The sequence below is a fragment of the Mastigoproctus giganteus genome, chromosome 8 (assembly GCF_048544385.1).
Source record: "Mastigoproctus giganteus isolate SK-2022 chromosome 8, ASM4854438v1, whole genome shotgun sequence".
In the NCBI taxonomy this organism is placed as follows: domain Eukaryota; kingdom Metazoa; phylum Arthropoda; class Arachnida; order Uropygi; family Thelyphonidae; genus Mastigoproctus; species Mastigoproctus giganteus.
Genome location: NC_143582.1, coordinates 136188924 through 136310819, shown reverse-complemented (window position 1 = coordinate 136310819; position 121896 = coordinate 136188924). Strand labels below are relative to the sequence as shown.

General features: G+C 36.4%; 1 protein-coding gene across 2 annotated transcripts; it reads right to left on the bottom strand.

Annotated features, from left to right (window-relative positions):
• Positions 1-4036: 4036 nt before the first annotated feature.
• Der-2 (Derlin 2) lies at positions 4037-116695 on the bottom strand. Of its 2 annotated transcripts, XM_090379749.1 has the most exons (7): positions 116452-116695; positions 99179-99384; positions 90992-91057; positions 66777-66944; positions 32560-32755; positions 19133-19223; positions 4037-4241 (listed from the first exon to the last, which is right to left on the bottom strand). In XM_090379749.1, the coding sequence occupies exons 2-7, from the start codon at positions 99248-99250 to the stop codon at positions 4130-4132; spliced, it is 705 nt and encodes a 234-aa protein (XP_090235875.1). In that variant the 5' UTR covers positions 99251-99384; positions 116452-116695; the 3' UTR covers positions 4037-4129. The 2 variants fall into 2 exon arrangements, with proteins under 2 accessions (XP_090235875.1, XP_090235874.1); XM_090379748.1 differs by lacking the exon at positions 99179-99384.
• Positions 116696-121896: the final 5201 nt, after the last annotated feature.

Below are 121896 nucleotides of genomic sequence, written 5' to 3'. Positions count from 1 at the left end.
GTTAACATTTACTATAAAGAATTTCATATTAATTATCAAATTATCAACCAATGCTATTACCTTATATACTGTATTTCCCCATGTATAAGATGCACCTTTTTTCAAAAAATTTGGGGTCTAAAAACTGGGTGCATCTTATACAATGGTCGTAGATTTTTTTTTTTTACTTGCATTTTTTGCGCTTATTGTCTTTGCACACATTGTTTCGCACTTGTTTTGCCACATTCTGCCCAGAAATGGCTCAGAAAAGATTTTCGTACAGTGCTGAATTCAAGTTAAAAGTGATCCAGTTTGCAAAAGTGAATGGAAATCGTGCTGCTGAACATAAGTTTGGTCCTCCTCCAACTGAGAAAACAATCCAAGACTGGCTACGGGAAGAAGAAACCCTATTGAAAACGCCACAGCAGAAGGAGGCCATTAGAGGCATGTCAGCAAAATGGCCTGATTTAGAGAGGGAATTGAAGATATGGATTGAGGAGAAAAGGCAATTGGAATTCCTGTGTCCACAAAGATGGTTCAGCATGAGGCAAGAAGAATTGCTGATGAAAAAGAAGTTACTGCTTTCAAAGGAGAACACAATTGGTGCTTCAGGTTCATGAAACGGAATGGATTAAGCATACGTACACGCACCAGACTTGCCCAAAAGATGACTGAAAGCTATGAGCAGAAGGTCCTTGAATTTCATCATTTTGTCATTCAATGTCGGAAGGCACATCAGTTTGGAGTTGGGACAGATTGCAAATATGGACGAAGTCCCCCTTCAATTTGATGTCCCAAGTAACAGAACTGTTGATAAGAAGGGGGTGAAAACTGTAACTGTGAAGACAAGTGGACATGAAAAGAGCCATTATACAGTTGTTCTAGCTTGTTGTGCTGACGGAACCAAGCTGCCTCCTATGCTGATTTTCAAACGGAAAACAATGCCAAAAGAAGACATTCCTCGAGGAGTGATTATCCACGTTCATGACAAGGGTTGGATGGATCAGGATGGGATGAAGATCTGGTTTGAGAAAGTTTGGAGCAGGAGACCAGGTGGGCTCTTACACAAACCTGCCCTATTGGTGCTTGATCAGTTCAAGGCACATATAACAAAAAATGCAAAGAAGATTGCTGCAGAGCAAAAAACAAAACTTCCCGTCATACCTGGAGGCTTGACATCCCAGCTCCAACTGCTTGATGTCAGCATTAACAAACCCTTCAAAGCTGCCATGAGAGACGAATGGAACCAATGGATGAAATCTTCTAGGAACAATTTGACACCAGCAGGAAGAGTGAAGAAACCAACTATAGGAGAAGTTTGTACCTGGCTGAAAAGATCCCGGGATAATATCAAGATTGAGATCGTTGTCAAGCTATTTAAGAATTCTGGCATTTCAAATGCCATAGATGGAACTGAGGACGAGGCAATATATGAAGACAGTGATTCGTCATCAGACACAGATGAGGACAAGCTAATGGATGGGAGTTTTGACAGTGATGAGTTGTATGAATTTTATGATGAATAAAACTTGAGTTCAATAACTTTATGTAATACATTTTTTTTTTCAAATTTCGGGACCCAAAATTAAGGTGAGTCTTATACATGGGGAAATACGGTATTCCATATCCTAAACATTAAAATGTAACTATAAACAGCTTAATTTTCATGTACTGCTAAAGTCCAAACATGGGTATATAATGTATAGCTTTGTTAACATTTTTTATTCATAGTGTACAAGCCATTAAACATTTAAGTGTAGTTCCATTATCATAATAGGAGCATGAGTAATTTATCCAAATATTTGGCAGACATTAACAATTAGACTGGCCTATTAGCATTAGCATTAGTAGAGGCATTTGATGCAAGAAAGCAAGCTTATGCAGCATCAGCCAAAAAAAAAAAAAAAAAAAACCACTTCCACTTCACCCCTCTGTTCGTTCAAAATACCTGTCCAGCTGAGCCTTAAACTTATTTAGGCTATCAACCTCCACCACAAGGGATGGAAGTCTGTTCCACCAACCAACCACCTGCTGGCTAAAGCAAATTTCCGCACGTCTATCCTACATCTGTCTTTCCTCAATTTCAATTTATGCCCTCTCAGGTGATTTTTCTGAGCTAGAGGAAGAATCCCATCAGCATTGAGCATGCTTAAACCATTCAAGGCTTTACATAGGGTTAGGAGAGATCTCTCATATAAGTTTTTTAAATTAAAGCTTAAAAAGCTATAGTCAAAACAGATACTTAACTATAAAAGTCCTGCAATAGTCGCTGAGGGCATATACAGTTGTTTTACAGTGTTCATAACCCACTTTAGTAAGTCAAGTGTGGCATCCAGAAACTGGCAGCCTTCACATCAGAAAGTAATAGTTATTGTAGCTGCCAACTTTTGAAAAGTTGACAATTAGGCAGGAGTAAAAAAAAGGGCCTTTTTTGTGCAAAAAAAAGCAGTTCGTCCCAGAAAACAGGAAGTTTTCATAAAGTTCACAACGTATAAAAATTACCTTTCGTTGAAAAAATACACATTTTATATTAAAATATAGCTATAGGATTGTATCTTACCTATAATTTTTCTCTTTGTTGATTTCTGTTTGGATTGTTCTTCAGACATCAACTGACAATGATTACTTCAAAAAAAAAAAAAAAAAAAAAAAATGGATATTGTAGCAGCATTTGCACATCCTCAGAAATGTATCATTTAACAATAACACTGCTGTTCAGAACAGACAGCTGTCAAGAGCATTTCTAAAACTGCACTAGAAAGAGATCTGAATTTGGTTTTTATTTTCAACTGGTTGAAAATTACCTGACAATCAGCATTGCTATGAAGAATTATTAAAATCTATGAATCACTTGGGATAACTTATGTTTCATGCTCCTTTGTGTGTATTTTTTTGTGAAATAGTTTAAAAATTTGGCCTAAGAACAGCATTACTGGATAAATAAATTTCTGTTTATTCTGAACATGACTGAAGCCAGAAGAGTTTACATATTTATTGTGGCTGCAAACATACTGAATTAATTACTATGGGCAGCCTAGTTTCTTGTGCCACAGTTCACAATCGTCCATGCATTTTTCATGGCAGCATACAGGCTTAAACCCACAATCTCCTTACTTGTGTCCATACACAATAAGCACTGGACCACAGCTGTTCCCAATGATGAACTGGCTTTTCAAATATCAGTTAAGGCTAAACAATATTGCATTTAACAGTTCTAATAACCCAGCTGGGCAACTTACTATCTATGAATTCTGTTTGCAGCTGGCAGACTTGGCTACGGTAAGGAAACACATTTTGGTCTTAGGAGTTCATAACAGAAAGTTGGTGCCTGCCAAACAAAGTCCACAATTTACCAAATGTATTCATCAAATCATACAGTTAGGAGTGGATTAAATATTTGAAGTTTTAACACTCCACTGGATAGTATCAACATACAAATAACCCTTGTTGGTATGTGTAAACTTGCACTAATGGTTTTTTTTATATATATTTTTTAATTGTATGAATTAAAATAAATTAAGGTTTTAAGTTTTATGAGTCAACTGTTTTGATATTTAACACATCCTGTCTCTGCACCTGTCTCTCATTGGTATTTTGTAACTGTGATTGACAATAAAGACCGCCTGCTGGGACACATTTCTAGACTATTCACAACATGAGTTACAAAACGAAATTAGAAAAAATAAAATTCCCAGTAGATTTTAAAAAATTATTTTAACATAGTCCTAATATTTTAAAAGAAGAAGATAGAAAAAAATAGATTTTTGCAAGATGAAAAACTCTGATACCAACTCTAATACAATGGTAAGATGGAGAAGGCATCAAATTGGAAGAAGATGACTCGCTTTAAAAAATTTACAGCCATGCATTGGAAATATCCAAATTATGAAATTTAAGACTAGCACTATTTTACCAGATTATTCTATAAAATGATAACACTTACAAGCGATAATACCTCTTTCCTATTATTTATATTAAATACTTACATTAAAATCTGTGCCACAGAATTTTTTTTGCACATTTTATGACTACATATGAAAGTTATGTTGCTCTGACAAAGATTCCATCACTTTTTAATGACTGAAAGTTACATATAAACCTGGTATATAAAAAATTTATATTTCTGTCTTGTTAGGAAAAAAAGAAAAAGTCACTGAGGCTGATCCTGTCTATTTTGTTCGCCCCAATTAAAGCCTCCAGGTCTATCTTCTGGCAAAGGATTGTAGTCTGGATCATCAGATGCTGATTCAAACAAGTATTTTCTAAGGAAATAAAAATGAGAAAATTTGAAAAGCAGTCACACAACTTATGTGCAATCCATTACATTGTCTAGTATAGGATAGCATTTTATAACTAAGTTGCCTAATATTGTCACTTATATAGCTTTACAACTTCAAACACTCATAAATCTCAACAAAGAGAAATATCAAGTTTACAGATGCTCTTTATGAGCACCAGAGTGATGCAGCAGATATTTCAATAAAAAATTTACTTCACTCTTATACTTTATGGAGCACATCAGGAATTATTCGAACAGAAGCAATAGTAATCTGTCCTTCAGTTTACTGATGGTAAAGGAAGTTTATATACTGTATATTTGATGAGAACCTAGGAAAGAAATCAAGTGGAGGTTAGATCTGGTGAATGAGGCAGCATTTATGTGGCTTCTTGCAACTGATCCAGGCAGCCTGAGACCTGATCAATCACTTCCCCATACCCTAAATGACACACACACTGATTTTCACAGTAGGTCCTCAATCATTTTACCCTTGAGGAACCCTTGAACTGTTTTGACACTAGGGTCTCCTGAAAAGGGAAGCTTATTTTTTAACCACTCGGTACATTAAAATTTACAAAGCACCACTAACGAGAGAGAGAGAGAGAGAGAGAGAGAGAGAGAGAGAGAGAGAGAGAGAAAAATAGTTAATAACAAAATATGATCATGTCATTGCATGCTCAGTTTTATGTATACCAATATGTTTTTTAAATTGATGGAGACCATTGTTGTGTTGAAAATTTTATGCTCACATCTGGTGAGTATGAGCTTGCCACCCCAGGGTCCTGAGCTGGATACCATCATTTTTCTCTTTCTTGGTGATTCCCTTCTACCTCTCTCAGAGTAACTCAGAAAAATTTCTTTGCTGGTGCAGCATAAGTCACAGGCTTCCTTGCACCATATGGCTAATAATAATAATAATTTCACTGTTCAGGATATAGTAGCTGATCTCTGACTGCAGAAATTATGTTCTTGAAAACAAAATGGCAATACTGCTTTGTGTTTATCACAGCACAAGAATCCTTTGCAATGCTGCATAAAACTGTATAAAATGCATCAAAAATATTAAAATTAAAATACTTGGAGACCAGATTTGCATACTGGTAACAGTGGGAAAATTGTACATGCTCCAATGGATAGTGTATTATAAAATTAACTCAAGCCAAGGGTAAAAATTTATGTGTGGCCCATGCACTTCTAAAATTATTGGAAATGGAAGTGTGCTTAATCACACAAGTGCATTATTTCAATAATAACTGTTATAAAACCCTGATAAAGATTCTACATCAATGAAAACTTTAAAAAGCGGCTCTTTACACATATATGGGAAATTTTTTTAAACCATGTTTATTAAGTGTGGCAATGCCCTATAGCAGCCTTTCTCAATCTTTTTACCCTTGAGGAACCCTTGAAATAATTTTCATGTCTCAGGTAACCCCCTGCATAAAAATTATTATATGTCTCTCATTAAAAGTCTCATTGACTTTTTTGACAACTCCCAATCACTGATGAACTCAATCCACAACTATGCCTCTTCTCTTGAACTGCAAAATGACTAGCTCTCATTTGTTTATGTAGTTTATTACTTTTTTTATATTTTTTAATTTTTATTTTCCTATTCTCCAATTAATTAATTTATTATTTGTTTTACCAGTACTTAACTTAATGCATACCTCTTTTGTACATATGAATCTATATCAATGTTATCTTCCTGTTGAATCTTTTATTATTGTGTTCATTGTTCTGCTCTCAGATACACTTTTAATGGTTACCTGTTGTGTATCTTGTTATAAAAAAAAAAAAAATACAATATCTACAGCTCATGGTACGTTAGTGTTTATCAGTAAGTTGCAGATATAATAATAATTGTCATTGCTCTTTTGAGTAGAGAATGATATTTTTCTGCAGATGTTATTATCTCAACTTATTAGCCTATTCTTTTTGTGGTTCCTCCTCCCCACAAAGGATATCACCTCTAATGTAATTCAGTAGTGGAGGTAGAGGAAACTTCAGTTGTTCCTTTTTTTTTTTTTTTTTTTTTTTTAAATTTCCTACTTGATTTTTTTTACTTTATACCAGTAGGACCTAAAAGCCTTATCACAAATTTCTACTATACAAGATGCTAATGAGGCATGGTATGTACAAGAGTAGTTTTTTTTCCCATTTAAAACTAAAACTGACCTTTCAGCTAATGTTCCAAAAAAAAAAAAAAAAAAAAAGTAGTTAAGCTTGGCTTACCTTTCTTGAAATTAATCTCTTTCTTTCCTTTTCATAAATTTTAAAAACTCATTAGGCAAACATGATAAATTTCTGTTAAATTGGCTTAAGACAAAATGGGATTTAATTTTTGTAAAGATAGATTTAATTTAAATAAAAGTTGTAAATTGATTTTAATTAATGTTATTTACAACATGAAAATTTATTGACAATGTCGAATAGTAAAGCTACTAAAACCACAAGTCAAAGCAACACAAATAAAAATATAGCCTAAGACACAATTTTATACGACTTTGAAAAAAACATTTTCTCTCTGAGTGACATGATCAGGCTCAAATATAGGCCTAGCAGTCACAAAATTATTATACGCATGGGTTCGTTCCTAGATCTCTTTTATATGCATAAAGTTATAAAAGGCCTATATATGCAGAAGTTATTTTTGAAATTAAAAATAAAGAATGAAATTTACCTCTTTAATGGGAACTCTGTGCTTGTTTTTTGCTGCATAAATACTCAATTCAGCATTGAACTTCAGATAAGCACACACGGATTTCATCTTCAACTGAAATGAGTTGATTTCTGCCCTTGCACTTGATGCTTGTTAAACAAGAAAAAGCTTACTCACACATCTAAGAAGTTGAAAACTGCAGCAAAATGTTTATTGCTATCTTATGAATGGCAGGATACTTTTCTTTCAAAGAAATCCAGAACTTCTCTAGGGGCAGATCAGTAAATTTCATCTTGAGTATACGATCAGACTTGCAGCTCACAAAGTTCTTCCTCTTCTCTCAAAGTAAAGTTCTCAGTTTGTCACCAGTTGCTCATTTGCTTCTTTTCTCTTTCCGAGGAATCCGTGTACCACAGTCTTGAAAGATCTCCATGCAGCCAGTTTAACATCGTTCAGGTTTCTTTGAAATTCTTCATCTTTTAGTAGCTTTCTTATTTGAAGACCTATGAAAATTCCTTCCTTCAGCTTTGTTTGTTTGTTTGTTGTTTGGTTTTTAGGAGCATTAGCAACTAAGGCCATATTGCTCCGGGATATGCGGTGGTCATTCCCTGACCTTTCCGCATCCTCTGTATTTGGTGGTGACGGGCTCGAACCCCGGTCTAATCAAGAAGTGTGTGTTACGCACTGCTATTCCTTCCCACCTGGCTACGGAGACGCCTCCTTCAGCTTTGTATGAGATAACTTTGGAAACATTTTCAGTAAATATGCGAATCCTCTGCTTTCTTTATCCAGTGCCTTAGTGAAATTCTTAATCAGTTCACGCTTGATGTGTAAAGGGAGAAGAAAAACCTTTTGTGGATCAACCAATGGAAGATACTTTACACTGCTTTTGCTGGGAATATATTCATCTCTCTTGTCCCAGTGTTGTACAACATAGTGTTTGGCTGTTGCACAACTATCCCACAAACACAGGAAACAATAGTATTTAGCGAAACCACCTTGCAACCCAACAAGCAGTCCAATTACTTTGAGATCATGACAAATATTCCAACCATAGTCATTGTAACGTATAGCAGCAATGAATCTGGGACATACAATCGTAGTTTCTTTCAGGCCAACAGCACGAATAAGAGGAATTGATGGTAACGTATTTCCATTATGAAGCAATACTGCTTTCACACTTAGTTTTGACGCATCAATGAACAAATGCCATTCAGAGGTATTGTGATCAAATGTTCAGTTCGTGCATAAGACCAACAAGTCTTTCCAGACATACATGTTGTTTTCCATTGCAAAATATCTTGAAAACTCTTCATTTCGCTTACGGTATATTGTAATGTTTGTAACTTTGGTGAGTAAGTTCCACTGTTGTAGTCTGGATCTGAGTTATTCAGCCTTCTCTTTGGGTAAGCCCAAGTCTCTGATCAAGTCGCTTAATTCTTCTTGTTCAATGCAGTGTGAGCCTTTTCTTTATCTGGCTTGTAGTCAAAATCATGTGAAGTACATGGTTCTGTGACATCTGGTAAAACAATTTCTTCTGTACCTTCATCAGTACTTCTAATAGCCCAAGATTTCGGTGGCACAGGTACTGGCAGTTCTTTACCATGTATGTGGCACTGGCCTAATTGCTGATGGTTTTTGGTTTGGTTTTTTTTTTTTTAGGCGCATTAGCAACTAAGGCCATATTGCTCCGGGGATATGCGGTCATTCTCGGACCTTTCCGCATCCTCCGTATTTGGTGGTCACGGGCTCGAACCCTGGTCTAATCAAGAAGCGTGTGCTACGCACTACTGCTCCTGGCTACGGAGGCGCCCAATTGCTGATGGGATATTTGGATATTTGATGCAGCGCTTGCTCTTTTTGGAAATACCTTTTATTTTTGTCATGCAGAAATAGCAGTCATCGAAATGATTCTTGGGCTCGTGCCACACCATAGGGATGGCAAAAGGTAATGCTCTCAGCTTGCCATATAACAGCAGCCCTAAGTTCGTTGTACAAGTAATACAACAGATATGTGGAGCCCAATTTTTTTCTTGGTCACCAATCTTACAGCCGAAGTACAATGAATATACAACTTTTGTGACATTGTATATTTTCTTCCTCTAAGTTTTTGGGGTTAAGTGTCCACAAACATAGCAGAAGTTGTCTGGATGATTGATGCAAGTTTTGTGCTTTGTCTTCTCCATTTTAACAATGCATTAACCTAAAAACAATTAGTAAATTTGAACAGAAGGTGAATTCTTGTAGCGTAGTTTATCATACACTATATATTGAACAGTTGAATGGTGTAATAAAATTAATAAAAATACTGACTTGTCTGGAAAAATCCATCAAAATCAAAATATACTATATTGCAAGAACAGTAATGATGTACTTGCTTAACTTTTAGCCCAATAAACAAAACCAACCAAAAGTTAATCAGTTTAAAAATTGTATTTCAAACAGTAATGATATCTTTGTACAGAATCCAGTTATCTATCTATATCTTAAAACTGAGACGTGATAGGAAATTTTTATGATTGATTTTAAATTCTATACATAAAACTTGACCAGAAACAACCATTGATTTGCTGGACGTAAAAATCGTGTTGGGTAGTGTTATTCATGATGGGCAACTGTCATGATAATGATCACGTTGAAAAGCCTGAAGACATGGGTGAACAGGAGTTTAATGATTGGGTGGACATAGATGGTGATCTACAAGTTACTACAGCTTTAACAGATGAAGAAATTGCCCAGTCTGTTACTGATAATTTCGCCAAGGAGGAAGAAAATGACAATGAACCCGAACAAATTTCAGTTACAAAATGGCAAACTCGTGAAGCTATAGCTGTCCTAAGGAGAGCGCTGGAAGAAACTGGTGCAAGTGATCGTGAATTATCCAATATTGAAAAATCTATAAACAGATTTTGTAGAGATAATTTAATGCAATCTAAAATCTAAAATAAGTGACTATTTTAAATTATAATCACATTACAAAGTGTTATGTTTAATTAATATTAAGCTATGTACGTAAGTATAAATTTATTTTTATTTTGTTCGGAACGCAAACATCTGAAGAATATTCAGATTTTTACTCTGTTTATTAGAATCAAAATTCAATTTGCAAATGTGATCACTATAACCGGTGCTTACTGTATATAAGTATATGAAGTAAAAGTGTATATAAATCAATCTTTTCAATTTCTACTGCTTTAACGATTATATTCCTTTCTGTAGCATGTTTGTTCATCATTACTTTTGTTTTAGCCATATTCATTGTTAGTCCAAAATCCTTACTAACTCTGCATAACTAATTAAGGTTTTCCTCTAATTCTTCGGGATCATAGCTTATGATCACAATGTCATCTGCAAATCGTTTAGATACTCTCTACTCACACCGACTCCGTTGTTTTGTTTGTTTTGTTATTTGGTTTTTAGGAGCATTAGCAACTAAGGTCATATTGCTCCGGGGATATGCGGTGGTCATTCCCTGACCTTTCCGCATCCTCCGTATTTGGTGGTGACAGGCTTGAACTCCAGTCTAACAGACTCCGTTCTGCGATCAGTCCAATCTTCTGAAAGCTTCACAGCAGGCAGTAAACAACTTCGGAGATATTGCGTCTCCTTGTAGAACAACTTTCTCAATTTTATATTTGCTACTGTATTTGTCTAGTCTAATAAAGGATGAGCATTCTGATATATTTTCTTAAAAATCATAATGTATAGGGTGTCTATGCCTTGTCTTTCCAGTGCCTGAAACATTGCTTTATGCTGTATGGCAGGGGTCAGCAACCTTTTTTTGAGTGAAGAGCCATTTTTAATCTAATTTAAAAAAAAGAGAATCCAAAGAGCCACACCTCAATCAAGCTGTAAGGAGGGGGGGTTAAAGAAATGGTGGGAAGGTGTTTTATTAAAAAATATATATATTTTGAAATATTATTTATTAAATACTGAAAAAAAGTAACAAAAATTCAATTAGATACGAATTTGTGACTTTTGCTGCTGAACTTCTTGAGTCTCTCAACATCAGGTGAGTATGCTGTAATTTTCATCTTTAAACATGCTGAGAGACTCACATTGTTCAGACAGTTTCTTGATTTATTTTTAATATAGTTCATGTTCGAAAATATTCCTCACAGAAATTTGTCGAACCAAAAGCTGAGAGAAGTCCAAAAGCCAATATTTTTTTAAATTTGTATACTTGTCCAGTAAGTTCAGTCTTTGGTTTGGTCTTGCTTTTTCAACTCATCTATCACTACTCCACTTTCTCCATTAGCTGTGATATTAAGTGAAGGTGATCCATAGCTGAGAATCCTGTCCTAAAGCCAGCTTGCTCTTTTGGTTGATTCTCATCAAGTATTCTTTTTCAATCTGTTAGTAACAGCCCTTGTGTACAACTTGTAGATGTGGGACAACAAGCTAATTGGTCTATAAATTCCAATTTCTGATTTGTCTCCTTTCTTATGCAGCAAAATTATGATTGCATTATTCCACTCCTTAGGGGGGGGGGGTCATGGCCTTTCCTAATGTATTTTTTCAAGAGTCTTGCCAGTTTCTTCCACCCCCAATTTTAGCAACTCTACGGTAACTTAATCCTTACCTGGGGCTTTTTGATTCTTCAATTTCTTCGATGCATGTTCTATCTCATCAGAAAGGATATCGGGTATGTTGTATGTGTTGCAAATTTGTAATCCATCTTCTCCACTGTTGGCATCATTCTCTTGCTCCTTATATAATACTTTGTAATAGTGTTCTGCTATTTGAATTGTGCCTTTTGCTATTTATAAGTACACCATCACTATTCTTCAAATTCAGTATCATTTGTCTTTCTGTATTACTGCTCATGACTGCCGAAGCCGTTAGTTATCGGCAAGAGTAAATGACCTAAATGTTTCAAAGGAGTAAAACAGCTGCCTGTTGAATATGCCAATAATACCAATGCTTGGATGACAGCTTCTTTATTTGAAGATTATCTTCGTAAATGGGATTTGAAATTGGATAAGAAAAACAAAAAAATTGCATTGGTTTTGGACAACTGCCCAGCTTATCCAAAGTTGACTTTCAAAAACAGTGAATTAGTTTTTCTACCTTCAAATACCATATCACTGATTCAACCTCTCGACCAGGGAATAATAAAAACCTTTAAGACCTTTTATAGATCGGATATGAGGCGAAGAATCATACAGTCTATAGACGAAGGTTTGGGAACATCATCCAATATCACAAAGCAGATAATTGTTCTAGATGCACTAGAATAGTTTTCCCTTAATGCTTGTTCTACTTTTCTTGTGTTAAATCTTTTTATGTCCTCTCTGAGTCTCTTTATAATGGCTTTGCATAACTTGGTATCCTCGATTTTGTCCTTGCTGGTGTTTATCTAGTTCTTCATTTGTTGTCTTCAGTTCATCATGACAAGCGTTTCTTGACTAATTTTTTCTTTTTTGGATTTCTTTTTACCTATAGGTTTCTCGGGCTTTATCACTTTCAGAAAGTTGTATTCCTCATCGATATCTTGGTCCTGAAAGGTCTGCAGAAGCTCAAACTTGTTCTTAAGTTTCAGTACATACTGCCTTTTCTCCTCTTCTGTTATCTCAAAGACCGTGTTATTTACTCGAGTCAGTTTTTTTTTTGTTACATCTATATCAAATGTGCATCTTACTATTCTGTGATCACTTCCAATATTTACCTGGTTCAGGACGGTAACATCATTCACAATATATCTTCTGTAATGAGTATGAAGTTAATTTCACTAGTTGTTAATCTGTTTGGGCTTTTCCATGTCCACTCTATTCTTGAAAAAAAGTGTTCATTACTGACATTCCTGGAGATCCTACAAATTCCACAAGTCTCAACCTCTTTCATTTTCACCAATTCCAAAATTTCCTATAATTTCCCTTTCTGTGTTCTTTTGTCTCTTTCTAATCTTAGCATCGAAGTCCCCCATAATGATGATGTAGTGAGCTTTCTGTTCATCTAGATGTCTCTCAATTTCGGTGTACATTTCTTCAACCTCTTCATTGCCGTGACTCGATGTTGGTGCATATATCATTATAATCTTTAGTTTGTACCTCTTGGAAAACTTATATGAAAACTTCATATCAGACTGCAATTATCCCCAAGTCCTTTTCATTCTCCACTACTCTGAGTGTAGTACTGCAGTTGGTACGTTACTCTGGCGTTACTGTTACCTCGTAGTACTTCACATTTGTCAATGTTAAACTTCAGTTATCAACTCTCAGCCCAACTTTTCTAGATTCCTGTTGCAGTGGCATCACTGTCATTAACAACCCTTCCAACTTTTGTATCGTCTGCAGATTTGGACATTAAGCCTGATATACCTTCAATATCATTGATAAATATAGAAAACAACAATGGGCCCAACAACAAACCCTGGGGAACTTCATGAAGAGCAGTGCCCATTGATAACTACTCTCCATCTTCTTCCACTTAACCAAAATCAAAGTATATGTCATAATTCTTTTTTGTATTCAGTTCCTTGCTCACTGCATCATAGTAACCTATCAGATTGGTTAGACAAGACTAGCTCTTAACAAATCTATTCTGTGATTGCAGTATAATTGTAAACCTGTCCAGATGGTCTTGCCTCACTTCTTTAACTAGTGATTCCATTATTTTTCTCTGAAACAAACATTAAGCTAACAGGTCAAATTACTCACATCGCATTTTGATCCTAATTTATGAATTGGGGATACACATCTCCAGTTCATAGGGACCTCCCCTAAATCCAAGGATACTCTCATAATTATGGCTGAGGGTTTGCTTACCAAGACATATTGAAGAATGCAACCAAGCCACATGATCTACCACAATCTTACCGGCCCATTGCACTGCTTCCAGTCTTCAGCAAACTTCTCGAATGGATGATCTCCCATACACACAATGACGCTGGTCTCTCCTCGCCTAACCAGTAGTTTCCGGAAAGGACGCTCCATGGTAGATGCACTGGAAACAATCATGGAAGCTGCTACCAACTGCAACTTCAAATACTTTCTACTAATCTCCATCGACTTTGCTGGTGCCTTCAATCCCCTCTGGTGGCCCAGTGTTCTGGGCAGGCTCTGGAAGCCACGAGTGCCAGAAAACCTGTATATAGATGCATCCCGACCTACCTCCAGGTAATTATGGCTGAGGCGAGTTGTCATGTCTGTTACCCTCAGGGGTCTGTCCTGGGGCTCTCTTCTGGAATCTGGTGATGGACAATTTCTATTTTTTGAACACCAAACTCAACAATGTACAGACCCAGGTCTATGTGTATGACCTGGTCATGCTCTTTTCTGCCAATAACAGAGCCCAACTGGAAGTGACTGCCAACCAGGCCATCTCTACCCTTCAAGCTTGGGCAGAGCATAACAACCTAAAGATCTCCCCGGAGAAAACCAATTCGATCCTACTAAAAGGTACCCTTGATCCAAGAAGACCAAATCAAGGTCAATGGTGTTACAGTCAAACTAAAAACAGAGCTTATATATCTAGGTTTCATCTTAGATAAAAACCTTTCCTTCACCCCTCATCTAGACCAACTCAGGATTAAGATCAGGAAGTACAAGTCTCAAGAGTTGCCCAGAAGGATTGGGGCCAGAAGAAGAGAATGCTCTCTCTTTTCTATAAGGCAGTTTTCATCCCAGTTATCGCCTATGCCTCTAGAGTCTGGTACAAGAAGGCCAATACAGTTGTAAACAGAACGTCTCTAGGAACTATCCAGCACTCTTCTCCTCCTGTCCTTGCATGCCTGTCACACTGTCAGTCCCCATGCGCTCCAGGTCCTCACTGAATCCCTTTCCCTGGACCTGGAGATTGTTCGTCATGGGTTGCTCTACCAATTGGACAAAGGAAGAGCAGTTACCTGTGCCAGTTTCACCACTGACCCAGCAAATAATAGAAACACTGAAAAGAAGAGACTTAATGAACACCTAACAGACACCTGGCAAGAAAGATAGCAGACCTCAACTAAAGGCGCTGCCACGAAAAGATGAAAAGATTCCTCCCGAATGTCAGGGTCTCTTACCCCCCCCCACACTTGTCTGGTTTTCACAGGGACTCTATGCTACCTACTTCTTCACTGGACATGGCTCCTTCCAGAAAAAACTACATTACGTCGGAATTAGACTCACTCTGCTGCCACTGTGGAGGGGATCAGATGTGGGAGCACCTTGCCCACAGCTGTGAAATTTATGAGGACTTAAGGATCCTAATAATGAAATCTATCCTAATAAAGAACACCTTACCCTACACAGAACGAAGAAACTTACCAAGCCCTCACTCAATTTGCAATAGACCTATTCACCAGGCAGAAAGCACTACCACCACCATAATATCCAAATCAATGGTCAAAACAACCGTGGCTGCCAGTTGTTGCTGAGCCTTAGATGCTAATGCCTTGGACTAAACTTACACAAGACTTGACCAACAAACCATCTGGAATACAGAACCAACTTGAAATCCCTCACATTTTGAGCAGTTGACTGGTCTCCCCACTTGGATGGGACAACCTTACATACCTTGGCAAATTCCTCATCATTGACTCCTGGGACCAAATTCTCCCCACTGTACATGACCATCCTATCTTGGACTCTTGGTTTTGACCTCTCCACTATTCATTATCATGGACTACTGGACCAGCCTTCAGTCTGGATGCGACACAGACTCACTGAATGGAGTACCAATGATGACACCTGGACTAGACCTTCCCGAACATGATCCCCCACAATTCTAGCAGGGGTCCTGCTAGAATTGTGGGGGATCTACATGGGGAAACCCCTTTCTCCGCATTGCTGATGTCATGCCCTCTCATTTGTGGCATGGCATGTGATATGCTGACACTGGCTACAGTTGGGTCTGGCTGGTATGGGATTATTCATAGGAAACCACTGTCCTCAGTGCAATTTCCACCCAACATAGGGCCACTAGCCCTATGCTTCATTCTCAACTTTCCCTGGTGGAGCCTACCACCACAAATCTTTTACTTTTTCTTGTCAGACCCCCCCCATAGGACATTCACACTTGCCTGCCTATTTCATCTGCATGTAGAGACTCAACTCTCTCTTCACAATCTTCTGGTCTGGAGATTACTATACTCTCATTATATCTTTGCTTCCAACTAACTCACACCATACAGATTCTGTGCTGGCAGAAGTAACTTTTGAGTCAGCAAAAACACTTTTTATATCAGGCTGCTTTTGATAAGAAGCATAATCCCACCACCCTTCTATCTTCTAATAATTTTAAATAACTAATCAGTCAACTAACTGATCTACTCTTCAGGCAGACCAATTTTCAAGTTATACCAGAATGACCTAGTTATTATTGCATTGACATCCTCAAATTCTTGATCAATGGAACGTTTACTGAAATCTGGGTTCCTCCTCCTTCTCTGAATTGTAGAGTGATTCTAGTGCCTAAAAAAAAAAAATAAAACAACTGTCAGTCTTCATATTTGACTGATCTTAGTCTCTACAATCTGGCTCAACTCATTAGAAAAATGTATGTTTCTCTACTTATCAGCCCAAATCTTCGGTCAAAGACCAATAACATACCCACTGTGGAATGAGAAAAATGGTCTACGAGCACAGCATATGCCTAGATTCTTAACATCCTCAACTGTTGGAAGATGGGCCTTTTAAAATAAAAACTTGGGATTTCTCTTCTTTGCTGATGATGTCCTCTTCATTTGGCCTATACCTGCTAGCTGGAAATCTCCACTTATGTGCCAAAGAGGCAGTAAAAGTTTATTTTCTGAAACTGAATTCAGCTAAAACAATACATTAACTTCTCACAAGTGCCAAGATTCTCTCTTCTGCCAAGGAAAGACATTTAAGTACAATTCTGAAATTTAAGTTTCTTGGAGACTCCAAACTCACAAAGAATATCTTAGTAAACTAATATGAAAAAAACTTGTGGCTAATGAAGTCGGATCTAGTAAAGATTGTAAATATGAAGATTATTTTAAATTATTTAAATACAGTGGAGCTTGGATAATTCAAACAGCTAAATTCGAAATATCAGTCATTTTTATTATTTTACTGCCCCTTGACCCTCCTATTCCATATAATGTAAGAAATTTATCTTTAATTCAAAGTTTGGTGCTTATGTTGTTGAGTAATTTGCAAATTCATAATTTGCTTCGCCATACTTATTTGCTTAATTATGAATTTTTCTTTAGAATATGCAAGTCAACTTGGGAGAATATTGTTATGATGAATGCTAATGTCCTTTATGCTTTAATGATGGTCATAACAGTATTCTCCAGAGTTGAATGTACATATCTCTACACTCTAAATGTGGTATGTATACAGGTCTACTAACATTAACCAAAAAAGTAGGAAAAGGAATAAAGAGGAAGTATGACATCACTAAAGAATATGGAATTCTGCCAAACACTGTGTCCACTTATCTTAAAAAGAGAGAAGATAGTATCATGGAATTTACAGGATGGACAAGGGAAACGACTCAGAAGGGCCAATCTTTCTCAAGTTGATGAGTGTGTATTAAAGTGGTTTAAGCAGGCATATGACAAAAACATTCCACTGAGATGGACTTATGATAAGGGCAAAAGCAGAGGATTTTGCTAAAAAATTAGGATTGAGTAATTTTAAAGCAGGTTCAGGATAGTTGGCAGGATTTAAAGACAAGAACACATTACATTTAGATGAGCTTCTGGTTAGTGCCTCAGTGGGTGAAGAGGCAGTAAACAATTGGATTATCAGTCTCCCATATAAACTGATGAAGTATGAACCAAGAAATGTTTCTAACATTGATGAAACTTTTTTTTTTTAAGTGCATGACTGACAAAACATTTTCTTTTAAAGGTGATCTTAGCAGCAATGGAAAAATTTAATTTTTCTCTTTCTGAAAATTAGTTTTGTATCATCGGAAGGATGACGTATAGCTTTGTTTTGCTGTTTCAGCAAACGTCTCTCCTAAGACAGCAATTTGTTCAGAATCAGTAATGCTCAGTTCTCCTTTTTATGCTAGGCAGAAGACAAGTCTGGTATTTACCACTCATTTTCCTGATTGTTTCCAAATTTTATTTGCAGGGGAGCTTCATTTTGGTTGAAAAGCAGATCCAAATGACCTTTTCATTGCAGTGTCTAGCATACCTTGCTCGCTCAAGCACATTTATATATATTGAATAAGATTATTTATAGTTGGACTGTGACAAAAGATATTCTTCCAAGATTAATTGACATAATTAATAAAATGGAGGGAAAGGATTGGATAATTCAAAGTAATTCTTATATATATTGAATAAGATTATTTGTAGTTGGACTGTGACAAAAGGTATTCTTCCAAGATTAATTGACATGATTAATAAAATGGAGGGAAAGGATTGGATAATTCAAAGTAATTCTGATACCCCTTCAACTTCAAATTATCCAAGCTCCACTGCATTTATATATTTTCTGGAATCAAATATCACTTCCAGTGAGCATTAGGTGCCTCTAATCTGAAACATATCTTTGCTTCAGAAACTCAAAACATGCTCATCTTCTGAACTATCCAGATCAAAGCTTCTTGAGAAAATTACCCCCCCCCACCATCTTGCATACCATTTTACAGTAACAAATTATCTTCATGGTGAAACAAATGACAGGACAATCAGAATACATTAAAATCTGGAATTTTGTTGAAATTTCGGTTTCATCAGCCTGTCTCCAAAACTCAAGTAACTTTAAACCTAAATAGATTAGCAAACTTTGATTGCCGCTTATAAAACTCTGCAATACAGGGGTTACAAAATAAAGAATACAGTTGAATTCATTTAAGAAAAAAAGTGTTCATGTAAAAATATGCATAGTGATTTCTGTAAACTTTATAACTAATCGTTTTAACCTCTGACGTTGCCTTTAACCTTGATTTGTTACCTTTCAAGTAAAGGCTCTGTCGTTCTCTGTCCTATGGGCATAATTAATTGAGTATATAGGATCAACCAGGGGGGGTCTCCCTGGTTGATCCTATATATACTCAATTCTAAATGTACTCAATTTAGGATTATTAAAGAGTATTATTAAAAATATTGTTATTATTAAATTAAACATATAAACATTGTGGAACACATAATTAAGGTGGCTGGTAGCAAACAGTGCAGTATCCATCGAGGAATAATATCCCCCCCATTGCTATTATACATAAAAAGCCCTTTGACAGAATTCCTTTGATTTTTTTGCTATTAAAAAAAATAATAAATTAACATATGCAGTATGTCTACTAACATTACTCGTGGTGTCTCCAAAATCCTGAATCCACCAGGTTGATTAGGAAACACATCTTCTAGGAAGTAATAAATATGTCCCACTGCTATACCTAGAATTTATGGGGGGGAAAAAAAAACCTATTCATATGCATTTTATTATAATTTCTATTAAAATAATATTGGTGTACTGGAGTTAAATGTTTTTATTTTATTATTATTTTTTTTAAAACTTAAATCAAGCAAGACTTTTACAAGAATTAATTATCTACTGCAAGGTTGTTACAAAAAATTGGGTGCAAACAATAATTTTAACATCATATACATATGATTTTAGTAAAGCTTTTCATATTATTCCACTTGAACAACTGCTATACACAAAGAGCAACGTAACACTGAGAGTAAGTGAATGAAAAGATGGTTGAGTGGCACAAGATAGAGTAATTATTAATGACTCTTCATGAACTAATATCACTGGTGGGATCCTCAAGGTGTGGTTTGGGCCCATTATTGTTTTAATATTTATTAACAATTTGATGCATGCATATCAAGTATGTTTAAATTTGCTACAGTCAAATCTTGAACTAATACAAAGTTCAAGGGACCTAAAAGTTTGTAGTAATGAGGTCCCCCAAAAAAGTGTCAAAATTTTACCCTTTTTTTTTTTTTTTTTTTTTTTTTTTTTGGTACATACCAAGGTATACTGTATATATCTAATAACAATAAATAGTAATAATATAAAAAATAAATTTAAATTAATATAATAAAAATAAAAGCCTTGTCTAACAATATAGTAAAAGGAATAACACATTTTTTAAAGATTTTATTTTATTTGTAAGATAAAGAGAAAAGCAATTAATTGAAGTTAAAAAATATTGTACAGTATATATTTTGATATATACAATATTTTAGTATCACAGTAAAAAGAATTACAATCTTAATATAAAAGAAGACATGCAAACCATTAACGTTTTAATAAATTAATCTAAGGAAAGAATTCAATGTTGTTTGCACAGTTTTTGCTCTATATGCATTTTTAACTGCAGCAAAGACATTATCAAATACAACAACTGTTTCTTTATCAACGTTACTGGAGAAAAACTCATTCTCTATTATGCTCAATGCATTTTGGTCATCTTTTTTAGATGGCAGTGTGTGTACTTCACTTCCACTGTTGCTTCATCGCTTTGTTTAGTGCTCAGCAGCTCTTCTGGTGTTGGCATTGATTTCGTAGCAACCTCATCATCTACCTTCACAAACTCTTCAAATTCGCCAACAAAATCCATATGCTCCTTCAAATTCCTCCAGTCCTCAATGTTGCTATCACATTCATCTGCTGGATCATGTTTTTCGATGATATTCTCTTCAAAGCCACTCTTTCTGAACCAGTTGTTAATTACACTTGATGCAATACTGTCCCAAGCAATAACAAGATTACAGATAGCATCCAAGGCATTCCAGTTTGACTACAAATTGTTCCCTCCTTCTATGTTGCAGATTAAGGAGCTTATCAGGCAGGCTCTATACAGACAGCCTCGACCACCTACATGGGTGGTAGAGGCTGACAGTTTAGGGAAATCAAAGGTCAGCTAGATTAAAAAAATTTCTTCTTGTTATTATTTTATTTTTCTTGGATGGCGCATCATAATCCATAGGTTTCCTTGCACCATGCTGCCATTGCTAATACTATATGCTCTTTTCAGGTTATAAATGATGCCTTGATCCACTGGCTGCATAAAACTGGTGGCACTGGGATGTTAAAAGAACAGCTGTATATTTTTGAACTACAGTATGTTAGCAAAATGTGCTGTACAACAATCTAGAATCATCAAAATGTTCCTTTTTTCTGAAGCCATTCTTCTGTTCACTTTTGATAACCAAGACTGAAAATTTTTGACTGTAAGAAAAGCACTTCTATTGGCCCCATAATCACAGGGAAGTTGGTTAACTTCCTTAAAACATCTTGGAAAACTTGCCTAACACAAGTGGACATAATTTTGTACTGCCATCTGAATTGCACCATAACAGAACAGTGAGTCTGTTTACTGAATTTTCTGTCATGACAAGACTTTCCTCGAACAGCAAATGTTTTTTTTTTTTTTTGGCAGCAAATTATAAAATAAACCTGTCTCGTCAAGATTAAAGATATCCTTTGCCTCATATTTTTCAAGAATGAACCATGTAGAACACAACCAGTCTGTAGCCTTTTTTTTTTTTTTTGACTAATCCAGACTCACCCCAAACATTTTGCAAAACCAGGTTATTCCTGTTTTTAAATATTTGGAGCCAGCCACTGCTGCATTTGAAGTGCTAATTCTATGTTGCTGAGCTAGATAATTTGTCTTTTCTTGCAAAACGGGACCTGATATTGGCAAATTAGATGCATGTATTTGTTGGTACCACTCAAAAAGTTCCGTGTTTTTCACCACAAATTCATTTTCTGTTTTTTTTTTGTTTTTTTTAATCACTGCTCCACTGTCATGCACTTCAAGTTTCTTTCGGTTTTTCAGTATTGTAGATAAAGTAGGTAAAGGGATGTTCTATTCCTTTGCAATGTGTTCTGCTTCGCTCCATCCTATCAGTCTCTTGTATAATTTTCAGTTTAATTTCCAGGCTTAATTCCGTCCAGTGCAATGGCGACAAATTTGTAGCAATAACACTGCTAGATGAGAGTTAATATAAACAAACTTTAAATTAATTTAAAGACACAAGTTCCAAAAAACACATCAGCTCAGATAATATGGCACACAAAAAATAGATTATACTGTAGCAAAGGACTGTTTGAATTGGCATAACAGTTGCAATGACCTTAATCCCGTGGAGAGCGAGGAAGTGTATGTAAACAACTTAAAAAGTTTTTAATTAACTTTTGTTAATTTAGCATCTCATCCTTCATGTTTTTCACAGTGTACTTACGTTGTAATTACTATAAACTGGTTTTTTTTACACAAAAGTAAATTCTAACAAGTCAGTGCCATCCTTTGAGAAGCAGGAAACCCGGTGGCCAAAGGCAATAATCGGACTACTTTGCCAAGGTTTGTATTAAACATGCAAAATAACAATATTTATTTATCACGGGTTGAAAATGAACTTTATAATACATATTAACTGAATTTTGTAAATGAATATATTTACATAGAAAAGGCTATCCTTTCGCAAGGAAATGATATGTGCTTCATATAAACGAGATTTTACTGTATTATATAAACTTGGCAGAGTGGTTAATTAGAGTAATCAGGATATGCTACTCCAACAAGAAGATAAATTAGACAGATGGGCTGAAAAATGGCAGTTGAGATTTAACATTGATAATGTGGAGTACTGCATTTAGGTGGGACTAAATTGAGGGTAGTAGGAAATGAAGTAAAGGGGTAACTGCACAGTCCAATATGAAACTCTCTGAGAGTGCAGACAGGCTGCTAGGGCAACTCATGGTGTTTTGCCAGCAGGGAGAAAAAAGTGATTATTCCATTGTATAAGGAAATGGTTAAGCCATATCTCGAGTACTGCATATTGGTTTAGAAGTGTCTCATTTTAAGGATATAGATGAGTAAAAACCATGCGGAGAAAAGCAATGTTTAGTCAGACTCTAAAAGGGCATCTTTATGAAGAAGGAACAGAGTTCCAAAAATAGCTGCATTCAATCAAAAACTAGACATATGCAACAAGACCTAATTAAAATGTTTAAGGCTTTAAATGGGTTGGGGAAATTCAAAAGTAAAAGCAACAGGAGGTCCCACACTAGGTTTTCACCTCCAGCTTTGAAAAATAAGGAACATCTTACAGAAGAACGTGAGGCTGATGTAGGTGGCACGAAGTAATTAGCTTTTCTTCTTAAAGTATATCTACAAAAAAGGGGAGGCGCCTCCGAAGCCAGGTGGGCAGGAGAGCAGTGTGTAGCACATGCTGCTTGATTAGACTGGGGTTCGAGCCCATGACCACCAAATATGGAGGATGCGGAAAGGTCAGGGAGTGACCACCGCATATCCCCGGAGCAATATGGCCCTAGTTGCTAATGGTCCAATAACAAACAACAACTAAAAGGGGAAAAGTGGGAATTTTAAAGAGTTGAAAAGATCTAAAGTAATGCAGCTTTAGTCGAATTGAATTGTCCGATCGAGCATTCAACTGCACTGCAGACAAACAACACATCCAGATGGTCATATTCTTGTTGAAGAAATGAAAACTGAAGCCAATTCTTCATACTTTGGAAAACCTCCAAAAATCCTGAAATTCCTTGCTTGAATGAGAGATATACTGGATTTTCATATTGTTTTATTGCTCTATGCATATTTTTAACAATTCCAGTCAGGGGAAAGCAGCTTTTCCAAATTAAAATCATAAAATCACATGAGATCAAACATGCTCCAAAATTTCTTTATAATTACAGTTTTGTTGGTTAAAATCCATTACATGAGTGACATTATTTAACAGCGATTTATCTTTGTTTGCTTCATCATTATTTGAGTTAGGTCAAAGGTTTTGAAATGCCATGTCTCTAGATAACTGTAATATAACTTTCTGATGTGTTTAGTTTGATCAAAACAAAGAAATATAAACTTCTTTTACTTTCCATCTTTGACATTACATTCCATTTTGAAAGTTTTATTTTATGTCAAAATATAACTAATACATATAGATATTTTATTTTTAATTTGATGTAATAGCATATATTCCTCATATCTAATTATCTTAAGTCCAGAGGGCCCACCAAAATGGTTCAAATTGGGCCCCACATTTGCTAAGGCCGGCTCTGCTTATATATTAAACTCATATGGTATCAGGAAAACTTCAGCTATTCCAACATAGGTGCCACACTTTCACCCATCTGTATGTACTATAACATGGTTGGGGTACTTATCTTCTACAGCATGATTGCAAGAAATTTTCTTAGTGCAGATTTTTTTCTATAGATGGAGGAATAAATCATATGGCAGTGGATCTATGCTCCAAGGGGAAGGAAAAAACAGTTGCTTGCTTCACAGGAATAGCAGTTGGTTGGCATTAGGGCAGGCAGTTTTAGTATAGGGCAGAATGTAGTGAAAAGCATCTGCCAGTTTGAGTGTTGAGGTAGTGAATCTAAGTAAGTGGCAGATGACTTTCATCAACCGGTGAAATACCACCAATTTGCTTATCGGAGGCTTGAAGTGGCGAAACCCATGTTTAGTCTCTAGAGCAAAGTTTCCGGCATCCCCCCTTCCCCCCATACTTCTCCTTCAAACCCATGCACGGTACTAAGTACTATAGGTTTTGATACCTTTCGTGTTTGGGGTTTTCATAAAAAAAAAAAATTTATATGCACAGCATAATATAAGTTATCTGATAAAGAGAAGTAGTTTGTGTGCTTCAGCATACATATAGGCTGTATACTGAAGATGTGGTATCCTAGATGATGTGTAGATCCTAGGGCAGTGTGTACTGGGAATGGTGAATGAGATCAAGTCAGCAGAAGATACTGGGTCATTCTGAGCTCCATATTCAAGTTTAGATCTCATCAGATATAACCGTAACAATGTAAGGCAATTTGCTTTCCACTAAGTTACTGAAAGGTCATCTACAAACAGTGATGCATCAACTGTTTTTGGGAGTTTTTTGGCAATTTTAACTGCAATTATTAAAAGAACAGAACTGAGCACAGAGCCCTAAAGGAATCCCTCTTCTTGAGAGAAGACTTGGGATAACGTTTTGAAATGAACTTGGAATGTACATTCATGTAGGAAGTTTTGGATAAAGATCAGGAAGTGTTCGCAAGGCCCAAGGTGATGCAATTTTCAGAAGTTCCAAATGGAATCATACTAGTTCCATATGTAAGTCAGAATCACACAGATGCCTTAGTGATGTCAATGCAAACCATTATATGATGTTCCAGTTTTAGGAATGCATTCTCTAGTATTTCTAATATATCCAGTGTTCATCCATTTTATTCCAAATTGTGCAGGATGAACAAGGTTGAATTTTTCAAGGTATTAGGTGATAGTTTACATTTTTCAAATATTTTGCAAAGGAAACTGGTCAAGGAAATAGGCCTATTAGTAGAGTTCAATGGATCTTTACCTGGTTTGGGGAAGGCAAAAACTAAAGCATGATGCCATTGTTTAGGAAATGTATCTTCTATTAAACAAATTAAGAAGTGACTGTAATGATTCAATACTTAATTCCTGTATCACTGAATAGTGAATTCTATCTGGTTCTTACAACACTGACTAGATATTGAGAGAGCTCTACTTCATTGATATAAAGTAGGTTACATGGTTCGTCTCCTTTCAAAGAAAAATTTAATTTTTCTCTTTCTGAAAATTAGTTTTGTATCATCAGAAATAATAATAATAAAAATACATACTTCTATTAACAATAAGAACAACAGAAATTAAATAATATAATTTTTCTTAATAATTCTTCATTATTTGCTATTTCTTCATAAAATTATTCACAAGAATTAGCAAAATTGCACTTAACATGTAGTATTGCTTTCAGCATTTATAGGGTTAGTTGTGTTTTTTCTGATGTCCACAACTTATTTACTACTGAAAAAAAAAAAAAAAAAAAAAAAAAAACTCTTTCCGTTGCACCACTGGTTCCTGGCAAACATAATGCAAATGATTTGCATTATGTTTGCCAGGAACATAATTAAGGACAGGGGCTACATATCCAATCCGGGACAGTTTGCAATGCGGGGCAAACAACTTAAATCCGGGACTATTTCCCACATAATCCAGAACATCTGGCCACTTTAGTTTTGGTAAAAATAAAAAATTAACAATACAACATTAAACGTGTATTTAAAATCTTTATCAATACAATATAAAAACAAAAATAATATTAAATTCTGTAAATATAAATATGAAAAATAAATTGTGAAAATTAATGAAGCAATATACAGTGTAACTCCTATATTCATCATTAATCTGTTCCTGAGGGACAGACAAATACTGGATCGGATGAATATAGAATAAATTTTTTCCATAGGAATTAACTAAAATAGGAATAATCCATTCCCAGCCCCAAATCTGATACATAAATAAATAAAAATTTAACCAGAGCTTTACCTTTACTGAGGAGTGATGATGGCAGAAGCTGAAGAGGAGGAAAGGAATTATTGTTTAGAAGGGGAGTCACCTTCCATTAAAACATCAGGTAACTCCAATTCTTGTGATTGATGTCTTTTTTGTCCCTTTCCCGATGATTCACTAGTACTCGATTTAGCAAAGAACTTGTCCAATGTTGTCTGTTTTTTAAAATTTTCCAAAGTAGCCAATCACATTATCATTGAATGAATTTATATTTTGATTAACTATGGCAATGTTTGGGTACCACTTCTTGACCATACTCTGCGTTTTGGCCCAACTGGACAGCATTTCCTTAATGTCAGCAGTTGGGATGCTGCCTTTACTTGACCCTTTCTCTTCTGATGAAATTTCCTCCACTGCTTCAGCTTCCTGTGGTCCTCCACAGCTGAAGACCTTCCATGGTCCTCCACCAATTCCTCTACATCCTCACTATCAACCTCCAATCCCATGGACCTGGGATTGGAGGTTGATAGTGAGACACAATTTCATCAACAATAGGCTCTGACCCAAAACCTTCAAAGTCTCTTTCTGACACACACTCTGGCCACAATTTCCTCAAGGCCAAGTTCGTTGTCCAGGAAGACACTTCCCCCCCCCCATGTCTTATCAATTATCCTTAAACAATGGAAGATACTGAAGTGATTTTTCCAAAATAATGTAAGTTCTGTTTTCGACAACACTTCAAAACACCTTTGAAACAGGGCTTTTGTATAAAGTTTTTTAAAACAGGCAATGATCTGCTGATCCACACAACTCCTCTAATCCATGGGTTGGATTAGAGGAGCTGTGTTTGGTGGTAGATATTTAATGTGAATACAGCAGTATTCCCCTGCCAAATCGTCGTCCAAGCCAGGGGGGATGAGCAGGAGTATTGTCCAAAACCAAAGCAGCCTTTACAGGTAAATTATAACTTTCTAGGTAAGCTTTCACACTTGGGGCAAACACTTCGTGAAATCCATTCCAGGAGGAAACTGTCTTGTTACCCAAGCCTTACTGTTAGCCCTCCACATCACATTTAGTTTACTTTTTATATTGTTCTTAAAAACTCTCGGATTTTCTGAATGATAAACGAGCAATGGTTTAATTTTGCAGTCCCCATTAGCGTTACCACACAGCAAGAGTGTTAATCTGTCTTTCATTGGTTTGTGTCCGGGCAATGCTTTTTCCTCTTTTGTGATGTAGGTTCTTCTAAGCATTTCTTTCCAGAATAGTCCTGTCTCATAACAATTAAAAACTTGTTGAGGGATAAATCCCTCAGTGTCTACACAGTTTTTGAAATCTTCAAACTTTTTAGCATCTTCTGCATTTGAACTTGAAGCCTCTCCATGCCTAACTACACTATGAATGCCCGTTCGCCTTTTAAATTTTTTGAACCAGCCCCTACTTGCCATGAAATCACTACTGGTTCCTGGGTTCTTTTGCTACAGGTCATCATATAACTGGCTTGCTTTTTCGCAGATGATATATTCTGAAATACTATAACCAGCCATTTGCTTTTCGGGAATTAGTTGAAGTAATCCATACTAATAAAAGATTTTCCATGTCTTCATACATTTGTGATCTTTTAGCAGCAAGAATTTTTACACCTTTTGCCACATCAGCTGCTTTAATTGCTTCTTTATTTTTAATTATGTTGCTTACTGTAGTTCTCGGCATGTTAAATTCTAACTATAAGTTGGAAACGTGTTCCACTTTCAAATTTATCAGTGATTCCTATTTTTAACTCGATTGTGGTTCTCACAGCTTTCCTTTTTGGTTGTTTTTCTTCACTTCACTTTTTTGGAGCCATGGTCACTTCTTTTTACAAAGATAACTGCAAAAAATTGAAAATTTAAAAAAAATTTCAAAGAGAAAATAAGAGGTGATGCACACTGCTGGGCTGTCAGACGGGGCTGGCTGACTGTGTGGGCAATTGCACAAGGCTAGAAGGACCATGTGGTGGTCATTTGACTTTTCTTGACAAATATAGAGGTTCCACTGTATTAACTTACCTGATTTAGAATGGTTTTCTTCTAGATTTAGCATTGGCAAAGTCATTAATTAATTTAGAAACTTCTATGTTAAGCAATGCTGGCACTGATAGACGTTGTTGTCCCATGGTGTTTCTCAAATAATTCTTAATTAATCTTAATTTTGTATCAACAATGAAACAGTAACCGGAATTGTCAAAAATAATATGAATAAGGAGCACACTTCGGAAAAACTAGCATTCATATCGTAGTATTTTACTCTGACCAGGTTCTGCAAATTCACAAATAGTTTTAATTTTTGAAATTTCACTTTCTAGTGACTTTACCCAAAGTAGTAATTGCATTGAAAAAGATTTAAATTTTCTTTTGCACCTTCTTTGCATTTTCTTATAATGGAACTGTCACTTATTTGGATTAATTGAGTTGAAGTAAGAAATGCAAACAAGTCAGAAAGTGTATTTAGTCCTTGAAACCTTTTGTACAGTTCCATTGTCACTAAGTCAATTACATGATAAAAAATGTTAACTTTAAAGAACAGTTCTGCATTTTCAAATCGATAGTCCTCTGCCAGTTCATCAAAATGTTTCTTACCAAATTGCCTCCGTTTCTTTTCAAATTATTATTATTATTATCATCATTAGCCATATGATACAAGGAAGCCTGAGGCTTTTTGATAAGGTATACCCCATTTCTGCGCAATAGATGATGCTTCCCTGACAATAGAGTGGATTCCGGTTATTTAGGCCACTGGTTAATCGGGGCAGCCGTTTATTTGGGGCAAATCTTAAAAAACAGAACCCAATCGAGAAAATAGACAGGGTTTAACTTCGCTTAATTGGGACAACATGCCGTTTAATCGGGGCAGGAGACCGCAGCACTGGAGATCACCCTATGAATGTCCCCGACCGTACCACATGGTTTGGTCCGATTTCTGGATGTCACAACCATAAAACAATAAAACAATTAGCAGTCACCTGTTTATTGGGCTTTTCTGTTAGCGCAATCTATCATAAACGTATAGTAAACTCAATCTTATTGAATTTGCGATAATACTGACAGGTGGAATTCTGTGGGTTATTATGGTAAAATGTGTTTACACTTCCATGAAATCTTCAATCATATAAAAAAATTAATTTTCATAATCTTCTCTTCATTCCTATTTTTAAAGATTCGTAACTTGTTATTCTGTTCTCACTTGCACGTATCGTGTTAATTGCAATTTGTGTGTGCCATGTTCTTTGTTATTGATTGCTTATCTTTTTACTGTTTTGAATTTTAACCCCCACCCACATATCAGTGAACAGAAATGTCAACTAGTTAGTATGTAATATTACAGTACGTATTAATTCCGATTTTCAGGTATCATTTAATTTTTTAATTGGTAAGGTAATAAAGGGTAAATTTGTGCTTAATATATCTTTACTTTTATAGCCTGTGGATAATAGTCCTCCTATTTTCGCTAATTAGAATCGCTGTTTAATAAAACTTCAATTCACAAACGTGATCACAATGAACAGTGCTAAATAAACATCATATAGTGAACGGTACTTTACTTAGGTGACTCCGTCGTAACGTGATTTGATTGTATAGTAAACCAATTGTAAAGCGGGGGTCCATTGTATCTTTAACTTTTTTTTATGTGAAATTTCGGATAATTGGGGCAGCCGCTTAATCGGGCCAAAATGCACTAGTCCCAATGTGTCCAATTAACCGGAATCGACTGTATTTTCAAATTCATTTAATTTTTTCAATTGATTATACATTTCTATGCCAAATGCATCTTGACCAATATCCATTTCATTCTTTGCAAAACCGTTAATGTTGAAAAGATTTCGAGTAAATCTTTTCAACATCAACGAAATATTATATTTTAAGTCAGGAAAGATACCTCTCATGTTACTCTACATGATGAACATGAACTGAGAAAAATAGTTATTAGAAGGGAAAAAAAAAAAAAACACTTATTAGAGGGGTCATATTTTTAATGGACTTTCATTTTTGTTTAGTGAAAAAAGGTTATATTTTTTTCTGTGAAATAATACTAATAATAAAAATACTTCTTTTAACAATAAAAACAAAGAGAAATTAAATAATATAATTAAATATTTTCCACTGAGTGAATTTTTCTTAATAATTCTTCATTATTTTGTAGTATTGTTTTCAGCATTTCTACGGTCAGTTTTTTTTTTTTTTTTTGTTGTTGACGTCCAGAAGTTATTTACTACTGAAAAAACTCTTTCCATTGTAACATTTGTTCCCAGCAAACATAATGCAAATGATTTGCATTATGTTTGCCATTTAAGGCTACATGTCCAATCCGGGACATTTTGCAATGCGGGGCAAACGAGTGAAATCCAGGACTATCCCGCATAATCCAGGACGTCTGGTCACTTTAGACCAGCAGTTCCCAACTGTTGGTTTGCAAAAATGTTCCAGGGGGGGTTAGCACAAAAAATTCTATAATCACATCAGCTTAGATTTACGTTCTGTGGCTGAGTTAGTTGGTCTCAGGCGTAGATGGCAAGGTCCCCCCCCCCAAAGTTAGTTGGTCTCAGGCGTAGATAGCAAGGTCCCCCCCCCCAAAAAAAACTGAGGTTTTTCATCCAGCAAACAGACAAATTTACCATAGAACACAAGCAATTAAAAGACAAGACACAGCACAGTAGATAAATTTAATTATTTGGGTGGTCTGAATTATAATAGCTTTTTTTTTTTGCTTAGATTTACGTTCTGTGGCTGAGTTAGTCGGTCTCAGGCATAGACAGCAAGGTTCTCCCCCCCCGAAACCTGTTTTTTCGTCCAGCAAAACAGGCAAATCAACCAGAGAACACACGCAATTTACAGATATTATACATACATGGGTATATGTAAGAAATTGCGAGTGGCCCTAATATAATAATTTGAATTTTGCTTAGATTTACATAGGTATATTATTGTAAACTACAAAATATAAATAAAATAAAATAAAATAAAAAGTATAGAATTGCCAAAGAAAGAAACTACATCTTCCACAATTCCTTATAATTGGTTTACAGTATATCATGTTAAATAAATATGTTTTCAATACTAATTTTTTTTTTTTTTTTTTTGATTCTCAAGGACCATTGTTATGTACAGGTACTTTTTTTTTTTTTTTTTTTTTAGAACCTATAGTACTTATTACTGTGCTTGGAGGTTGAGAAGACGAAAGAAGATATTTGTTGACATTAGACTTTTGTTGATTGTAATTTTCAGGAAATACATTAGAAGGAAGGTTGTTCCAGAAAACGGAAACTGAATGAATAAATGAGGAAGAAGAAAAGTTGGTTCTGTAAGTTTGAATTTGGACAGTAAAAGGATGTTGACTGAATGCGGCACGTGTTCAGATCGCTTTGAAAGAGAGAGAGAGAGAGAGAGCGGGAATTATAGAAGCCAATTCAGAAGAACAGTGCCTGTGGAAGTATCTGTAGAAAAGGAATGCAGAAACAGTACGTCTATGAGATAAAGAGTGGAGATACTATTTTTTTTTTTTTTTTTTTTTTACTGTTAGAGATGAGACTGTCTGCACTGGTAGCAGAGTGCTATCATCACCGTCCTTCCCCACACCAGGCGGAAAAGGCCAGGGTTCGAATCCCGTCAATGATGCAAGGAATCCCAATAATGGGATTTTTTCACTTTGTGGTGTGTTAGTCTGTCTCAGGTGTAGATAGCAAGGTTTTTCCCACAGAAACTGGGGTTTTTTTCTGTGGGAAAAATTTGAGGAGATGGACAGGTGATGTGGGATTTTTTATTTTTGCTGATGCTGTATAAGTTTGCTTCTTTGCATCATTTGCCACTGCTAATACTAACTTCAGAAACAATAACAAACCAACTCTAAATGGAAAACCAATAAACTTTACCCAAAAAGTTTTGAGATTCTGAAGATTACTTTTGTATTAATTTTACTTTGATAAACCAATTTTTCTTTCAATGATCAAATGAGTTCCAGAATCCCAAGGGATATCAGGTAACCTTCACTATGGATAGCAGCAAGTACTAAGTACTGTAGATAATAGCTAAACTATTTTTTATTTTCAATGCCCATTTCTCTTCAGGTCTGAGGGCGGTCAGCAGCACAGTCTGATGATGGGTATCAGCAAGATACCCGAAACATCACACTATTGTATATATTAGTTTAGGCTATGCTAAATAAAATATATATTAAAAACTCCACGTGGTAAAAGAGTGGTTAATTATACATATTAATAATTCTTATTTTTTATTTCAATGTACTGAAAGCCCTGCTATGACTGGCAATTCCATTTTTTGGGTAGAAAATGCATTAAAACTAATGGGAATAACATACTATCCACCGACAGTTTTTGCATATTTATTAGAAAATTAAAACTTGTATCTTTATAAGTGATTGACAAACTGAAAAATCAGTCTCTTACCCATAAGATCCACTATAACAGAATTCCCTAGTAACAGTGAAAACCCTAGGAGTACCCAAGACAGGTAAGGTGCCTGAAAATTTAACAAACCAAAAAAATTCATCCGTACATAGGGATTTCTTTTGCTCCATATGTATACTAGCATGATTGTGAAAGCCTGGCCTAAAAATAGCAAATTAACAAAAAGGGCAATGATCTAATTTATATCATTAAGGAACAAAATTCTTTTGCAAGTTCAATACAACATTGTACAGTGAGTCCCAGATTTACATAAGCCCGAGTTACATTAAATTCGGACTTACATAAATTTTTTTTAACTCAATTTTTTTTTTTTTTTTTTTTAGGATTGTAAAATTTAAAACAGAAAAAAAAAAAAAAAAGCAATCAATAATGCTTCTCCACTGTTGGTTATTCTCAGTGGTGCCCACCAAGAATAAGTAACAGTAGTCTTCTCTACTAGAGAAGCATTACTTATAACAAAGTAGTGCAATACCTGGTATCTCATTGTGAAGGTAGTCACAATATGAGATATAATTAAAACGATGCCTTTACACTACATATGTAGTTTAATTTTATGGGTTAAGTATGGTGTATCTACACCAATATTATATATATCAGTTTTTAAGTACAATAACATGCGTTCTTTTTTCCTTTTGTTTTCTTTTATGCCACTCTGACTACTTCACAACTGTCCCCAGAAAAAGTTTTTAATTAAACTAATTAATTGAAAAATACAGTATATAACTATTTTTCTTCATTCTTCTGAGGATATGTGGTTTTTTTGTAATTTTGGCATATCAGGGATATAGTAGCAATATTTTATTAGTCATTCTCGAGTTATATAAAACTCGACTTACGCAAGAAGTCCTGGAACGTATCTCTTATGTATGTCGGGGACTTACTGTATTTACCAAATACTAAGGTAAGGTTTTTTCATATACTGTTAGCTAAAAATTGCAAGGTTTTCTTAAATTTACATACTGAGAAATGCTAATGAGAATATTCAACAAGGATGCTAATGAGAACACTCAACAAAATGGGGTATTTTATTGAAATCTAAAAATAACACAAGGACCAACAATTTTTATCCCCTCCAATAAATTTACTTTAAGGTTTCTAATACATACTAGGCATTCTGTAATTATTTTATTTTATGAAAATTTAAACAAGTTGAGAATATAAGATTAATTTGAATCATAATTTTATATGGCAATGCCAGAAGAAAAATGCAGCTTTCAGCATGTCATGCATAAATGTGAATTTTTTTAAATAATTTTCTTAAACAATGAATAATTTTTTAAAATGAATTCTCCATTTGTTTAGAACCTGCATCATACTCTTCCCCCCCTTTTGTTTATAGGGTGATTCAAACATGAAAGATTTTTGAAATGATCTAATTATTATGATTACATCATTCCTATATTACTATAAGTGCTTTGAGTAAGGGAAGCTAGAAGAAACTTGTTGAAACTGTTGGATGAATTTCTTTAACTTATAATTTTTATGAAATATAAATGGAAAAAGCCTATCTCAAAGAGCAGCCGTATGGGAAATAAATGAAGAGAAAGCTTAGCTATGCAAGTTTGCAGCCGAACCATTTAATACAGTAAATACAGAAGCAGTCAACTCTAAAATCTGGCATCCTTCAGGAGAGGTGACAAATTTTAAAATTATCTGTAGTTTAGGAAATATATCTGAGCAGTTTTGAAGAAGCACATTTCAATGAAGATTAAGAACTAAAATTTGAACATATTTACAATGACTTAAAAATTTTTTTTTGTTTATATGCTTGTACGACCACAGATCATTATAACAAAGACACAATGATTAACCACGTTTAGCAATAATGTGAACTCAAGCCACATGCATATGATACTATACTCCCACACTGACTACTCAGCTTTGCATTAGTGGTTAAAAAAAAAAAAAAAAAATGTGCATGACAGTTCCTTTTGTTAACTGTAAACAAATGACATAAGTCACAGCAAATATTTCCAGGTGCTGTAATGCGTTTTATATATGTATAATACAATATCAATGAATGCTTCAGAGAGAGGAAAAAAAAAAAAACTTTTACACTCAAGGATAAAAAAATCTTTATCAGTTTAGATAACATTTTGATTTAAAAATGTGCTGCAGGCATTTCAACCCATTTCTTGCAGGTAGTAACAAAGATTGCCAAGTTTTCGTTTTTGTTGCCATTATAACCCGTCAAGCAACTGACGTGCTGTAACGCAATTATAATGGAAGCAAATTCTTTGTTTGAAATTAAGCCTTACATTAGCATTAGTAGAGGCATATGATGCAAGAAAGCAAGCTTATGCAGCATCACCCAAAAAAAAAAAAAAAAAAACCCCTTCCACTTCACCTCTCCTTTCGTTCGAAATACCTGTCCAGCTGAGCCTTAAATTTATTTAGGCTATCAACTTCCACGACAAGGGTTGGAAGTCTGTTCTACCAACCAACCGCCCGTTGGCTAAAGGCAAATTTCCGCACGTCTATCCTACGTCTGTCTTTCCTCAATTTGAATTTATGCCCTCTCAGGTGATTATTCTGAGCGAGAGGAAGAATCCCATCAGCATTGAGCATCCTCAAACCATTCAAGGCTTTGTACACCTCTATCAGAACACCTCGCCGGTGCCTAGTCTCCAGATACTGTAATTTGCAAAACTTAAGCCTTTCTTCATAAGAGCAACCCTTCGTTCCGTTCACTAACCTTGTTGCCCTTCTCTGTACTCATTCCAGCAGCTCTACATCCTTCTTGAAATGAGGCCTCCAGACCTAAATACAGTACTCAAGGTGTGGCCTAACCATTGCCTTATACAGTGGTTAGTTGTATAAGGCAATGGTTAGTAATTTATTTTTAATTTTTCTAGCAGGGAAAAATTCCTGATATACAGGAATTTTTCCCTGCTAGAAAAATTCCTGTATATCATTGATAAGACACCATGAGCTACTCTTGCAGCCTGTCTGCACTGCTCAGAGAACTTCATATATGCCTGCACAATTACCCACCAGGTCCTTTTCATTCTCTACCACTGTCAGTGTAGTACCACAGAGTTGATAAGTTACTCTGGGGTTGCTGTTTTCCATATGTAGTACTTTACATCTGTCAATGTTAAACTTCATTTGCCACCTCTCAGCCCATCTGCTCAACCTTTCCAGATCCTGTTGCAGCACCATAGCATCAGTAGCATCCTTAACAACCCTGCCAACTTTGTATCATCTGCAAACTTGGACATTAAGCTTGATATACCATCATCAATATTATTTATAAATACAGAAAACAACAATGGACCCAACACTGAATCCTGAGGGACTCCACTAATAACATTAGTCCACGATGAGCAGTGTCCATTAATTACCACTCTCTGTCTTCTGCCACTCAACCATCCCTTTATCCATAGCAACAATTTTCCACCAATGCCACACTGCTCCAATTTGTGCAGCAGTCTTCCATGTGCAACAGTATCAAAAGCCTTTCTAAGATCCAAATATATAATATCAAAGTTATTCCCTGCATACAATTCTTTTGTGACTACATCATAGTATAAAAACAAATTGTCAGGCAAGACCTTCCCTTAACAAAACCATGTTGTGTCCGAGCTATAACTGAAGTCTTGTCTAGATGATCCTGCAGTGCTTCCATTAATTTTCCCGGAACAGAAGTTAAACTCACAGGTCTATAATTACTTGTGTCAGCCTTTGATCCTCCTTTGTGAATTGGGGTTACATTTGCACATCTCCAGTCTGTGGGTACCTCCCCTGAGTCCAAGGAAGCTCTCATAATTATGGCTAATGGATTGCTTACTTCCTTTGCTGCCTCCTTTAATATACCTGGATAGATCCCATCCACCCCAGGTGCCTTTCTTGTATTTATCTTCAACAATTTCTCCTCCACTTTACTCTCAATTATTACAAGATCATCTAGCTCACTGCCAGTGTTTACTTCATCTGTGGCATTCCCCTTCCTGAATAACTCCTCATGTGTGAATGTAGATGCAAAATATTGATTTAGTTTGTTAGCTACCTGAACAGGATCATCAACAGTTGAACATCAATATCAAGTGGACCAATCTGATTCATCCCCTTCCTTCTAGAGTTTACATAAGTAAAGAACTCCTTGCTGTTTTTCTTTGAATCCCTTGCCAAAGATTTCTCGTAATCTGCTTTCGCCTGCCTAACCTCCTTTGTAACTTGGTTACAGATCAACTTATATCTATCATAGGCTTCTGTGTCACATGTTAATTTATATGTATCCCATGCATTTTCTTCTCTGCCATATGTCTCATTAGTTCTAACATCCATTTAGGCCTGAACCTTGAACAATATTTCTTAGTTGGTATGTAAAGCCTAGTAGCTTCCAAGATAAGTTCTTTGAATGCTTCCCATTTTGAGTTTGCTGTTGGTAACATCATCAGTTGGTCCCACTGTATAGAATTTAAATACTGTCTCAGACCACCGTAGTCGCCTTTACGAAAGCAAAAACTCTTCCCTTTACCCCCTAATGGTAGTTACCTCTTTGAGTAAATCCCACTTCAGCGCACTGTGATCACTGCCACCTAGTGGTTCCTTTATCTGCAGATTCTTAATGCATGAAGAATCACTACTGATAATCAGATCAAGAGTATTACTCCCTCTAGTTGCCTCCCAAACATGCTGAGGAAATACGTACGAAGGAAGGTTGTTCCAGAAAATGGCAGTTGAATGAATAAACGAGGAAGATGAAAAATTGGTTCTGTGAGACAGAGTGGAGAGACTCTGTTAGAGGAGTCATTAATTAACTAACTGCCCTCTTCTGAATGGAATCTAGAAGCTGTGATCACTGCCACCTAGTGGTTCCTCTATCTGCAGATTCTTAATGCATGAAAAATCACTACTGATAATCAAATCAAGAGTATTGCTCCCTCTAGTTGCCTCCTGAACATGCTGATTTAGAAAACAATCATCCAATAAATCCACAAAAGCTTTGCTAGTGTGTGTGTGACCAATCCAAAAATTCCAGTCTATATCTGGGAAATTAAAATCCCCCATTATAAGACTCTCTGATTTACTGGCCCACTCTATTTCCCTGTAGTTTCTTATTATACTCGTCAGAGTCATTAGGCCTATAGCACACTCCTACTCTCAATTTTGATCTCCCAATGCTTATGTCACACCAAACTGACTCGACACTGCACTGTCCAGCGATGTCGACTGGCTTCACTTCCTTGGATTTTATGTGTTTCTTAACTAATAGCATAACCCCTCCTCCCTTCCTATCTTGTCTATCCTTTCTGTAGATGTTGTACTCCCCAAATTCCAGTTCTTCATTACTTATATTTGTGTGACACCACGTCTCTGATATCCCAACAATATCCGCCTTTGATGCTTTGAGCAATAGCTCAAATTCATCAAATTTATTTACCAAACTCCTAGAATTGGTGTACATGCAAGTATACATGCACCTGTTCTTTTTCTTAGCTACCCTAACATAACTTCTATGTGTTTACTTGTACCCCAATGACTCCCAGCAGTCTCTGAAATATCCTGTATCTTATTTTCCAAGCTGCTGCTCATTCCATATGTGGTAAAATGTATGCTTCATTAATCATAATGAAGCATACATTTTCCAGCTCCACCCACATTGGATCTTTCTCTGCTCTTCTAAAGTGGCTTCAAACTGGTCAGTGGCTACAAATGCTGTATAACCAGCAACACAGCTAAGTTATAAGAGCAGTTGAGCTAAGTTTACTGAATAAGCAATAGCTAAATGAAAAACTTCCATCACTCTTTTTACATATATTCTTAAGCTGCCCTGCATAGTAGTAGTAGAGGCATGTGATGCAAGAAAGAAAGCTTATGTAGCATCAGCAAAAAAAAAAAAAAAAAAAACCATTTCACACATCCGTTCCCTCTAAAAGTTTGTCCTGTTCCTCCTCGAATTTATTTAAGCTATCAATTTCCACAACAGATTAAGTTTCTGTACATCTATTCTACAACTGTTTTTCCTCAATTTGAATTTATGCTCCCTCAGGTTTGCAACCTGAGTAACAGGAAGAATCCCATCAGAATTGAGCCTACTCAACTCATTCAAGGCCTTATACAGCTCAATCAGATCACCTCATAGGTGCTTAGCCTCCAGACTGTAATTTGCAGAACTTAAGCCTTTCTTGGTAAGAGGACCCCTTCGTTCCCTCACCAATCTTGTTACCCTTCTCTGTATTCGCTCAAGTAACTCTACGTCCTTCCTAAAATGAGGCCTCCAGACCTCTACACAGTACTCAAGGCGTGGCCTGACCATTGCCTTATACAAAGGGATAATCACCCTCCTTTTCACTACTAGCAAAATTCCTGTATATCATTGACAATGACCCATGACCTGCTCTGGCAGCCTGTCTGCACAGCTCAGAAAACTTCATATCTGACTGCACAATTACTCCCAGGTCTTTTTTATTTTCTACCACCCTAAGTGTAGTACCACATAGTTGGTATGTTTCTCTGGGGTTACTTCTACCCATATGCAGCACTTTGCATTTGCCAATGGTAAACTTCAGTTGCCATTTCTCAGCCCATCTGCCCAAATTTTCTAGATCCTGTTGCAGTAGCATAAGAGCAAAAAAGATTGTTCTTCTAATCACAAGTGGTCTGATGACCACTTGTGATTAGAAGAACAATCTTTTTTGCTCTTAGATTAGAAGAAAAAAGAAGAAATGTAAAAAAAAAAATTCCATTTTTTTTTTTACATTAAAGGCATACACAGGCTGCAAAAATTCCATTTTTTTTTTTTTTTTTTACATTAAAGGCATACACAGGATGGTCTGTAAATTATTTGCCTGATTATGAAGCTAGATTAAAATTTCACTGTAATAGGTAGTGTAAAATGATGCACTGCAGTTATCAAAGCAACTCAATGAGTTTTTCTCGTGTGGTTGGCAGCTCTGACCCCAGCACACACTGTGACAGTACAGTATTAAAGTGGTGACAATGCAAGAGAAAGCAATGTTTGTTGTGGCTGTGGGATACCAAATCTCCAGTGACTGTAAAGCGACATTTTCAAAGGGAACTAGTAAGATCCATCTAAAGAACAATCAATGAAACAATGGTTAAAAACAGTTTCAAGAAACTGGCAGCTTGCACCAGAATGGAGCAAGTAGGTTTAGTACATCAAATGAGTTCCATTTGATGTACTAGAATTGGAAATACAGGAAATGTTTACCCGAAGTCCTGCAAAATCAATCTGCTGGTCAAGCCTGCAGCTGCAAATACTGTGAGCAACATCGTACAGGGTGGTTCACAAGAGATTGAAACTTTATACTTGCAAAGTGAAATTAAATATCTGGTATCAACAGTTTAATACAAGATGATGCTTCAATATCATAAAGCTAGAGAACATTACAGACTGAAGGAAATGCACATGGTAGTAAAGTTAGCTTGCTATTAATAACTGCAAATTACAGATGCTTATCAACTCATGCATATAATTAGGTTTAACTTAATTCACAAATTTCCTAATTGCGTGATAATTAACAAAGTTTCAATAATTTTCATTGAAAAAAAAAAAAAAAAACAATAATAATAATTTTAAAAAACCAGCTATTAGGAGTTTCAGCTGTGTGGACAGAGTAGATAAATTGCTGTAATAGTGTTTGCAATACCACTGACATTGTTTGTGCCTGAGTCATAGCTAAATACAAATGCAATAGATACCTATGACAGATTGCTTTCTTAATATTTCTGCATTGTAAAATGTGCCACCTTTATAGTTTCCCTACAGATGGACTGAGGTTTTCCTACCAATGAAGTCAGACTGACCAGTCCATAATTAATGATTTTACTCTTAGATCTGCCTTTATGTACTACACTAGTACTTTTCCAATCCAAAGGAATCTCTCCGAGTTATATAATGCCATCATAATTAACCTTAATGGTTTAATGCACTTTTTTCACCTCCCTCAATATTACTGGGTATGAGCCTTACTTGCCTTTAGGCTCGAAAGCATCTCTAATAAACAATCTTCTGTCATTTCAATAACGTTAATTTTGTACTGCTCTACCTCATTTGCACAGCCCTCGTACATTTTTAAAGATGAATGCAAAGTATACCTGTTCTAATCATCAGAACAATTGGTCCAATTGGATTTATATTTGTCTTAGTATTTGCACACATGAAAAATTCCCTGTCTCCATCCGATAGATTGAAGGAAACCTCAATCCATTCACAGAAAAACAGATCAACCTTTAGGCTTTATTACTTTTTATTTCTCTATAAAATACATACTGGTTTCTGACTATTGGTTTAAGGACACTAATGAATACATTAGCATTATGGAATAAATGCTAATGAATTAACATCCTGTAGCACTCTCAGAATTTTTTTACTTTCTCAGTAACTGGGGAGGCTAACTCCCCAGTTACTCCCCCCATCCAATACTAATGTTCCAGTTTACAAAAGCTATGTAATCTTAAACTGTCATAGTTCCCTTTCCTGAAATTAAAATTTAATGATGCCTTTACCTTCAACAACTGCTACCTCTCACCTCATCATCCAAATTAGAACTCTTGATGACTTCCTACAAATGGTTCCTGTACTGTCTAACATCATCAGCCAATTTCAATCCACTGCAGGATGAAGGCCTCTCCAGCAACTTTCCAGTTCCTTCTATTTTGTGCAATGGCCATCCATTTACTACCCACAAACTCATGAATTTCATCTGTCCATCTCTGTTGTTGTCTTCCAGGTTTTCTCTTAGCTCCTCTTGGGTACCATTCTGTTATTCTCTGAGTCCATCTGTCATCATGTTTTCAAGCTATGTGTCCTGCCAAAGACCATTTTAGTTCTTTTTTAGTACTGTCTAACATGTTAATACAAATAATAATCACCAAGTTTATTTAAAAATTTTGTTCCCTTCACCACTTACTCCAATCAATAAGGGGCAAATTGAAATCAATTTGCTCTTTATCAATTCTTAATAGTATCAATTCAATTTTTACTCCTAGTATTTTCTTTAACATGATGTACAAATAATAATCATCTAGTTTACTTGAAAATTTTGTTCCCCAATGGTGGATTCCTCCATACACTTACTCCAATCAATAAGGGGCAAATTGAAATCGCCCATAAGACATTCACACTTGCTTGTTCATTCCACCTGCATGTGGAAGTTCTCATCATATTCTGTACAATTTCTGGTCTCTGGCACACATCCACTCTTATTTTACCTTTGTTTCCATCTCCTGAACACCACAGATTCTATGCTGGCATGCATAAGTTTTGAATCTGGTTAAGCTTTTGCCACACTCAAAGTCATCATGGGTGGGAGTATCTTGCTTATCAAAAGCATGATATTTCCACACTTTCTATCTTGTCTATCCTACTTAAACATATTATATGTACCACAGTTGTTGTTTGTTAGTTGTTGGTGCATCGGCTTCTTTGGTCATAATGCACATTTCAGTGTTTTTCTTTTTCTAGTCTTGTCTCTTTTTGGATTACAAACTAATGCCTGATAAAGTTATTCACAATGCATTTAAGGAGATGGAGTTCGATTGTACACATCAATTTGTGATTACTTTTTTTTTTTTTTTTTAAATTTGATTATAAAAACCTATTAATTTTTGGTAATGAAAGACCTCTCGTATATTATTTTCTTCACTTAAAATATTTTTCAAAGCAAGAGCATCTTGAATTTTAGTTATAGACTTAAAAGCTGTTTTTCTTTTGTTTATAAAGGATGGACAATCTAGTAGTAAATGTTTAACTGTTTGTTATATATGGCTGATTACATTGAGGCAGTTCTTCACCTCTGACCAGATAGGAAAGATATGTATGTCCTATCCTTAACCTGGCAAAGGTTACTTTTTTTTGGGCATTACTTTCACTGGAATTCCATTTCTTTAAATCTGATTTAATTTGATAGTTTATTATTAGTTTGCTCACTCCATATTTTTTGCCACTGTTTTCTGTTCACTTTGATGTTATGACTGTAGTCTGTATATGGTACTTTGGTGGTTGGAGATATGGTGCCTATTGCTGTTTTTGCTGCATGGTCAGCTCGTTCATTTCCTGTAATTCCTATATGTCCGGGAATCCGACAAAAGGTTACCTTTTGTTTTCTTTTAAAGAGTTTGTTTAGGGTGACTTGAATGTCTCAGAGTTGGATGGAAATTCTTTGCATCACACTATTGCTAGCATTAAACTCAGGGAATCTGTGAAGATCAGAGTATGGGGTAACTTTTGGTGCCATATTTGGTCTGTTGCTAACTTCACTGCTTGTAGTTCAGCTGTAAAGATGTTACACTCTATTGGGAGAACTTGTGTTATGATAGTATCACAGAAAAACTGCTACCACACCTACTTTTGTATCAGTTTTCAATCCACCTGTATATATTTGCATATATTGTGGATATTTCTCTAGATATGTAGCATGCAGCTGTTGAAATCTGTTTCCTAGTAAGGTTTGTCTTCCCCAAGTATGGAAGTAGGTTTCACAGACGGGTGTTATTGTATCCAAGGAGGTCTTGGTATGTTTGGTACAACAGCTAGTTTGCTGAAATCAAGAGACCAAATTAGAAGTAATTCTTTGATTTGTATGTTTGCTGGTTTGTTGACTGTTGGATGCATTCTGTACATATTTTCCCATATTGGTGTATATAATGTTTTGTACAAGGATGGTTTGGGATACACTTTATTTTGGCTGCATAAGATAAAGTGATGCTTGTCTTCTGAGGTGGAGTGGTGGTTTGTAAGCCTCAGCATAGACTTTAAACTGGAGAAGTATGGAAAAGGATATGCGTAGTGCATTATGGTGTACAGGTTCTAACCATTTTAAGGCACTTGGTTTTGCAAAGCTGTATACTGGTGCTCCGTAATTGAGTCTGGATCTTATTCAAGGTTCTATAAAAATGCTACAAAATGTACCCGTCTGCTCCCCATGTTGTTGCATGCCGACTGGGCTAGCCAGGTGGGTAAAGTGCCTGCCTGGCAACCTAAAGGTTGTGGGTTCGAATCCTGCCTTGGGCTTGGATCACAGTAAAATGCAAAAACTTTGGGAGGTGCATTATGGCCATAGAAGCTGATGTACTAACAAGAAAAAAAAAAATGTTGCAGATATAACTCTTAGAATATTTAGTTTCTTTAAACTAAGAAATAGACATTTTGTGCTAAGATCTAAAAAAGGTCAGTTTCTTGTCCAGGGTTAATCCAAGAAAATTTGTGCTGGATGTTATTGGGATTATTTATTCTCCTAGCTTTAGTTCTGGGTCAGGGTGTAAGTTTCTTTTTTGACAAAAGTGTATTCCTAGTGTCTTTTGCTTAGAGATTTGAAAGCCATTATTTTGGGTCCATGTAGTAACTTCATTAATTGTCGATTGCAGTTGACATTCTACTGTTCACATATTTTGTGAGTGACAAGAAATGCTGAAATTGTCGACAAAGTACTGCATCTATGGTATTCAGTATTTATTTTTATGGATAAAGGGATAGCACTGAATACTTATTCCTGTAGTACTCCTTGTACAAAGACCTGCAATAGCATGGTTAATATTCTAACTTGGAAAGTTCGCTGTTGTAAAAAATTTCGGATATACACTGGTGTACAAAGAAAGTGCATCACCTGGAATTTCACATTTCTAACCCTTTTTCGCAATGGTATGTTACATTAATGACTAGCATCACAAATAGAAATATAAACAAAAGATATTTATTAATAGTTAAGGCAAAGCTAAGTAATATTTGACAGGTGCTCTCAAAATATTCCAAAATGAGTATTTGCAACCTTTGTACAACAGTTTTGGTAAACAGGATAATTATGGCTGAAATGTTATCAGAAGCCCTCAATTTGCTTCAGTTTATCATTTTAAATGATAAACATTCAAAATGAAGCTGAAAGTTCACCAGGTGCAAACTAATATTTAGTTGAACCGCCTCTGGCCCTGATGACAGCAGCACACCATCGAGGCATTGACAAGGTCAATTTCTGAAGATAATCAACTGATAGTTCGTGTTTGTAAGGGTCTTTGGTTTCTTTCTGGCAACTGCAGATTCCATACGATGCATGCCAACAGTTCTCTATATGATTCAGGTCTGGGCGGGCTGTTTCCTGGCCAGCTAAGAGTAATGGACCATCCTTCCAACCATTTTTTCACCTCTAACAAATGTAAACACATTACTGTCAAATCTCTAATGCAGAAATGAAGCTAAAGTAACTACTGAAGTGCCTACTTACACTTTTTGCCAGACGACAATGAGCAGAGTCATCCTGAAAGATGCAGTTACTTGGCAGGTTGAAATGGTCTCTAATGGTTGGCAGCAATTTGCCTTCCAATATAGCCAGGTATCCATTGGCATTTACGGAACCTTTTATAAACTGCAAGTGACCTACTCTATGATATGCACCCCCACATCATTTGGCTGGTATGGAATTTCACCGTGGACACCATACAGTCTGGATGGTATCCTTCAACAAGTCAATGGCAAATTGTTTGTCTCCCATCAGAGCCATGCAAGTTGAATTCCTTTTCATCTGAGAAAATAAATGACTTCCACTGCTTTGATATGCTCTTTACACCAAATTAATCGGGCCTTTTTTAATTTTTTGTGTGAGGAGGGGCTGCTGCTTCTTAGGACGACAAGCCCATTTTTGAAGAGGCATCTTCTGACTGTTACTGCACTTGCTACCACTCCTGTATGTTCTTACCATTCTCTTTTCATCTCAGACGAAGAGATTTACAGTTTTTAAGGCATAAGTGCTTCCGTTTCCTTTTTTCCTATCAGCAGAACCAGTATTCTTGAGTCCAGAAAGAAATCTACTCACTGTCGACTGATTACAACACACTATAAGCAATATGATGGGAAGAACATCCTTCCTCACGTAAAGCAACAATAGCACTCTTTCTTCATGGCATCAACTGCATGTAACTCGCCATCCTGACACAAACAAGGAATGGCTGCAACTCTTGCAGAGCAAGCTGAAAGTAACAGCTGATGCAATATTACGTCATCACCTACATGTGGCAATCTTATTTGATGCAATCTGTAAGAAATATTGCCATATACTTACGTTATTCAGACGACAATTACAATTTTAAAGGGGTGATGCCCTTTCTTTGAACACCAGTGTATATTGGGAGATGTCCTCTCATTCCAAAGTTATAAATGTCCCTAAGTATTCCGCAACCCCATCGGTTCACATCTGGTGAGTATGGGCTTGGCACACCCAGGGTCCTGAGCTAGATATCATCATTCTTCTCTTTCTTGGTGATTTCTTTCTACTTCTCTCTCAGGGTAACTCAGAAAAAAATTTTTTTTTTTGGCTGGTGCAGCATAAGCCTCAGGTTTCCTTGCACTACATGGCTAATAATAATAAAAACACCATGCTGTGTCATATACCTTTTCTATATCAAAACATATCATTACTAAGTATTGTTTTCTTATGAAAGCATTTGTTGTTTTCTGCTTTTATTATTAAGTCTAAAGTGGACCTGTTTTTTCTGAAACCACATTGGACTCAGTTTAGTAAGTAATGAGTTTCTAAGAACCACATCAGTTGGGCATTTCAAATTTTTAAAATTTTTTTTTCTAAGGCAGCTAGTTAAGCTATGGGGCAATAGTGATTTGGATTTGTAGAATCTTTATATGGTTTTGGAAATTGTTAAGACTACTGCGTGACGCCATTGATTTGGAAAGGAACTTTCTAGGTATAGTGGATTCTGGTTATTTGGGGCACCGGTTAATCGGGGCAGCCATTTATTTGGGGAAAATCTTAAAAAACAGAAACCAATCGAGAAAATAGCCAGGGTTTACTTCACTTAATTGGGATAGCATGCCATTTAATCGGGGCAGGAGACCGCAGCACTGGAGATTACCCTACGATTGTCTCCAACAGTACCACAAGGTCACAACCATAAAACAATTAGCAGTCACCTGTTTATTGGGCTTTTCTGTTAGTGAAATCTATCATAAACAGACAGTAAACTGGATCTTACTGAATTTGCGATAATACCGACAGCTGGAATTCTGTGGGTTATTGTGGTGAAATGTGTTTACACTACCATGAAATCTTCAATCATATAAAAAAATTAATTTTCAAATCTTCTCTTCATTTGTATTTTTAAAGCTTTGTAACTCATTACTCTGTTCTCACTTGCGCGTATCGTGTTACTTGCAATTTGTGTGTGTGTATTCTTTGTTATTGATTGCTTATCTTTTTACTGTTTTAAATTTTAACCCCCACCCACAAATGTCAGTGAACAGAAATGTCAATTAGTTCATATATACATATTACAGTACGTATTAATTATTCCGATTATCACGTTATATTCTTCCGATTTTCACGTATTTTTTAATTGGTAAGGTAATAAAGGGTAAATTTCTGCTTAATATATCTTTGATTTTATAGCCTGTGGATAATATTCCTCCTATTTTTGCTAATTAGAATCGCTGTTTAATAGAATTAAAATTCAATTCACAAACGTGATCACAATGACCGGCGCTTACTGCACATCGTATAGTGAACAGTACTTTACTATGCTGAGTTTGTTGTAACGTGATTTGATTGTACAGTGAACCAATTGTAAAAAATGAGGGAGGGGGGGTACATTGTATTTTTAACTATTTACGTGAAACTTCGTATAATTGGGGCAGCCGCTTAATCGAGCCAAAATGCACTAGTCCCGATGTGTCCCAAATAACCGGAATGGACTGTATATCCTTATATAAGAGGAGCAACGATATCAATGATTTCTCATCTAACTGTTTGCACCACCATATATAATATTTCATCTAAACCTGCTGCATTTTTGCATTGTCTGTGAAATGGCTTTATGAAGTTCTCTGAAAGTGAATGGTTGGTTATAGGATTTGTTATTTTTACTGAAGAAATTCAATTTATATGTTTCTGCTATGTGCTTTGTTTTTGAAAAGCTGGATCATAGGAGCTACCTGATATTTTTCAAAGGTTCTACCAAGAGCATTTGCTATGTCTTCAGGCTTAGCTATATCTTGTCCATTCCATTTTTATAAAAGGGGAGAAATTCTTTGGTATTTGTTGATTATGTTGTCCCAAACCTGGCTGTCTGTTTTCCTAGTAATCGTAGATGCAAAAAGGATCCAAAATTCTTTCTTACTGATCTTAGTAATATGTCTGCCAATTTGCCCTTGCCTTTTTGAATTGTATCAAATTAGTAGTGGTAGGGCATTTTTGGAAAATATTCCATGCCTTGATTTTCTTAGTAATTTGCACTAAGTAATTCTCTAGCAAAAACATGAGAAAATCACGTTTTTGTATAAGCATCGTTCCACCATGGTTTTGGGCTTTTTTGGTATTGTTAATTTTGCAGCCTGGAGGTTACATATTTCATTGCAGAGTCAATTGACACCCGTTGGATTTGTTGCTCTTCTAATATGGCAGCTGCTTGTATCTTGCCCAGTTTGCCTTATCTAATCTTCACTTTGGAGTTCTTTCCAGTTGACAAGAGGTTGGCTCATTTAAAGTAATCTTTACTGGATAATGATCATTACCTAGTGGATCATTGTGAACTGCCCACTCCAGTAGAGGGTATTATTGATGGAGTACATATAGAAAGATCTATTGCTGTGCTAGTTCCTGTGGGTAGACATATATATGTGGATGTCCCATCATTTAAGAGTATTAGGTTGAGCTTATCTAGTAGTTTTTCTAGAATTTGATCTCTCTTATCTATGTTTTCATTTCCCCATAGAGGATGATGGCCATTCATATCTCCATATACATAAGCAAGGTAGTAGTTGAACTACCAGGTCTTCTAGTTCTATATAACTTATATCATGGTTTGGTGGTAGATGGCTGCAACAGTTACATAAAATTTTACTATAATATGTACTGCTATAACCTCTAGGGTAGTCTGCAAGGGAATCTGTTGGGTGGGTATACTGGAATTTACCAGGATTGCTACTCCACCATGTGCTGTGCTGTTTGTAATTCTGGCTTTTCTGTATATATCATAATGTTTTAGTAATATTGTATTCTGAGGTTTAAGATGTTTTTTGCAAACATAGACTAATTTGATTGTACTTGCTAAGAGATAATAATATCTTAAAAATTGCTGCAGAATCCTCTACAGTTCCAATGTAAAAATGTATTCATTATTTGGTTCTAATAGTACTTTCGACTTTTCTTATTTTCTCTGTTTTTAATCATCTTTTTTAGGGAAGTGTGGCTTTCCAGTATCCATCCTTTCTGCAAAAATTTCTGGTATTGTTTCTTCTGATTCTTTTCTTCTACTTCCATGCTGTCCATTTCATTTCCATTTACTTCAGCAGTTCTATCTTGCTTTATGGATTTAGTGGTTTCTCTAGTTGGTGGTATAGTAATGGGCGTTTATTGCCTGATCTGGTTTTTGTTTTGGTACATTAAGCAGAGAATGTGCCCAGTCCAACATGGATTTTTTTGGTGGGATCATTACTTCTGTTTATTCATGACAATGAAAACTATGCAGAGATGGGGGGAACCCCTGGTGCCATTTGACCCTAAACACACTTTACACTCTACTTCTGCCTATGTTCCTATTGTTCTATAAGTCTGTGTTACTTGCGCATACGATGGTCTAATTGTTCAGTGTGGTTATATTGTTTTTTTTGTTTTTTTTTTAGTTTCCTGGTATGTTACATTGTTTTCTACTTTATATTTCTGTATTCTCTTTTCTCTCTGCCATTCTTCACATTCTTTTGGGTAGGCATTATGTTCTCCTTTGCAGTTGGAACATCTTGTGACCCACATTTTGCACAGATGGCAAAACTTCTGCATACTGCCTGAGTGTCCATACTTCTGACACTTAAAACATTGGACAGGATTTGAAATGTATGATCTCAGTGAGCAGTTTAGGTATCCAGCTTTTACAGTTTTTGGTGGTTTTGGAGAGTTCAGTGTTAAAATTATATTCCTTGTTGGGATAATTTCTCCTTCTTTTTTGTTATTCTGTTGACCTGAATAACTCCTTGATTTCATCTTTGGGAACATTGAGAAGATCCCACTCTGCAATTACTCCTTTTGAGGTATTCAGGGTGGAATGAACTGTTATTGGAATTTCTCCAAAAGTTCTTGCTTTTGGTTTTTCGTCTCTACTAGTAAAGTCCCTGATTTTAGGCGTCTGACTGTTTTAGGGGAACTAGCTATGCTTTCAAGAGTTTTTTGAATTCAAAAAGGTAACAAACTTCCAATGGGTTGTTCATTCTCAGAATGAATAACTAAGAACAGCGATGCAACTAGAGGGAGTGTCTCTATCTTTTGTCACTTAGCTGTACAAAAATACATTTCATTTAGTTCTCTGCTCGTTTCAATAGCAGAAACATGGTCTGTCTCTGCCATGTTTGCTCCTTTTAGCCCTTAGGAAGAGGACTTTTCTGCCAAGATTTCCAAACTTGCCACGGGGAGGCAGGAGCAGTACCACTAAGAAGTAAAGGAGTTAAAGTGTTGGTTGGTTAGTGGAACTAGAAATAAACAAAAACAGTAAGGAAAGTTGAGTTTCCTTCTGCATTCTAACTTGTGGCTTTTCAAGTATGGAACTGTTTTTAAATAAAACTGTTTAGAGAAAGGCAGGAACATAAAAATAACTTTAATCACTTGTCAAGAGCACTCTATAAGGGCTTGGCCTCGAAAAACATTTGGCACCCAGGGCCTGTACCATAGTGAAACTCATCTCCAGGTGACACGTATTTCCATGAGCCCTATTATATCAGAATTAGTTGTCCCACTCAGTAATTCTGACATCTAATAAGATGTCAATTGACAATAATTCTCACATTACTGTAAATGCAGTTAAGATTTAGTATTCTTGTATACTCTACTACCCTCACACATTCCTTGAAGATATTTGAGCTTCTTTCCATGGGCATTAACTTTCCATTCATTTAAGGCATCACTATCCTCACACACCTTGTCAATATTGGCTTTTGCAGCCGCATGCAAGAACTCTGGACATGAGTATAATTATTACTTTGACCCAAATCGTATGATAAACATGCCTATATTTCTGACAATGAAATCTCCCAATGAAACTAAATCCTCTTGAATCAGGGCAGTATGCACTTGACTATTCTCTACTGGGAACTCAAATTGTTGCGAATCATCTGGCAGGTCACCTGATGAGTCCCTAAGTTTTTTGTCTCTACAGCATCCACCCATTTCTTCAGTGACACAAGATCATCTAATAATGCACAGAGTTTTAATATGAAATCAGTACACTCCTTATACTGGGAACAAAGAAAAGAACCATCAGTTCAACTAGGATTATTCACTATGCAGACTATGGAATACATGCTGCAAGCTATATAAGAAATGAACTCATGACTTAAGAACTCTGTTGAATTAAACAGGATTATAATTACTATATGACCTTATATAAAATATGATTTGTTATATTACACAGAAAACAGTTAACTCAGCAGCAATAACACAGAATCTGACAGATTCCTCTCCAAAATAACTACTGCACATTAATTTTTGGTTAAAGGTTAATGACTGAAACTTCCAGTACCTTCCTAAAAATAGAAAATCATATTTGAGCAGTTTAGGATGTGAGCTTATTTATTATTGATATTTGGAATTACATTACATTTGGAATTGAACTTACTGTTTAATTGGAATTAAATGTGTAAAGCACCGGTGGGTCCAGAATGATTGTTTGTGTAACCATTTTTGCCATATGCTTCATTGCGGTAGTTTTGGTTTCAACTTAATGCAAAAAAGTGCACTTCTTGACCATTGGTTGAATTGTCTGCTAGAGGAATTAGATACTCTTTATTTCAAGTTTGTTATATAAAATGCATTTTTGTCTCAATTAATATTATTAATCTGTTTATTCTTTTATTTATTAATGATTTTCTGAACTGGAAGATGGAAGTGACTAATGGTTTCATGATTACGTTATTCTATTTTTTTTTTTTTTTTCAGCAGAATTAAAAGTTTTGTTTTGTTTTGTTTAAAATAACATATGTAAAAAAAATTAAGATTTCAAATTTTTTCATTAAAAAAAAAAAAAAAAAAGAAACATTTAATAATACTCAAGCAGTAGTGTACATTTCAAACAGAATTCAAAAAATGCAAAAGCTTTTTCCAGAAACAGAAAACAAATTTGGGTACCTGCCAGGTGTTGCATGACTTTTTGTTACAATTAGGGGTGCAACGGCCACCCAATTAAAGGATCATCCTTTTTGATTTCTGATAATTTATTTGTTCACTACTTGTATTGGTATTGGTATTTAAGGGCACAAGGGCAGCTAAGGCCAAAATGTGCCAGGTCCTATATAATTTCACTACTTGTAAAGTGATGTAAGACAGCCTACAATAATTCTTCCTCTCCCACTGATTCCACTAAATAATCAGAAAGCATACACAATTTTAATTTCACCATTACTGTAAAATCTTCAAGAAAAAAACTGATGATACTGATGGCAACACTACACATGCAATCAAAACACTGTGTGTAACACTCACCATTTTTACATGCTAGAGAGTAATCAGTGTATTTCTATACAGCAGTCCAAACAATTGTTGAATATGTCAAAAGATAGCATTAATTTCATTGTGCATGAGTAGAACACTACCTGCGACATTCTGCTTGCACATGCTAATGCCATTTTGTATCTAGATGAGCAGTCAACATGCTTTCTCAACTCAGTAGTAGAATGCTACTGTTTTTCTGTATCAACGAGTTACAATGTTTGATACTGAAAAATTTATTAAGTAACCCAAAATTTTTGGTATATGCTTTTCTGCATGCTATTTATTTCAGCCAGATATTATTTTACTTGATAAAATAAATATACATAAAATCATAGGGTAAAAAAATCACAATTTTTTAAATTCACTATAAAAAGACAGAACTTCAAAATTATAAAATAGCTAATGTTTCCTGTGAATTTATTTTGTGGTAAGCAGAATTTAAACTGCTAGTGCAATAGCTTTCATCACTCACTGTAGCCAGATCCTGAACTGAAATTGGATGGCAAACTAATACAGTATACAGGCAGTAACAAGGCATTTGTTTTTTAAGACTAATACTTGTCATAAATTGAATTTCAAACTTTGCCTTCACAATGACCATAAAGCAATATATATACATATTTTGTTGAACTAGCAGTAGGCAGTAGAATAAGATCACTATTCAGTATGTCCTCCATAACAGTACAGTGGTTCTTCCACTTACCACTCATTTGAAGAGGTCTAGATTTGAATTGCATCACAGACTGAAGGCATTTCTAAGGACCTCTTCAGTTAGGCTGCAGTTGACCGATTTAAGCTGGAGTGGGTGGGATCTTCCTCCTACAAGTTGCTCCAGGTTTTTCAGCCCACAACATGCAGATCAGCCAGTAAACATACATTTGTACCAAACATTCACAATGGCATAATATGGTCCAAGTTGCCTAAAGACCAAAATGGCTAATCTGCCATTTATTTAAAAGATGAGACACCACTGTAATCAGGGCTCCAGAAATCCACTCGCCAACTCAAAAGTGAATTTCAGCCTTCTTCTGCATTCAAAATATATTACCTTATTTTCTTCACATAATTCACACATTTTTTCATTTTCAAACATCACCTCATTCACTGCCAAGTTATTTGATCATGGATGGCTGCCAATGAATTTAATAAAGAAGTTTTATTTCCAACCAGGAGATATTATCTTATGTAATTAATTTAATAAGTTAATTCCTTCATAAACTGTTTGCCCTCAGAAAAAAGTAGGTTTGCATAAAGATACTCTCAAAGATATGCTGTTTCTGAAAGGTGAAGTAATTCCAATCTATGACAACAGGTGGCTTATTTTCACAATTCAGAATGTGAATTAGCTTAGTTTAATTATATACTTGAACATTTTACACAATGAAAAGATTTTTTAATTCTCTTACTTACAAAAATGCAATTATTTCCAAAGATGAGTCATTGGAGTGGAAAGTGAGGTAGAGTAAGACCAGATCACATGACCCAACATTACATTGCGAAGAGTGAGTCTGACTTCAGAACAAGTGTTAACTACTTTCTTGTTGTTTTCGTAAATGTCCATATTTGTCTTTGCTATTGAATTATTATGTATAAATCTCCCCTTCGTTCATCATCAGCCATTTTCAATCCACTGCAGGATGAAGGCCTCTCCAACAACTTTCCAGTTCCTTCTGTTTCATGCAATGGTCATCCATTTTACTACCCACAAACTCATGAATTTCATCTATCCATCTCCGCTGTTGTCTTCCAGGTTTTCTTCTAGCTCCTCTTGGGTACCATTCTGTTATTTTCTTAGTCCATCTGTCATCATATCTTCGAGCTATGTGTCCTGCCCAAGTCCATTTTAGTTCTTTAGTTTTGATAAGAATGTCCTTTACTTGTTTGCTGCCTAATCCATGTGTTTCTCTTCTTATCTATCAGTCTGATTCCCAATATAATTCGTTCCATTCTTCGCTGTGTAGTTCTCAGCTTCTCTTCCATTCTTTTAGTGAGTGCCCAAGTTTCACATGGTTCCATAAGTCATGGTGAGGAGTATACATTGGTTCATTATTTTACGTTTCAGACAAACTGGGATATTGCTCTTCAGTATGTGACTATATTTCCTGAATTCTTTCCATCCAAAATTTATTCTTCTCTTGACTTCCAGCCATTTATCATTATTACAGCTAATAACTTGTCCCAGATACGTATATGACTCCACCTTTTCAATTACTGCTCCTTCAATCATTATTTCCCTTTCTGTGTCATACTTGTTTATCATTACTTTTGTTTTAGCCATATTCATCTTTAGTCCAAAATCCTTACTAACTGTGCATAACTGATTAAGATTTTCCTCTAATTCTTTGTGATCGTGACTTATGACCACAATGTCATCTGCAAATCGTAAATGGTTTAGGTATTCTCCATTCCCATTGACTCCTTTCTACAACCAGTCATCTTCTGAAAGCTTCCTCAAGGGCAGCAGTAAACGACTTTGGAGATGTTGCATCTCCTTATTGAACTCCTTTCTGAATTTGCTACTATCTTTGTCTAGTCTAATCAAGGAAGTAGCATTCTCATATATCTTCTTCAAAATCATAATGTATGGGGTGTCTATGCCTTGTCTTGCATAGACAGTCTTTCCAGTGCCCAAAACATTGCCTTATGCTGTATGGAGTCAAATGCCTTTTCATAATCCATAAATGACAAGCATAATGGTGTTTTATATTCAACTGCTTTCTCCATTAGCTGTGACATTACGTGAAGGTGATCCACAGTTTAGAATCCTGTCCTAAAGCCAGCTTGCTCTTTCGGTTGATTCTCATCAAGTATTCTTTCTAATCTGTTAGTAATGACCCTTGTGAACAACTTGTAGATGTGGGATAACAAGCTAATTGGTCTATAATTTCCAATTTCTGATTTATCTCCTATCTTATGCAGCAAAACTATGATTGCATTATTCCACTCCTTAGGTAACACACCTTTTCTAATGCATTTTGTGAAGAGTCTTGCCAGTTTTTGTGTCATGTCTCTTCCTCCCAATTTTAACAACTCTACAGTAACTTCATCTTCCCCCAGGGCTTTCTGGTTCTTCATTTTCTTGAACACATGTTCTACTTCGTCAGGAAGGATATTGGGTATGTCGTATGTGTTACTAATTTGCGACCCCGTCTTCCCCACTGCTGGCATCATTCCCTCGCTCCTTGTGTAATTCTCTATAGTAGTCTTCTATTTTTTGAATTATGCCTTCTCTGCTATTTATAAGCACACCATTGATATTCTTCAGTTTCAGTACCATTTGTCTTTCTGTATTACTTCTCATGGCTGTGATTTAAGTCCTTTGTTTTCCCTTAATGCTTGTTCTACTTTTCTTGTGTTAAATCTTCTTATGCCCTCTCTGAGTCTTTTTCTAATGGCTTTGCATAACTCAGTATACTAAATTTTCTCCTTGTCAGTGTTTATCTTGCTCTTCATTTGTCATCTTCGGTTCATCATGACAAGTGTTTCTTGGCTAATTTTTTCTTCTTTGGATTTCTTTTTACCTATAGGTTTCTTGAGCTTTATCACTTTCAGAAAGTTGCAATATTCCTCATTAATATCTTGGTCCTGAAAGGTCTGCAGAAGCTCAAACTTGTTCTTAAGTTTCATACTGCTTTTTCTCCTCTTCTGTTACCTCAAAGACCTTCGTATTATTTACTCGAGTCGGTTTTTTTCCTTTCTTACATCTACATCAAGTATGCATCTTACCATTCTGTGATCACCTCCAACGTTTACCTTGTTCAAGACAGTAACATCATTCACAATATATCTTGTGTTAGTGAGGATGAAGTCGATTTCATTAGTTGTTAATCCATTTGGGGTCTTCCATGTCCACTTTCTGTTCAACCTTTTCTTGAAAAAAGGATAATGGAAATAATATTAATAAACGCCCTGGCAATAGGCAAACTGACAGCATGGAAAAGAAATCCAAAACCTCTTGGACAAAGCAGTATTATGAAGATTATTTAAAATTTTGTTTTATCTGCGATAACCACACAGCATTGTCCATTGTTTGTTTTGAAATGTCTAATGAATCCATGAAACCATTGAAACTGAAAAGGCACTTAGATTGTGTGCATCCAGAATACTCAAATAAGCCAAAGGAATTTTTCATCAATAAGAAAAATGAATATATTTCATCTAGAAAAAGTTTTGTAAAGACAGTTTCCGTGAGATGTTGCAATGAAGACTTGGTTTCATATGAAGTTGCAAAACTAATAGCTGAGACAGGATACCCTCATACTATTGGCGAAGAGTTAATACTTCCCACACTAAAAGTAATTACATCTCACCTTTATGAAAAGAAAGAAAATCAACTGCATTTACTCCTCTTATCAAATAATACGGTGGTGTAGAATTGTGGAAATGGCGAATAATACCGAAGAAACTCTCATAAAGCGCATTAAAAATTGTTAATTTTTTTCTTTACAAGTGGATGAAAGTACTGTTGTCATCTGCTGTTATTTTGGTTTTTAGGAGCATTAGCAACTAAGGCCATATTGCTCTGGGGATATGCGGTGGTCATTCCCTGACCATTCCACATCCTCCGTATGGATGAAAGTACAGACATAGCAAATGCCAATTTAATGTGCTTTGTAAGGTATGATTTTAAAGACTCTCAGTGAAGATTTTTTTGTTTTGTAAACCCCTATCAACAAGAACAACAGTTGAGGGACTTTTTAAATTAATTGATAATTATATAACTCAAAGTGAAATCGATTGGAACAAATGCACCGGATTGAGTTGCGATGGCGCCTGGTCAATGGCAGATTCCTGTACGGGACTTTTTCTGAGGGTCCGAGAGGTGGCTCCAGATTGTGAATGGGTGCATTGCAGTATTTACAGAGAAGTGTTAGCTGTAAAAAAAAAAAAAAAAAAAAGCGCCTTTGGTTTTAAATACAGCTATTCAAGAATGTGTAAAATTTGTAAACTATATAAAAGCCCTTTCCTTGAATTCCAGAATCTTTACTACTGTATGCAAAGAATTAGGAAGCGATTATGAACATCTATTACACAGTGAAATTCGATGGTTATCAACAGGGAATGAATTGAAATGAATAATTGAAATGAAGAATGAGTACTTTCTGTTTTTGGAGCAAAGGATGCAATATTTGAATTTAAAGACAGGTTTAATGATTTTAATTGGTTAATTAAGGTGTCCTACTTATGTGATATTTTTGGTTTTTTAAATGTCTTAAATTTACTAGATATTAATATAAATATTTTCGAAGTTCACAAAAAAAGTAGAAGCTACGAAGAAAATTCATTATGGGTACTTCGAATTGAAAAAGGGAATTATAATTTTCTTCCTGGTTTAATTAAATTACAAAAAGAGTATGTTCGAAGCAACATTCCGGCTGAGATTTCTACGGTGATTAAAGAACACTTCTTAGAATTGAAATCAAACTTTCAAGAATATTTTCCTCCAATTGACAGCAGTAAAATGTGGATTCGAAACCCATTTACTTTTAATGTGGAACAAGTGGAAGAATTCTGTCTCAATGAACAAGAAATCAATTCTGTTATTGAACTGTCATGTGACACAGCATTAAGATTGCTTCAATCAGGTCTCATTGATAAATTTTTGGCTAAGTTGCTGTAAAGAATATAAGCATTTATCAGAAAAAGCACTGAAATTCTTATGCCATTTGTAACAACTTACAAATGTGAAACCTGATTCTCAACATTAGTTTTTTTAGAAAACAAATGCAGGAACAGATTGGATGTCGAGCCAGATTTCAAAATCAAGTTGACATCTTTCCCCCCTGATTTAAAATTACTATGTGATGGAAAACAGCATTACCCTACTCATTAAATACATATTTATTTGCTCAAAAATAAGTCAATTTTATGTAAACTTTTGATAATAAACAAAGAAATGAATTACCTATCTGTTATTTATATTTACTGATGTTAATGAATACCTAATTGCATTATTACTGGTATGTTAAATGTCCTAATGATAGTGTCAATATTTCCTACACCTACAAGTATAATTATTGAAAATACATTAATAGCTGTAGGTGGGCCGCAAAAAAAAAAAAAAAACCCTGCAAAAACCAGACTGCACTTGAAAAGTTTGGGAAATGCTGCTCTAAACTATATGCCCTAATAGGTTTAGCCCTATATTCCACTTGACCTAAAAGGATATGCTCTATGTCTCACTTTCCCTAATCGCATGACCTATATCCCATTTGCCCTATTCCCACATTTCCATTGTAACTGTATGTAACTCTATTCTATTTTTTCGAAGTGATAAAAATGGACTTCAAAAACAATGAAAAAAAATAAACAAAAATAACAACAAAATAAAAATACAGTAATAAAAAAATAATTCTTTTGTTAATAAACAATTTAGTTTTCTTTATGCATAAATGTTTTGATATCAAATAAAGAAATAAACACAAGTTTAAAATACAAATATAAATTATTAAAGTTTAAATTATACTAATTATTTAGTGCAGTGTTTCCCAAAATGGGGGTCCGTATACCAGTAACTAACTGCTTGCACAAATGTGTGTAAATGGATGTCCCCGTTTTGTTTATCCGCTATTAATTTCATTAATTCTTATGTCCTCGTATTTGCAGTTTTCACGAGGTCGAAGATTTCTAACATTCACTAATCGTAGTATACTCTTAAAGTTAGCCTGTTGTTTTTCTAAATGGGTAATCATCTTCCATTTATTAACACGATGGTGCCCCACAGATTTATTTAAGGCATAATGCCATCCTTCCACATGATTTATTGTCCAAGGACCAAAATTAGCATGATGATTCCACAATGATGGCAGAAAATGAGCAGTGGGTCCAATCCAATTGGTTTCAAAGTATTTTCTAAGCTCTTCACACTTTTCATATGAAGAATGTTCTGGTGGTATAACATGTGAAATTAATAATATACAGGAAAATCTCGTTAATACAAACTCGTTTTATACAAAATACTCGTTTATATGAAGTATCATTCCCCTGTGAAAGTATAGGCTTTTCTATGTAAATATATTCGTTTATCACAAAATTCGGTTAATACATATTACACAGTTCATTTTCACCCCATGAGAAATAAATGTTGTTATTTTGTACATTTAATACAAATCTTAGCAATAGCTGTTTATTATTGCCTCTGACCACCCGGTTCCCTGCTTCCCGAAGGATGGCACTGACTTGTTAGAAATCACTTTTGTGTAAACAAAACCAGTTTACAGTAGCTACAAAATAAGTGCATTCTGAAAAACATCACGTTAAATTAACAAAAAAATAAAAACAGTTTTCCTAAGTTGTCTACATACACTCCCTCACTCTCCACGGGATTTAGGTCAGTTTCAATAGTTATGTCAGTTCAAAGAGTCTTTTTGCTACAGTATACAGTAATCTATTTTTTGTGCCATTTTATCTGAGCTGATGTCTTTTTTGAACTTGTCTTTAAATTAATTTAAAGTTTGTTTATATTAAATCTCATCTAGTAGGTTATGGTTACAAAATGTGAACTGATGGAATTGAACCTGGAAATTAAACTGAAAATTATACAAAAGGCTGATAGGATTAACTTAGCAAAACGGATATTGCAAAGGAATACAACGTCCCTTTACCTACTTCATCATGACATGACATGACATGCATGACAATGAAGCAGCAATAAAAAAACAGGAAACGAATTCCTGGTTCAAAACACAAGGGTTGAAACAAAACATTTTGAGTAGTACCAACAAATGTGTGTGCACCTAATTTGCCAATATCAGGTACGATTTTGCAAGAAAATGCGAATTATCTGGCTCAGCAACATGGAATTAGCAACAAATGCAGCAGTGGCCGGCTCCAAAGATTTAAAGACAGGAATAACTTGGTTTTGCGACAAGTCTGGATTGGTCGACAACAAAAAGGCTAGACTCTTTGTATTCTGTATGGTCCATTCTTGAAAAATACAAGGCAAAGGATATTCTTAATCTTGATGAGATAGATTTATTTTATAATTTGCTGCCAAACAAAACATTTGCTGTTTGAGAAGAGCCTTGTCATGGTGGAAAATTAAGTAAACAAAGACTCACTATTCTGTTATGCTGCAGTTCAAATGGCAATACAAAACTATGCCCACTAGTGATTGATAAGTTTTCCAAGCCAAGATGTTTTAAAGAGGTTAACCAACTTCCCTGTGATTATGTGGCTAATAGAAGTGCTTGGCTTATGGTCATAATTTTTCAGTCTTGGTTATCAAAAGTAGACAGAAGAATGGCTTCAGAAAAAAGGATCATTTTGATTATTCAAGATTGTTGTACAGCATATTCTGCCTGTTTTTACTGTACTCCCACTTTGAGTAGTGACGAGCGGGAGTACAGTAGCACACGCTCTTTGAGTGGACTGGGGATCAAGCCCTTGACTGCTAAATATGGTCGATCTGCCAACCCACACTGAACCAACGTGGCAGATTATGGGCCATTTCCCTCAACATGAATTGTTGAGGAGGCTTCCATCCTGCAATGGGTGATAATGGCTGCAGTTTACCTTCTTTTTTTTTTTACAAGCACAGTTTTATGCAGCCACTGGATCAAGGCATTATTTATAACCACAAGGGAGCATATAGAGCCTGCCTGATAAGGTACTTGATCCTCAATATGGGAGGGAGGAAGGGAACAATTTGCAGCTAAACTGGAATGACTTGGATGTTATCTGTTATCGCTTGGAACAGTATTGCATCAAGTGTAATAATCAACTGCTTCAGAAAGAGTGGCTTTGGAGAGAATATCATTGAAAAACATGGTCGAGCAGACAAATGTGATAGCAACATTGAGGAATGGGGGAATTTGAAGGCGCTATGGATTTTGTTGGCAAATTTGAAAGGTAGTGAAGATAGATGTAGTTTCTACCACAGCAGTGCAATACCAGAAGAGCTACTAAGCATTAAGCAAAACAATGATGTTTTTGTTACCAGCAAAAGTGAAGCGTGCGTGCACGCATGCACGCACGTCTAAAAAAGATGTCCAAAATGCATTGAGCATAATAGAGAATGTGTTGGCTTGCAGTAATGTTGATAAAGAAACAACTATTGCATTTTATAATGTGTGCTGTAGTTAAAAATGCATATAGGACAAAAACTGTGCAAACAACATTGGATTCTATCTTTAAATTAGATTAATTTATCAAAGAGTTAATGGATTGTATGTCTCCTTTTATATTAAGATTAATTCTTTTACTGTGATACTAAAATACTGTATATATCAAAATACATACTGTACAATATTTTCATTTCTGTTAATTGCTTTTCTCTTAGTTGATCTTACAAATAAAATAATCTTTTTAATCTATTTTAAAATATTAAAAAAATAAAAAATATTTTAATTATTTTATTTTATTAATTTAAATTAATTAATTTATTTATTTATTTATTATTATTCTTAGATATATAGTATGTGCCAAAAAACAAAAAATAAATAAATAAAAAATAATAAAGGCAAAATTTTGGCACTTTTGGGGGACCTCGTTATTATAAAATGAAAATTTAGGTCCCTTGAACTTTGTATTAACGAGATTCTGTAGTTTATTAAGCGAGCAGCCTAATAAACTATATTATTAATTTCACGTGGTATTAATATAATAATAACCTTAATGGAAAACAACCACGCAGCATCCTTCCCTAACTATACTGAAAATAGGTATTATCCCCTGCTGTAAAGAGCAAGGACTACATCCGCATAAAGGTTATATGAAGTGTCACAAACGACAAACATCACGCTGTTGTTTGGCTACTATTTGAATGAATTCTTAGGTCGACAAACGCAGATGGAAACACACCGGGCAGGCATTACCTCACTTGCGCATCTACCTCCTGTAAAGGGTCATCAGAGTGAAAAGAATTGCAGGTATGCAATTATATACTTGCTTAGGGCAACTGACAGTAACACACCTACCACTGGGATGCAATTAGGGCAGGTCACCATTATGGCAGGTGTTCATTAAAACGTGTGATTATGGCAAGTCACCATTAGAGCAAGTGACCATTAGTGCTTCTGAGATTAGGGCAAGTGAGGCTAAACCCTCTCAAAACTGCTTGAAATTGTAGCCATTTTATCAGCAAGTACTTCATGAATCTAATAAAAAGGAATTAGAGGTCATCAATGAATCTCTCTACTCTAAGTAATACTGATGATACATATGAATGGCCCTTCTCTGTGGGATTTTATTCCAGATAAATCAGTGGATATGAAGTGGTATTTTGCAACCACAAAAAGACACACTGGAGGATATAAGAAGCCCTTATGTAAATGAACTGTAAGTGTTAGTGGCATACATTTTAAACCCATGCAAAGGAAAGGATATTTCAGTATAATTAAGTGTAAGGTGCAGTAAGAATTAAAGAATGTAAATTAGCTTTGTTTTGCCATCATAACATTTAGTTTTTTAAAACATTACCTATAAAAATATTTATATAACTTAACCCTCCTATTGTGTTCGCATTTTGGTTACACTTATTGTGTTCGGGTCAATATGACCCAAGTGTCTATGGGTGCCATTTTATTGGCGTTAAATTAATATGGCAGTAATGTGTTTACTAATTAAAAGAAATAAAAATATATGTAGCATTTATTAACCAAAAGTTTGTTTATGAATGGCAGTAATGGATAAACAATTGTTACGTACATCTGAGAAACATAGTAGCTATATCGTACATTTAGTTTTTTACAATCTTGGCAGTAGTAATATACATGAGCTTTAGATACGTATTTTGAGCAATTACAACATAGTATATTGGTTTTGTTGTCCTTTGAAGAAGGACAAAAGTTACATCTTTTATGCTTATTTGTGGTCGACGGTTCCCTTGCTTTGGCAATGCTGGTTGATGTTCATGTCCTTCTAACCATTTCAGCAGCAGGAATACTTTGAAGGTGTTTTCTTTCTTGCAGTAAAGGAGCAATCAAGGAATTACCCAGTTCTTCAAGAAATAGTCGACATTTTGTAAGTTTGCTAGCATTCCAGGTTGGATTTACTTCGTACCACAGAACATAGGCATCATAAGCAAAAACGTCCATGATATTATAAAAGATAGACATTGGCCATCTTTTATTTTGCTGTCTGCATGTGTATGTTATAACCAACTTGTCTAAAATATCTACAGCACCTTTAGTTTTATTGTAACCTAAAATCATAAACAGCTTTTTATGATATTTATTACACACACCGGAATCGTGGTGGAAGGTGCTCATGAGTGTCACATTTTTATTCTATTTTGGAATATAAGAAACTAAAAAGGTAAAGGTAAAGTGCATCCATTATCAACCCACTGCAGGATGGAAGCCTCCTCAACAATTCATGCTGAGGGAAAATGGACCATAATCTGCCACGCTGGTCCAGTGCGAGTTGGCAGATCGACCGTATTCAGCAGTCGGGCTTGAACCCCGGTCTACTCAAAGAGCGAGTGCTACTGCACTCCCACTCCTGACCACTCAGCTACGGAGGCTACCGTTGTGTTATTGCTGAAGTAGAACTTTGAAGAAAGGGCTTCCTTTCTGTTGCAGACCAGTTTGGTTGGCAGTTCAGGTTTGTTTTTTTTGAATAGTGCCAAGCATGGTAATATTTCTTTTCAATAGCATCTGCCCCAGTTCGTAAGATGTAAAAAAATTATTACACATTCCGTTTTTCCCTTTTAGACCATAAGTAAGGTCTAGCACAACTCTTTTACCTTAGCCTTTTTCTGGAGGGTCACCTTTTTTTTCCGAGGTATACCTCCATGTTATATGCATAAGCGTTTACAGACTCACAAAGTCCAAATCTTGGTTCCGTATTTGGCTGGCTTGTTGTCTATATACTGCCTAAATTGGCAACGGCCTCTAAAAGGTACCAGTTGCTCATCTACTGTTACATTTTCGTTAGCATTATAGACCATAGGTAGAATTGCAACCCAATTCATCCCACAAGTCCTATATGGCAGCTAATTTATCAGTCTGGCGCCATTGTGATCAAGTTCCTTTATCGTCAAAGCGAATTATTTGCAAAATTACATGGAATCATTGCCCTGAATATAGGATGGTCTACATTTCCATCCCATGAGATTTATACACTCCAGCTAAAAGCAGTAGGCCGAAATATGCTTCTAATTCAACTACTGTTAGTTCTTGCAACTGGTCACCATAAATTCTTTCTCCTTCTAAATTTGACATCTTCAAAATTAAGTTTACAATTTTTGGCATAAAAAATAAGCAGTAGGAGGATTTTATATCATATATTCTAGATGTAGTGTACCTTGTTGGTGCAGGATTCAATGTAATAATATTTTCTGACAAAAATCTTCCTTGTTGATTAGGTGTGTTGCAGTTCCACACTATATTGCCATTTTTTGAGGTTATGTAATTAGCCACAACAGCTTCGTATTAAATCTTAGGATCTACTTCATCATCCGATTCACTATGCATCTCTGCTTCAGACAAATGGTCCCCTACTTCAGAAGTACTATCATTACCATAAGAAGCATACAAAAGATTCTCAATTTCACTGTCCGTGAACGATCTCTTAGTACACAACAATTTCTTCTTGTGTGTCGTCAGTTTCTGACAACACACAAGTGTCAGTTTTTTGGCAAACATCAATGGCAGATATATGCGAGAAGGCACCAACAAGCCCCCACCAGCAGCATCGACAGGCATCAACTTGTTGTTCCCCACAAGCACATAACGCACATGTTGAAACTTGTTCAAGAAACGTGGTAATGTAAGTTATTTCTATGAAAATAAAACAAAACTAATAAAATACAATCATTTATGATAATAATTTGCTCCTTGTTCCTTAAATTTTAACAAAACTGATCGTTGGGTCATATTGATCCAAGCACAATAAGTGTAACAATTACATTTATAAAAAAAACTAACTGTAAAATTTTTTTGTCAATCTAGGTACACCATTATTAGGGTAAATTAGTAAAAGTCATAGAGCAGCATCAAAATATTTAAATAAATATAGAATTTATTGGCATTAAAAGAAGGCGATCGGGTCATATTGACCTGAACACAATAGGAGGGTTAAACTGATACTATGGGCGAATATTTTTTTTTTTTTTTTGTGGCTAGCAGATTTCAGTAAACTGTCAAAATAACAGTACCCCAAATAACGGAACATTCGATCTAACAGCACATTGAGATTGGATGTTTACAGCACAGATGCCTTGCAGCGATGAAAAAAGAAAACGGCAAGTCACATGGTTACTGTACTATATTTGTTTACATTCATCATTTTGAAAATAAATTCTGTACTGATATCACAGATTATACCACTATTTTACATTTATTTTAAATTAAAAACTCCTCACTATGGCTCCTATAGTTAATAAACCTCATCAGAAAAGAAAAACAACATTAAAGCTTAGTGACAAACTTGCTATAATAAAGAAAACAGAATGGGGCATAAGCAGGAATGTATTAATGGCAGAATATAACACTGGATCGTCAACATCATATGATATTAAACATTCAAAGCACAGACTTTTAGAATTTACTGCACGGTACCACAAGTTAAAATTAGAAAACTCAGATAAAGTGTTGCATGAATGGATTTTATTAAAACGATCTGAAGGTATGGCTATATTAGGGTCAATGATTATTGTCAAAGCAAAGGATTTTAAAGAAAAAATGGGCATTGATACAACAATTGCTTTTACTTATAGATGGTTAACTAAATTTAAGATAAGACAACGAATTAGAAAATTAGACAATGTGGGTGAAAAATAGTCTGCTGACACAGAGGCAGCTAAAGAATACAGTGTGACATTTGAGAAACTTGAGTATAGTAATCTTATAGCTAACCAAATATACAATGCTGATGAAACCAGTCTCTTCTGGAAATGTTTGACAAAAAAAACTTTGGCAGGTTGCAAAGAAAAAGTGCAAGTGGTTTTAAGCAAAATAAATGAAGAGCAACAGTTCTTATGTATGCAAATGCATTGGGCCAACACAGAACTAAGCCTTTAGTAATTGGTAAATACCATCATCCACGAGGCTTGAAGGGAATTATGCATTTGCCAGTGGCTTATAAGGCTCAAAAAAATGATTGGATGGTTAAGGAAATTTTTCAAGATTGGTTCATTCCAGCAGTTTGAAAGAGTCCAAATTCTAAATGTGTCTTACTACTTGATAACTGTAGGGCCCATCCTCATGCTGCTTGTTTGTTATTTGGTTTTTAGGAGCATTAGCAACTACGGCCATATTGCTCTGGGATATGCAGTGGTCATTCCCTGAACTTTCTGAATCCTCCGTATTTGGTGGTGATGGGCTCGAACCCCGATCTAATCATGAAGCGTGTGCTACGCACTGCTGCTGCTCCTTCCCACCTTGCTAACAGAGGCGCCTCCTCATGCTGCAAAGTATTGAAAAGACCTACAATTTCTTTTTTCATGATTGAATTTTAAATAGGTGCACAGTGCCAATACACATCTGATCCAAATGAAATCCACAAAAATGCCTATGAAGTTTAGCATGTTATATCATATGCCACATTTCAGACTCATCCACATAGATTAACACAGTGTTCATATTATTAACTCTAAGTATTGTTCATATGGAACATGTATGTTCCAAATGAACAATACTTAAAGGTTAATAATAGTCCAATACTTAAGAGTTTCATATAATTTCTAAACAGATGTTATTTTTGTTTTATTTTTCTTATTTGTGTACATAAGTGATAATTTAAAATAATAAGAAAAAAATGGCATTCAAAATACCAGAAAAAGGTATTTAAAAGAAAATACCAGAAAAAGGATACAATCATTAGTGTTCCACCAAACAAGAACATGAAAAAGAAATCTGCTGTACGACCCCTAAAAGATCCTTCTTCAAGCATGCGACAATATCGATATGTAAAAATAATATTAAAAAGAAAATTAAAACCAAATGCTCCAAAGAACAGAAATGTTGTAATAAGTCTCCATACCTGGAAAAAAAATAAATAATAAATAATTCACATTACACACTGAACTAAGATTTTAACTATATGAACTGAAATATATTTTACTTAAGTTGGAATATATAATGGGTATGTAAATAAAAATCACTGGATGCCTTAAATGAAATCAAATCCACTGCCTTACATCACAACTACCATGTCAAAATAATTCATTGTCTTGTGTTCTTTCCAGACTTGCTTGAATGAATGAACAGACTGCCTCATTTTCTTCCTAACAACTCTGAAGTAAATGTATATACTCTTCAGGAGCTACAATGCAACTTTTATTACTGAATAAAATATTACAGGACACAGTGTTCCCCATTTACAGTGTGTTTTTCATGGTACCAACTAAATACTATAAAAAAAATACAGGGTCTTCATTATTTGCTTCCTCTTTAAATTAATTGAAGGTAGACGGCTCTCTATCTTCTAACTTCTCCACTAATGCTGGTGTCCCCCAAGGTTCAGTTCTTTCCCCCACTCTTTTCCTCGTGTATATTAATGATCTTCTTCCATTTTCAGGAAATCCTATCCATAGTTTTGCCGACGATAGCACACTGCATTCTTTTGAGAAACCTTGCCCTGCTGAATCAGCTTCAACTTCTTGAATATCCACTACCAATGCCGATCTCCAGGTAATTCTCCAGCGGGGCAAAGACAACTCAGTTGATTTCAATCCTTCTAAAACTCAGTCCTCTCTTATATCTCGCAAAAAGGATTCTTCGACTCATATGCTTATCTTTGGTGATACTCCGATTTTTAGGCAAGATGATATATTTCTTTTGGGGATTACCCTGACTTCTAATCTCTCTTGGCACAAGCACATTACAAATAATGCTTCCTCTGCTTCTAAAAAACTTGGTTTTCTCTTTCACTCTCGGCGTTACTTTTCTTCCAAACAACTGTTTACTCTGTACAAATCGCAAATCTGCCCTACCATGGAATATTGTTCCCACATTTGGTGCCCCCAAAACCTCTCTCAGGCTTCTAGATTCCATTAGAAGAGGGCAGTTAAGTTAATTAATGACTCATCTCTAACAGAGTCTCTCCACTTGCTGTCTCACAGACGTACTCTTTCTGCTGCATGTCTTTTCTACAGATACTTCCGTGGGCATTGTTCTTCTGAATTGGCTTCTTCTATAATTCCCACTCTCTCTTTCAAAACAGTCCAAACAAGTGCCATCACCAGCCAACATCCATTTACTGTCCAACTCCAAACTCACAGAACCAACTTTTCATCTTTGTTTATTCATTCAGCTGCCGTTTTCTGGAACAACCTTCCTTCATATGTATTTCCTGAAAATTACAGTCAAGTCTAATGTCAACAAATATCTTTCGTCTTCTTAACCTGCAACCCAACCACGGTACTAAATACTGTAGGTTCTAATACCTCTCGTGTTTGGGGTTTTCATTAAAAAAAAAAAAAAAAAAAAGTAAACAAGCAAGATGCGTGATGAAGTATGAAACAGCACTAAATTTAACCCTTTGTGTTTTGGTTGAAAAAGTAGTAGAAGGCACATTATCTGCTGCAAAATAAGCTTTTTTTTTAAGACATGTATAGTTTGTACTGAAAAATCATTGGAACTTGATTTAGATTGTACACCCACACAAAAAATAAATTTATAGGCTACTTACAACAAATTATTTTTTGAAGACATTATAGAAGCTTTTCTGAATGTCTGTTTGATCTATCATAAAATTATTTTTTCAAAGGAAGGTTACTTTGACAATAGTAACATAAACCATTAAATTCAAATCAAATAAAACTAAAAAAAGTGGTTTGTGTGTGTGCTACTCATAATGAATTGCTTTTTGAAATCTGCATTTGTTATAACATCTTACTTTGATATGTATTTGATATAAAATAAATTTTAAATAAAACTATTTATTGGAAACTTCATTTAAAAACTTAAATAGCAAGCACAATTTGCAACACAGCTGCCAATATATTGGCAGGTGTATTACAGAATGACAAAAACTGACATTAAATAGACAACTTCTCATTAGAATACAAATTTCAAAATGCAAAATGAGTAGTTTTTTGAAATGTGTATTGTTATAACATTTTTTTTTTTTATGTATATTTGATGCAATTAACAGTTTCAAAAATTTTCAGTTTTTTGGATAAAAACAATGGATAAAAACAAAGTTCGAGTTATTGTAACTTTTGGAAACAATAATGCCACCTTACTGGATGTATAAAAAAAACAGCAATCTCTGCTGATAGCTGTGTTATAAACTTCTGAAAAATGGTGTCAAACTTTACATCAATTTTATTCAGTGCACATACAATGGATTGTTTTATGTAAGCAAAAAAGTTTCAGGGAAGAGTTCTTTATTAGTTATCACACAAGCTGTAAAAATTCACGATCAAGTGTCAGTTGCTCTATGACCGTTAGGAAGTCAGCATTTTTTTTGTTCTGGGCTGCAAAAGAAGATATATTCTATTAAAACTAGATTTATTCTCTCTCTCTCTCTCTCTCTCTCTCTCTCTCTCTCTCTCTCTCTCTCTTTTTTTTTATATATAGCAACTGTAGTATGAAAAAGGGTTACTGTTTCACATAATTAATGTTGGCCAGATGTTCCGGTTGTACTGCTTATCAGCTCTTTTAGTATCTTCTTATTGCACTGTCTTCAAATGATCCCCTTTGGGAACACTGACAAGTTCTTACCATATACAGAAGAAGAAAACATTCTCTATTCTCACACCACCATAACAAATTACTTTCAGTACAATAAAGGGTGGCTCTCTGAGTTTATCACAAGGAACTTTGCAGAATAAAACAAGTCCTCAATATGTGAATTGGCAAGTCAAAAACAACCACGGTGCATTCGAGGAAAAAATAAATAAATTTCAAACACTGATGTTTGAAATTTATAATGCAGTTTATGATAGATAAACTGCCTTGAATTTTTTTTTAGTAAATGCAGAATTTTTTTTTTCCTAGAAAATAATATGTTGTGAGCAGTCTTTTATGTCCAACAGTATCAAAAGCTTTCCTGAAATCTAAGTATCTTCTTCTTCTTTGTCTTCGCCTTTTCCCACGTTATATGGGGTCGGCATTCAATGTTCCCAATTCACACTTTACATCCTCTTCTCCTCCTCTAGTTAGATTAACTTCTTAACTGGAACACATCTATTGGTTTTGGCATAGTTTTTACGACTGGATGCCCCTCCTGACGTCAACCCTCACCATTTATCTGGGCTTGGGATTTAAGCTGCCAATCTACTAAACCTGCCGCAGCCATATAAATGGAGTAGCTCTTATTCAGTGATGAAGCTTCCTCGTGATGTCACAATTTAATAATTTTACGCAATTTATGCCGAATTTCTAGTCACCACTGAACAAGCAGGTGGCACTGCTGTAGTTCTTTTATCCCCTGGAAACATCCAAATGGCTGACTCAGTAGAATTACTGTGAAATACCAATAATGTATAACTCAGCAACACATGAGTATTTTTAAATATAATTTGGTATCCCGAAAACTTCTACATCAAAGCTATCAGGTAGCACAACTATTCTACTAAGAATTCCCAGTGACTGATTATAGTTCCTTAAAAATTTAATGACCTTGAAATTTCCTATGTTTTCCTATGTCCGAACATAATAATGATAGCCATTTTAAAAAAGTTCACAGTCTGAAAAATAAAACCACCTTTAGGTCCCAAATCTTAACCTATCACTCACCCATTATTTTATCTAAAATATAACTTCTTTTTGAGCAACACTCCCAAAAACCTTCTTTATTAATTAATTTTAATAGTGCACTAAAAAAAAAAAATTCCTGAAATCTAAGTATATGATGGCAAAATAATTTTTTGTATCCAGTTTCTTTGTCACTGTCAGAGTATCCAATTAGACTGATCAGACAAGACTTTCCCTTAACAAATCCATGCTGCGACTGCAATATAAATGCATTCCTGTTTAAATGCATTACTTTTTTAACATTTGCATTATTGCATTACTTCTTTAAACAGTGATTCCACTACAGCCACTGGTTTAAGTGGGTCACTAATTTGGCAAAAACAAAGCTCTACGACAAGACTAGACAACTTTCACTGGCATCTCAAAGATACCACATAGAAATGGAAGTTGCATATAAGAAAAATAGATGTTTGGCTCAACTGACTAATACTTACTTTCCTGCAATTCATAGCATAGAAAAATTAAAACACAAAATACTGTATATAATATGTTAGAGAATAATGGTGGACAAACACTTATTTTATCTAAAATATAACTTCTTTTTGAGCAACACTCCCAAAAACCTTCTTTATTAATTCATTTTAATAGCGCACTAAAAAAAAAAAATTCCTGAAATCTACGTATATGATGTCAAAATAATTTTTTGTATCCAGTTTCTTTGTCACTGTCAGAGTATCCAATCAGACTGATCAGACAAGACTTTCCCTTAACAAATCCATGCTGTGACTGCAATTTAAATGCATTACTTTTTTAGCATTTGCATTATTGCATTACTTCTTTAAACAGTGATTCCACTACAGTCACTGGTTTAAGTGGGTCACTGATTTGGCAAAAACAAAGCTCTACGACAAGACTAGACAACTTTCACTGGCATCTCACAGATACCACATAGAAATGGAAGTTGCATATAAGAAAAATAGATGTTTGGCTCAACTGGCTAATACTTACTTTCCTGCAATTCATAGCATAGAAAAATTAAAACAGAAAATACTGTATAATATGTTAGAGAATAATGGTGGACAAAGGTAAATGGAAGGATTTGATTTCAGTAAAAAAAAATAATAAAAAAAAGATTCAGAATATCATCTATCAGATGCCATATTAGCAGGACAAGATTTTGAAAAATTCCAGTTTTTGGGTGTTTACCTGTAGTATTATAAAGATAAACTGAAGTAAAGAAGCAAGGCTTACCGAGCATCAACTTAAAAAGATCACCTGGCTTACTGTGTCACCAGCATAAAAAAAAAAAAAAAAAAAAAAAAAACTCTAGCCTGAATTTCAAATGTGACTTCGATGAGGCATTTAAATAAATTAAATACCCCAATCACAACACAGCCATCTGGTCTCAAGACCTTCTAACCCACAATTATGGACAAATTCAATGTAAAAGTTCGGTGAAATGCAAGCAGTTGCTCTTGACAACTCAAAGGCTTTCGATCGTGTTTGGCCTAAAGGTCTTCTAAACAAGCTTCCATTTTATGATTTGCCAACTGACAGCTCACTGAGGGTGATGGTAGATGGCTCTCTGTCTTCTAACTTCTCCACTAATGCTGGTGTCCCCCAAGGTTCAGTTCTTTCCTCCCACTCTTTTCCTCTTGTATATTAATGACCTTCTTCTATTGACTGGAAATCCTATCCATAGTTTTGCTGATGATAGCACATTGCATTCTACTTTCCAGTTTGAGAAATTGCTCTGCTCAATCAGCTTCAACTGCTCGAATATCTGCTACCAATTCCTTAAATGCCAATCTCCAGGTAATTTGCCAGTGCGGCAAAGACAACTTAGTTGATTTCAGTCCTGTCTTATTTTTCATCTTGTTGTTACTTTTCTTCCAAACAGCTGTTTACTCTGTTTGGAAGAAAATTGCAAATCCACCCTACCATGGAATATCCCAAATCTGTGGCAGCGGCCCCAAAATCTCTCTCAAGCTTCTAGATTCCATTCAGAAGAGGGCAGTTAGTTAATTAATGACTCATCTCTAACAGAGTCTCTCCACTCTGTCTCATAGACGTACTGTTTCTGCTGCATGCCTTTTCTACAGATAGTTCCATGGGCACTGTTCTTCTGAATTAGCTTCTATAATTCCCACTTTCTCTTTCAAAACAGTCCGAACATGTGCCACCACCAGCCAACATCCATTTACTGTCCAACTTCAAACTCACAGAACCAATTTTTCGTGTTCCTCGTTTATTCATTCAACTGCCATTTTCTGGAACAACCTTCCTTCGTACGTATTTCCTCAGCATGTTTGGGAGGCAACTAGAGGGAGTAATACTCTTGATCTGATTATCAGTAGTGATTCTTCATGCATTAAGAATCTGCAGATAAAGGAACCACTAGGTGGCAGTGATCACAGTGCGCTGAAATGGGATTTACTCAAAGAGGTAACTACCATCAGGGGTAAAGGGAAGGGTTATTTCTTTCGTAATGGCGACTACGGTGGTCTGAGACAGTATTTAAATTCTATACGGTGGGACCAAATGATGATTTCACCAACAGCAAATTCAAAATGGGAAGCATTCAAAGCATTTATCTTGGAAGCTACTATGCTTTACATACCAACTAAGAAATATTGTTCAAGGTTTAGGCCTAAATGGATGTCAGATGAACTAATGAGACAAATGGCAGAGAAGAAAAATGCATGAGATACATATAAATTAATGTGTGACATGGAAGCCTATGACAGATATAAGCTGGTCTGTAACCACGTCACAAAGGAGATTAGGCAGGCAAAGGCAGATGAGAAATTCTTGGCAAAGGATGCAAAGAAAAACAGGAAAGAGTTCTTTACCTATGTAAACTCTAGAAAGAAAGGGATGAATCAGATTGGTCCACTGGATATTGATGGTTCAACTGTTGATGATCCTGCTCAGGTGGCTAACAAACTAAACAAGTATTTTGCATCTACATTCACACATAAGGAGTTATTCAGGAAGGGGAATGCCAGAGGTGAAGTAAACTCTGGCAGTGAGCTAGATGATTTTGTAATAACTGAGAGGAAAGTGGAGGAGAAATTGTTGAGGATAAACATAAAAAAGGCACCAGGGGGTGGATGGGATCTATCCAGTTATATTGAAGGAGGCAGCAAAGGAAGTAAGGAAACCCTTAGCCATAATTATGAGTGTTTCTTTGGACTCAGGGGAGGTACCCATAGATAGGAGAGTGCAAATGTGACCCCAATTCACAAAGGAGGATCAAAGGCTGACACAAGTAATTATAGACCTGCGAGTTCTGCCGCACAAATTGGAGCAGTGTGGCATTGGAGGCAAATTGCTGCTATGGATAAAGGGATGGTTGAGGGGGAGAAGACAGAGTGGTAATCAATGGACACTGCTTATCGTGGACTAATGTTATTAGTGGAGTCCCTCAGGGTTCAATGTTGGGTCCATTATTGTTTTCTGTATTTATAAATAATATTGGTGATGGTATATCAAGTTTAATGTCCAAGTTTGCAGACGATACAAAGGTTGGCAGGGTTGTTAAAGACACGACACTACTTACGCTATGCTGCTGCAACAGGATCTGGAAAGGGTGAGCAGATGGGCTGAGAGGTGGCAAATGAAGTTTAACATTGACAAATGTAAAGTACTACATATGGGAAACAGCAACCCCAGAGCAACGTATGAACTCTGTGGTACTACACTGACAGTGGTAGAGAATGACAAGGACCTGGGGTAATTGTGCAGGCAGATATGAAGTTCTCTGAGCAGTGCAGACGGGCTGCAAGAGTAGCTCATGGTGTCTTGTCAATGATATACAGGAATTTTTATAGCAGGGATAAGGAGGTGATTATTCCCTTGAATAAGGCAATGGTCAGGCCACACCATGAGTACTGTATACAGGTCTGGAGGCCTCATTTCAAGAGAAGGATGTAGAGCTGCTGGAAAGAGTACAGAGAAGGGCAACAAGATTAGTGAATGGAACAAAGGGTTGCTCTTACAAAGAAAGGCTTAAGTTTTGCAAATTACAGTGTCTGAAGACTAGGCACCAGCGAGGTGATCTAATAGAGGTGTATAAAGCTTTGAATGGTTTGAGCATGCTCAATGATGGGATTGTTCCTCTTGCTCAGAATAATCACCTGAGAGGGCAGAAATTCAAATTGAGGAAAGACAGATGTAGGATAGATGTGTGGAAATTTGCCTTTAGTCAGCGGGTAGTTGATTGGTGGAACAGACTTCCATCCCTTGTTGTAGAAGTTGATAGCTTAATAAATTTAAGGCTCAGCTGGACAGGTATTTCGAACGAATAGAGGGGTTGAAATTGGAGTGGTTTTTTTTTTTTTTTTTTTTGGCTGATGCTGCATAAGCTTGCTTTCTTGCATCATATGCCTATGCTAATTCTAATCTTCTCCACCTCCAACCGAAGCACGGTACTAAGTACTATAGTTTCTAATACCTCTCGTGTTTGGGATTTATATATGAAAAAATTATCTCCTTGTCACTTCTAGCAAAAAGTTCTATACATTACAGCTAAAACATCCTGTGCAGTCCTAGCAGCCTGTCTACAAAGTTGAGAAACTTTGTGTAAAATTTCACAGTTACTCCAAGTAATTGTAATCTGCCTTAAATTTATTATGACTGAAGTAAGGTAATCTGGGATTACTATTATTCAAATATAAAACCTTACATTTCCAATATTGTACTTCAGCTAACATTTTTCAGGCCAACTGAATAATTTATCTAGGTCTTGTTGAAGCAGCATACCTTGGTTACTATTGTTTACCACCCTCCCAAACTTTATCAAAATTCGACATTGAACTTGTTATGCCTTCATTGTCATTAACAAATATCAAAATAACAAGGAATCCCAGCACCAAACACCACAGAACCCTGTCCAATTAAGAATCCAATTTGATAAGAGCAATAGTTATTTATAACCTTCCACTAACCTTTTATACACTATCGCAACTTCGCACTGGCACATTACTCCAATTTATACAAAAGGCATTTATGTAGAACAAAATCAAAAGCCTTAACAACGTACAAATATACTACATCAAAATTAACTCTGCATACAGTTCTGACACAAAAACCTCACAGTTGATAATCAAATTAGTAAGACAAGACTTCCCTTTAACTAACATTAGGCTGTGTTTCTCACACAATTCCAATCCCATCTAGATGATTCTGCAGTACATCTTAAGCCACGATTAAGATGTTTAATCCATGTTAAGATGATTAATGGATTAACCTTAATCCATGAAGTAATGCATCATGGATTTCAAAGTTTCAAACTTTCAAAAAGTTCGAGATCAGCTAACAGTATGGAAAACAAATTTTTTATTGAACAGACAAAAAACAGAAGGAAAGCAGGAAGTGTTTTGTAAAAAAGCAAGATTTCATAGTTCATAGTACACTGACAACATACACATTTCATATTAAAATACAGCTCTATGACTGTTTACCAGTTGAGTATGCTTTCAAGCTTACCTAGGATTCAAAGCTGGTTAATTTCCATTTTGATTGTCTATTAGACATCAGGTGATTATGACTGCTTCCAAGAAAGATAATGTTGCAGACTTTTCTGTTCAGAAACGTTGAGTTAATGACTGTCTAAGTATGGGGGGGGGGGGTAAAAGTCTGGGTGGTCATACCTTAGTTACTTCTCAACTCAAAGACTTTTGAGAAAAGTCACAGAAGACCACAGTGTGTTTCATCAGAGGTGAGTAGATGTTCATCTCCACGATTTATTGGTCCTATCTTTTACATTACTATACATATGTGGGGATAGTACTTGGGACAGTCATATAGAACATGTGCCTAATCCTTGTCTACTCCACAAGTACATTTCAGATCCTGGGTGAGTACTAGTTGACACAGTTTTGCATTCAGGGAACCATGCTCTATAAGCAAGAAGGTTGCATAGAGAACAATGGTGAATCAGAGGGGTGGTCTGGGAAAAAAAAACAGTTACCTGAGGAAGGAACCGCCTAGTAACTTCCCCTTTGGTGGTTTGATTCCATCTGGTTTGCCCTAGTTGGTAGAGAGTATCCAGAATTCCCCCCCCCCATCTCTCTCTCTCTTCCCCCCAAGTTCAGGATTATACCCAAGAAGTCTGTTGGTATTTGTATTTTAAGCCTGTAATTTAGGTCTCTTCTTATTACTTCTAAATCCAGTGGGAGTGTACCAGCTAACATCTGAAGAGCAAGTGTTCTTACGGTACAACTTGCCTTATGATGGCCAACAGTATGATCCACTGGACTGTCCTAATTTAGCCTTGTTCCTGGGTTGCTATACTAAACCAGGAGCCTGCACCATAGCTGATTACTGGAAGGAAGATTGCCAATAAATAAGTGCAAGAGTTCCTTTAAGTCCCCAGTTGGCAGACTGATCCTTGTGATCATACCAGTATAGTTCCACAATTTTCTTGTAACATACGGTGAAAGGTTAATTTCTAGTCAAACATTAATCCTAGGTATTTTAATTCTGATACTAAGGCTATTGTTTTCCCTGATATTTTGATTACTTCCTGTCTTACCTAAGATAGGAAATCACAGAGATGTGGCATATTATGGAACAAGACCTCAGAACACCTTCAAAGAACTCTAAAAAGCAGCGAGCTGAGCACCTGTAGGACAGTCAGAGAGTTCCTTGACCAATAGTAACCAGAGGTAACTACTACCCCAGGCACCTGGTACCAGTCCATCACGGGGCAGAACAGAAACTCAAGGAGAAGAAAGAGAATAATAATAGCATCTAGTAGATTCTCATACTGAAACTGACATCAGTGAGGCAAAACACCTATTGCTCACCCATTTCTTTATCAACATTAAAAAGTACTGGGAAACTTGTCCACAAAAAAATTTTAAATAAAAAAAAAAAAAAATGATGCACAGCCAACTAATGAAATTCAAACTTTCTAAATCTAACTTTCCTTTTAGCATTTCTTTCTGGATAGTAGTAAATATCCACCAAATATTAATTTACTTTCAAAGGAAGACATGTAGCTGCTTTTTTGACAAGGACTGCCTATTACTATCAAGTGCTCAACTCCTATTTTAATGCCCTTGCTACAACAAGTTTCAGGTCAACCATAGAAGGGGCTATGATATTACTATGCTGAAAATAAATCAACTGCTTGCTGGGTGGTTGAGGTGGAGAACTGGTGAGATTTATAAGGCAAATGGATCAGTACATTCTAGTGTTAGGAAGAGTATATCTGTCTGGGGTTTATGATGAAGAAACTGTTTTTTGACTTGATTTGGTCCCTTCTCCACACTGTCATAACATAGTTATCAGTCATTTTCTTTTCATAAAAAAATAGCAAAGTTATTAACAATCTGAATTTTTTAAATCTTTGCTTATCTGAATAAGCATTTCTGTTTATATTCTTTGCAAAATATAAACATACGATAAACACTACTGTTCTGTGTAACACGAACCATTACACAGAAATTTCTCAGTGCCAGCAGTGGAAGGTGATTCTGCAGAGTTACCCTCTGGTGCAAGAAATAAAAGCAAACTGCTCTCAGTTTGCTTTTATTTTTTTCCTTTTTTTTTTTTTTTTAATTAAAGAATGCCACCAGAGTGGAATATACAGTAGCTAGATAAAGTAATGCAGGTGACCCCCGATTAACGCTGATAATTCGTTCCTGAAAAACAGAGCACTAAGTGAGTCAGCGCTAAGCGAGCGCTGTATTCCCGTAATGTAACATATGTATTTGTGAGTCGCGTTCTATGCATAGGATATTTTCTAATCAATAATAAACGGTAGTGAAAAGATGCCCAATGTCAGTCAAAATATTTAATATTAAAAATTTGTACATATAAAATATTCTCCATTACATACATATATAATTATGTGGAAGTACCTACATCACGTATCAAAATTAAACTAAAAATCATGAATTTATTAATCCGATGGCCCTGGGCTGTCGAGTTTTCGTAACTTTGGTCGATTTTGGGTTGTACTTTGGCCATCTGCCTAGTAAACTAAAAGGGGTTTTACTTTAAAATCCCCACAGTGTTATCACCCAACAATAAAGTCAACCGATCCTTCGCCGCTTTTGAAGCCTGTCATATTTTTTTTCTTCTTTCGATGTGAAACTTCTTTTAGGCATTCGTTTCCAAAAAAAGTCCTGTTTCATCTATGTTAAAAACTTGTTGAAAAATTTAACACCACTCTTCAATAATTTTTAGAAGTTCTTTTTTGAAAGTTTCGGCTCCTTCTTGATCTGCACTTGCGGCATCGCCCTGGATTTTAAAGTCTATCTTACCAGCCCTTCATCATCATCATCAGCCATTTTAAATCCACTGCAGGATGAAGGCCTCTCCAGCAACTTTCCAGTTCCTTCTGTTTTGAGCACTGGCCATCCATTTACTACCCACAAACTCATGAATTTCATCTATCCATCTCCGCCTTTGTCTTCCAGGTTTTCTTCTAGCTCCTCTTGGGTACCATTCTGTTATTTTCTTAGTCCATCTGTCATCATGTCTTCGAGCTATGTGTCCTGCCCAAGACCATTTTAGTTCTTTAGTTTTGATAAGAATGTCCTTTACTTGAGTTTGTTGCCTAATCCATGTGTTTCTCTTCTTATCTAACAGTCTGATTCCCAATATGATTCGTTCCATTCTTCGCTGTGTAGTTCTCAGCTTCTCTTCCATTCTTTTGGTGAGTGCCTAAGTTTCACTTCCATAAGTCATGGTGGGGAGTATACATTGGTTTATTATTTTACATTTCAGACAAACTAGGATATTGCTCTTCAGCATGTGACTATATTTCCTGAATGCTATCCATCCAAAATTTATTCTTCTCTTGACTTCCAGCCATTTATCATTATTACAGCTAATCACTTGTCCCAGATAAGTATATGACTCCACCTTTTCAATTACTGCTCCTTCAATCATTATTTCCCTTTCTGTGGCATACTTGTTCATCATTACTTTTATTTTAGCCATATTCATCTTTAGTCCAGAATCCTTACTAGCTGTGCATAACTCATTAAGATTTTCCTCTAATTCTTTGGGATCATGGCTTATGACCACAATGTCATCTGCATATAGTAAATGGTTTAGGTACTCTCCGTTCACATTGACTCCTTTCTGCGACCAGTCTAATCTTCTGAAAGCTTCCTCAAGGGCAGCAGTAAACAGCTTCGGAGATATTGTGTCTCCTTGTCGAACTCCTTTTTCAATTTTAAATTTCGTACAGTCTTTGTCTAGTCTAATAAAGGAGGTAGCACTCTCATATATTTTCTTCAAAATCATAATATATGGGGTATCAATGCCTTGTCTTTCCAGTGCCCGAAACATTGCCTTATGCTGTATGGAGTCAAATGCCTTTTCATAATCCACAAATGCCAGGCATAATGGTGTTTTATATTCATTTGCTTTCTCCATTAGCTGTGATATTACGTGAAGGTGATCCATAGTTGAGAATCCTGTCCTAAAGCCAGCTTGCTCTTTCGGTTGATTCTCATCAAGTATTCTTTCTAATCTGTTAGTAATGACCCTTGTGAACAACTTGTAGATGTGGGATAACAAGCTAATTGGTCTATAATTTTCAATTTCTGATTTATCTTCTTTCTTATGCAGCAAAACTATGATTGCATTATTCCACTCCTTAGGCGTCACACCTTTTCTAATGCACTTTGTGAAGAGCCTTGCCAGTTTTTGTGTTTCTTCCTCCCAATTTTAACAACTCTACAGTAACTTAATCTTCCCCCGGGGCTTTATGATTCTTCATTTTCTTCAAATGCATGTTCTACCTCATCAGGAAGAATATTGGGTATGTCATATGTGTTGCTACTTTGCAATCCATCTTCCCCACTGCTGGCATCATTCCCCTGCTCCTTGTATAATTCTCTATAGTAGTCTTCTGCTATTTGAATTATGCCTTCTCTGCTGTTTATAAGTACAACATCGCTATTCTTCAGTTTCAGTATCATTTGTCTTTCTGTATTACTGCTCATGGCTGCTGATTTAAATAAATCCTTTGTTTTCTCTTAATGCTTGTTCTACTTTTCTTGTGTTAAATCTTCTTATGTCCTCTCTGAGTCTCTTTCTAATGGCTTAACTCAGTATACTCAATTTTCTCCCTGTCAGTGTTTTTCTTGCTTTTCATTTGTCGTCTTCGGTTCATCATGACGAGTGTTTCTTGACTAATTTTTTTCTTCTTTGGATTTCTTTTTCCTATAGGTTTCTTGGGCTTTATCACTTTCAAAAAGTTGTAATATTCCTCGTCGATATCTTGGTCCTCAGCAGTCTGCAGAAACTCAACTTGTTCTTAAGTTCCAGTACATACTGCTTTTTTTCCTCTTCTGTTATCTCAAAGACCTTTGTATTATTTACTCGAGTCAGTTTTTACCTTTCCTACATCTATATCAAGTGTACATCTTACCATTCTGTGATCACTTCCAACATTTACCTTATTCAGGACAGTAACATCATTCACAATATATCTTCTGTTAGTGAGGATGAAGTCGATTTCATTAGTTGTTAATGCATTTGGACTCTTCCATGTCCACTTTCTGTTCACACTTTTCTTGAAAAAAGTGTTCATTACTGACAATCCTTGAGATTCTGTAAATTCCACAAGTCTTTCGCCTCTTTCATTTCTTTCACCAATTCCAAAATTTCCTATAGTTCCCCTTTCTGGCTTTTTGTCTTTTTCCAACCTTAGCATTGAAGTCCCCCATAATAATAGTGTAGTGGGTTTTCTGCTTATCTAGAAGACTCAATTTCAGTGTACATTTCTTCAACCTCTTCATCATCATGGCTCGATGTCGGTGCATAAATCATTATAAACTTTAGCTTTTACCTCTTAGAAATATTGAGTATTAGTCTTGACTCCCTTGGCGATGTACTTTTGAATTCCAAAATGTTGTTTTTTAAATCTTTATGAACCAGAAACCCAACTCCACCTTCACTCCTTTCACTGTTTCCATTGGTGTACAGCAGATTTCTACTTGATAAATTTATAAGTGATTCATTTTTTCTTCTTGTTTCAGCCAAACCGATGATATTCCAATTCACGTTTTCTAATTCCTTTTCTAGCTCTAATATCCTGTCTCCACCGATGAGTGATCTTACGTTGTAACAGGCCAAATTAAGTTTCCGTGCATGGCAGCCTGGTCGTACCCAGAGATTCTTAGCACCCTCTGCTTCCACTCTGATCCTCTAGCTGCCATAAGAGGGGGAGTGAAAGCCGCCGGGGACTGAGGGCCATTTGTTTCGTAGTGCTGTCATATGCTGGAGGGTTTGGTCTTTTCCTCTTCACGCTGACCAGGCGTCTTGAAGAGATCCACTCTACACGTTCGTTGCCACCTAAGTGACGTAACAGGGCTTACTATCGAGAAGGTGTGCATGAGTGGATTTTAGGGAAGCAGACCAACCGGACTTCTCCTAAATCTTCTGCAACAGAATGATATTGGATCCATCAGTAAAAAGCCTAGTAGCTTTTTAACCAACTTTTTTATACTATAACTCCCCAAATGTTTCCTCAATTAGAATTTGCTAATGCTAAATATTATCTGTTGGTTCTGCTGAATAGATTTTAAGAACTCTTTGAGACCACTGTAGTCACTTTTACAAAAGCCCCTTTCTTTGCCCTTGACATTACATCTTCAAGTCCCACATCAATACACTATGATCCCTGCTACTTAGCGATTCCTTTATTTGCAGATTCTCAATGCATGATGAGTCATTGCTGATAATCAGATCAATAATCTGCTGATAATCAGATAATCAGCACCACTGTCTCTCGTTGCCTCCCCTCCATACTTCACTGATCTCTCTGGGGATGCCTACTCTATCGTCGCTATTCTTCTATCCGTTTTCCCCCAGTCTTCAGTCTCCCCCCTCCCTCTCACTAAAACGACCAAGTAGACCCCTTAACAATGCTGCGAAATTCTAACCAACGTCTAAATTGTAAATCTTTTGTAAATCTCTTTCGGCCAAATTCTAGTGTACACCCAAGTCTTCAGTTTTCCTCCTCTCTCTCACTAATTACTAAAACGACCAAGTAGACCCCTTAACAATGCTGCGAAATTCTAACCAACGTCTAAATTGTAAATCTTTTGTAAATCTCTTTCGGCCAAATTCTAGTGTATACTCCCCCCCCCATTTGTGTTCCTTCCATTTAACATTCACCAACCTCGTGCACATGCTTCACTGTCTAATACATGACCACACCTGGCATCGTTTGATGTTACCTTGTAACGTTTTTGTATATTAAGGTCAGCTGATGAAGTGCCCATCATCCCGATATAATAGAGGTATCACAAAAGTTTAGTTTTTTGTAAATATTTGTACGGTTTTGTATTGTACAATATTATTATTTTAAAATGAAGATTGATGCAATAAAGCATCATATGTTTAAGAGTGTAAATATTCTATATAATATTGGTGTAAATACACCATAGAAAACTTAAACGAAAAAACTACGTTTGTAGTTTGAAGGGGCATCATTTTATCTGTATCTCATATTGTGCTCCACCTTCACAACGAGTTGCCACGTATTGCACTATCTCAAATAAGTAATGCTTCACCAAAAGAGAAGACTATTGTTACTTATCCTCGGTGGGCACCACCACCCAGACAGCACCGTTTCAAGGATTGTTGGCCCTTCATCGTTGGGTGGGCAGGTGTGATTATCTTCACAAATGGATTGTCATGTCTGCAATACCAGGGTACCTGCCCACCCACCGATAAAGGGCCAACAAGCCTTGAAACAGTGCCGTCTGGGTGGTGGTGGTGCCCACCGAGAATAAGTAACAATAGTTTTCTTTTTTGGTGAGCGTTACTTATTCGAGGTAGAGCAATACATGGCACCTCGTTGTGAAGGAGGAGCACAATATGATACAGATAAAAATGATGCCCCTTCAAACTACAAACGTAGTTTTTTCGTTTAATAAGAGTTTTCTATGGTGTATTAACACCAATATTATATAGAATGTTATTATTTGTATAATAACATTATAATGCACTGATCGAAATCTAATCAGGAAATAACCTATGTAATTATTTACCTGTGCATTTGTAGCGATGTAATTGCCCCGCCCTCTTCTCCCATTGGCTCGAATAAATATCACCAGAAGGAAAACTTTTTTAACATACAGAGAAATAACCTGTGAAGTTAATGACTCATTTAAAGTTATGATTAGGAAAGATTTTACTACCTTCAGTTTTTTTTTTTAATATATATTCACCCATCTAGCTGTGCTTTAAGAGGTATTTTGTTTGTTATCTATATTTATTAATATATGATTTGTAATATTGTTCTGCATAAAATGTTAGATTTCCTCTCTCTTTTGGAAAATGAACATTCTTGTTTCCTAACAACACACACTATTTTTTTGATGGAACTGAATCATCAGTATTGAGAGATAACACCAATATTGTTTATTGCTCTGGAAATTAAAGGAAATGAAAGCAGGTAAGGGGCAAGTTCATTTAACAAAAATCACCAGGCCCACTCTATGCAGCTAAGTATAAGATTGGTGTCCTGTACTAGCAAATGTAATCCGTTAGGTAATGTGTGTATATTCCGCTATACATGGCCACTAAACATATGGTTAATGTTATCTTTCATGGTTAATGAGAAACTGAAAATAATTCAAGCAGAAAAAAATGGAAATTATGCGGCTAATAAACAACTCACAATTTTTTCTTTTTCATGTCTTAAAAAATTGGGATGCACAGCTTACAGGTGACCCCCGCTTAACGCTGATCATGCGTTCCGGAAAAACAGAGCGCTAAGTGAATCCGCGCTAAGCAAGCGCCGAATTCCCATAAGGTAACATATGTATTTGTGAGTTGCGGTCGGTGCCATAGGATATTTCCTAATCAACAATAAGCGGTAGTGACAAGATACACAAATGTCGGTCAAAATATTTAATATTCAAATATTTGTACTTATAAAATATTCTACATTACCTACGTATATAATTATATGGTAACTACTTATGTATCAAAATTAAACTTAAAATTCCAATTAAAATCATGAATTTAATTGATCTAAATTGATTTAATTTAATTAGGAAAAATGTGTCGATTTTGGGTTGAACTTTGGCCCTCTTCCAAATAAACTAAAAGGGGTATTAATTTTAAATCTCTCGCAGCATTACCACCAACAATAAAGTCAATCGATCCTTCGCCGCTTTGAAACCTGGCACGTTTTATCTTCTTTCAATATGAAACTTCTTGTAGGCAATCGTTTCCACAAAAGTCCTGCTTCATCTATGTTAAAAACTTGTTGAGAAGTATAACACATAATACCCCTCTTCAATAATTTTAACAAGTTCTTTTTTGAAACTTTCGGCTCCTTGATCTGCACTTGCGGCTTCTCCCTGGATTTTAAATCTATTCAACCAGCCCTTACTAGTTTTAAATGGTTCCACTTTTTTTTTTTTTTTTTAGGTGAGTTTTCTTCAGATCATTATATAGGCTAATCTCTCTCTCTCTCTCTCTCTCTCTCTCTCTCTTTTATTATTTATAATATTTAACTTGACTGAATTCTGCATTGGATATTATCATCAATAAAATTAGTTAAAGTCTTTCCATTTCAATCGTAATAGCCGGCCTAGCCCTTGTTGCTTGCAGTGGAACAGCTATCTTTCCCACTGCTAAAATTAATTCTTTATTTTTTTTTATAATTGTTCTTACAGTTAAACTTGCAAGTCCTAAATTATGGCACACATCCGCTTGTCTTTGACTGGAATCAATTCGCTTCAAAACGTCTAATTTAATTTTCAAATTCAGTAGTATTTTTCTTACATTTATAGTCTTCGTACTGCGCCCAGACGTTGTTGCTTTTTTATTCTTATTGGCCATTATTAACTCTTCGAAAATGTAACTGCGTTGGTTGCATTAATTATGATACAATGTTCAAGTAAACCGTCCGTTATGCACGATGTCTAATACTGTACTGAGTGATGACTAGACCTCGGATAAATGCATATAACGCAAATATTACAAGCAATATACTTGATCATTTTTTAAAATGTTGATCTCGGAACTACGTAACAAGTCACTGTACTGCAATTAAATTAGCGCGTGAGAGAATTTCACTGAGCGTGGGAATATTTCTCAAGTTTGTGTGGGAAACGTTTTAACCGTATTTTTTATATTCATTTTCAAGCTATCGACTCCATCAAATGAAACGATTTCGTTAAATATGCCAAAAATGCAATCTGTAAAAGAGCATTATAGTGATCTGTGACAGCGTTATAGTCAGATAGTGGTTATAATATAAGAACAGCGTTATAGCGAATCAGCGTAAAGCGAACCGCGCTATAACGGGGGCCTGCTGTATTTAAGGGCACTGGTTATTCAAGAAAACAGTTTTCCACAGTCTCATTATCTGTTTTGCATATAACTGGTGCTTATGGGTTGGAACAATAATGCTATAACGTATAGAACAGCATGATTAGTGAGCAAAACTATAAATAACCACTCATTATACATCAGCGTCACTAGTCAGAAGATAGCTTCACCACAGCAACTACAAAACTATATAATTTGTGAGGTAGACTAAGATAATGTATTTACACAGTTCAATTTCAAAAAATGAAATTGAAATACAGTCAGTCCTCGTATAACACGTGTTTACACTACACGAATTCGATCATACACAATTTATAAATAGGGGAACGATATCATATATAACACGAACCGAATTTGCTTATGCATGATTCGCCTTTGTGTTTACAAGAAATGGCAGTCAAAGCGGAATCATCCAAACTGAACGCAACACGATAGGAATGAAGAGAAGATTCTGAAAATGTATTTGTTTTTTATATCAATGAAGGGGAAACACATTTCACCATAATAACGTAAAAATCCACACAATTCCAGCTATTGTATTATCGCAAATGCAATTAGATCGAATTTACTACCTGTTTATAACAGATTCCACTAGCAGAAACACAACTGGAAATTGTTTTTATTGTTTTATGGTAGGGACCTCCAGAATTGTGCTTTAGTAAAATGTGAGCTAGCGGTGTTAATAGTGTCTCTGTCTTTACAGTGTTGTTTATTCAGTTGCTACATGTGCACGCAACTTTGTTTATGTATCAAGCGTGCCTCCTAATTTTGTAATTGTTCTTTATTCCCTAAAAATGAGTAAAATAATTAAAGGTGTGAAAAGGAAGCGTTGAAGACACTATAGATTCAGAGAGAAAAAGAAAAGCAATATCGATAGACAGAAGCGGACTGGGTCAAAAATTCTTACCCGGGAAAATTTGTAGCGGCCTCATATGGCCAAAATAAATGCAATCCAACATATGGCTAGCATTTATGGCCAAAATTACACCGGCCTCCATCACCTCCGGCCCACCGGGGTTTTCCCAGTAAGGCTTATGGCCAGTCTGCCTCTGTCGATATAGAAAAAAATATGAAATTGTGAAATGCTTTGAGCGAAATGAAAGAAAGTCTGATATTGCACATGCTACAGACCTAAATGAGGCAATGCCAAGAATTAGAAATAATGCAGAGAAAATAAAAACAAATTTCATAGCAGGAATGACTCAAAGTGTGGTTTTTTTTTTTTTTTTTTTTTTGGCTGATGCTATGTAACTATATAAGCTTGCTTTCTTGCATCATGTGCTTTTGCTAATGCTAAAAATCCATTAGATCAAGACACAAAGAATTGGAAAAGATGGAACGGCTGTCGTCTGTTTGGATAGAAGATCAAACAAAGAACAAGTTTGCTTACGATAGAAGCAAAAGCATTAGCAATATTTTATTATGATTATTTATTGCATTTGGCAATGTTATGGTTACAAATGTGTGTTCAATCTTGGTTGGTCAGCACCTAACCCTATTTTTCCCGTAGGACCTGTTATTTGTATTGCACGATTTTGCATTGCACAAGGGTTTCTAGGAACACAACTATCGTGCTATACAAGGACTGACTGTACTTATAATTTCAAAATAAAGTAATAACCTTTTCAGAGGCTTTGTTACTTTAAATAAATAAACATATAATTAAGGTGAAAAAATGAAAACAAAATAAATTTTAAAAAAAAAGCAATTAGAGGATTAGAGCAAGCATAAATATGTTTGTGTAAATATGATAACATACACACAAAGTTGAAGCTAAGTTCCAATCGGTATATGCTGAAAATGTTCAAAGCAACTCTACCTAGAGTGAACAGTAATTGCAGCTTAATAGGAGCATGAAACATCAGAAGCAATGTACTATAAGCTTGTATGAATAATTCTTGTCAATGATGACGATGGCATATGCATGAACAATTTTATTATGGTGTAGGCTCTAGAAAATTGCAAATATTTTGCACCTGTGATGCATCAATAAAATCAAGATATCAATGAGCAGTGGCATCAGCAGTCACTCTTGTGTAAGTGCTATTTCCAGCTTAATAAATATCACTAGACAGTCTGGAGGAGTTGCACTATATCTTCTTAGAGTACCTCAAACATGCTAGTTCAGGAAGGGGGGAAACAAGCAGGCTAATCCTACAGATGATATCCTCATCTTCCAACACATTGTTCCCCGGCTGGTTGGGCAGTTCCATGTGGTTGAGCAGTTCCATCCATCAGAATTGAATTCTTTGCCTACAGCACTATAGCATAAAGGACTGTATTGATTGTCAAGCAGCACCAGGGGTCCCCCCAACACTCTGCATAGCATAAAGGACTAGTGTATAGTGTTAATTGTAATGTGGCTCCAGGGGTACCCCAACTCCGTCAAGCAATGTGATGAATACAAAACTCTGTCAAGGCCAGATTTATGTAGGTTAGTTGGGGTTGTGTTGTTCTTCTGGTCTCAGACTAAAGGCCTGTGTTTTCACAGAAAAATCTCTAGTTTACCACCAGCACCACAAGGAGAGCTGGGCAGTAAGGAGTGTAAAGCACTGGCGGGGCAAACCCTGTGGCAGGCAAGGCTACAGACAGAGAGAGTCCAGTAAAGAAAAAAACAAATAAAGTGAGTTAAAAGATGGTAGTGAAGAAATAGGAGGGGGGGGGACAGAATGGAACCTCTCCCAGGTCAGGATGCCCATCCTGCTCTGGGGGTAGGATATGATAGCAGGTAGTAGGGGATCCTACTAGGAAAGGGTGCCATCCAGGTTGGGGGGAAAGGGAGTTAGAGATCAACCAACCTAGGTGGTAGGAATTTGTCATTTGGGATGCCTTCATTCCAAGTTGCCATCTGGGTTTCCATCCATATGACTTAGTTCTCATTGTGGTCTTAACAACTCTACTCTTCTAGTAGGTTAGTATATCAACACAAAACAGGACCAACTGGTCAACTCAAATAACACACAAACAATATATTTTAGCTTTCAACCATTTAGCCTCGTGGCAGGGAGGACGGGCCGTTCACGCCACCCACCACGAGGAGGTAGGTCTCTACTAACTGGGCCTCACCTGTAGTAAAAATACAGACTTTATAAATTCTACAAACATCTTGTGATTTTCTTTAGTGAATAATAGGGCCTCTAAGGTAGAGGCAAAAAGAGTGAGCATCCCTCGCTCCAGCTTCACTCTAAGTCCACATATAGTCAACACCGCAGTACTATGTGGAGGCCAGTTTCAGGTTCTCCACAAGCACAATTCTCTGAGTCAGACAACCCAAGCCAGAACAGCCTCAACATCAGACCACATTCTGTGAGCACAGCACATCAGCAGCCCAAACTGGAGCCATGCATGTCATACAGGACTCAGTCTTAATGGAGGGCATAAAAGCATATAGATGTTGACCTTTTTCAGAAGTGGTCCATTGGCTTTGCCATATAGTCTTCAATTCATCTACAGTACACAGCTGCAGTATACAAATGAGATGTATCTGTTACATGGTTGAGTACTTAATGAAATGGTTGCAGGACTAAATTTGCATCTTCCTGAGGTGTATTTGATGGAGAATTTAAGTAATTTACATCCACATGACAGTCTGGGAACACATGCCATCACTGAACTAATAGGACAAATTTAGAAATAAATTAATATAAATAATAAATACAATAATTTAGTATAAATAATAATAAATTTTTAAATTAACAGTAGGTTTACAGAAAGATTAGTTTTAAATTTAACTGTCTAGTGGACGTGCAAAAAAAAAAAAAACCATAACAACAGAAGCCACAGTGAATTCTGTTATGGTTTTCTTTTACATGCCCACTTCACCAAAATAAATAAATAATAAGGTAAGAAATAGTTTAAAATAGAAAACTTAAAAATTCTATTCTTAATTCTGACATTATACTGTATAAGATCAAAAAACATCAGAAACATTTTAAACCATAAAAATATCAATACCGTAGACTATCCAATAAATTGTGTAGTGATTCTCAAATGTTTTTAACCAATACAAATATCACTGTTATTACAGTTGTGAGAGTCATGTAAAGGACTTAGGCATTTACTACAATACAAAAATTCTTTCAAGGGAGTTATTGTCTTTACATTGACTATGCATATAGCACAAAAAAACCACAGTCTTCTTCTTGGAAAAACTTGAATCATAGATAAGTCTGTTATTAAATCTTTCAATCTTGAAATTGTTTCCACATACGCCCACTAAACATTATATTAACTCTGCCTGCCCTATTGTTATTCCAGATTTGTTGAATTCTTCAAATGCCAAGAATATCACAAAATTATTCAGGTATAACTTGCTTGCTGCATAATGGTTCAGTCAGTCTATACAGTCTTCTACTATCTTGTATATTTTCCTTTTGTATTCCCATGTTAGGCAAAAAAAAGTAACACCAGTGTGCCGTGTTGTTTGGCAACTTGTTTTCTATTAAAAAATATTAAGTATTTGTATCCTCAGTTGAATTATAATGTTTTGTTTATAAATCCAGAATGTCATGAGAAGAGAAATTATTTATTCAATGCCTTCCATTATAATATCTTTAAATTCCTTTAAATTTATATAATGAATTATTTGATAAATTATGAACTCCAGACCTCTGTGCCAAACTGGATATTATTGTAGATCATGTCTGATATCTATCTATTACAATAATAAAGATTTATAATTAGCCATTTGTTTATTGGGATGATGCATCCTGAAACAGGTTTATAACTAAATATCCTGAATAAAAGTGTAACTTGTATTAAAAAAAAAAAAAAAAAAAAGCAGAATCCATTTAAAATTAAGTAAAAAGAATGTTCTCCTTTGGCAATGGATACCCTGAGAGATCTTGTAAAAAATTTCCATTCATTAAGTTACCAAACAAAAAACTTAACTTTCAACCAACAGTAAAAAAAAAGTAATCAATCCTTAGGAGCCTATCTGTAAAAGAGGTATTAAAATGCACAAAGAAAAGTAACAGTTTTATGTACAATAGTTATCCAGCAGTTCTCAATTGGTATTGATACATCAATCACAGAATTAAAAAATGAAATGTTGGCACTTACTTGATAGTTTTTGGTTATGAGATCTGGATTGAAATAAAGCTGAAAGGGAGATATAACTTCCAGTTGCTGAGTGAGGGAAAAAAAAAAAAAAAAAAAAAAAGAAAGAAAATAAAGGAATAAATTGGGAAGAAATTTAAGTCAACATACCTTGATATTACTACATTAGCTTACATGCATTAGTTACTGTCATTAACTACCCTCTCCATCTTAATATCAGCAAACTTTAGGTCAAACTTATTATACTTTTATAAAAGTCATTAACAATAATGAACCCAGTAATGAATCCCAAAGGCTGGAACTAAGTTAAGTTTTTAGCCTTTGGGACAATAGAACCCACTTGATCCCTTGCTGTAAATGTGAACATATCTCCATCCACCATTAAATAATTTTATTTATTCATGACATCAGTTTACTTTCAATATTCAGTTAATTAATTATTCTCTTCTCACTCTAGTATTGCCAACTGATGACGTTAAAAAACGAAAGTCAGTCGTTTATGACTTTTGGCTTCTCCGGTTTCATATTTTAAAATTAATTTATTTTAATTAATTCTTCAATGACAACCAGGGACGAAGTTGTTCACTTCTACTTCCTTGAGCATATTTTAATTCTGTTTTTAATTTTTAACTCCATACCTTACTAATTAACTTAATTTTTAAATTCTAAATTATCCAAAACCACTTAAACCTCAAAATTATTCTTCCATCCTACTTCATGTAACAACAGCAGTTTATCTAAGGTGAGTACCGTTTATTAAGTTTTGCTATTTGAACTTGAGTGATTTCAATATTCAGTTAAATTCCAAAATAAATCAGTACAATTAATGTGTAAGTCTCCATTTTATGAATACTCAGTTTTATTGTACTATATTAGTCTTTCAGTGAAGACTGTTGCAAATGGAAATAATCCAGTCAGTTTTGGGGTTATTGTGTCTATGGAGATCATTTGATTCTCCTTGGAAGAAATGGGGGCAAATTGGAAATTATGTTCAACCAACCAATCGAAACTTTGAGAGAAATGTTCTTAAGATCAACGAGGTAACAAATGGAGCACAGGAATGCCAAAACAAGAGGAGCATAATAATAGAAACTACAGATTTCCATTGTTAGATGCACATGCTATGTTTGTTGATAAGTTGAATCAGTAAGTGACCTGTTCTAACTTTTTAGAATAGATCTTACTGAATTCATTGCCTGTTCTAATTTTTTTTTTTGTTTCCTTGACTTCAAGAAGCTCTTAATCTTGAACACTTGAATATTACACTGCTTTTTTTTTTTTTTTACTTCTTTTTGAAATTAAAATTTTTATACTTCTGATTGTTTCCATTTCTTTGTAATATTATTCATTTTTAAGTTTCATTCAGTACACCAAAAATTATACTGACTTGACTAACTGTTAATAAAACACTTGTGCATCCACTAACTTCGTGGCATTGGTCTGAAAGTAATCAGTGAAATGTGATTTAAAAAGGGTGTTTTCAATTGAAAAGCACATGAGGCAATCTCACTTCTTTTTAGGTTTAGGCCTGTTATCTGGACCATTTTTTCATATTTGGGTTGATTTTTGAATTTGATATTAAAATTTGGGTTGATTTTTGAATTTGATATTAAAATTGGACTAAGTATTTTACAATTTTGAAATTTCAATTTTGCCTAATTCAACTGCTTTTTTCTCAATTAAAAAGTTGCTCCCAATCCTCCATTTAGTCTAAAAACTTAATCAGTGAAATTCTGAAATGAATGTAAACCAATTTCATTTTAAGAAAAATAAAAACAATGGTATAGCATGAAAAGATGCAATATAAATTGTTCACTACAGCCTTTAGCTGTTTCACACAGCTAAATGCACATCATGAAGAGCAAACACCACATACATCTATTGTTTATTATTTTTTTCCCATTAAAAAAAATCAGTTTGTTTCTGTCAGAAGTTCACTAATGACGGGTTTATACTAAACAGATGGCAAGGAACAACTTTCCTATTCAGTAGAAAGAAGCTGATTGGGAAAACTAAAATCTAAACATAATACTTAGTCCAATTTTAACATAAAGCTCAAAATATGAAAAAAAAAAAAAAAAAAATTATCTAGCCAACAACAAACAGCCTAAACCTAAAAATAAGACAGATGAGAAAGACTCCATTGCCTTTTAAGTAAAGCACCCTGTATATACACTGTCACTTATTGAGAATTTCCCAGAGACAGCAAGTCCAGAATTCTGGAAATGCTGCTGTTGGATGCACTTCAACAGTCATCATTTTGTGATCTTTAGTATGGCGTTCATTTTTTTTCCAAGTCTCTGAAATATCACAGAATTGTTGCCCACTTCAGTGCAAAAGTTCAGTTATATGGAAATATGGAAAGCTGGTTCATAATGACAGAGAGGGCAGTAGATAGGGACTGCAAAACTTTAAGATTCAGTTCAATTTTTAGAAGACAGATTTACACAAAGAAAATCTGGCACCCAGCAATAGGAATGGGACACACTCACATTTTGCATCATTTGCATTCTCAAACTACAGTATTTCAATTAGGATTTATAATTTAATCACATAATATACTGCTCTGCATTGAAACAGAAAAACAAAATGAGTTTTTGGAATCACAAAAAAATGCAATACTACAGAGATGGCCTTGTCAAACAAGGAGTTTGACATCGACAAACTCCTTTTCTTCATCTTTGAGGCACATCTTTTGTGCCTCAAAGATGAAGATTAGACATATGCCAATTTCCTTCTCAATTTCTGGAAAAAGTTTTTTTTTTTTTTTAATTCTGCTTGGATAATATTTAATCTTGTCTTATGGAATGCAATCCTTATTTTATATTTATAAAACAATTAAATATTCAAAAAATGAAGTGCTTTTATATCATTTTCAAAAATATAAATTTGGCTAAAAAAAAAAAATAAAAAAAAAATTTTAGGCATAAAATATAACAAGAATCTATTGGTTGCATCCATTTTTCAGTTTAACAGGACAATGAGCATCAAAAACTAAATTTACACTTTGAGCATATATTTCTGCTTATTAAGTGTATGAATGTTTTTAAATTATTTTAAAAAATATATATAAATTAGAAACTATTATTTACTTCTATTTTAAATTTTTTTTCAAATTTGGCACTTTCACAGTGTGAAAAATTTCAAACACATATCTTTCTCACCCCAGAGTGGCAGACATCTTTAGTAAACATCAACACTTCATATTCTTGCCTTTATGCAAAAATATTTCAAAACAACTTGTGTGAGACTGTAGATGTTTGTATAACTAGTGGCAGAAGAAAAGTAAGTAACTTTAAATTTAAACAAATGTTACTTTGTGTAATTCAGAAGTGTGTGAGATGTCTCACCACTCTGATTTTCCCTTAGAGTTGCAAAGAGCATAGTGTATCTTTCTTCCCTGCTGGGTTCTTTCACTCAATTACTCTGCAAAAACTGAGCAAAAAAATCAGAATTTAAAAAATCAGAAGCTATATGGCATTAAAAGTTTGACTATTTAGGAAAGTAGAAAAAAATTTAGATTTTTAATTAATAATTAAGGGTTAATGCAAAGAGCATTATTTTGGAGGCACCTGTCAGGTGCAGGGCTACCACTGCCAGATTAAAAGTGCCCTTGTAAGTAGTTCATACGTTTCAGAGCCATTCAGTTGTAGGGGTAAAACTGACTCACCAGTTTGGCAACCTTGGATGAGTTCATTACCAATGCCCAAAATTTTTGAAGTGAAACTTCTTTAGGCGTGCCCCAGGCAGTTTTCACATGTGAATAACTTGCATCAGTGGAAATCACAACAAAAATGTGACATGAAATGACATGGCAATCTAAACCATTACAGGTGCTCTGAACAATCAACGATCATACTAGGCTGAATGCACTGGTTCTTGTCCGATCACCACAGTGAAGAAGCAGCATTAGGCCTAATTAGTACTTTGGGAAGGTGACCACCTGGGAATACCAGGTGTAGTTGGCTTTTTGCCATTTTTAAAGAGAAACTTCTTTAGGCATGCCCAAGGCAGTTTTCATATGGGAGTAACTGGCATCCATGGATTGACAAAAATTAGGAAAATGTGACACAAAATGATTCATCGCCCCCACCATTGTACCATTTCGTACCAGGCACAAGCAACGCTGTACACAAGTCTGTCACTGCCATGGCTATACTGCATGAGTCTAGCTTTAAAAATCTTGGACCATTCCCCATATTATCCAGATACAACACCATTGGACTTTTGCCAATTTTCTAATTTGAAAAAAATACTTGGCTGACATTATTTTATTTTCCCACTGACGTCATTGCTGCAGTGGGTGCATTATTTACTCCAAAGGGGACTATGTTGAAAGGTGTTAACAGACTCCTCAAATAACCCCTTCATACTCAGGCCACAAACTTTTCAAACACCTCATAAGTATCTATTATCCTTACATCTAATTCCTTATTGACTACTTAATACCCTAAAACCTTTCCATCAGGATAAACCTAACCTGTGATTTGTCCCAGGAAACTTTAATCTTGAATTCAGTTTTTTTTTTTTTTTAAATCACTTTAAAAGTGCCTTAAGCTGAAATAGGCATAAAAAGGAGTTAATTTGTTAACCAGTGTCTCTTGTGAGTATCCACTGTTATTTATTTTCATTTTATTAAGTTACCATCCAAAGTACAATTCTGTTATTTAATTATCAGCTGTCTATATATTAAAATTAATATGGAATTAACTTAATGGTCAATTATTAACTGAACTAACAGGCCAAATTCAGAAATAAATTAGTATAAATAATAATAAATTTTTAAATTAACAGTAGGTTTACAGAAAGATTAGTTTTAAATTTAACTGTCTAGTGGGCTTTCAAAAAAAAAAAAAAAAAAAAAACCATAACAGCAGAAGCCACACAGTGAATTCTGTTATGGTTTTCTTTTGCATGCCCACTTCACCAAAAAAAATTAATAATAAGGAGGTAAGAAATAGTTTAAAATATGAAACTTTAAAATTCTATTCTTAATTCTGATATTATATTGTATAATGAGATCAAAAAACATCATCAGAAGCATTTTACTATCCAGACAAAATATTTCCCTACACCACACAGCCAAATCTTGGGGTAGCAGGCAGGGCAAAAAAGAAAGAAACCAAAACCACGAAACTACAGCAGCGAATTGTTTCCATATACATAAAGAAATTTTTTAAGGCTAAACTTTTCCAATTAAAAAAATTACGCGTGTGCTGAGCATGCATGGTAGATGATTTTATGTGAAACATCCTTGGGGGCACCTACAATGGATTTATGATAACTAAACAGTAAGAGACATATATTTGCGATTGCAACATATCTAAATGTCACCGGAAAACAGCATCACTTGAGGAACCCGACCTTGTAATTGAAATTGAGAGATTAGTGTTTAAAGTTAGATCGAACGATCCTTGCAGGAAAGTAATTAACAGTTTATTTTCTTACAATCCGAAATTAACATTGAAATTGCTGCTCATGATCATGGGTATTTTATGTAAATCTTTCTTTAACAGCGCTGCACCTTGAATTGAGTACAGCAGCAAAATGAAATGAATGAGCACACTGAGAATGAACAAGAACCAAGCATCCATAGCAGGTATTAAATACCTTCTACTGGACAGAATATTTTACACCATTGCAATGAAAACATCTAAAGTGGCACCCAACAATGGCATGTAACGAAAATGTGAGACAAAAAAAGAAATTGTTGACAAATATTTGTACTATTTCGGCCATATGACAAATACTTACATTGCTGCAATCATACTATTCAACAAATGGATACAATCAAATTGGTAATTAGGCTATTGGCTTGGATTTCGCTAACCTCTTCCAAGCCAAGGATGTTTTCACATAAAATAAAACATCTTTCGTGCATACAAGGTACACACACACACACACACACACACACACACACACACACACACACACACACACACACACACACACACACACACACACACACACACACACACACACATTTTTTAAAAATTTTATTGTGTTCTTCTAATGCAGTTTGACGAAATTCAAATGAATGGCGCTTGAATTTTGTAAACTGGTTAACTAGAACTCGAGATATCGTAGCGGTCAAGAAAAATGCGTCAAGCGCTCTAATCACACTACTAGTGAGTGCTCAGCACAGATTAATGGAGGGAGCATGGGATGCACCTCTGGCAGAAGTCAGAGATGACGTCACTTCCATGATGCATTTTTTGTGACCAAGCAGATTTACTCGGTTGAAATTTTTGTAGGTGCCCCAAGGATGTTTCACTTCAAAAATAATTATGATGGAAATAAAAAGTGAATATCAACATTGCAGAAATACTAAAATTCACACCGATATAATTCTAATAGACAAATATTTAAATTTATGTTTTACTATTTTTGGTGTGTAAAATACACCAATTAAGATTACAATTATAGATAATGACTTTTGAAATTAAAAAGTTTAAAACATCACATTCAAGTTTCAGTTGATTCCTTATGCTGCAAGCCACCCTGTAAATAAATGCAAATGTTTTGAGGTAAACATTATACACACACACACACACACACACACACACACACACACACACACACACACACACACACACACACACACACACACACACACACACACACAGGGTAATTCACTACCAGTGTGACAAACTTGCAGGAAGTGTAGGGGGCACAAAGACGAATCAGAATCACATAGCATTGCAGGGTCCGAAATGCCTTCGTCATGCGTGAACAGCGATCCCGCTGGAAGTCAGCATTTGCAAACCAGTTCCCGAGGCAGTAGGATGGACAAGTATTCAAACGTTGAACTGGCCGACATGCACCTCGAGTATGGAGCTGCGGACTGTAACGGGCGCACCGCTCTGCGCTTGTACCAGGAACGTTTCCCACACAGGCGTGCTCCTCATCATACGATTTTCGCACGTGTGCACAGAAGGTTACGTGAGACTCGTTGTTTTACGAGAGGTACCATGAATTGAGAGCAAATGACGAGGACACCAGACAATGAGGAGAATGTCCTACGTCTTGCAGAAGGCAATCCAAGTATGAGTACTCGAGCGATAGGCCAATGATTGGGGATTTCCCAATCCACTGTATGGAGGATACTGTCAACAAACCAAATGAGTTCATACCATCTGCAACGCGTCCAATCATTGGAGCCTGTGGATTATCCACTCCAGAGGACTTTTGCTACTTGGTTTCTTCAACAGAAACGGTTCGCAAATGCTGACTTCCAGCGGGATCGCTGTTCACGCGACCTCCCGTTCAACGTCCTCTACCGCATGACGAAGGCATTTCGGACCCTGCAATGCTATGTGATTCTGATTCGTCTTTGTGCCCTCTACACCTCCTGCAAGTTTGTCGCACTGGTAATGAATGACCCTGTATGTATGTATGTGTGTGTATATATATATATATATATACACACACATATACAAGAAAACACAATAACCTAGTTTTACTGTGTGGAATTTCAAAGAAAAAGATACAGATAAGCAACATGTCAATCAACGTTATACAAATTAACTTTTACATATATTACTAATATGACTTTGTAAAAAGATAAATACTGTACGCTATGATTATCATATGAGCAAGGTTTACATCCATAAATTGTGTATTCCATAGCAAATCTGGGATTTGAATCCAAACCTTTTTGGCACAGTATGGAAGAAGAACAACCACCATATTTGCTATGCTACCCACAAGGGGAGAAGCACTATTGACAGAAAGAAATGAAAAAGCTATCCCTCAGTACAGGCAGAAACTACTGCAATGATTAACCAAACAGCGAAAGAATTAACCTCGATTTCACTCTTAGGAGAATGCAGTGTAAGAAAAACATTCAGATAATTACAAATACCTAAAATATCTGTGCTCAAAACAATGATCAAGATCCTTAAAATCCGTCATTAAGTTTAAAACAATACACAAGTTAAATCTGTGAGAATCGATGAGCATTACTACTGGTGCCAGGTAGGTATCCAAGTGCAGAAAAGAACACTTTGTTGCATGCAATAACAATGGGAATTTATTTAATTTTTGGGGCTTAAAATTTGGGTAATATTATTGTATAACCACTTGGGCATACAATAAAATAAATTGAAATTTAAAACCATGTTACGATGCAATTTTTTTTTGAGATCTTTGTGCTAAAAAGTCCAAAAAAACTGACTAAAACAGACTTACGTGCTGCCTACGGTCCTTTGATAACCGCTTCTTCACTACTGACTGAAATAGGTGGGTCTTTGTTCTGATCATATGAACCAGAGTAGTGTTTTTCAACCTTTTGCATAACAGAACACTTTGGAATGAGTGAGAAATTGGTAGAACACGAAATCTGTATAACCTTATTTCATTCACTCATTTTCAGTACAAAAAAACTGTCTTCATGACTAGAAACAAAATAATTCAAATTAATTATATTATGAAAATTTGTTTTTAGTATAGATATAGAGTATACTTTTATTTTTAACTGCATCAAAATCAAAAATAGATAAGTGCTACTTGTTGGTGGAACAGATCAATTGGTGTCCCACAGAACAACTTAAATCCTGCTCTGGAGGGTAGGATATGACTGGTTGCATACAGTACTATGATGAATCTGAGCAGTCTTACCAGGATATATTGTTGTTAGATGGGTCCACTGAATGAGAGATATCGGTGTGGCCATTTAGCCTCTTAACCTTCCCCTCCTCACAGTGATTCTGGCTGATCTCCAGAGAGCACTGGGGACGTGTTGCTGACTTCCTCCTCTGTTCCCACCCCTCCAAAAATTCCAGTCTTCACACTCTCCTCCCAGGGTAAGACTGCAGCACTGGGAATGCAATAAAATTTTACTGTATATCCTAAGTTTAGCTGAACAGCAGTGTATATTCCAATTTCCTCTCCACCAACCCTGGTTATACCTATTAAATGGCTTAAGAACAACTAGGGACAAGCTAGGCATAACATACCTTGTAATAACTTTCAGGTAGAAAATGGGAGACACAATCTCACGGGTATTTTTGAAGTTTTTGACTTTTAAAATTTCTTCCAATCATTCCTTATAGTATTTCTTTATACATTAACATCACAAACCCCCAGCACATCTAGAGATCAACCTGAATTACTACAAGGAAGAAATCAGGAGGCTAAATAGCCACTTCTCTCTTTTAGAGCAGTAGTGCACCCAACCAAGAACAGCTTGTAACAATGTCAGTCAGTAGCAAAGAAGCAATTATTAAGCAAAAGACTGTGGGCTGCACTAAATGCAATTATTTTTGTTTGGATTTTTTACTACAAAGATTAAAAAAAAAAAAAAAGAGAGAGAGATTGTACCATATAGGATTTAAATTAAATTTTATTTTATACTCAAGTGACTTCAAAAACGTAATGAACTCTCATTGTTAATGCATGCAAAAAAATGCTTTGTTTCCAGATTCTGACTCAGAAGTCAGTCTTGTGAATTTTACATAACGTATGAAATGCCATATCACCAACAATAGCTAGATTGCATTTTATGGTATGACAAATGTTTATTTTCATGGTGCTGTAAAAAAACTGTTGTGTACGGTAAAGAAAACACACATAAAATAATTTACCAACCATTACATCATGAGAAGGTTTTGTTGCCATTGCAGATACTTTTACAATTTGATCTTTTTTGAAGACTATATTAATGTACACTTCATTACTGTATCCACAAATGGACAGAGATATGCAGATACATTAGAAAACATTATCATTCCAGACTTGAGACAGAAGAATGTTGGACTAGGTGATCATTCAAAAAGATGAGATGGGACCCCCCCCCATACTCACTAGACAATTATTGTATAGGGACCATTTTGATGGAAGAGATGTCAACAGAACTTTTGAATGAAAGTAGCCAGCTTGTAGATTATTGGTTTTCAGGCTATCTAAAAGGCTGCTGGAGTGCCTGAAACCCGTTATTAGGGATCACCACACAGACGTCCAAAACTGTATGTTTCAACAGGACTCAGCACCTAGCCACACAGCAAAATTGGCATCTACAGACACAATTCCTAAGATACATATAAAATCCTTGCTGTCACTTCTTCAAATAGGCCTCTAAGGTTGGAAAAGTTGTGACTCATAATAACTGCAATGAAACACACCAAATGTCTATGACTGAAACTTTATTAAAATAATAATAATAATAAAATAAGACAGAATAAAATCTGTTGTAAAAATAAAAATATTTTCAACCCAGAGGTGGAAATAGATGGTACCCTCCCTTTCCTTGATATGCTGGTTCGTAGGGATGGCCCAGGGTAAAAACGAGTGTACAGGAAACCCGTGTGCCAGAGACAATACACGCATTATAACACAGCACAAGCCAACAATCATAAGAACAGTGTAATTAGGACCCTATTCGATAGAGCTGGGTCCCACTGTAGCTCCTCAGAGGATAGAAGGGAGGAGATTAAACACGTCATAGCAGATTTCTGAAAATGCAGGTACCCCCAAAAGATCTTGGACAAACATATCCGAGAAGCGGAAAATAGGTGAAGAGAGGCATTCTCACCCATTACCACCGCATACATTCTACTATCCAGGCTTAACAGGCAGGATCTTTAGAATATTACATACTTGTCAGATATGTTGTGCAGCTACCAGGGCAAAGATTGCACATAGTCAGGGCAAAGGTAAAAGATCCTGTACTTATTGAGGATACAACTGGGGTCATATATAAGATCAAATGTCCAGACTGTGGGGGAGTGCTGTGTTGGAGAGACGAAACACAGGTTCAAAGATCATATGGGGGAACATTAACCAATAAAGACCGCAGACTATGGAAATCTGTGATTAACTTTTGGGAGAACCATCAAATTTCTCCAGGCGATGCAGTCATCGTTGATCATTCGCATATGTATTGGACCCACAAATGGCTTGAGAGCTTGCAGATTTGTTCTTCAGAACATAATACCATCAATAGAGATAGGGGAGTCCATATTCATCTCCTCTTTGAAACCGTAATTCTTGAACAGGATGAATGATTCCACCTGGCATGCTCCCGAGCCATTTCCAGTCTCCACATACGTATGGAGGATAATGCCCATGCTCCTATGGTAACATGTGCTGCGAGCTGTGATCCTGCTGATATTATTTAAGGATCTGGTGTGACGGTTAAGTTTTACTGTCACAGCACATCCTGTTGATAAAGGTTTTTATCACTTTTAATTTTGCATATTTTAATTTCATATATTTTAAAATTTTATCTATCATTTTATCACTTTTAACTTTACAGTCAGTATATTTTATTTTTACAACAAATTTTATCCTGTCTCATTTTAATAAAGTTTCAGTCATAGACTTGAGATGGTAAGTGTCTATTAGTCAACAGTTTGACAATAATAATGCCATTTAAGAAAGTGTGTGCGCGTGTTTTACTACAAAACTAATATACAAGTACTAAAACTATAAGGAATGACAAAGAAAATTTCAAAGTGAAAAATTTCAGAAATGCTTCTTCCTAAGAATTTCAATTTCTCTCTTTTTATATATAACAAGAAAAAAAATAAATTTTTATTTTTCTCTTTTATATACAACTTCTATCTTATTTCATTAGGCAAACTTCATTTTATTCATCCTTTAAATTTACCATTTCAGCATGTAATAACCTTAAGCTGATAAAGCAAACAGTCTTATAGCATTTTTGGTCTTCATTGCCTGAAATTTATTTCAGTCATTCCAGTGTATGTAAAATACTAATCTTATAGTTTAGTACTTTACACACATATACATAGACTTTATTTTTCTTATTTATTTAGAGCATCAGTTTCAGTTAACTTTTTCAAGTTTCATTTCACTGTTTGGTCTAAAAGCAAGAATTTCATATGTATCTTATTCTGAACCTCAATAAAGGACCTCTTTATGAAAAGTTGCACAATTAAAGTGGCTAATCCAAATAAAGATAATGAATGTGTCTCAAAATCAGCTTTTCTCTGCTGTTCAAAATTTCATTATTGAACCAGAGTATCAATTTATTCAGAAGGATGATATTTTGAACAATGAGGTATGATCAAAAAGTTGAGGGACTGACTTTGCATCTTTAAATTATTGGTATTATAGTGAGTTATGAGTTGTCGAAACATTTACTGAATGTTTCAAAAACTCATAACAGTCAGTCTCAAATGAACGGGTATTTTACATGTTTCATCACAATTTAAAACGAGTGATTTTACTGCAAATTTGCATCATAACACTCAGACAATAGACAATACAAGCAGTTGACAAAAGCTCTAGGTTGACAAAAGCTCTAGGTAAAAAAAAAAAAAAAACAGGAAAGATGGCCTTAAGCAACACTGCAAACCTTAACCCAAGCCTATCCAGAATGCGGAAAGCATATCCCACCTCATCAGGTCTACCCTTAGCTTAGAAATCTTGGCATCTTTGTTTGTGATGAAACTAGAATGTGCCCCACATCCAATTATTTTTTTTATTTTTGTATGAGCAGTACCAGGCAAATGCTCAGAAGCACGTGCAGACCTATTTTTTTTTTTTTTTTTGGCTGATGCTGCATAAGCTTGCATCATATGCCTCTACTAATGCTAAATGCTAATGCTATAGTTGAATTCTCACACTTACAGCTGAATTGTAGAATGAATGAATGAGAATGAATAGGCTGAGCACTGAGTGAAAGAGGAATAAATGTCAGTTTTGGTGAAAGAAAGAGTGACCGAGTACGAGGGAAAGAGAGAGTGAACAAGTGTTATGGTGAATGGGAATGAGTGAAAGAGCAAATGTAATTGGCCAAAAGAATACAAAGTTAATAATAACTTACATTGCTTTATATATACTAACAAACATTTACTAACGACACAAACACTATCACTGCATTCTCCCCTGGCCTGCAAAAAACTTGCAGCTAGGCCAGCACCACAACTGACGAATAACAGTAAGTTGAGGTGCCCAGATAGTGCAGTGCAATGCGGAAAGAGAGTGAAGTGCAGTGCATGAGTCGAATAAATGAAATGAAAGCCAGAAGAATGAATGAGGGTGTATGTGAGAAAAATAACACAAACCATAAATGTTACAGTTAAGTACACACTAACCCTAGTTTTAAGCTTTTATATTCTTGCTTATTTAGCTTAACTATTGTGCATTAGTATTTAAATTTACAATAATCTTGTTGCTCTTCTCTGCACTCTTTCCAACCAGTATCTTAAAATTAGATTTCTAAACCTGTATGCAATATTCCAAATGTGGCCTGACCATAATGAAATAATCACCTCTTTGTCAGTGCTGGCAAAGTTCCTGAAATGTAGACAAAACCCCATAGGCTGTTCTAGCAGAATGATCGGAGAATTTTATGTTGGAATGAATAAACAACCCTAGACCTCATACCCCCACCACAACCTTCAGTTTGGCACAATCAAGATGGTATGTTATTCTAGAGTTATTACTACTCAAATGTACTGCCAAGCAATTATCACTGTTAAATCTCAATTGCCATTTTCCAGATTTGATTTGATTTGATTTTGGATTTTATTGGCGCATTAGCAACTAGGGCTATAATGCGCCAAGACCAGGTATATATAAAAATTAATATATAAATATAAAACCTAATTAATTAGGCCACCATGTCCAGATTTAATAACAAATATTTAAAAACATAAATCAATAAAAGAAATAACAATAACATATAAATTTTAAATATGATTAAAAACCTTTATCGCTTTCAAAAAGCTAAAAATAGCAGACACATTGTCATTGTCAGATAAAATCTGACTGAGTGTATACGGCTCAGTCAGATGGATAAAAGCGGTAAAACGGATATTGCTAAAATCTGGACAGTCAACTAAAATGTGTCTAATAGATAAAATTGTGCCACAGGACTCACACATAGGAGGGTCATCAGCCCTCAGCAAATATGAATGAGTCAAATGACTATGTCCTATGCGGGTCCGGGCAAGAACAACTTCCTCCTTACGATTCCTGTGCAGACTAGACTGCCACGGTTCAATTACAGGCTTTATAAGATATAATTTATTCGCAGTCTCTCTATTCCATGAGTCCTGCCATTGGGAGTGTATGTTTTGGTGTATTATTTGCCTGTAGTCTGTATAGGGGACTGACAGGCAGCGGTTATTATTGGGAATTGCTGATTTGGCTGCGGCGTCAGCCAAATCATTTCCCCTAATCCCAATGTGGCTGGGAATCCAGCAGAAGCGGATATCATATTCACGTCCACGGAGGAAGTGAATCTTCTGCTGAATACTAGACAGAACTGGATGAGGATTATATCTAATAGATATTAAAGCCTGTAACATGCTGAGAGAGTCGGAATATATAATGAACCGTTGGTATTGGCATTCACTAATGTGATCCAAGGCTAACTCTATAGCGTGCAGCTCTGCAGTAAATATGCTGCATTCAGAGGGAATCTGCTCCGATGTAATGGTGTCTGTAAAGACAGCAGCAGATCCCACATATAATTCCGACTTCAAACCGTCTGTGTAGACTGGGGCGAAGTCGGAATATTCAGTTTGGTGTGCTGAATGAAGCTGCAGGTAGACAGATGGAGTGTCCGGCTTTCCCCAATTTCTAAGAGACAAGTCACATTTCGGGACATGAGCATGCCAGGGTGGAAAGGGTTGCTTTGGTGTTTGAGCAACCATGTCTACCTTGATATTAAGTTCTTTGAGTAGCTCTTGGAGACGAATATCAAAAGGACGATTGGCAGTCTTACGGGTATTATATAAATTTTCCCATCATGGTTCAAAAACGAAGGGCCACGTAGGATGGTCTGGCAGGGATTTCAGTTTTAAAGCGTACTTTAAAGACAACTGCTTACGTCGAAGCGATAATGGTGGTTCGTTTGCTTCGACGTATAAGCTCTGGACAGGAGATGTGCGATATGCTCCAGTAGCAATACATAGGGCCTGATGATGGACGGGGTCCAGCCATCGAAGGACACTGTCTCTGGCTGAGGAATATACCTGGGACCCATAATCTAGTTTGGATCGCACAAGTGCACGGTAAAGCCAAAGAAGGGTCCATCGGTCTGCTCCCCAAGATCTAGAGGAGAGCGAGCGGAGAATATTAAGCCCACGTGTGCACTTTGTGCGGAGTTGACGAATATGATCCGAAAAGGTCAGTTTTTTATCGAATATGAGTCCCAAGAATTTTGTGTTCACTGCTACTGGAATAGCATTTTGTCCGAGACTTAATTCAGGTTCAGGATGAAGATTACGCTTTCAACAAAAGTGTACGCAAACGGTCTTCTCCGGCGAGAACCTGAAGCCATTAGCAAGTGCCCAGGAATTCAGACTGTCAATGGCTTTCTGCAGTTGTCTTTCAATAACCCTCATGTTGCACGACTGACAAAAAATGCTAAAGTCATCAACATAGAGGGCACTGTTTACAGTCGGAGGAAGTTGTTCTGTGATGGAATTTATTTTGATGGCAAAAAGCGTGACATTTAAAACTGATCCTTGTGGTACTCCCTCCTCTTGGCTAAAGGAGCGAGAGAGTGAGGATCCCACACGAACTTGGAACGATCGATTGGCTAAAAAGTTTTGAATAAAAAAGGGGAGATGCCCTCTAAGACCTAGGCTATGTAAATCTTTTAAAATGCCAAATCTCCAAGTTGTGTCATACGCTTTCTCCATGTCAAAGAACACCGACACCAAGTGTTCGCGTTTTAGGAAAGCATCCCGGATGGATGCTTCCAATCTAATAAGATGGTCCAAAGTGGACCGGTTCCTTCGGAAGCCGCACTGGATGTTGGAGAGAAGGTCATTTGATTCGAGATACCATATTAAACGAGAATTAACCATTCTCTCCAGGATTTTGCACAGACAGCTAGTCAGAGCAATAGGACGATAATTGGTGGTGACTTTTGGATCCTTTCCTGGCTTAGGAAAGGCAAGAACGATTGCCTTTCACCAGGAGTCCGGAAACTGCCCTTCAGTAAAGATTCTGTTATACAGAAGGAGCAGACAATCCATAGATTTTGGTTTAATCATTTCATAATGGATGCCTTCTGGTCCAATGGCACTTGCTTTGGAAAGAGCGAGGGCTCTTTTCAGTTCCTGAATAGTGAAATCCCCGTTGTAGGGATAAATGCTCTTAGATTTAAAGTTAAGTGCCTGTTTTTCGATTTTATATTTCAGGACCAGGAACTCTGGGGAATACGAAGATGTTGCAGAGATGTTAGAGAATGTTTCCCCAAGAGAATTGGCTATTGCAGTTGGATCTGCAATAGCGCATCCATTATAATCTAGGATTGAAGATGGGTGGGATGTATATTTTCCCTTCATTTTCCGGATTTTATCCCAGACTACCTTAGAGTTGGTAGACTGGTTAATAGATGATGTAAAACGGATCCACGATTCCTTTTGACTCTGACGGCGGATATATTGTGCTTTGGCTCGTGCACGTTTAAAGGCTATAAGGTTGGTCGTGGTAGGATATCGGCGGAATATCCCCCACGCTTTGTTTTGAGCCTTTTTTGCTGCTGTGCATTGTGAATTCCACCAAGGTTTGGGAAATGGTGGAAACCGGACAGATGTTTTTGGAACAGCATTCGCAGCTGCTTGGACAATATTTTCTGTGATGTACTTAACTGCATCATTGATAGGCTCTTGACTGACTGTGCTAAGATCAAAATTTGCCTGATGTTGGAAGGCAGTCCAGTCAGCCTGATCAATCTTCCACCATGGTAACCTGAAGGGAAGACATGGTCTCCCACTGTGTAACGAGGTTATCACAGGGAAGTGATCACTTCCGTATGGATTCTCCTCCACTTCCCAAGTGAGTGAAGGGGGTAGAGAAGGGGAGCAGATAGAGAGATCAATGGCAGAAAAAGTACAGGTAGGCATGTGGAAAAAGGTATTTGTTCCAGTATTTAGAAGGGAAAGGTCATTGTCATTTAGCATATGCTCTATGACTCGTTCCCTTCCATTGATGTTAGCACTACCCCACAGGGTGTTATGTCCATTAAAATCCCCGAGAAGTAAGAAAGGGGGGAGGCAACTGCGTTAGAAGATCATCAAGGTCTTCCTGGGAGATGTCAGTCCCAGGTGGCAAATAGATAGAGCAGACGGTTAATAAAAATCCCACCGTAAGGCGAATTGCAACAGCTTCTATGCTAGTTGTAATTAGCAAGGGCTGCACTGGGGTCTGGTTACCCACAAGGATAGCCACTCCCCCATGTACAGAGCCATCCGCAATTCTATCCTTTCGAAAAATTCTGATGTTGTATGGTGGGATCATCATTTGCCTTTAGATATGTCTCCTGCAAGCAAAAGCAAACTGGCTCGTGCTTTTGAGGGCCTTGATGTCATCAATATTTCACCGGAATCCACGACAATTCCATTGTAGGAATTTATCCATTATTTTGGCTTGGTGGGTCCATCAGGCGGCTTCCGAGGTGCTGAGGGCTTACTTTTATCAGTCCTGGGTTTATCTTTTTTGGGAAAGAATGGACGCTGTCCCGTGTCCATTTCTTCCTCCATAAAGAGTTCCAAGACTGAATCTTCGGGTACCTCCTTCTGCTCGACATCCATGTTTTCTTGAGTAGTAGGGGAGACTTCCCCTTTCTTATTCTTTTCTTTTATAATTACCTTTGTTACTTGTGGAGCATTAGGAGGTACTGATATAGGAGTGGCAGCTGATTGGTTTTTCTGTGCAGGTTTGTGAGAACTTAAGAGATAACGCGCGATGGGAGTGAAAGACTCCTTTGGAGGAATGGTCATGTCCATCTGAGTTCCGACGGAACATCTCCCTGCTACCTTCTGGGCGTAGGTAGGTTTGTTGATATTCAGGGGTTTGACCGATTTCCTTGCCTCCTGGTATGATATATTTAGCTCTGCCTTCAGCCGTTGAATTTCTTTTTCTTCTTTCCACCTCTGGCATGCTCGTGAGTAGGCCCGGGTGTTCGCCTTCACAGTTAATACAGGTGGGTTTTGCGGCTGAACACGCTGTTGTTTCATGATCCTTTGCACCGCATCGAGCGCATGCAAGGACTCCACTGCAGGCCATTTGAGAATGTCCATACTTCTGGCATTTAAAACACCGTAAAGGGTTTGGAACGTATGGACGCACTGAACAATTGATGTATCCAGCTTTAATCTCGTCAGGAGGTTTAGGAGAGTTAAAAGTCAGGATAACGCTCCTGGTTTTAACAATTTTTCCATCCCTTCGCGCAGTTATTCTCTTGACGGCAGTAACTCCCTGTGGTTTTAATTCGGAGCAGATTTCCTCCCCAGTTACGTCGAGAAGGTCCCACTCCGAAATGACATCTCTCAATGAATTGAGTGTTCTGTGTGGTGTCACTGTTATGGGTATTCCTCCGATTGATGTTACTCAGAATAGATGTTCAGACTTCCTGTCATTTTTTGTTTCAATCAAGAGGTCCCCAGAACGGAGCCTCTTAACTGACTTGGGTGAACCTGCTAACCCATCCAACCCTTTTTGTATAAAAAAGGGTGACATTTTACCAATCGGTGTTTCATTCGTGGAGTGCATAATTAAGAACCTTGGGACAGGCCCTGATGGTAGTTCGGTTCGCTGCCTCTTTGTAGCAATAATGCTATCTGCCTCTCCATCTCTGTTTTCAGATAGGGACCGGAGGGCCCTGAAGAAGTGAGTTTATCAGGATTCATGGAGTTTTTTAAATTGTTCAGTGCCCGGGCTCCCCACCCAGCACGGAGCCCAAAGGGACACCCACTACCCGGCATGCAATAAATGCGCTCGGGAGTGGAACGCCAGGGCTACCCAGACATTATACCCGCACCGCCGCCAGCCTGAATCCTGTCCCTCGGACCATGAGGGTAGGGGCGTGGCATTGACACTGTTGACCCTCGCAGGCGAGCCTACTAGCCGATTGATCCTAGCCGGGCCTTCCAGGACCACCCGTCTTGTCGAAGCAGGGGCCAAAGTGGTGTATTGAAGCTGGGCCCCTCAACCACCAGGATCCCCCTTTCCGAATTTCCATGGGTCGCAGCGCACGGCAAACACGCTGGATTCCATTGATGTAAGCCTGGAACCTGGGCTGTGGGCGTTGGATCCCAGTGATGCTAGTCTGGAAGTCCAGCAGCGTCACTGGGAGGTCCCCTCACTACGTACAGGTGCCCACGTCGAGGGGCCCTTTTCCAGCTCAACTACTGAGTTTATTTAGATCCTCTTGAAGTAACACTACCCTGATTACTGTAATTAACTGCCGTGTCCATCAGCAAACTTAGACATCACATTTGAAATACCTACATCAACATGCCTAATAAATATTAAAAATAGTAAGGAGTCCAACAATAAACTCTGGAACTGCAATCACATTATTCCATGAAGAGCAGTGGCCATTCATAATTACTCTCTCTCTCTCTCATCACTTAACCATCGCTTTATCATAATAGAAACTTTCCCTGAAAGCTAGATTCCTCCAATTTATTCAATGATCATACATCTCACACAGTATCAACAGCTTTACTGAAATCTAAGTATATGATTTCAAAATTATTCTTTCGTTGTTTCTTTGTGACAACCTATCAAGTAATGCAAGATCACCTATCAAGGTGATCTTGCATTACTTCTTTAACTACTAATGCCACTGTTTTCCCTGGGAGAGATTAAACTTACAAGTCTGTGGTTGCCCATTTCATCCTTTGAACCACCCTTAAAAATATGAATAGAAGATACATTTGTATATCTCCACTATGCAGGTACTTCTCTAGAATCTCAAAATGGTCTCATCACGGTGGCTAAGTTTTAACTACCTCTTTTGCAGCTTCTTTTAATATAACTGAATAGATTTCATCAGCCCTCAGGTACTTTATTGCGGAAACACCACAACTTAGCCATAGCTGGTAAGCAGGCAGTAGAAGTGTTTCTGTGTGCATGCATGGATTACTTGCTGTATGTAACCAATGAAAGTTACTCATAGAGTGGCACATCGCTTCGTTCTGCTTTGTTCACTTTCAGCCAAAGTAATTTCTCATCCACTTTGCCTTCTGTTATTACAAAATAGCTACTAAATGTTATTAAATATTTATTCAATAAATCAGCAATCTGTATAAGACCATCATCAGTTACACCATTTGTAGCCAGTAGTTCAATGTGATTCATCCCTTTCCTTCTATTGTTAAAATATGCAAAGAATTCCTTGCAGCTTTTCTCTGTTTTTATCCAGACTTCTCATAATCTGCCTTAGCCTGACTAAATTGACTGCATTAGTTTGTAATAATTTAGGACTCTGTATCCTTTGACAATTTATATTCAACCCATGGATTTTATTTCTCTGCCCAGAAATTCAGTTCATATAACTTCCATTTTGGTCTAAACCTTGAGTAATATCTCTTAATTGGTATAAAATGCTTAGTGGCCTCGATGATCACTACTCTGAATACTTGACATTTACATTTTTCAACATTGTATGGCCCCATTGCAAAATTAAACTTAAAAGATGCATGTGCCCATTATAAACCACCTTTACAAAAACCCTTCTCTTTACCCACATCAGCAACATACCTTTGAATAAATCACACATCAGTAAGCTATGATCACTGATACATAAAGATTCCTTTACCGAAACATTCTTAATACATGATGAATCAACACTAATGACCAGATCATAAGCATCAAGCTGTAGCTGAGAGGTCAAGTGCCAGGGTGTATAAATACATGTGCTTCGAGTGACCATGGTACAAGCTCGTATGGCTGCTAAATATGGTGGTTTCTTGTATTCTCTATCTTGTGAACTCCTCTGACTGTGTGTGTGATCATCTTAATACACAGAAAATTTATTTATTCATTTCTCTTGTCTCTCTAATGTTGGTGTAGAAAGCAATCATCTGACAAATGTTTTGCTACTGAGTGAGCTACCAATCCACAAACTGCAAATGATATCTATGTTAAAATCCCCTATTAAGAAATTCTAATTGCTTGCTCACTATTTATCTATGTAACTATTCATTATCAATCATCTGGCCTGTAAACTCCAACTCTCATTTTTGTTCCTAATGTTGACATCACATCAGATTGCCTCAATATTACATTAGCAATCTGAGTCTACTGGTTGTACTACTTTAGAGTCTATGTGCTTCTTAACTCTACTTAAGCAAAGCATCACTCCCTACCCTCCTGTCCTTTCTGTAGACATTATAATCAGCATACTCAAATTCTGCATTTCGAATATCAGTGATGCAATATTTCTGTTAAATGTCAGCATAAAAGGACTTAACCAATACTTCAAACTAAAGTTTAATATACTCCTAGCTGTGGTGCACAAGCAAGTTAATATGTCCCTCTTTGTGTTTTAGTAACTCTTATATAGCCCATGTAATTTACAATCTCATTTGAACCTCCCTCCACCCCGCAGCAGCAGGCCATGTAATGCTTCCCTTCTGCATATTTAAACTTTCCTGTCCTCAGCTGTACTGAGAATAAATGGAAATTTATTTTCACTGGTGTTCAAAGAAAGTGCATCACCTAGGAAATTCACATTTCTCGCCCTTTTTTGCGATGGTATGTTACATTAATGACTAGCATCACAAATAAAAATATAAACAAAAGATATTTATTAACAGTTAAGGCAAAGCTAAGTAATATTTGACAGGTGCTCTCAAAATATTCCAAAATGAGCATTTGCAACCTTTACACAAGAGTTTTGAACATGACAATTATGGCTGAAATGTTATCAGAAGCCTTGAATTTGCTTCAGTTTATCATTTTAAATGAAAAACAAAATGAAAAGTTCACCAGGTGCAAACAAATATTTAGTTGAACACCTCTGGCCCTGATGACAGCAGCACACCGTTGAGGCACTGACAAGATCAATTTCTGAAGATAATCAACTGATAGTTCGTTGTTCCAAACACAAATTATGGCTTCCTGAAGTTCACGAAGGGTCTTTGGTTTCTTTCTGGCAACTGCGGATTCCATGCGATTTCAACAGTTCTCTACAGAATTCATGTCCGGGCTGTTTCCTGGCCAGCTAAGAGTTGTAATGGACCGTTCTTCCAACCATTTTTTCACCTCTAACAAATGTAAACACATTACTGTTGAACCTCTAATGTAGAAATGAAGCTAAAGTAACTACAGAAGTGCCTACTTACACTCTTTGCCCGATGATTATTATTGTTATTGTTTGGAGCATTAGCAACTAAGGTCATATTGCTCCGGGGGATATGCGGTGGTCATTCCCTGACCTTTCTGCATCCTCTGTATTCGGTGGTCACAGGCTCGAACCCCCGTCTAATCAAGAAGCGTGTCCATTGCTGCTCCTGCCCACCTGGCTATGGAGGCGCCCTTTGCCCGATGACAAGGAGCAGAGTCATCCTGAAAGATGCAATTACTTGGCAGGTTGAAATGGTCTCTAATGGTTGGCAGCAATTTGCCTCCCAATATAGCCAGGTATCCACTGGCATTTACGGAATCTTTTATAAACTACAGGTGAAACTACTCCACGATACGAAATGCAGCCACATATCATTTGGCTGGTAGGGAATTTCACTGAGACATCATACGGTCTGGATGATATTCTTCACGTCTATGGTGAATTGTTTGTCTCCCATTAGAGCCATGCAGGTCAAATTTCTTCTCATCTGAGAAAATAACTGACTTCCACTGCTCAGAAGATCCATTTGACATGCTCCTTACACCAAATTAATTGGGCCTTTTTCATTTTTTATGTAAGGAGGGGCTTTTTCTTAGGACAACAGGCTACAAATCCATTTTTGAAGAGGCGTCTTCTGACTGTTACTGCACTTGCTACCACTCCTGTATGTTCTTCCCCATTCACTTTTCAGGCGAAGAAGCTCTATGGTTTTTAAACGGCATAAACGCTTCAAAACACAGTCCTGTTTTGGCATAGAGACTCGTTTGCGTTCGGTTCTTTTTTTCCTATCAGCAGAACCAGTATTCTTGAGTTTGGAAAGAAATCTACTCATGTCGACCGATTACAAGACACTCTATAAGCAATATGATGGAAGTACAGCAACAATAGCACTCTTTCTCGGTGGCATCAACTGCACATAACTCACCATCCTGACACAAGCAAGGAATGACTGCAACTCTTGCAGAGCGTGCTTATATAGCTGAAAGTAACAGCTGATGCAATATTACATCACCTAAGCGTGTAAATCTCATCTGATGCAATCTGTAAGAAATACTGCCATATACGTTATTTGGATGACAAATGCAATTTAAAGGGGTGATGCACTTTCTTTGAACACCAGTGTATTTTTACCTCCAGTGGGACCGATGCATCCTGCTCATGGTGATCCGACCATGCAGCCAGTTACATGACAGTAGGCTCTTTTTAACAATAAAGTGGACAGTGCTGAGCACTTAATGAGTCAAGTGATTTAACTTTTTGGGAGCTTTAAGCACTCAATTTTTGTGGAAAAAAAGTAAAAAATTGTTTAAAATGGCACACTAAAATTTTATTCTCAATGCTGACGCCATATTGGTATTATGGTCATATCTTTAATGCAGAAGAACTCACATTTAGCACAAACAGCACTGTAGAACTTTTTTATTATAATTTTCCAATTAAAAAAACACTAGGGGGCTTCGCCCACTGCTCGCCAACCCCCATGCACGTTTTTCTACGTAAAATGTAGGGGTATGACTGAGTAAGCCAAACCTTTTCTACGTAAAATACAGCTGTCGAAATGCACTGATCAATATCAATCAGGAAATGACCTATGTAATTATTTATCTGTGCATTTGTAGTGACATAATTGCCCTGCCTACTTGTACCATGTGACCTGCATCCTTCTTCTCCCATTGGCTACCCCACCACCACCACCATACGGCATTCTCAAGGTGGAATAAATATCAATATGTAATTATTTACCTGCATTTAGATAGGTCACTTAGGAAAAGGCCTTTTGCTTCGGGTTCCTTAATGCATGAGGAATATGTTTGCATCGAAAAGAGCTGGACTAAAATATTAACGAACTATACAAATATTTACAAAATACTAAACTATTTACAAATATACAAACTATATCAGGTCCCTTCATCATCTGACATTACAATGGAACATCAAATGATGCTCAGCTTGATCATGTTTTAGACAGTGAAACACGTGCACAAGGTTGGTGAATGTTATGGAGGCAGCTGTCTTTCAATGGTGGACAATATAATTATTTACTTACGTATTTGTACTGATGTAATTACCCTGCCCTCTTCTCCCATTGGATCGAATAAATACCACTAGGAGGAAAACTTTTTTAATGTATAGAGAGATATAAAAATATCTTTCTATACATTAAAAGTATAGAGAGATAAAAATTATAGCATAGAGAGCCAAGTATAGAGAGATATAAAAATTAATACTATATTTAAGGAATACTAAAATTCACAATGTTGTAATTTTAGGATATATTTAAATTATTGAATTTTCTAATCTTGGTGTATAAAACATACCAGGGTAACAGCTAGATATAAGGGCCCATATGCTATGAACCTGCTGGACTACTTTCCCACTAAGGACCTGCCCTGCTGTGCATATTTTGTGCAGTATATGGCTTAATCTCATAACATACACACATGCCAGGGTCCACACATGTAACCCCACAATCTGCCAACTCATCACAAATTTCCAGCTCAACTCAACTCAAAGTAACAGTTAAAAACTACAATCCACAGACCAGGCCCTCCCACTCTTTTACGTGTCATGACAAGAAAGATTGAGTCTTTATGTTGGGGAGGGGGGGAGGCAACATCAAAGGTAAATTTTTTTGATATCGTGATGCAGAAATCATGCTTTTAGAATAATCTATTCGTGGGATTAGACAGCTATCCTTATTACTCCCCAGACAGGGCAATGAGTCACGAGATTTTTCACAGCATCTCCTCTACTCCCTATCTCAAATTCAGCACCCATTCAGCAATCTAACTCCGAATGTTTAACAACCCCGGGGAGGGGGGCTCACGTCTGGTGAGTATGGGCTTGGCACACCCATCGTCCGGAGCTGGATATCATCATCCTTCTCTTTCTTGGTGATTCCCTTCTACTTCTGACTCACTCACTCACTCTCTCTCTCTCTCTCTCTCTCTCCCAGGGTAATTCAAATTTTTTTTTTTTTTTTTTTTTTGGGTGATGCAGCATAAGCCTCAGGCTTCCCTGCACCTTATGGCTAATAATAATAATGGTATTAAACGAACACTCAAATGGTCACGTTTCCCGCCTCGTATCTTTTTCAGTTAATTCGATGATGTTTCAGCAGCGTGGAACATAATATAAACGTCTAACAAAATAAGATTGGGCTGGGGGGAAAAAAAACACCTTATACTATAATGTCAAAATTTTTGAAACTTATACTGTAATTTATAAGACGATAGAATTAATTTTGAATTGATTCTATAACAATGAGAACTTCCCAGGTTCCAACAGAGCACCAGTTACAGGTTAACAGGTTTACATGAATTTATATATACAGAGCACCTCGAGGGGTTTGTTCATAATATAGCTATATACAGAGTACCTCCCTACGTTTAATACTTACCACTGCAGCTGTTGTTAACACGCATGCTGTTGTATATGCCCGTGTTATTACTGGCATTTGCATATATTCTTGCTGGAATGACTGATAAGCCATTCTTTTTTTTTTCATGTAACGTTTTCAATTTGACTAATTCCTTAACCCACCAGTTCATCAGTTAAAATTCAATTCAACGGCACTGTCTGTTCAAAACGAAAACTTTTGATAATACCCATGACCACTATGGAAAATTAATATAATAACAAAAAAAAAAAAAAAGAAAGAACAAAAAAAAAGAACACCTCAACGACAGATTTTGCTAGAAGCCGAGATCATCACAAACCAGAAACAAAATAAATGAACTACACGACTCTAAATTCTAGTGGCTGTTCTGCTAGTGATATAATAATATGATAACTAAATAAAAAATAAATAAATAGAACAGGGATTTAGTAACTGATCATCTTGGTAAACGCCGTTACGTTCGACCTAGGAAATTACAGATGAATTACCAAAAAAAAAAAAAAAAAAAATATATATATATATATATATATATATATATATATATATATTATATATATTATATATATATATACACAAAAACAGAATTAATTATTACGAATAGGCTTAAGTTATTTTTCCCTCTCTCCCTTCACATTTTTTAAAATTATATTCTTGAGCGAGATGGAGCTAAAAGAAAATAAAAATAAAAAAAAGTTTATGCCCTTTAGGCAGGGGTCGTCTAAAATGTTATTAAATGACCCTAAGTACTTTTTTTGTTGTTGTTGTTCGTTGTGCTCAGGTACTCCACATTCCAAGGCTTCACTATATTATATTAAATCTATTAAAATTCCCTTGGTTTAATCTATTTTTTAAAGCAATTCGAAAGTGTTTCTATAAATTATTATTATTATTATTATTATTATTATTATTATTATTATTATTATTAGCCATATGATGCAAGGAAGCCTGAGGCTTATGCTGCGCCATCTAAAAAAAAAAAAAAAAAATTCTGAATTACCCAGAGAGAAAGAGAGAGAGAGAGAGAGAGAGAGAGGGAGTAGAAGGGTATCACCAAAAAAGAGAAAAATCATATCCAGCTCAGAACCCTGGGGTTGTTATGATGTTATTTCCCCTACACTTAACTCCAGTACTTACTCTCAATGCGAACTTTGACATTCTTAATGCGTTCGCAGAAAAAGTCAGAGAAAGAATTTATCTTATAAATCTGTGTATAACAGTTAGTTTGCAAGTTTTTATTCTTGGAATAAAATTTTAATTCTATTTATTTTCCGGTAACTGACTTACATAGCCACTAAGAATAGTGGTTACGGTAGTAGCAAATGGAAAATACGGCCCTGCCTTTAAGTAATTATCCAAGCAACAAAATTTCAATTTTCCTACTGGATAACCCCAGTGGATCACATCTGGTGAATATGGGCTTGGCACACCCAGGGTCCAGAGCTGGATATCATCATTCTTCTCTTTCTTGTTGATTCCCTTCTACTTCTCTCTCTCTCTCTCTCTCTCTCTCTCTCTCTCTCTCTCTCTCTCTCTCTCTCAGGGTAATTCAGAATTTTTTTTGGCTGGTGCAGTAAAGCCTCGGGATTCCTTGCACCATACGGTTAATAATAATAATAATTATTATTATTAAGAAAAAAACCCAAAAAAGCGAGTTACCCCATTGGACTTACCTTACCCAAGGTCGGAGTGACGGCTGAGGCAGATAACTAAAAAATAACGCGAAAATAAAGGCAGATAACGCGAGAACTAAAAAATAAAAAAATAAAAGCCTGGACATAAGCCGAAGTTAAACAAGTCCACCTCCATAGATGGATGATGTCACAGGGAAATATTATTCATACGGCATCGAGTGTGGCGCAGGATAAAGTCACACGCGTTCAGGCCATAGGCAGAGGGGTCGGTTCGAAAAGTTGGAGAGAGTCTCCAGCGCAAGACAGTGGAGCAAGTGGCGCTATCCCCCATAAGGCTACCACAAAAGAAGAGCAAGACCATCCAGCCCCACCAAATGGAAGTGCTTCCTGCGCAACGCTATTGACCACCCAGGAAAGAAGAAAACGCCAACGCATTAAGTGGAGCATTAAAATGAATACGTACATCATGCGAGCATACTGTACTGAACCAACCGCACCATCTGCCAACATTCTGCAACACCCTCTGGGAGGCCACCATCGATATCACCCTAGCAACTAGGAACCTGGCGAACCACGTGACCGACTGGAGGGTGGAAGACGCTTGTACCACCTCGGACCATCGAGTCATCACCTGCAAAGTAACAAGAACGCTGCCAAGAACAACAGCAAATATACAAACACCCCACAGATACGCAGTTGCCAAGGCAGATTGGCCCCAATACAAAGAGCTACTAACTACAGCGGTTAACAACAAACCTCCGTCCCTAGATCCACAGAATAATCCGAACGAACTGCAGAAGGCAATTACTAAATTGATGATAGATATCAGCAACCAAATTATCAGGAAGAAACACCCCCGACTGGGCGCAGTCCCCTGGTGGACCCGGGACATTGCCATGCTCCGGCGACAAATGAACAAGAGTAGGAAGGACTTCCAGAGGGCCCGAAGAACATGGCCAGCAAATGAGGTTGAAGCCCTGAGGCAAATATATAGACAAATAAGAAACCGGTACACTGACGCCATAAAGACAAGTAAAAGACGCTCTTGGGAGTCCTTGGTCTCCACAGCAGGGAACAATGACCCCTGGGGCATTGTCTACAAACAACCAATAGACTGCCTAGGGGAGGTGATTTCTACCACTAGGACTCGGCAGGGAGATCTCACCACAACCTGGGAGCAGTCGATGAGTAACATACTCGACAGAATATATCAAAAACCAAATATGTTAACTATGCCAGGTCAGAAACAGACATGCGACAGAAACGATAACTACAGAAACCAGGCGATTGAGCCTCCCTTCACCCTGGATGAACTCAGCGTGGCCGCTAGTAGGGTCAGAAATAGAAAATGCCCGGGCCTCGATCTTATTGACCCTGAAATACTCAAGAAAACCGTGGAATACAATCCGCACCTACTCCTAACACTATACAATAGATGCTTGGAAACAGGACATTTCCCAACTGCATGGAAAACAGCAAATTTAAAACTAATACTGAAAAATCCTACCAAAAATCCAGAATTTCCGGATTCATATCGACCCATCGCACTGCTCCCAGTGTTAACTATGCCAGGTCAGAAACAGACATGCGACAGAAACAATAACTACGGAAAGATTACTCCATGTGAGAGTTATAAAACACTATGAAGCGGCAGGCCTACATGCCAGAAATCAGTATGGCTTCAGACCAGGATCCTCAACCGTGGACGCACTGGGAAACTTGCTAAGGATTTTCCAGGATTGTAGACGAAAGTATCTGCTGCTCATCTCTGTTGACTTTGCTGGGGCGTTTGATTCACTTTGGTGGCCAAGCGTCCTGGCAAGGTTGAGGGAGGCTGCGGTGCCTCTTAACCTCTACAAAGTAACCGAAAGCTATTTAACACAAAGAAGAGTGGAAATCAATGTACACTATCAAAAAATAACAAGAGAGGTGCACAGAGGATGTCCGCAGGGGTCGGTGCTTGGGCCGCTTCTGTGGACAATGGTCCTCGATGAATTCCTGACTACGGACCTGGGTTCTGTGGCAGTACACGCCTTCGCGGACGACTTGACATTGACGGTAGAGGCGGACTCCAGGGCCCAATTGGAGACGCTGGCAAATCAGGCACTGCAGCGGCTGCAGCAATGGGCATCAAAGAACCAGCTGAAAATATCGTCAGACAAGACCTCATCGATCCTGCTAAAGGGGACTCTGCAACTACGACGACCCCCGCAAATTAAAATCAACAATGTAACAATCAAATTTGTGAGCCAACTGAAGTATCTGGGCGTTATCCTAGATAAAAACTTGACGTTCCAGCCGCATCTGAAATACATCAGAAGAAAAATCAGAGGATACTCTGGACTGGTAACCAGAATCACAAGGAAAGATTGGGGACTCAAGAAAAAAGCACTGATGCTTTACTATAAAACAACCTTCCTGCCTGCAATCACCTATGCTGCAGCGGTGTGGTATCCAAAAACGACACTGGTAGTCAACAAAAGAACACTAGAAATGACCCAAAGGACCATACTGCTATCAACAACGCGCGCCTGCAGCACGGTAAGTACCCCAGCTTTGCAGGTACTTGCTGGAGCGCTCCCTCTGGACCTGGAGGCAGTTCAGGCGGGGCTACTGTTTTTGCTGGCCAGGGGTGTGGCCGCTACCCACCAAGGATACACGACAGACCCGGCGGGCAACCTAAAACACGAAAAAAATGGGCTACAGACCCACCTCCTAGATCTTTGGCAGAGAAGATGGACAGAGACTACAAAAGGCGAAGTAACAAAAAGATTTCTACCAGACCTCCAGAAAATATACCCAAAGCAGCCACCGTGGTACTTCGCAGGGTACCATATGACAACACTATTAACCGGACACGGACCCTACAAGGAGAAGCTGTTTGGCTTCCGACTCATTGAGGACACCAACTGCATATGTGGGGAAAGTGAAAGCTGGAGCCACATAATCTATGATTGTCAACACTATGAAGACCTCAGAGGGCTACTAATAACAAGGTTAAGATACTTCCCAAAAGGACTGGAGCACCACTTCCTGGACACTGAGGATGAATATAGGGCACTCTCCCAGTATGCGCAAGACTTATTCACCAGGAGAAAAACACTAATAGCTATCTACAGCAACGTACACAGAGATTGACAAAAATTGCCGCCAAATGTGACAAAAAAAAAAAAAAAACTGAAACCCTGCAGAGGACCAGCACTTGGACAAGAAGAGTGCTGATCACACAGAAGAGAAAAGCAAGGCCGGGGGAATGCAGCACAGACAGTAGGGAACAGACTAAACGCAGCACAGTTGCAAACAGCTTGATGGCGATCTGAAGAGGACACCCTCGCCCTCTTCACCTATTATTCCCACTTCCTTGGGGGGAGGGGACATTTTTTTGTTCCTTCTCCTCCACCCCCAAACTTCTACTCTGGTGGGGCATGGGCATGCCCCACTGAAAACTGGGGCTATCTACTCTATTGGCCCCATATTTCTGTCTTTTCCCCCCAATCTTCGGTCTCCCTCCCCTCTCTACCTTCATCATAGTGAAAGCCCCACACGTCAAAAACTTAATATGGTAAAATTACCTTACGCCCAAAACTCGGCCTAGCAAACCAAAGCGACATTACCCCAGCGCAGATTTTTTATTTACTTATATATATATCTTTTTTATTTATTTTATTTTATTTTTATTTATTATTTTTTTTTAAGGTCCTAACCGCCGAAATTCCAGCAAATTAAGCGGCAGGACCTGCCAGAGTGAATCTACAGCTACTGTGTTCCTGGTCTGCCTCCACGGGGCGTAAGTGGGACAACGTTTGGCCTCAAT

Coding starts and splice junctions, on each gene's coding strand:
- Der-2 (XM_090379748.1), bottom strand. CDS start 116,559: ATGAAAAAAAAAAGAATGGCTTATCAGTCATTCCAGCAAGAATATATG. Junction 91,058..116,451: donor TGTTAACAACAGCTGCAGTG/GTAAGTATTAAA, acceptor TCCCTCACTCAG/CAACTGGAAGTTATATCTCC. Junction 19,224..32,559: donor TGTTATAGTGGATCTTATGG/GTAAGAGACTGA, acceptor CATAAATTCTAG/GTATAGCAGTGGGACATATT.